We start from the raw sequence: 107,640 nt of genomic DNA on the forward strand, positions 1-107,640 counted from the left end.
GAGGGGGTGGTGGTGGGCATGGATGGATGGATGGATGGAAGGAAGGATGAATGGATAGATTATGATTTTCCAAGTCGAGGGGGTGGTGCCGGGCATGGATGGATGGATGGATGGATGGATGGATAGATGCATGGATGAATGGATATATCATGACCTTCCAAGTCGAGGGGGTGGTGCCGAGCATCTATAGATAGATAGATAGACAGATCATTACCTTCCAAGTGGAGGGGGTGGTGGCAGACATAGATAGATAGATAGATAGATAGATAGATAGATAGATAGATAGAGACCTTCCAAGTGGAGGGGTGGTGGTGGACATAGATGGATGGATGGATGAATCATGAACCTCCAAGTGGAGGGGGTGGTTGGGAGCATAGATAGATAGATAGATAGATACATAGATACATAGATACATAGTTAGATCGATCATGACCTTTCAAGTGGAGGGGTGGTGGCGGGCATAGATGCTTGTATGGATAAATGGATGGATGGAAGGATGAATAGATAGATCATGACCTTATAAGTCGAGGGGGTGGTGGTAGGCATGGATGGATGGATGGAAGGATGAATGGATAGATTATGACCTTCCAAGTGGAGGGGGTGGTGGCGGGCATAAATAGATTGATTCCTTGAGCAAGTATATTGATTATATTCTGTGGTTGAGTGGATCATCCTATAGTGTAGAAGAATGCTCTCCAGAGTCCGCTCCAGAATGCTCTCCGGAGTCTGCTCCAAAATGTGCCCCAGAGCTCAGCCCAGTGTCTGCTCTCGTCCCAGATTTCAGCCCAGTGTCCGCTCTCATCCCAGAGCTCGACCGCAGTGCCTGAGGTCGAGTCCAGAGGTCTTGAGGCTATCAATAATGTCACTAGCATTTGTGTGTGCCTGGGCCACACACACGTCAGCTCCAACCCCTGACCAGAGTTCAGTGATGGCTCCAGACCCTAACCAGAGTCTTATGATGGCTCCAGGCCCTTACCAGAGTCTAGTGATGGCTCCAGCCCATGAGCCCATTTCAGAGTCCACTCCAGCCCATGAGCCCGCTCCACTCCCATTTACAACCCCATAGTAGCTCCCCCAAGAAGGTTGCCAAGGGGTGGCATACACCTCTCTGGTCTCCTGAATAGCCAGTACCTCCCTGGTCCCCTGAGCAGCCGGCACCTCTCTGGCCACTTGCACAGCCAGCACCTTCCTGGTCCCCTGAGCAGCCGGCGCCTCTCTGGTCACCTGCACAGCCGGCACCTTCCTGGTCCCCTGAGCAGCCCGCACCTCCCTTGTCACCTGCACAGCTGGCACCTCCCTGGTCTCCTAAGCAGCTGGCACCTCCCTGGTCACTGGTACCACCCAGGTGGCTTCTTAGCCTGCCGGCACCGACCTGGTTACCCAGAACCCCTTCCGAGAGGGGAGAGTACTGTCACGGTCATCCGCTCTGTCACCATTTCTGCACTACGTTTTCCATAATCCCTCCTTGATCTCACCTGCACTCTTTCAGCCATCACCCGCATCTGTTACTCATCACCCTTGTCAACAGCACCACATAAAAGCACACACCTTATCTCCCCAGATTGTCCAGTCACATTTATACGTAGTGGACTACTTACCTTATCTCCAGCATTTATCTCCAGCATTGATCTCCTGCATGTATCACCATATGTCCCCAGCATGTCTCCCCTTCCTACATCCTCTCATCTATCTTCCCATCCACAATTTCCTACATCTATAAAAGGAAAGTCAAGTTATCATTCAGTACCCTACTCCAAAGTCTATATTGAACTCTCTATTCACCAGTTTGCCTGTTTGCTCAAAGATGTGAATAAAACTTTCCATTAATTCCATCTTGTTGTTGTCCAAGTCTACGTTCTGTAACAGCTCTATGTCTCCTTCGATTAAAAATCATGGCTAGTACAGTGGCTGTGATATACTTAAACTTACTAATATCCATTGCCATTTTGGAATGACTTATCGTGAGAGGAAAAAATTACGTTTTAGTCATGTAACACCACTTAGCCTAACGGAAACGCTGTCATTTCGCAATAGTTTTTTTTTTAAGACATTTAGAAAAGATTGCAAAAGTTTTGTGCAACTCTGTAATGGAAACCAGTGAAAAGTGTCCAGCTTAAATTCAGTAAATGAGAAGCAGTTGTTCCACATAGTTGTTTAAAGATCTAAGGATTCTCAAAAGTAATCTGTTGTGTGTGCGGCTTTAAGAAAGCAAACATATATCTGCATTGTTCTTCCAATGCTCACTTCGTGATCACTGAATGAGAGAACCAGACTTATATACAGTGAGGTGAAGAGACTAAACAAGCTTAACAAGGTAACAAGATAAGGGGGCGTGGTCCAGTAAGTGTCCATGGTAACAAACAAGTGAGCAGAGTGGCAGGGAAACATGAGGTTTACAAACAACAATGGAGACACAGGGAACTCAGGCAGGGATTGTGACAGTTTGTCCCTTTAAATGCAAATGTCCTGCTGTTCCCGGTCGCTTTCCAGAAGAGGGCGGAACTTTAACTGCTCGCACTTTGGTTGCTCAACAGCAACAAAGCTGGAAAATCTCACATGCAGCCAAAATGATGATTGTCAGTAACGGTGATCAGCCTTACGTTGTTCAAACCGGAGTCGGACACTGATGGAGAGACTCAGGCAGAAGTTACAATTTATAGAATGCATCTGGATGTTTCTGAACGGTTAGTGGATACATTTTTGTAGTTGCTGTGGAGTTAATTCAACTCATCGACTAGTATGTGCCGCCATGTTAATCTTTTGTGCAAATCCAGCATTGAATTGACCCTTGTTTGTGAAGCAGTCCGGTGTAAAATGACAGCATGGTAACAACACTCTACTACAACAACTCTTCCTCTTCTCTAAAGCAGCCCAACATGGCTTCACCCCCTTTGTTGCGTGTTAAAGCGGGCAGGGTTTATGTAAATTATGTAAACGTTATTTATGCTCTAACAGCAACATTACACACTAGCTAAAGTTAAAAAGATGAAATCATAATCAACATTTTAATATTTAATACTCCAGAGGCAAAACTAAGTTTCCCAATTGCAGTATCAAATAAAAGCAGAAGGGTTCGCAATGCTGTTCTGGGTATTTGCTCTAAATGATGTCAAGTCCCCTAGGGTATTGCATCCATGACAATAGAAAACTCCCATGGTGTCACTGGAATTATGGACATCTATTAACTCAGAATAAGTGAGCAACATGCCTTCTTAATTTAATGATTGATTGACTTATATTATACCTTGTATTGTATTGTATACACATGAGTAATGCATTATTAACACTCTAGTAACTATTATTAACTAACAAGAAACTCAGATTAATGAATTAGTAAGTAATAGTGCTCAGTTGAATGGGGTAGTTCATTAAATCAGTAACTACTGATCAGTAACTACTGATTTTTTCATACCTCCCAGAGAACTACTAAGAACTACTATATGCAGGTTCATAATTAACATGAATGATGCATAATATATAATTAATTCTAAAGTGAAGATCATGGTAACCCACTAGTAATGACTGAAGTATTACCAAATCTTTCAGAAGGAATTACTAAATATTTGGATCAGTATTCTAAACTGAAAAACATGATAACTCTCTAGTAACTACTGAAGTCATTGTAAACTTTTGAGGTTTTTGTACATTTTTGTACAGTTTTGTACAGTAATTCCTTCTAATGTATTTGGTAACACTTAAGTAATTACTAGTGGGTTACCATGATCTTCACTTTAGAATACTGATCCAAATAAGTAGTAGTTCCTTTAGAATTATGTAGTAACTCTTGAGTTATTATTATTCAATACTTTACAAAAACCTCAAAAGTTTACAATGACTCCAGTAGTTACTAGAGAGTTATCATGTTTCTCACTTTAGAATACTGATCCAAATAATTAGTAATTCCTTTTGAAGGATTTGGTAATACTTAAGTCATTACTAGTTGGTTGCCATGATCTTCACTTTAGAATTAATTATACATTATGCATTATTCACATTAATATAGTAGTTCTTAGTAGGTCTCTGGGAGGTATGAAAAAATAGTAGTTACTGGTTAGCTAATAGTGAACTACCACCTTCAACTGAGCACTATTACTTACTAATTCATTAATCAGAGTTTCTTGTTAGTTAATAGTAGTTACTAGAGTACACATAACTACACAGGAACAAATAAGTAATGCATATTGCATTACTCATTTGTTCCTGTGTAGTTATTCATTAATGAAGGATCAGTATTCTAAAGTGTTACCCATTTTTCAAAGAATAAAGATTTTATTTATGAATAATATATTGTAATCATTCCAAATTAAATATCTATGAGGTGAAAAGTTATTAACAGGGACCAAGCTAGCAACATTTGTTTGTGAAGGAGGGATTTTGTTAATTTTATAATTGCAAATTAAGAGAAACTTAAGACCACCTAGTCTGGAGAAAACAAAACTGGGTATAAAATGGATTTAGCATGAAATGTCTAATCCAATTCATTTTAAAAATATTATTTAGAGTACAGAAACCAAAGAAGATAAATCCACCGGATTCATTAGTATAGATTTCCTAATATAATATGTTTTGTTTAAATTAAACAAAGCAGTATCAATAGCTTCTTAGAAACATTGAGTGAAGTGGCAGCATAGACTAATCTTGACAGTCCCTCAGCTTTACACAATACCTTTTAGGGATAAATCCCTCAAAAGGCATGATTCAACTTTACCTTAGTCTTCTGGAGAATGGGATCAAAATTTAACTTACATCTAGATTTTTGATATTTCGATATAATCCCCAAATATGTCATTGATTCTTTCACTGGAATATTAGCAAAATGTTGTAACTGACAGTCTTTAATGGATAACAGTTCACATTTGCTGGTGTTTAAACTAAGACCAGAAGCTTTAGAAAAGGCATCTACTACTTTAAGAGCAGCTGATGATCTTTCGGGAACAGTGCAGTATAATCTACTAATTGGGATATGATAATATCCCTGCCAGCAACAGATTTACCATTTTGACTGATTACTGAGGCTGATGTTTGTCCATTTTATTATATATTACAATACTTATAGTTACATAATTAAGTTTCTAATCCAGTTCGTTTTGTTTTAAATAGTTCATTTTATTATTTTTCTTGCTGCTGACTATAAGTTTATGGTCAACGAATGGCTTTTCTACATGACATTGTTTGCAACACTGATTGAACTGACGTGATACAGATTTCGGTAAGCTACTGTCTCTTTCAACATATTTTTTGAATTTCATTCAAGTTTATTTTGTTCTGTAAAGTAGTAAAGAGGAAAGGGTGATCGCGTTCACTCACGATCCTCGACAAGTGTTCAAGATGAAAACTGAAAAGTGACGCAGTCTTTAACTTTCTTTTCATAATATAAATAAATGCATAGCCTAGGCCTATTTGCTTATCCTATAAGTTCATGAATAAAAATGAAATTCAGAAGCTATTACATGTCTTATCATTAAAATATAAAAAATTACAATGACGGGTAATAATTGTTTATGACGGTATTTTTACGATCCTGTCCGTCGGCGAAAGTCTAATGCAACCTCACATATATATATATATATATATATATATATATAAAACCAACCAACCCCCCCCCCACACATGCCATATAGACGTGACGTAATGACGCGAAGACGAACGGCTGCATGCTCTAATTTCCATGATTTTCCTAGTTTTTAACCAAAAAAAGTTACAGACTGCAGCTTTAAATTTAACAGAGCAGTTTGTGTTCCTATACATTGTTTTTATGTCTCCAAACCCAAATTTTTGTAATGACCTAAAAATAAAAGCATGCTCCACTGTATCGAACGCTTTATAGAAATCTAAGAAAAGAATAAATACATCATCAGTACTTAAATGTGAGTAGTCCAACAAGTCTAAGACTAATCTTATATTATTTGAAATATGTATTTTCTTTAAGAAGCCTGATTGGGCCTTATCTATAAGGGGGTCCATAACTGACTTTATTCTATTTGCAAAGATTAAGGCAAAGATTCACTCATTTGTTGTCGTGAACACTGATGATTTTGTGCACTCATCAATCACCATCATCACCTTTATTTATGTTCAGTTCTGTTTCAGTCTAGTGTCCAGTGTCGCCCTCTGTTCGTTTGGATTACTATTGGAGTTATTAAATATTACCTATTTGCCTTCATCTTTATCTTCAGACAGAACACCGGACCTTCAAAAGTTTAACAATGTGTTTGTAAGATTTTCTTTTCTGTTTTCGTGTTCAGAGTTATGTTCCGTTTTCACCCCTGCATGCACAATGGACTTTCTGGCAGTCAGGTTAATGTGCCTTGCAGTGGCGGTTTCTGACCACGGTTACTGGTATGTGCGGTATGTGCGGTAAGCTTTGGCTGACGATAAACATCAGAAAATGCGATCAAAGCATGATTAAATACTGCATTTTTCTAATTTCTCCAGTTTAATTTTCTTATTGAGAGCATTTAAAATATAAAGCATAAAGCTCATCTTTATGTAAGCATGCACACTGCCCTCTGGTGTATCGATGTGTGCACACCAGCCATGTTCCAAATCATCACTGTCCCTGCACAGGCACCCTGCCAGTGGCAATGACATCACCCACCTCAGAACACAGACTGACACTCACAATTAGCCTCTTTCTGTGTGGGTATGTGAGACAGGGCTGCTACATTTACCCCATCTGACGACTTGAGACTGACTGCACTGACGGCCTGAATCTCCTCTGGGTACAGAGAGGAGTTTTTAGTGAGGGCAATGAAAGGTCCTGTGCCATTTCCAGTGGATTTCTTTCTCCCTTCATACAAAAAGTACACAGGTCACGATTTAAAATGAGAATTGTTCAAACAGTGCCGAATAAATGTCTGGAATTAGTTTTGTGTTTGAAAACTCATCTGCAGCAAGTATTAAGCAGCTATTCCAAAACTCTGCCCAAGTATTTTGTTTTTAGACAGAGGAATAAGGTGAACTGTAGCAAGACTGTGAGTCTTAATAATAATATGACATGACATGGTAGACAGAAACAATTGGACATCAGGTGATGTCATGTCCTAAGGTCTGAGTCTGCAATAGAGGAATAACTCGACAATGATCTGATATGAAATGTTTTGCTGCATTGGTCTACTTTTTCATACTTAAGCTGTGAGGGAGAGCTACAAATTGTATTGCAACTCACACGTATGTACTCATGCACACATCTCTTACATTTTGGGAATGGGAATGGAAAAATAACACTAACACAATATGCAGCGATGAAGAATTTGTTTTAGGGACAGTCTTCTCTTCCATATTGCCCTACAAAACAAAACAAAACAATTTATTTTAAATCTATTTTATTTTTTATTTGTTTTGTTTTATTTAGATATAATTATAGCTGCCATATAATTATTACTATATTATTATTACCTACAAAAAATTAAGATAAATACACTATATTGACAAAAGTTTTGGGACGCCTGCCTTTACATGCACATGAACTTTAATGACATCCCATTTTTAATCCGTAGGGTTTAATATGGAGTTGGCCCACCCTTTGCAGCTATAATAGCCTCAACTCTTCTGGGAAGGCTTTCCACAAGGTTTAGAAGTGTGTTTATGGGAATTTTTGACCATTCTTCTAGAAGCACATTTGTGAGGTCAGGCAGTGATGTTGTCGAGAAGGTCTGGCTCGCAGTCTCTGCTCTTATTCATCCCAAAGGTGTTCTATCGGGTTGAGGTCAGGACAGTCAAGTTCCTCCACACCAAACTCGCTCATCCATGTCTTTATGGACCTTGCTTTGTGCACTGGTGCGCAGTCATGTTGGAACAGGAAGGGGCTATCCCCGAACTGTTCCCACAAAGTTGGGAGCATGAAATTGTCCAAAATGTCTTGGTATGTTGAAGCATTAAGAGTTCCTTTCACTGGAACTAAGGGGCCAAGCCCAACCCCTGAAAAACAACCCCACACCATAATCCCCCCTCCACCAAACTTTACACTTGGCACAATGCAGTGAGGCAAGTACCGTTCTCCTGGCAACCGCTAAACCCAGACTCATCCATCGGATTGCCAGACAGAGAAGTGTGATTCGTCACTTCAGAGAACATGTCTCCACTGCTCTAGAGTCCAGTGGCGGTGTGCTTTACAGCACTGCATCCCACGCTTTGCATTGCACTTGGTGAAGTAAGGCTTGGAAGCAGCTGCTTGGCCATGGAAACCCATTCCATGAAGCTCTCTGCGCACTGTTCTTGAGCTAATCTGAAGGCCACACAAAGTTTGGAGGTCTGTAGCTATTGACTCTGCAGAAAGTTGGCGACCTCTGTGCACTGTGCGCCTCAGCATGCGCTGACCCCGCTCTGTGATTTTACGTGGCCTACCACTTCGTGACTGAGTTTCTGTTGTTCCCAATTGCTTTCATTTTGTTATGATACCACTAACAGTTGACCGTGGAATATTTAGTAGTGAGGAAATTTCACGAATGGACTTATTGCACAGGTGGCAACCTATCACGGTACCACGCTTGAATTCACTGAGCTCCTGAGAGCGAACCATTCTTTCACAAATGTTTGTAGAAGCAGTCTGCATGCCTAGTGCTTGATTTCATACACCTGTGCCCATGGAAGTGATTGGAACACCTGAATTCAACGATTTGGACGGGTGTCCCAATACTTCTGGCAATATAGTGTACTTTTTACTTATGTATTAAAAAAATTAAATGACATAATTTTAGTGACCATACTTATTATTATTATAACTATTAATGTTTATGATGATGATGATGTTTAGTTATTTTCTACTGAAAAACTTTGGGATAACTGCTTATACAGTTTTTCAAAGCACTCTTAATATCCTATTTATATATACAAAATAAGATTGAATGACATTGTGATTGCATGTTGCCAGAAATGTAGCTTAATGTTTCTGCTAAAATATTTGTCAATACTTTAGTATTACACATGTAATCTAGATGGGATTATGGCATGTGCACAGGGCAGGTGGTGTAGCCAGCAGTCTGGTGCTTTACCCTGACCTGACCCAGAACCAGAACCAGGTGCTGGGCTGTGATTATGAGTCTCAGAAGACCATACAGCCTGCAGCCTTCCCAGAGGCCTCCATATGGACACCAACTGCAATCTGTGATAAACAGCACAAATGTTTCTCATCCACATAAATATGGACATATTGTACCATGGCCATACCAAATGTAGTGAATGCAGTGTAGGTTACTATGATTGATTTACTCATCTTATTACAGTTTTTTTTTTTTTTTTTTTTTTCAATTGCTTACTGTTCAAAAGGCTATTGAACATTCTTCATGTGACCAATCAACATTTGCAACATCACCATCATGTGCATCACATGCCGTCAGGAAGTGGAGCAGGTGTGCTGAGCAGACATACAGAACGCAAACTCTTTTAATGAGTAATCCACTTCATCTCATGTTTGTCTGCAGCATCTCGAAGTTACTGATGTAATATAGCTGTGCATGCATATAAAAACCACTACTTTGCCATCAGTAAACTCTTTAATGAGATTCTGGAGTCTGGGGTGAATTCTTCATATTAGATGTCATTATACAGTTCTACATTATGTCATCTGTAAAGTTCAAAACTCTACACACAAAAGACACACATCATGCAAAAGCAAACACTTAATTCAAAACTGTTTTGACTCTTCTAAAAATGGTGTTTTGCATAGTAACTCTAAACATAAACCATCAAATGATTAGCCATACACACCAAATTACACACGGATTTGAAAAATGTAAAATACTACTCTCTTGTGTCTTTTGCTTGTTCAGTATGCAGTGGAGTGCACAGGAGTTTGTCATAGCACTCATGTGTATGTGCACAAATACACTGTATATATGGTATGTATGCACAATAGATTAACTTTACGGTTATTGAACTGAACTGAATCAACTCTGAACTGACTTAAAGGGTTAGTTCACCCAAAAATGAAAATAATGTTATATTTTATTATATGGTGGTTCAATATTAATATTATAAAGCGACGAGAATATTTTTGGTGTGCCAAAAAAAACAAAATAACGACTTATATAGTGATGGCCAAAACACTGCTTCCTGAAGCTTCGGAGAGTTATGAATCAGCGTGTCGAATCAGCGGTTCGGAGCGCCGAAGTCACGTGATTTCAGCAGTTTGGCGGTTTGACATGCAATCCGAATCATGATTCGACACGCTGATTCATAATGCTCCGAATGCTTTTTGTTTTTTTTGGCGCACCAAAAATATTCTCGTCGCTTTATAATATTAATATTGAACCACTGTACTCACATGAACTGATTTAAATATGTTTTTAGTACATTAATGGATCTTGAGAGAGGAAATATCATTGCTGGCTATGCAGGCCTCACTGAGCCATCGGATTTCAACAAAAATATCTCAATTTGTGTTCCGAAGATGAATGAAGGTCTTACGGGTGTGGAACGACATGAGGGTGAGTAATTAATGACAGAATTTTCATTTTTGGGTGAACTAACCCTTTAAGCTGAATAATGACACTGTTGGCATGTTAGAGCTGCTTTACAGCAGAATTTGAATTTCTTACTGTTGTGAAGCTGATTTGAAACAATCTGTATTATATAAAGCGCTATAGAACTAAAAGTGACTTGACATGCATTTTCAGTATATATTAACATAATAAACAGAAATGCAAAGGTGAAAAAATGTGTTTGTTTCTCAAAACATTGAGTTTTGATTTCTAAGTGATCAAAGTAGGTATGTTTACACTATAAGTAGAAATGCAAGAGGGTAAAACTATTTCTTTCTGAAAACATCGAGTTTTGATTTCTAAGGGATGTTTACTGTTTAGCATTTTTCAAAAAGTTTGTTGTACAATTGCAAACTGAGCATGTAATGTGCTTGCAGTTTTGCAAACTTGGTCTGAAGATTATATGAGTGAATGGTTTCAGTGAATGGGCCTCAAGTACCACTTTTAGTGTGTAAGCAATTTTTAAAAACTGTAAGATTCACATTTTGCTGGATAACTTATGTCAAAGAAAACATATGACCATGTATTCCAGTCAAATGTAAGGTGTAAGACACAAAAAAGCAGTTATTTATTGAGATATAAAGGATCTCTAAGAAAATTATTGGTTCTTTTACAATTACCTTGAAAAAATGCTGAATGAATCCATGTTTGTAATTATTTAATAAACTCATGATTAAATATGACAGAATTGTTATCTTCCTCCCAAGAATACAGGTTTATTCATCTGTGTGTCACATTGTTGAGCTGACCAGGAACTCTCTTTTTGTTCCCTTGTATGCTGACATAATTCCCCTTGGCACTGGGTCACATTACATGCTGGCACAGGGTGCATTTTTTTCAGATAATTTTACTCCGACTGCCACATTGAATTAAATATTTTACTGTTGAAAACAAGAAGACTGGACTGATTTGCCCTAGGCAAGTTTTGAGGTGTGAAATTCAGGCTGAATTTAAGACCACAAGATGTGTGAGAGTACAATGAAAGATGGGAAGCAGGATGCATACTTCAAACCATATCTGTCAGTATTGTGTTATGAGTGTTATTGCTGTTACTGTATGAGATGAAATGATGTGTGTCTGTGTGTGTGTTCCTGGTAAACCCTACGTTGTTGGGACATTTTTTTGGTCCCCATGAGGAAAACAGCTTAAAAATCATACAGAATGATGTTTTTTTAAATCTAAAAAAGTTTTCTGTGAGGGTTGTGCTTAGGGTTAGGGTTAGAATATACAGTTTGTACAATATACAAATGTCTATGTCTGTGTCTATGTGTGTGTGTTTGCGTTTTTGTGGTTTATGAGGACACAAATTTGTATAATGACATGGGTATTACACTGGTATTACGACGTAAACATGAAATATGAGGACATTTCAGGAGTCCTCATATTTAAAATAGCTTTAAAAACAATGTTTTATTAAAAATGTAAAAATGCAGAATATTTTCTGTGATGGGTAGGTTATAGGGGTAGGGGTAGTGTAGGGGGATAGAATGTACAGTTTGTACAATATAAAAACCATTACGCCAATGGAATGTCCTCACTTTGATAGCAAAACAAACGTGTGTGTGTGTGTGTGTGTGTGTGTTCATGCATGTTTGAGGGCATGCGAGTCAGAGTGGGCTGGGTTATCAGAGCAGAGAGACAGAAGACAGTTTGTGGTGGGCAGGAGAGAGAGTCACATTCTTCATCTCAACTTTGCCCGGCACAGTCGTCCACACACTGCTGCATGTCACTCTCTCTTCTTTCTGTCTTTGCTTTTCTCCTTATTTTGCTTGTCTGTCATTCTTCTTGTTCAAATGCATTATTTTAGTTTTTCTTACTTCTACCAGAATTGTTAGTTCTTTAGGTTGTTTTTTTTCCTTATTATCTGTCCATCTTTACCCAATATTGTCATTATCCTCTCATTCTAAATCTGATAGTCTGGCTTCATTTACTGTACATATTTTATTTGCATAACCTGGTGCAATTTGATGGTATCAGATGGAGTCAAGGCATCATGGACCTCAACCTCAACCAAGACCCACAAGGTAAAAATATCAGTTTAAATGCCATTTATTGTCATTTTTCTATTATTTTCTTTGCCTTAACCCATATCCTCTGTTGTGAATCCTTTGGTGGTTATGTTCCTTTCCTGTAAATTCTGTTCCATCTATCCCCTCTCTGTCTGTCTCTCTTTTTTTTTTCCAATTTACCTTTAATGAACAGCTTGGACCAGCTAGAAACCAGCCATCTTCCAAAACACAACAAGCATATAGCATATAGCTGCTCAGTTTTTTTTTCAAATGGGCACAGTTTGAAATTTGCCTGCAAACATCAAGTGCATTGTAGTACTACGCTAAATTGATGTGCATTTGTGAAGTGCATTTTATGCCTGACCATCAAATAGGCTAGCTTTTTTTAGCATGACTTTTTAAACAAAAGTGCTCTCTGAGCCTTTCTCAACATGACTCAGTTGTTTATCACTGATTATGATGGGTAATAAGCAATCTTATCTTCTGGTTGACAAATAAATAACATGACTGTCCTGTAGATGTTGTTAGTATTAGCTTGAAGGAGGGAACTGTATGTTGCTGAATTAACTAAACTGCCAGTTCAGGATGTGGACCACAGAGCTTGATGTGATACAGTGTGAAAGACTGTCCACTGAAGACCACGCTCTTTATGAACAGTCACATTTGTAGAGTATAATCATAGGAGAAAGTCACTTCGGTATACAGCATTTTACCCACTAGTTACAGCATACTTACAACATACTTTCTTATTGCTCCCACTCTGCAGCCCAGCCTTGCCTTTCATAGGTTGGCCCCACACAAATGGATGTGTGACACATGGAGGCCCAGGTCGGATGTTGCTGCGTGAGATGCTTTGGCAGCTGGAGCAAAGAGCACTTCAGGTTCAAGAAGAGGAGTTCCAGTACTGCATCTCTCGTGGAATTCTGGGATACCGTCACCCCCCAGCATACCCAAGCCTGCTTGCCCTTATACCTGCTTCTGAACACCGCCAGCTAGAGCGCCTCTGTGGTCGCATCCCACCCTCACACACTGCCATTGTACTTTCCAGGTAAAATGAGTTCTCTCACTTTTGCCTTGCTTGTAGCTTCTAGTTCTGTGTATTTTTTCGGCCATTTTTCTAAAATGCTTCTTCAAATGCTCAGTTTACATCATTATGACAGTAGTTGGTGACAACTGACTATCTTTATGAGTGAGTCATTTGAATATTTTACTGAAAAGATTTGTTCAAACACTCTGACCAAAGCGACCAAAGTCCTGTCTCTGAAGTGACTGTCTTTAAAAGTGAGTTATTGAATTATTCACTCAACCAACTTGTTTAATTCTGGAAAGAAACACCACTACTGTGTGTGGCCCGAGATGCGCGATGGTTAATTTGGCTCTATTTAGAACTTTTAGACAAAATAGTCTAAAATGAAAGTCACTCAACATTAACTTCTTGTTTATTGAACTGTTGTATAAAAGACATGTAGATAAAAGTAAATATTGTGACCACAAATTAAGAATATTAAGAATTTGTTCCCATGACTTAATAATTAATTATTTCCTGTTTTCATTTATGTCATTTATTTTCATTTAAATCCTGTCCACAATTTACCTAAAACAAATCAATGAATGAATAAGTTGAAGGAACAAATTTGTGGCCATGATATCTTGTTTTTTCCCCCTGCATGTCATTTGCAGGGCTCCGTATAAAAGCAGTTCTCGCTCGCAATCGTGCTGTTTTTCTAAATATCAACACCGCTGTGATGACAGTGCTCATGTGATATTGCTTTAATGCTATTTTTGTGCTCCATCTAGGCTCCATGATCTTTTGGCCCACAATGACATCCCTCCCTGGGAACTGGTGGGTGTCTTCAAGCAAGTTCTCAGGGACTTCCTGAGGAGACAGGAAGACGGCATGCAGAGACGTCCAGTCCCTTCAGCTCCACCAAACATTCTTTCTGCTCTTAGTCCAACTACAGAGAGTAATGATAGAAATCACATGGCTGGAAATGCGTCTAATGCTTTGTCTGAGGAGTCAGGGAAGCACAGGGAGGAAATTCCTACTATTTCTAGTTATGTGGATAAACATTTGCGTGCTGCCTGCCCCTACTCTATCCGCAGAGATTGGAGTTTGCCTTTTTGCCATCCGTTTGCTTATGAGGCCTACAGCACCACATTGTGAGACACCGGTAGAACCATCCAACACATTCTCATGGCAATAGAGTGGTGCAGGGATGATGTCAAAACCCCCAAAAAATAATTCACCGCTGGTCTGTGGTTTTGGCAAATTGCTGGCTATTTTGTAAGAATTTGTACAATCTCATTCATCCATTCATCCATTTCTGTTTACACCCCATTGATGGTTAGGATTAGGGGTGGACCTTCAAGCTTACTTTTTTCCTAAAAATCATACGAATCACATTGTACAAATTCATACGATATCGCCACCTCATTAAATAATTCAGTTTTCTCATGAGATCGGGTTTAAAAGTCCATACAGCCATTTTCTATGTCTTTCCTCTTTGCAAGTTCCCTAGTTCTCAGACACAGATCTACATTTGTAACAAAAAAAAATCTAATCTTGCACTGCAGTTTAAGTCAATTAGACTGATTAAAAATTATTAACATGAAGATGTATGGTGTGATGTTTAAACTTGGAAGATGAGCCATAAACTTTTTGTAATTGATCAATAAGAAGGAAAGAAAACTCCAGATATTTATGACATAAAGTAGCTACTTTTTAAATGAAGTCTTTAAAAACTTAAATAAATAAAAAATCACCAACAATAATCATAATAATAATTTAAAATGAATAATTATAAATAATTTATTGATATTATTGTTGTTGCTATTATTGTTAATATATTGTGTGTATAGTCAGACTACTTTTTAAATACTTTTATGGTGTTTTTTGGTTGTTTTTTGTTATTTTGGCAACTTTTTTTCAAGAACTGCATAGTGATTCTTCAAAAAACCTTTACTTTCGTGCTTAATGTACAAAATAAAAGCATTAAAATAACAGCATGCAGGTTAAATAATGACAGAATTTTCATTATCATCCTTTAATGTTATTAGAACTATTCCTTTAATGCTATTGTCTCACTTTAGAATTGCTTTTGCATTTGTGTTCATTTGTTTCTAATTAAAAAAAAAAAGTGCTTTAGCTTTTCAGGGTCCATAGCTAATGACTGATCAAACTGAAAGTAGCACACACATAAGCACATACACCCAGAGCAGTCAACCCAGATATCCAGCCTAATCTGTCATTTTTTTCAGAGTTATATTTCTGGATTAGAGAGCAGAGATTAGCCTGAGGGGAGAGGATTGCACCACTGCCTTTGCGCATCAGTGGTCCTGCTTCCTGCATGTACCCATGAACTACCTAGCACTCTCACCTCTCCCATGCTTTTTACATAACAGACATACGATCTAATATTCTCTGCTTGTCCATGTAGTAACAGAACTGTGTGTTTTCATGTAGCATGGACTGAATGTGGCGGACAAAGTATAGGTTTGGTAATTGTTTACAATGAGAGGGCTGATCATAAAGTTTCCATCTTAGCAGTGTTATATACTCTTGACTGCTGAATAACTGTTGGGCCAGACAAAGTGAAGTTCTCTTCTAGAATGAAGGCTGTGATCAATAACACAATGGCCTGCAGATGCAATACCAAATATTGTCTTTAATCACATTTTCTGCTAATGATTTTGTTGTTGTGATTTTGTATAATTGTCTCCAAAATGCAACATGCTCCATTTTGTTTCTTTGCTTCTGAACCCTGCAAGCTTTGTTGCTGTTGAAATGTCTGCACAATTAAATTTCAACAAAACAATTTCCATTTTTTATTGTCTCAAACTTTTTCAGCAAATATCCCAAAACTCAAAGAATGCTTATCCTCTATCTATCTATCTATCTATCTATCTATCTATCTATCTATCTATCTACAGTGCCACTTGAAAGTTTGTGAAGATTTCTGATCTGTACTACAAATATACAAAGGCTTTTATGCTGTTCTTTTTTTATTAGTGAAATACTTACATAATCAAGATAGACTATCTATTTCATTTTCTGATATAGGGGTGAATTTAGGTTGATTGGGACACTTTTTCCAAGTCATCTCAATGGCAAAATGTGTCCCAATCACCCTGAATTCACCCCTATATGTTGACTTTCAAAACAAATTAAGAGATCATGTGGTCTAACATTTTCTAATATCTAAAACGTCATTTCATTTTCATCCGATTAAAAATCCAAAAGTTCTATCTAAAAGAGACACTATAAAGACAATGAGAAATAAATCGAAGTGTTACAAAAATACATTCGTTACATACGGACTTTTATTTTGATTTCGGGGCTTTTAATTACGAAGCGGAAACCTGTAGAGATCTTCCGCTACATCTCCTATTAGCTAGCGCTGAACAGTGACCTTCTCTCAGTGGTCCAGTGCACTTATATCTTAGAGGTGAGTACATTTTCTTATAATAAATGCTAAATGATTTCAGTTGTCATTGTTTAAATAATCACTGACCATTTCAAGGAGCTTCACTTTCGTTTAAATCATTACTTTTTACGTTTATTGGACTGTATATGACAAGGCCTTGCTGAGCGCCTTAAATGAATCAACCTCGGCAACCAAGGCTCTCCGCAAGTTTGACAACTAAATGGCACACATGAATCGAGGCAAATGTTTTATCTATTCTCAGCTTGCCCCTATATTGGACAGTGAAAAGTGATGTTTTTTTTACGCGATTCCAGTAATCTGTTCATACTGAATCGAGCTTGGCATGAACTCGTCTTAATCTGACAGTGATGTACTGAGAATGTTTTTGCTCTTTTTATCATGGTCTTTTTGTATCTTAAATACTCCCTATTTATTTATTTATTTATTTATTTATTTATTTTTTTCAATTGGTCATTGAATGCTTTATGTCCTTGAAAGTACTGTTTGTGCCATGTTACTCTATTGGTTATTTTTTTATAACACTATTTTTATGGCACATCTAACACTTGCACATTCAAACATATGTTTGGTAATAATACATGTTTGAAGCCTTCTAGACAAATGTTCATGCATCTTTATGTTTTGATCACTAGATGGCAGGTGGTGCATTCGCTGGCTGGTGGACTAAGGTGGCCCCCTACTACACCAAAGCATACCAGGAGATGTGGGTTGGTGTAGGGATCATGACTTTCATGTACTACAAACTTTCATATGGAGGTGAGAGATCAAGTTTACTGAAGTGTTAGAAGTGTATATACATTCTTAAAAATAAAGGTTATTAATTTGCATCTGTGGTTCCATGAAGAACTTTTAACATCCATAGAGCCTTTCCATTCAACAAAAGGTTTTTTATAATGGAAAAATGTTACTTATATTTTTAAAGTGTTATTCACACTTATTTTTCAGTTTTCTTTTAAGGGACAAACCATTTAGGGAAACAAAAATGGTTCCTCTATGGCATCACTGTGAAAGCCCTCTTTTGGAACCTTTATTTTTAAGAGTGTACTGTCAACATGGCATGAACCCTTATTTATTTTATGGTACACAATATAATTATGTACTATGTAAACATTATTTATGCCAAAACATATAATTATATTATGTATCATGTAACCATTATATGCACAATTGGTCATAATTATATGATGACCTGGACCCATGTTGATAGACAATTTGTTACACAATATATTCAGAAACAAAATTTCTTGTGTTGTGTACAAGGCAACAAAATTTATTTTAAGAGCTTGCAAAATTTCTTGTTAAAGTATTAGTAATAGCATTGCTGTTTTGCAGGAAAGAAGAAAGCAGTGCAGTCAAGTAAGTATTAATGTTTTAATTCACGTTTTCAGTTTTATGACTTTTACTCAAACTTTGGTAAAACATGAAAAAGTTTAAACTTTCCTCAAATATTGTAATAGTTTTCACTTTAAAAAAAAAAAAAAAAAAAAAAACCCAACAACAAACAATGGGTCTAAAGGATAGCATGATGCTTTGTTTAAAATAATTATTTATGGGACAAATGTAGAAACTTTCATGACTCGACTTTCCTTTTCTCACAGAGCCCGCCCACTGATTGGACCACCGGAGAGCGTCATTCCCCATGTCTTTTCTGTAAATCTCTCACTGAAGAACTTCACCTGGATATCTGTATTTTGTTTTATGGAAACAATAAAATGCTTGATTTGGATCACAATATGGATAACTCACTGCCTTGTAGTCTTTCACTCTGTTTTGCAAGAAATTCATATCAGCAAACATGAAACTGTTTGATTGTTAACTTATGAAATTAAACTATTAAAAAAGTCCTGCCAAATGTTTTTTTTTTTTTTTTTAATGGCTTCAGTCCTTGAATAACATTTGTTTTGTAGGGCAGACACAAATCAAGTCTCTTCTTTGAGCTGATGTTAAATTCCAACTGAAAATATCTATTAACAATATTTTGCATGTGATGTTTTATAGAATGTTTTTGTTAGCATTTTAGAATCACATTTTGTCATGTTTTGTAGTTAATAAGTAGTTCTTGTTTTTGATCAGTAGTGGGTGTTTGAGGACTGTCCAGCACATCTGATATTTTTTTTAATCTACATCTAAATTACAAATTTGAGTTCCTTTAACCCTTCCTCAGATATATATAAAACTCTAAGCACACCATTTAAAATGACACATTACAATATTTATAATTGAAAACTACTGAGTGAATGGATCAAAGTATTGAACATTTGCCATATGTTGCTTTGAATTTATCATTGAACACCTGTAAGTAATGCCAGTTTTAAAAACAACCAACATCTTACAAATTAATGTGACTCAAATGACTAACTAAGGGCGTATTATACCTTTTTGATTTTCATCACTTAGAGATTTTAATGACTATACATAAAAAACATCCATAAGTCATTATGCTCCACATTCCTGTCATTCCAGCTCTGCGCGTGCCATCATTTAACACAACAGCGCGAGCAGCTTGTATTCGCCTCAGCCATTTCGATTGTATTGCTTTTGTTTTCGTCCTTTAAAACGTATTATGCCAATATCTGACTGCATTTAGAGGAATAAGCGTATTCTGATTTTGTTTTCCATTCGCTTTACGTATTGGAGTGTTTTACCTGGCTTCGGCTAGCAGGCTAACTATTTTAGCTATCTCGCGAGTTAATCGATACTCGGTGGCTCAAGGATACGAGGAACACCTCATGTATCATTTCTAAAAGATTATGGCATATGTGTACACGTGACACGTGAGTATAATGTAGTTTTAACCAACGCCGATGTATTTTCTTAATGTTTTTTAACATTTACTGATGTTTTTGTGTCGGTGCTAACTGGCTAACAGATGTGAGAACTGGTAAAGCTGACAGAGGAAAACTCCTTAAAATAAACGCCTTTAAATGTGACAAACATAGATAGAGCTGGTTTAAACATTTTGTTTTGAATTATAATACAACGATATATAAGTTATTCAGAGTGAGGAGAGGTTGAGTTACGTGCTCTCAGTGGGTGTATAGAAACACCCAACAAATGCAATTTCTACACACACAACCAGCTGATATTCCAGTTTAACTAGTCTCTTTCAAAGCTTCTCTTTAATTTTTCTTACTCAGCTAACGGAGATTAATGTGATGACCAGTTGCGTATCACGTCAAAAGGTTTAATTAAAGTAAAATAACACGATGTACAAAGCCCTGGCCTGTTTGGCCTGTATTTGTTGGTGTTGTGGTGGACATTCATGTGTCAGTGATAGTGCAAGTGAAGTTGTTCTCCTGCTGTACAGAGGGCTGTGATCTCGGGTTGGACCTTGTGGATTTTGTGAAAGGCAAAGTGAAGCTGAAGACCAGATGTTCCTCTGACACAAGCAAAGATGATGCCTGTGAGTATAGCTTCTCTTTTTACTTCAGCAGTGAGTCAAAACAACGCAATTATTTGTTTACCTAACTTACCATATTATTATGGTTCATGTGGTGAGGCATCAACTTGTAGTTGAAAATTTGAGCCCCCATCACTACATTTACTTTGTTTATAGCATTTTTTGAAAAGCAACCCACTCCATTGCAGAAAGTACGTACAGTATCTTGGTTCATAACACTTTAATGACAGTAGTGTAACGTTTGATTTGTTGAGAGAGGCATTGTGGGCTTCCTAGAGCCATGCCGGGGGATCCATAATGGGCTACTTTTGAGAAAGCTGTTAATGGGCTGTGGATGGGAATATCCTCCGTGCGAGAACATTATCTGTACCTCATGCTGTGCTGTTTTTACTCCAGTGATCATTTCAGTTTTTAAATACAATACCTCTGTTTGAGATGGATTTTTATTATTATCGCAGAACAGTGTCAAAATAGATTGGTTAGAACTTTTGTGTGACAAGGCTTTTGTCCATCCTCTGTTAAGGAACTTTTTTTCCATGCTTTCCATGTACTAATGGCAGCTATTAGTTTTATGATGTTAATGCGCTGTTGCTCGTTTGGAGAATGTTTTTTTTTCTCTTTCTTTTCAGTGTAATGCCTCAATAGCTTCCAGTAATGCTAAGTCATTATTGACATTTTGTTTCCCTTCCTCAATTCTCAAAGTGTCTCAAAATGGGAGTAGATATGGTATAGATATGCTGCATTTGATGTTTATTTATTCATTATTTTATTGCTTCTTTTTATTTCCACTTTGAACAATTCCTTTTATGAACTAAAAACATTAAAATTATTGTTTACTAAGACTTTTAGCAAATCAGGTCATTTTTATTTGTTTTGCGCTTTTCATAATCTCATAATTTGTTTCAAAACTGCTTCAGAAAATCATTGGGTTGTCACAACCTCAAAGACCTGGCAGGTGAATTACTCTGAGATCACACATTAACTCTAAAGGAAGCATCGTATCATTAAACGTTAACTTTGTTGAGCACATTTAACCCACAAGGTTTTACGTTTATCAACAAAATAGTGTTTTTTTGACCTTGATTTCCTTTTGCTGCCTCCTCTACAGATGTGGATCATCTGAGTAATTATTAGTTTATCGCAGCGTAAGTAATCACTACCTACCATGTTTACCTTATCTAGAAAAAGCCTCTTACCTTATCTAGAAAAAGCCTCATGGTGATCAGGTGCAAGTCAAATCTTGGTTGTGTAATTAGAGTAAACGACATTTCTCTCAAGTTTGGAGGGCATTATCAGGTCCCACCTGTTTGTTTTTTAATTCCACTGACAAAGCAAATGCAATACACATACCATGGTACCCAAGCACCATGTCATTTGTATGCATATATGTGCACATTTATGTCCTCCTCCCTGATGTGGCCAGTTCTCAAGCAGAATGTTTTAGCAGTAAACACAGATGTTAGTTATGATTGCAGTCCTTTGACATCTGGATAAGATCATGTTTTTCTGTAGCACAGAAGGAATTTGATTGGTTCCAACGAAACAAAACAACATTAAAATGTGATTGTACTGATTTGGATTATAGAGAGAATAGGTGTGTTCCAGCCAGTCTTGTAGGTATAAGTGTATTTTTGAGGCAATATTGTTATTAATGGTTGGTGGGAGGGAGCCTAACATGTCTACATTAATCTGGAGACATTTGAAAACAGAATTTTTTTTTAAAAACACTCCCCACCCACACTAGCGTTTTCCAAAAGTTGATCATCCACACTGAAATGTCTGAAAACGCTATAAGGGGATATTGCGCATGCGTAAAACATACTAAAAGCTCACGAGATGATGCAGAGAGAGCAGATAAAATAAAGTTTTCACGCTATTCTTCTGGCACGATTTTATTAGTATATGATCACATCACTCACTGTTGCGTCCAGGTTGCGCTCAAACTTGCATGGTTTAAAACGCAACTGTCAACGCGCAGGACAGCAAATGTGGGTAAATTCTCTGTCATCTTTGCAGGAATGTAATTCGAAGATTCTATAAAGGAGCATTTATCTTGAGCAACACTGTTACAGTAATAACAGTACAATATGCGTCACATGTCTAAACATGCATCATCGTTTTCAAATACCTTTGTTTTAGCATACAGTGCGAAGAATGCGAAAACGGCATTTTCAAATTTATCCACTTGGCAGAGCGTTTTCAAAAAGCTCTGTTTTCCTTGACAAAAATGCAGTCTCAGTGTGAATGGAAGGCCAAAACGGAGAGAAAAAGATGCGTTTTCAAACGAAAATGTATTAGTGCGGACATGGCCTCAGTATGCTAATGCCTGCCTATTAAGTAAAAAAACGCACATTATTTTTGGAGGACCTGTCCTCTTCAACAGTAGGCAGCAGATAGGAGTACTCTCAAGGCGTATACTTTTTTTGTGTTCTGTATCACGCAGTTGAGCACACAAGCCTTTCAAAGTATACTCCATTGACCATGCAGGCAGATTGATGATCTAGTGGACCTTTCTTTTCAAGTGCTCAAATCACACACACATGTGTTGACAATGCACAAGCCCACATGGACACAAAAATCGAGCTGCACGCAGTCGGTGTGCATGGACATTAGTGGACTGTAATAGAGCTGCACGATTCGGGATAAATTGACATCCACGTTTTTTTTTTTGTTGTTGTTTAAAATAGAGATCACAATTCTTAAGACAACTAAACAAAATAGCATGTAATTTACTAGGTTCTGAAAAAGTTTGTTGTTGCAGTCTATTTAAAAATGTTGAATTATTTAAAAAAAAAAAAAAAAAAAATTGGTTTGAATGAATGATTCAAAGACTCACTCATAAAGATGTCACTTGTTTCATTACTGGATGAATCAGCATTTTTGAACGAATCTCTTGAATGAATGATTCAATGACAAACACATTTTAAACAGTAATTTCTCAGCCCCTATTGGCATAAGTCTTTATTTGAAGCATCAAGTTACTTTCAAAAGGTGATTTGCTCTACTTTGATCGCTTCTGTAGACATCAGTGTTTATCCAAACTATAAACGTTTATCCCAGTACTTCTGTGATAATTTGAATTATTGTAACATAGAAATAACGATACTGTGTGGTTAAAAAGACTGTTTGTGAAGCTGTTTTATACCTATACATGACAACTGGTCTCTGTCTGGGTCTGCAGCAGTATGAAAGCAGATTTCAACGTTCCGCTGTGATTTTGCTTGTCAAACGTTGCGTGGATTGAGTGGGTGTTTCAATTGAGATCGCGCAATTTAAACAATTAATTGTGCATCTCTAGACTAATAATGAAAATTATGTAAAGACCGTCTACGAACTGGAACGGAACACGGGCAAGAGAAATATACTTCGGGCTCCACTGTGCTTTTGTGAGTGGTTTATAATTGTAATGTTGTTTTAAACAGAAGTTTAGTTTCTTTTTTCTTTTTTCATGGCTATAACTATTGTTATGGCCATGAAATGCACACATTGTCCCAGGTCATTTCCAAGACATTTAAAAGGCAAACATTCAACAGTATAAAGGTGCAGTACCTTAGCGAAATTTGGATGAAATTTCACGGACAAAAATTTTTGTATTAAACACAGCTCACACAGAAGCTATTTTCAAATCATGTAGCTTTCTGTTGGTCAATGCAGCAAATTCACACGACTAACTTGAACTCTATGTAAAATATATGTGGGGAAATTCCAGTCGCAAGGATTCCTATTGAAATGACTGGATTTTGAATGCAAATTTTGACACTGTAACAAATGTGGAGTGTCTACTGTACCTAATTTGCCTTTTTACAAGCTATTTATTAGAATATTTGATTGGTTTGCCTTTAGCTTAATTGCAAAATCGGCTTTTAGGTACGACACCATTCATTTTCTACTTATTGATTTAAACTATAGCCTTAATTGTATGCTGTTGAAAGCATGATTAGATCCACAGCAGCTTTCAAACAAAGGATGTTAGGTTCAGTTTCCTGCATGCTGAAGCCCCTACACCTTCTCCCTATGCTGATGTTGGCATTGTTATAGTGTAGCTACAGCCGCTAAGCTGCCTGGGCTGCAATTGGCTGACAGCCATGGAAACAGCCAAATGAGGAGTAAAAGGCAAACTCACAGCAGGGTGTGGTTGAGTTCAGCATAAGTTTAGAGCTGTACATTACATCATGATCCTATATTTTGTAAATTTGCTTTTTTCCTCAGCTCTTTGTATGTAAAACCCTCTAGATTACACCTCAGGGAAAATTATACCATGGCAAAATCCTAAAACAACAGGAACAGTAATTGAAAAATAGATGACAACATGGAACTTAAATTTATTTGTTAATTTAAACAAGCTGAGATAGATGTTTGCAACATTGATAAAAGAATCAAGCCAAATTAAAGTTATTACTGCCCTCAACTGCCTCAAACTCTGATGGTGAAAAATGTTTGCTTGTCACAAAATAAATCACACTTGTTTGACATCTATTTGAGGGCATGAGCATCACGAAGGATAATTATGTTATCAATCACAACATTAACCTGTCATTTAGTTTGTTTACGTTCACTTAATACAAAACCAAATACTTGCCAGTGCGGGCATTTGACATTATTCTGTGTGTATTTGACCATTCAAGCGCAATAAGTGCGAAAGAGAACTGAATTCTGGACTGCATGCTATTGCAGCTCTCTGCCGCTTTGAGTGCACTTTGCACGCATCAGGTGTGTGTTAGACAGCGTTAGCACCGATTTGAGTTCTTTTTTTGCGGCTTATTGCATCTAAAAACTTTTTAACATCAAGCATGTCCCATTTTTCTCATTGTTCTAAAGTGTCAATAACTTAACAGCAGTGGTGTGCTGCACGGATATATTTACATACCAGCTCATATCTAATATGAGAGGACAAAATGTTTGGCACGCCCAGTGTGCCTGGAGGGAGTGGAAGAAGAGCGCCTATTCTTTGTCTTCTTTAGAATAATAATAATCTCCAGTCTGCTTAAATGAACTGTGAGAAAGCTGTTTTTCCCATAGTCAACCTCTTGTATAGGTCTGTATAGGACTCTCAGTTTAAGACCGTGATGAAGAGCCTACATGCTGTTTGGATCACAAGAGACATCCTCCATGACCTAGATTGCTCTTGCTGGGAAAGCAGATGCATGATGGGAAATGCCTACATATGTACTGCCTAGTGGCTATTTGTATCTAGAGAACTAGAGCAATGTCTAAGCCAAGAATCTGAGTAGATGAGAAGATCTAAGAGCATACTTCATCAAACCTCAGTAGAGGTCAAAGACGCACAGACTCAAGAGACGTGCTCCCAAACGCTCCTGTAGTGTGTATAATAAAGCACTTTATTTGTCTACTGTTTACTGAAGAGTGCCCTGTGCTAGCAGTGTGCTGGAAACAGGGTCACTGATGCATTTCAGAACCTGCGCCAGGGTCTCTACGGATTGTCTTAGTGAGCAGGCAGAGTGCTGGTTGGCCTTGTGGAAAAGTGATGAGTTTGTTTACTCCCTTTGCCTTCCACACCATTTAATAACTCCTGTGGGTAAATTTAGCAGCTCTGATACATCGGCGCAGTGCAAGAGAGATTAATAAAGCAATATAGCGAACACACAGCAGCTCTGATGTTTTAGTTCAATGATATGGGGTTTAGTGTAGGGAGTTTTAGAGTGAGTACAGACCAGTGGCACCATTTTGCACACTTAATAGTGCTTGTTTTGATCTTGTCAATTAGGGGTGTGATATATATATATATAAAATATATATATATATATATATATATATATACACACACACACACACAGGTTTGTTTTGCTATCTTAGTGAAGACATTCCGTAGGCGTAATGGTTTTTATATTGTACAAACTGTACATTCTATCCCCTACACTACCCCTACTCCTAAACCTACCCATCACAGAAAACTGTCTGCATTTTTACATTTTTAATAAAACATTTAGTATGTTTTTAAAGCTATTTTAAATATGAGGACTCATGAAATGTCCTCATAAAACACGTTTACGTTGTAATACCAGTGTAATACCCATGTCATTATACAAATTTTTGTCCTCATAAATCACAAAAACATGCGCACAATTATTTTGATGATGTGTGAGCTGACATTTGAATGTCACTCATTTATAAAATAGTTCCAAACAAAGCAGAGTAGAACCATTGTGCATCTCTGAGCACCACACAACAGTGTTTCGTTACAGAATGAATCAAGTGTTTTTACACTTTATGAATGGGTCATTGAATCATTCACTTAAACAGACAGACATGACTCGTTTATGAATGGGTAAGCCGTTTTGAAGGAATCATTTGAATGACTGATTCAGTGACTCATTAAGTCAGGAACTTGTTTTAGTTTCATGTTTAAAAATATCATGTCATATTTCAAGATTCAGTTTTATTTCGAAAACATCAATCTTGTAGTATTATATGCAATTGTATTTAAAAAATATGGCGCAAATATGGCGTTTGTTGGTAATGGTTTTATTTGATTGGTTATATGTAAGAATTTGACATAAATGATGACATGCATTTAGAAAATGTTGGGAGGAAAAAAAGGGCCTTAAATGTAAAAATGCCCCTGGAAATCAATTTGTGGGAGATATTTCCCCTTAAAGGAAAAGTTCATTCATTGCTGTCATTGCTGTGAACTAACCACTGCAGAGAATATGAAGTAAATGTGTCATCTGTACACTACAGGTATAAACTAGCCAAGGCACCAGCACAAAAACACACTCAGCAAAATAACATCTCAATTGTCATTATCAACAAAATCCACACATTTTTTTTGTCAATGTCATAACGCCCCTATTGTCAGTAGCATGTATGGGTATGGTTGAACATAAGGGAGAGTTAAAAGTATGTACTGGGTGTGTCTGATAGGGAAGGAATCCCTGTTATTGCAGCAGTATAGTGCGTAATCAATAAAGATAAAATTCTTTCATGTCATCCTACCTTCATTTCTAGTCTTTCAGATATGACCAACCAAAGAATTTCTTTCATTAAAGAATTAGGTTACAGACATTCGAGATAAATTAACATTTTAATTGTTTATAAATATATTTCTCAGGATATTAAAATATATTTAAAATATTAGAAGTTTTTTTTTTTTTTTTTTTTCGAGCCTCTTAAAGCCCATTTCCCTGACTTAAATTATAAGGTAATTTAATTGTAATTTAATTAAGAGCAGTGTTTGTCAAGGCTTGCTTTATTTTGGTCATTTGTAGTGCTGAGCTCCCCATCAGCTTGAGGAATTAACAAACAGGAGACTGAGCAGTGTGGATGTCGGCTCCTTATCGCTCAGCTTTTTTTAATGAGGTTTTTCTCAGGTTTTTCTTTCTTTTTCTGTGTTGTTTTTGTCAGTTTTTTTTTTTTTTCTATATTGGTTATGAAGTATTACAGGCTGCATTTTTTAAAAAAAAAAGATCGAAATATTAGAATATAAGCACTCAATTTTTTTTAGTATGTTAAGTTAACAAAACTTAAAATTACAAACAAGATGTTGGCAACACTTTACAATGTTTTTTTTTTTTTTTTTTAACCAAACATTATCAACAGTTCATGAACATTCAAATACTTTCATGCCTAAACTTGCATACGTGTTTTAATTAATGATCTGTTTTTATGTAATAATTAGTGTTATGTAATGTAACGTCTGTTAATGTTATGCAACAGAACACGGGCATCTCAAGACATGTTTTTAAAGTTAAAACTATTGCTGTCTGAAAATGGCAAACTCATGAAACAAGATTTCATCGTTCTACAGTTATTTTTTTTATTTGAATTGACAGTCTTGTTGTTCACGGACAAACCTCAGCTGAACCCGCTGTGTGTGTTCTGCTAGATAGCGTTCCTGTTTGGAGAGAGATTTGTAACGTGTCATCTCCGTGCTCTGCTCAATATGAATTCACAGCATTGGACTGATCCACAGTTCCTTACTCTGCCATTCTGCCTTGTGACTCTGCACATGTGTGTGTATGCACGTCCTGGTTTCGTGATTACTGGGAGTTTGACATGTGGAGTATGGAGTATTGATCATAAAGGTCCTGTCCTGCCCCTCTGCATTCTCATTTACTGCTCTCAGATGCCACTGTTCATTTTGTTTTAACTTTGTACTGAGAGAAGCTGTAAAGTAAATTCTGGGTCATTATAATGATTATGAACATGGTGCAGTTTGGTCATGTTCAGAGCTTGATATTAAGCCATTATGTGCTGGTCCTTCGAACAAGTAAATTGGTCATTCACCTATCAAAGTAAAAAAAAAAAAAATTCTTGTGGTTCATTTAAATAAGTGTGAGCACTGCCAATCAAAACTGTTTTGACTCCTTTCCACGTTTTATAAGCTCTTTGTGAGTTCTTGGCCATCATATGTACATAGAGCTAGTGCATTTAGCCCAGCACTCAGCATTGCTTTGGATGTTTGGTAAGTTTTGTCACAAAATATGTCATAAAAGCTGTTTTTTGTTTTGTATATTTAGGTTCAGTGTTAAAAATGACAGTGTGAATGCCAAGTCCTGGTTTTAGTTTCAGAAGGGTGCTCGCGAGTGCCCTCTTTGCAGCCAATGTGCGCCCTCGATGCGCACTTTTAAAAGACTTCTTCCCGACAGTCAAAGTGGTGTTACGTCACAAAAGTGCGGACTTGTAAGAAGACCGCGAGTGTTTAGGGTGCCATTTGGGACAGGGCCATGGAGAAGGGCCATCTTACGTCTAACAAAGAACGGTCTCTGCTTTTAATAAACCAGATTACTACTACTACTACTACTACTACTACTACTACTACTTCGTGCGTATTCAACATAGTAATGATTCAAGTTGCCTCTAAAAACACCGCTAAAGCAGAAGAACAACATAGTGACAAAACGCGCTCTGTAGAGCATTTTGTCTGTTTAGGGCTACTGTAAAAACATGCCGACGCAAAATGTGACTTAACATGTAAGGGGACCTGCGGTGTATGTAGATAGAAATGGCTCATTCTAAGGTAAACAATGAACCGTTGTGTTTTTATTATACACCACTGAAAACATAGTTATGTATATTATATTGCATTTCTGTCAATAGATCCTCCTAAAATTTACACAGTGCACCTTTAATGTCAAGCACTGATGTTGCCTGCAATTTACAGAATCAGCGATTTAAAGGGTGGGTTCACCCAAAAATTAAAATTCTGTCATTAATTACTCACCCTCATGTTGTTCCACACCCGTAAGCCCTTCGTTCATCTTCAGAACACAAATTAAGATATTTTTGATAAAATCCGATGGCTCAGTGAGGCCTCTGTTGACAGCAAGATAATTAACACTTTCAGATGCTCAGAAAGGTACTAAAGACACATTTAAAACGGATCATGTGACTACAGTGGTTCAACTTTAATGTTATGAAGCAATGAGAATACTTTTTGTGCGGCAAAAAAAACAAAATGACTTTATTCAACAATATCTAGTGATGGGCGATTTCAAAACACTGCTTCATAAAGCTTCGAAGCTTTACGAATCTTTTGTAACGCTTTTCAGAGCGTGTATCAAACTGCTACAAGTCACCACAATGAACCATTGAAATTGCGAAATGTTTCGAAACACATATGACATAACGAAGCCTCGTTTACTGAAATCACATGACATTGGCAGTTCGATACCACTGATTCGGAACAAAAGATTTGTAAAGCTTCAAAGCTTTACGGGTGTGGAACGACAGGGTGAGTAATTAATTACAGAATTTTCATTTTTGGGTGAACTAACCCTTTAATGGTAAGTTGTCAGCCAGATTATCACCTACTAATTACTTTAGGTTTGGTTTTGTACTCTGGGTAGGGTTGCACCAGTCATTTGTAAGTTCTTTTGTAAGAGGCTTAGTAACTAGCCAGTTTATAACTAACTGTGCTTTATATGGTTGCACCTTTTGTTCTTAAGGCAGAACGTAGCTTGTAAGCTCTCTCTGTAAAGTAATGCGTAGTCGCTTAATATGGCATTTACCTTCAATGATCCAATAGCAACCTTTATATAGATGAGCAGAAGTTGTTTAAATGCTGTGAATTTCAGTTCATTCTTCATTCTAACTTTTTTTGCCTCACATACTAATGGTAAAAATAAGGTTCCATTAAATATGATACTAATCACGGATAACATAACAGGTATTTTATTTGTAAATAACATTAATAAAATGTATTTGAAATGAATAAGGATCAATAAATAAATACTGATGCAAAAAAAAAGAATATTTTTATATTATATTTATTTATTATGACTGATTTCATTTGACATGCACAACATGGACCAATGCACACAGAGGTGCGCTGTTTATGTTGAAGATCCACTGAAACAGTAATTTATTTACATAATGTTCTCTCTTAAAATGTAAGCGAGTGTACATGTCAGCATTATCATATATGTCTAAAGGATTAAAGTCTGTCGGGTAATAAAACGAGCTTATTGATGCAGTTCAGTCAGTCTGCTATTTTATTCCTAATGTTACTCCTGATTGGATGCTTCTGTAAATATTTAGTTTATATGTAGAGTTACGCTTCAACTAAGTTTGGTGCAACGCAAAAATATTTAGTAGTGCGTAACTTGTAACTTAGTGCCGATTTACGTAAAAAAATCTGGTCTTCTCCACAGCCCTTGTAGATGTTGTTAGAATGTCTTTTTATTGTTCTTTGACTCATTCTGATGGGACATGAGGACACATTCATGTTTATACTTCTGGACTCTTCCTTGAGCTGGACTAACCAATGCTAATCACACAGAGGAACCATCCTCAACCAATGAGCTTTCATGTTATGGCACATGAAAGTGCTGTCAGAATTGTGAGGTTACCCTGCATGGCGGATTGCCCCGCAGCTCTGTAATGGCATCAGTGTCACAGCCTCAGTCAGCGAGTGTGCCCTTCTTGTTTCGTCTCATCCTCTCTGTGCGTGTGACTCAGGCAGCCAATGAAGACCAGTGTAGTGAGCTGCTAACGCACTGTTGTTGGGGACTTTGAAGCAGACACAACCTCATCTTCCTCTTCCTCTCCCTCTCGTGACTATAGATTTTCACTTTGAAGTTTGAGCAAGAACATCTTTGACCCACAGAACCATGTACTGTATGTTGTTGAAACACAAATGCTAGAAACTGTGCACTACACTAATGTTATGAGTTATGATATGTCACTATCAAATGAGCTTTTCTTCTTTTAATTTGACTGTGTAAAGCATTTACCCTAATGCTGATTCAGTCTCTGCAGTTTTTAATCATGTTATGGAGTAATGTAATTTCTTTAAGGAAAAACGGCAGACAAAAAAGCTTTTTAATTTCAGTCCATGTAAGAATAATATCCATTAAATTTTTAATTAATTTCTTTAATTAAATTCAAGACATTGTTCTTGGCTTACACCAAACGTCCACCTACTATTTTTTTTATTTTTTTTTTTTTTCTTATTTAATCTCAACTCAGCCTGGTGTTTATGATCAGCTGCTTCTGGTTGTCTGTCTCTGGATTCCAGCTCCAGAAATTTCTTTGTTTCTTCTCAATGGTGGACTGATCCTTCAGTTGCTGTTGTTATGTATATGTCGGTGTTCTTTTAGTATTGTTTATATAATATTATACTACAGTATTTATTATTATTTTGAATCGGCTTTTATTTTCAGATCTAGTGTTAATTTTAGTTTAAATGTCATTTTATGTGCTTTTATCTTTTGTTAATTAGTTGTTTTTAAAAAAAAAAAAAAAAATCTATTTAGCTTTATTTTTATTTCAGTTTTAATTTTAGTTTTTTTTTTTGTTAGTTGCCAAGGCAACCAAATGTTTTAAGTTTTTAATATTTTATTTTTTCAGTTAAGTTTTTGTAGTTTAGTTAACAATAACAACACTGGTATATGTATTAAGTAGTGCTTCTCCTATCAATTCATTTCAGTGATAATATCATTACACTAGCTACAGGTGCCTGTTGGAATTGTTGATTTTGCAGTGGTTTGAGGTACAAATATTACAGACAGCTTGAACTGATTACATTTATTTATGACTGATTCATTTTTAACACACTTGACAAGGTCTGGCCTTAAAATCAAGATAAAACAATCAGTCTGCAATTATTCAAAAGCTATTCTTGCTGTTTCATGTCTTCTCTGCTTCCATTTTTTTTTTTTTTGTCTCTCTCTCTCTACTCCCTCTTTTCTTGCCATTGAGCTCATTACAAATTCATTCACTTTCTTTAATGCTTCCTGCTGAACTGTCATACTTAGAATTAGATGAAGCTCCTCAAATATGAATGATGACTGCCAAAAGAGGTTTGAATCTGGGAGGACTGAGGAGCCTAGGTACTGTATGAAAGAGACAGCCTCTTAAAACCTTTGGAAGAAAAACCTCCTCCACTTCAGTCTTCTTCTGCCTATGATTTATCAAGCACTTTCTCCAGAGTGGCAGGTTTTTTTTTAAAGCACCCATGAAACCCATTTCCTCCTTTTTTTTTTTTTTTTTTTTTTTTTTTTTTTTTTTGTTAAGATATGCACCAGACAATACACTTGCATTACATAATTTAAAATAAACTTGAATTATTTAAGTAACATTAGACCTACAGGCATGATCTAGAAGTTGTTTTACATGACTTTACTCTTATGGTAAGTTGTGGAAGCACTTGGTATTTCACCATCGTGACAGTGGTTTGAAGCATCATGCTGTCTTGCGGGAACCATGTAACTATGATAGTTATCCTACTGCTCATGAAACATTTCACTACTAGGCTTAAGGGATATAACCAGTTTAGATGGAAAGGATCTCGAGCTGACTAGCTGAAGACGTTACTGTAGCTAAACCCATTAATAGACACGGTGCTTTCTTGAAAACAACCATAATGAAATGACCCTTCGCAATAATGTTTTACATTGAAGAGAGCAATTTATCTGTTCAATAAATTACCTTACTCACCTGTTGAGTAATAAAAATGTAATCTCCGCGTCACTTTTACACATTTCAAATCCCTCAGTTCTCACCATCTTCGAAAAGCCATGCCAGTCTTGATTCTCATTTTATTACGAGCTCTGTCGCATTCTCTTTTTGCCAGCAAACTCTCCTGTGTTCAGCGTGGGATTTTTTTTTTTTTTTTTTTTTTTTTTAAATACAGATGATTCCCGGTTCGAGATTTAGTGTGCTCCATGTCAACCTTTGTTGCTCGTTGTCACAGCTAACCTATGCCACTCCCATATGCGTCAAAGGTGAACGTGATTTCACCAAGTACGACATGTTCCTGGATCAACATCTTTGTTGATCCTGGAACAACATTCCAATCAACCTATCAGATTTGAGGGACAAGTTTACCATTTATGTCAAGTTTAGGCTTGCAACCAGGGTTAGGTGCTTCTACATCAGTGTTATTCACATATCTTTCCCCTCTGATTTTAGGGATAAGTTATAGGTAGGATTAGGTTTAGGGGTGGGAATAGGTTTAAGACTAAATTTTCGGACAGGAATGTTGTTCCAGGATCAACAAAATATGTTGATCCAGGAACATGTCTTACTTGGCAAAATCATGGTGACCATGCGTCAAAGTAGACGGAGAAACTGTTCTCTATTTATGGATATGCGCTGACGAGTAACGCAAGTACGCAATTTCACAAGAAAAGTAGTTAGCTAGGGTAAGACAAACACATTTTGAAAGAACGATTGATGGTGTATTGACTCTTTATTTAAATTTTGTACATTTTGAACAAAATAGTTACCTAGTGTACCTTTAAGAGCGGATGATTCTTAAAGGAATAGTTCACCCAAAAAATGAACATTCTGAACAACATCATTTACTGACCATCATGTCATTACGAACCTGTATGAATGCAAAAGAAACCATTTTGAATGTTTTAACCTTTTTTTTTTTTTTTTTTTTTTTTTTTTTTTTTTGGGGGTCCATACAAGGAAAGTCAGTGGGGTCCAGAGATCTGTCCCAATAATTTATATTTTATAGACAAAAAAACAAAACATGAGAACTATCCCTTTTAAAGCAGAAAAAAGTTAAATTTATTTTGATGTCTGTATTTCACCAAGTCATCTTCCAGTGCTAAATAAAAATAATAAAGGCAATAATTTAGCCAAGCTTTTTAGGCTTGTAGTAGCCAGAACTTCAGACTGACGGCAGAAGGTCTGGACTCTATCGCAGCTTTCATTGACCAAGGACCGCCCAAGAGGACGTTTGACTGACATGTAACACAACCAATCAGTTTGTTTTGTTCCACGTCATGTTACAATAACACACCAGCTTGCATCTAATAAATTATTCATTCAAGAACATTGTGCAAGTTTACTGCAACAATGGAGCTGCAAACTTCACATACTTTTGAAAATCCAGCGTTTAGTTCCTGGAAAGCGCTCATTGTCACAGTTGTAAACATGACGGCATTCTTCTTCCACGACGGGGTTTGGCGTCACTGCATTTGTTTCCATGCGGACCGTTAAAGAACGTGACACACACGTCTCCCAGACATCCTGTAGAATTCAACCAACCAGATGAAAATCCGGAAGTGTTTCCAGTTAAGTGTGCCATATGCATCAGACGTTCATGGGTCCATGGGCGTGACGTCTGAGGCTGAGGCTGAGACTAGTCTCTCGAGGGCTTCATATGACTCAAAGGAGGATAATTCCAGGTACTAAAATCTACTTTAGCATGTATTATTAAAACTTGACACTCGTTTGATTTCCATTATTTTTAACTTAATGTTTCAACTCTTCGTCTTTTCTTGGCCTTTTAACATTGCAGCATCAATAATACATAACCTTCTACTCTCAAATGTGAAAAGTGATGTATTGGTGTCAGTGTAGCACAGACCAATGGTTCATTTTTACGAATACCTGAAGTGTGTCTGTGAGTTATTGTTAGCATTTGTATATACTTGTATATTAGTATAGTATTAGTATTTCTTGGAGTGTAATTTAGTCCTGCCAAAACTTTATAATTGGCTTAAACTTGAACTCAAATTTAACTCAAATTGGGCAATTCTGTAATCTCATAAATACTCCCAGATGTTTATGTTTATGTTAGTAAACCTGATTGGTTTAGCCAACCCCCCCCCCCCCGCTCTTTAATGCAGTTAATATCCTCATCTGATCTTTGTCCCAGCTTTTGCGGCATGCACCCATCAGCCACCTCTGGTTTGGGGTGCAGTCAGCTGCTTTCTCAAGGGAGCCTTATTCTGGAGGGGACCTGGTGACGCACCCTTCACAGTTCTGATGACAGAAGCACCCTCCCTCCGTCGTCTTCCTCCGATTTTTTCCTTTTCTCTCACACGCTCTCTTGCTCTCAGCAGTCACACAGCTAGCGTGACTACTGAAGGCTTTCCGCTGCAGGGAACCCTTGCCTGCTACTTTTGCTGAGTGAGTTTGAACGAGACACATTCAAAGGATGTGTTTGCTGTAGAGCTACAAGCGATTCATGCATCATGAAGAAGTTTGTGACTATTGTTCTTCGAGGCCTGGTCAGCTTGTCTATCAAACCTGGAGATAAAACCTGGAGCAAGGAGCATGCCCGGCAGCTCAAGAGAGAGGCCAGGAGAAGACGGACTGCATCTAAGTGGGGAAAGGTGATGCAAATAGATGTCCTGCTTAGAGATGAGAGGGGGGGAGCTTGGTAATACTAACCTGTGCCTCTCAAGTACGGTTGGACAGCAAAATCAGTTTAGTGTTTTCATGAAATCTTTGTCGCAAGTAGTTCAGGTAGTAAGTAATGTCAGTGCAAGCAATATTTGACGCTGCATCTATATGTTAATGTAGTGACGATTTTACGGTAATTTTGCTAGGAAGTGGCAACATATGGGCTACTTTCTATATTAATCCAAAATTGTTGCTGACAGCATTGTATAGAACATAGTACAGCCTTTCAATGAGACTATAACTCTAATCATAGAAATGTAGTCGAGTTCTACTGCCAAAAAGTAACCAATCTCTTGCATGATATCATACACTCTGTGCCAGGACAGTCATTGGTTTCTGTTCTCCATCTCTGTCTGCTAGGCTTTGTCATATTGCCCTTAATAGAATTGCTTCAGTAATATGGTAATGAATGGATCTGATTGGCTATATTAAGATAGCGGCAGGGGAGGGGAGTTGTGGGGCCTGAAAAGATCTGGGGATCTAGATGTTCTCATTGCTGGCAGAAGCAGTCATCATTCATTTTCATTGTTCAGATTAATCAAGTAAGAGTTGACTGTCTGGACATTGAATTATATATGCCCTTTTCCTCTGCTGAAAGGAAAAATTCAGTTTTTCGAGGTAACATTTATTAACTTTTTAAGAGAACGAGATTATGAACTGTGACGTGCAAGTTTGCTGGAGTGCTGCAGTGTTGTGATATCTTTGACCTGCTTGAGTATTTCAAGTGAAATCAGCTTTGGTATTTAACATTTGAAGACATTTTATATGGGATTTGAAACCAGTAGGCTGGATGCTTACTCGAGCAGATCTCTCCGTTACACAAATGCAAAAAGAAGGCTGACTTGGTGCTCACGGATATTCAGATGAATGGTTTGAAGATAGCTTATGTAGCCTAGAGCTTAAAAGTTGATGTACTATGAATAACTTAAAAAAATATATATTGATAGTCAGTGATTATGACGGTCCAGATTTACAATTCAGATTTAAGGTAAATCAATGTGCCTTTGCACATCTCTCGTCACATTTCTCTGATTTATGGTTTTGGTCATTTGATTCCACCAAGAGGATTATTAGATTGGACAAACAAACAAACAAACAAAACATCTTCTTTTGAAATGAAGGCATGGTGTTGTGTGACAAAGATAGGGCATAATATTATTAACACCTATAGTCTGTTTCTATTGTGAATCAAATCAAATCAAATGCTCATACAAAGTGAGAATAATGCAACACAACTAAACAGGAACCAGTGTTGTCAAAAGTAGACTTTCGTACAAACGGGAGCGCTTGAAAGCAGATGTCTATCAGTGGATCCATCTATCAGCGCAGGGATGGGCAACTTCGATAGTGCCAACTTTTTTTCTCATTCATACCAAGGGGCCAGATTACAAATCCACACTAACACCTTACACACTGTTTTACTCAATTTACTTTTTAAGGGAAATCAATGTATAATTAATGCAATTTGTTTTTTATTAACTATAAAACTTTATTAATAAAGATTTTATTAACTATAAAACTTGAGCAAATATGCTAATACAAATGGGAAACTTTGTTTTCAGTTAACAAGCAATATTACCCCAACAAACAAATGTAAACATCTCAATTGCATTGTCTGTAAACAAACAAATGTAAGATGTTCTATTTTTGATTACAAGCCTAGAGAACATTCTCAACTCAACCTCAGAGAGCTGTTAAAAAGTCCTTAGCCTATTCAAAAAATAGTCATTCAATATGGTAATACCATAATCCACATCCACATATTACCATGAATAAAAATACTATTTTTAAAAATGTATAAGAACATAATTAAGTGCATACGTTTCTGTCATTCATTTGGCAAAAATGTTTTGTTGACTATGCATTTTACCTTTGAAATCTAGGACAAGTGCAATTCTGGCGTCACATGTGTATTTTTATACTACTTGTTAGCCGCTTTTCCACCATCGGGCCAAATCGTTCTTTTTGCTTTACCGTTCCATTCCGTGCCGATCCGACCCGAGTGGGCCGGTATGGATATGGTTTCGTTTTCCACTTCCAGTCATTGCCTTAGTAAACTCAACAGTTTACACACAATATGTGATGTAAATAGCGACCGCGTTATGGAGGATGATCAGTTGTTTCTTTTAACTGTATGATTATTTTGTGTTCACATTGCCCAGAGAGCATGTTCAGCAAGCTACGGAGAAACTGGCAGCCAGGCAACAGACAAGTGACTGGTCCTGAGTGACGACGTCACTACTCGCATTCTAGCAGCACGGCTCGGCACGGGTTGGCTAATTCCGGGCCGAGAACGGTTTTTTTTGGGCCGTGAATGTGGCGTTTCGTAACAGGCTCAAGTAGAAATACAGCTGGAACTGTTCCTTACTATTTGCAGAACGGTGGAAAAGTGGATTTTTTGAGCGGTGCAGTGGTGAAATGGCAATTTACTTTAAAATCTTTCATTACAGATTTCATTTCCAAACAAACCAAACATATGGGTGACACCTTGAACTTGGTAAAAAGATAATCCGTTAACCATCCTGACTAGAAAACACGATTTTTCTGGGGGGTTTTTTTCTGTTTTTTTCTGCTAATTTTTGTAAACTTTCACATCACCGTGCACATCTGTATTTAACACGGGGATTGGCTGGAAATAGCGACCTCTCCTGGTTTGATTTAGTATTAACATCATAATCTGAGCGCAGTCTTTCCATTACTTGCTTTTCAAATGTTTTAAAATTGATCATTCGAGTGATCCAGGGGGCCGTATTTAAAGACTTTGCGGGCCGTATGCGACCCTTGGGCCGCCAGTTGCTCATCCCTGTATCAGTGGATATAATAGGGATAAACTCCTGCTTTCAAACGGTCCTGTGTGTATCTGTGTAAGATCTTGGTGAAGAGCATCAAAGAGGTCTATTTACAACATGTTTTTGAAGTGTTGATCATTGTAGCCAATCACAGACATATCTGTTGAGCGTGTGAACATAATGGCCAATCAGAGGTGTTTAAGAATTCGCTCAACACAACAGCACTCAAAACGCTAGGGGGAAATGCTGGTAAAAATTTCACTACAGACTTGGTACCGAAGTCGGTACTTTTGACAACCCTAACAGGCTGTCCTTCATACCACATGAATAAAGTTCATTTAAACTGTTTAGTTAGTTTAAGGATTTGATTTACACAACAAAAGTGGAGTGTTCTTTAGATGTTGTCTTTTGGCTTCTATCAGGTGAGGAGGCTTTTCTCATGGTAGACAGAAAACAGCAGAGGTTTTAGGGGGGTAGCGGTGAGGGAAGTATAGCACTTGAAGCTGCTTGGTAAAAGTTACCTTCTAGGACACTATTTTAAATGAGGGGTAAACGGGCACAGAATTTAGAGTGCATGTAACCCTGTAAAACAATTATGAGGATGAGAAGTAGACTTCTTTTTTTTCCACCTAAGATGAAAATCAGCAACCTGAGCTGGTCTGAAGACAAAATAGTGTACTTTCTTTTGTGTCATACTGTCAACAGTCAAGTACTGTTGCTCTTCACACTGAATGAGATGGGGATTTCTGCACGTCCATTGATCTTACTTGGATAACAGATCCTATCACTTGGCTTGAAACATTTTGAACTCTGTCTCAGAACTCACATGATTGTTGTTTTCACTGTACAAAACCATATGACTCCATTTTTCTAATCATGGTTTCAGTCCTTCAAGGAATTCTCATATCTACTACATCTATGGTCAGTCACTTTGGACATCTGTTCATACAACGCTGAGGTTCTCATACTTCTACCATAGTCCTTCCTCATTTTGCCTGTTTTGTGCTCAGTATCCAGAAATTCATGTCTCTTTGCTCTTGTCTTACTTTTTTCACATTTTCTATGCTAATTGTGAGGGAAATATTGTGGACTGGATTTAAATATGGTTAAATGTGATCCACTTAGCTGTGCATGAGTGCTGCACTATTATCTGTATTTTACCAAATATTTATTAGACACATGAAAAGTAGAACATTGGGAAGCATGTCCTTTTAAATTCTGCACGCTCCTATTGTTTACTAAAATCCCTTTCATTCCTCATTGAGACTTTATCTAGCGCTCTGTGTGCGTAACTTCAGCGGAAGTTGGCTGTGGTCGGTGCCGGTTCTCAGATAAATGTGTCATTCTGTTTGATGCAGTGACAGTGTGTACTGTGAATGCAAAAGTGCAGCCATGCGTTGTTTGTCTCTAGTGCTTCTCTGCACTGCTTGAGGCCTTGACATAATGACAAACCTTTCGTTATCTGTCAGGCATGGTGAATTTTTAAATAAGCTGAACAAAAGTCTTTCTCTCACACGCACTGTTAAAAAAAACAAAAAACATTTGCAATGCCGTTCTCATTGCTGATGGGTGTTTTCTACAGAATTGTTTTTTTTTTGCAGCACCTGCACCAGCTCTCTTCTTTTGGTCCTAACTACATACTCCATTCATTTGTTCGTACCTTCATTTGTTTGTTCTTGTTCATATATATATATATATATATATATATATATATATATATATATATATATATATATATATATATATATATATATATATATATATATATATATATATATATATACAGGTGCTGGTCATATAATTAGAATATCATCAAAAAGTTGATTTATTTTACTAATTCCATTCAAAAAGTGAAACTTGTATATTATATTCATTCATTACACACAGACTGATATATTTCAAATGTTTATTTCTTTTAATTTTGATGATTATAACTGACAACTAAGGAAAATCCCAAATTCTGTATCTCAGAAAATTAGAATATTGTGAAAAGGTTCAACTTTGAAGACACCTGGTGCCACACTCTAATCAGCTAATTAACTCAAAACACCTGCAAAGGCCTTTAAATGGTCTCTCAGTCTAGTTCTGTAGGCTACACAATCATGGGGAAGACTGCTGACTTGACAGTTGTCCAAAAGACGACCATTGACACCTTGCACAAGGAGGGCAAGACACAAAAGGTCATTGCAAAAGAGGCTGGCTGTTCACAGAGCTCTGTGTCCAAGCACATTAATAGAGAGGCGAAGGGAAGGAAAAGATGTGGTAGAAAAAAGTGTACAAGCAATAGGGATAACCGCACCCTGGAGAGGATTGTGAAACAAAACCCATTCAAAAATGTGGGGGAGATTCACAAAGAGTGGACTGCAGCTGGAGTCAGTGCTTCAAGAACCACTACGCACAGACGTATGCAAGACATGGGTTTCAGCTGTCGTGTCAAGCCACTCTTGAACAACAGACAGCGTCAGAAGCGTCTCGCCTGGGCTAAAGACAAAAAGGACTGGACTGCTGCTGAGTGGTCCAAAGTTATGTTCTCTGATGAAAGTAAATTTTGCATTTCCTTTGGAAATCAAGGTCCCAGAGTCTGGAGGAAGAGAGGAGAGGCACACAATCCACATTGCTTGAGGTCCAGTGTAAAGTTTCCACGGTCAGTGATGGTTTGGGGTGCCATGTCATCTGCTGGTGTTGGTCCACTGTGTTTTCTGAGGTCCAAGGTCAACGTAGCCGTATACCAGGAAGTTTTAGAGCACTTCTTGCTTCCTGCTGCTGACCAACTTTATGGAGATGCAGATTTCATTTTCCAACAGGACTTGGCACCTGCACACAGTGCCAAAGCTACCAGTACCTGGTTTAAGGACCATGGTATCCCTGTTCTTAATTGGCCAGCAAACTCGCCTGACCTTAACCCCATAGAAAATCTATGGGGTATTGTGAAGAGGAAGATGCGATATGCCAGACCCAACAATGCAGAAGAGCTGAAGGCCACTATCAGAGCAACCTGGGCTCTAATAACACCTGAGCAGTGCCACAGACTGATCGACTCCATGCCACGCCGCATTGCTGCAGTAATTCAGGCAAAAGGAGCCCCAACTAAGTAATGAGTGCTGTACATGCTCATACTTTTCATGTTCATACTTTTCAGTTGGCCAAGATTTCTAAAAATACTTTCTTTGTATTGGTCATTAGTAATATTCTAATTTTCTGAGATACTGAATTTGGGATTTTCCTTAGTTGTCAGTTATAATCATCAAAATGAAAAGAAATAAACATTTGAAATATATCAGTCTGTGTGTAATGAATGAATATAATATACAAGTTTCACTTTTTGAATGTAATTAGTGAAATAAATCAACTTTTTGATGATATTCTAATTATATGACCAGCACCTGTATTATAGCCAAAAGTATTGGGACACCCCTCAAAATCATTGAATTCAGGTGTTCCAATCACTTCAATGGCCACAGGTGTATAAAATCAAGCACCTAGGCATACAGACTGCTTCTACAAACATTTGTGAAAGAATGGGTCACTCTCAGGAGCTCAGTGAATTCAAGCGTGGTACTGTAATAGGTTGCCACCTGTGCAATAAGTCCATTTGTAAAATTTCTTCACTACTAAATATTCCACGGTCAACTGTTAGTGGTATCATAAGAAAGTGGAAGCAATTGGGAACAACAGCAACTCAGCCACGAAATGGTAGGCCACGTAAAATCACAGAGCGGGGTCAGTGCATGCTGAGGCGCCAGTGCGCAGAAGTCGCCAACTTTCTGCAGAGTCAATAGCTACAGACCTCCAAACTTCAGGTGGCCTTCAGATTAGCTCAAGAACAGTGCGTAGAGAGTTTCATGGAATGGGTTTCCATGGCTGAGCAGCTGCATCCAAGCCTTACATCACCAAGTGCAATGCAAAGCGTCGGATGCAGTGGTGTAAAGCACGCCGCTACTGGACTCTAGAGCAGTGGAGACGTGTTCTCTGGAGTGACAAATCACACTTCTCTGTCTGGCAATCCGATGGACGTGTCTGGGTTTGGCGGTTGCCAGGAGAACGGTACTTGCCTGACTGCATTGTGCCAAGTGTAAAGTTTAGTGGAGGGGGGATTATGGTGTGGGGTTGTTTTTCAGGGGTTGGGCTTTCTTATATAGAAATTTATAGAAATTTCCCAAAATTTCCAATTAATTCCTATAAATTCCCATAAATTCTCATAAATTACTGTAAAAATTCTGTCAACTTTCCAAATTGGAATATTTCCAAAATTCCCCAGGTTAAGTTCCCATGGAAAGTTGCCTGAAAATTTTTGCCCCTTTGCAACCCTACTCGTCATAGACATAAATGGAGAGAAGTAGCTCCGGCTACAGTGTTCTTCTGCAAGACGCATGCAGTTTTGTTTAGTAACCACTAGAGCACCGAAAGTTACGAACTGCAGCTAAAAAAAAAACAAACAAACAAAAAAACGCATAATCCAGTCATGGAGTGGACTATGCAATTTCTGTTGTTAAATACTCCTAATATATTGCCTTTCTTACAGTATCGCAATATATCGTATCGTAACCCTTGTATTCTGATATCGTTTTGCCAGATTCTTGGCCATTACAAAGCCCTACTTTCCTCAGATTATCCAGCTTTTCAGCAGGCCATTTGGACCCATTTGCACTTGTGTTTTGTTCTCCCTGCAGTTTTAGTTTGCACCTTTCTTTGTCCTTCACACACACATTCTTTGTGTAAGGCCTACATATTTCCATTCTAGTGTTGCACCACATAGAATCGATTTTTGTCTAAATACACAAAAGAGTCATTTTGATATTTCAAAAAAACCTTGTGTGTGGCCCAAATATTTCTTTCGTAGTGTTGTGCCAGACAGAGTCCATTGAAACTGACCTAATCCAATTTATCCTTTCAACTTCCTCCACAAAAGAATGTCAGTGTGGTGTTTCTGCATCTGACAGGTTTTCTTCAGTGTAAGAGCTCTTTCCTCTCCCACACACCTGTGTTTTGAACTGCCCTCCATTCAAGAGAAAGTAATGTAGGGCTGGCCTGCCTAGATGCTTTAGGAAGAGTGAATTTACATGGGTTTTGTAAAAATTGCATATCACAGACACACTTATGGTGAAGTTAGAGTATTTAGTGCACTAATACTGGTAGAGGAGTGTTCTTAACCCACCCAACTAGCAATCATTGAAACAAAATCAGTGATGGCCATGTGCACCCCACACTTACTTCTAAGTCTCATCTGTTGTATATCTGCATTTCAGTCACTCCTGATCTCGTTCTCTTTTCTCTTTTCTTACTTCCCTCACTGTCATCCAACTTTCGTACATTCTCGTGAGAACTCATACAACTATACTACACCGCCCAGCAGCGACGATATGTAAATTTGTTGATTTATCATCATCATCATCATCATCCCCAACAACATCATATAGCTACCTGTATATGACCTTATTGTGTTCCTACCTCAAGTTTCACATTAAATGTGAGTACTACTTTTAATATAATATCCAGTTATAATATGCCTTTTGAAGCAATGCATGTTTGTGCAGTTTGTTATTTTAGTGCATAGTGGTGTGCCGTGGGATGTTTTACTTATCAAAACTGTGCCATGGCAAGAAAAAGGTTGGGAAACACTGGTATAGGCAGCTAAGTTTTATTGAAAGCTTAATTTGCCGAACGGTGAAATAGTACCCCTTTAAAGGGATAGTTCACCCAAAAATGAAAATTATCCTATGATTTACTCACCCTCAAGCCATCCTACCTGATGGCTTGAGGGAGCACATTTATTTTACTTAAAATAAATGTGCTTTCACACAGATGTGACTTGTGAAGAAAACAATGTAATACAAAGTATTGTTTGCGAACAGAATATTTTTGTAATTTCCAGTCAGAGTGTTATTAAGCACAATACATCATTTGAGATATGATAGAAATGGTAAATGACTTGACAGAATTATGCTCTGTATGTCCTTGCACATGTACTGTTGGACCATTGTGGCAGACAAATGCAACAAAGTTAACTCTTAAAACACTTTTCACACTCTCACTGCTTTAAGTCCTCAGGGCCAAAAGTGCCCATAGTTAAAGAAACACCCATTTATCAAGTAGTCTTGGACATTATACTTGCCCCTCTCTTAAGACTCTGTACCACACAAAGGTCAGACTTACTTCTCATTTGGAGTTATGTCAGGTAGTATAATACTTTAGTCTTAGATAACAGATAAAAAGGTTTCCCCAGCCATGTAAACCTCATACCCTTATATCTATCTTGCGAAATGTCACATGTGAGATACTGGCCATATCACAGACCTCTGTTGTGACCAGTCGGGATGTTTGCTTGATGGATGATGTAATGAATCTGTCATCTGCTCTCTGCCAAGCTGCACAGTGACACGTTTGAAGTATAAAATGGCAGTGCAGTACCATATTGCAGACAGTAGAGTAGTTGATGATCATGCCCTCATCTCTTCAATTGAGAGGTAATGATGTCTACATAACCCTTTCTCTTGATCTTCTTTTCTCTCTCTCTCACTCTCTCTCTCTGTCTCTCTGTCTGCCTGTCTCTCTGTCTGCCTGTCTGTCTGTCTGTCTCTCTCTCTCTTTCTATTTTGCACCAAACCATCCACCTGTCACACTTCACTTACAGTAGCACTAATCAGCCCACCACACCTGTCAGTCACTGTCAAGCTAACAGGCCCAGGCGTTTCCCTCTATCAGAGTGAGTTATATCTGAGGGGAGGGGCTAGAAATATACATTAATAGACTCTGGACTATAGAGTCTATGTGCTATATTGTTGTGCTATATCTTCCCATATGCAACTTCTTAAGAGGTAACATTCTTAAAAACATGGTGTTGTGTGAAAAGAATAGTTGAATAGCAAATTGATTCATGAGTGACAAATGTTATTCAAGGCGTTTGAGCAATGGCACTGCCCCCTAGTGTTCTTATGGCTCAGTGGGAATCCCTGCTTTTCTCTCTTGGGTATGAAATATTAAAAAATAGTCTCTTTTTCTCTCCCTCACTTCTAGATGATTTTAACGGTGTATTTGAGTGATGGGGAGCAGGCCCTGACGGAGGTGCCCATCACTCCGGAGACGACTTGTCGTGATGTGGTGGAGTTCTGTAAGGAACCGGGAGAAAGCGGATGCCACCTGGCTGAGGTTTGGCGTGGAAATGGTGAGTCCCTCCATAGCAAATTTCTCCCTAACCCCATCCCTTCTGGTACTTAGTTGTTTATAGCAAGTAAATGCAGGGTATTTGTGAGCAATGACTGTTGCAGGATACGAATTTGTCTTTTATTGACATTTCTTAAATTAAAAGGTGAAAAATATTGACAATGGGAAAGCACTTAGCTTTACTTGAAATCATTTGTACAGACTCCAGTATCCTCTGGTTTTCTCACCTTCCCACCCTAACCATTTCTTTCAGTAAAAAAACAAACAAAAAAAAAACATTTAGTGCTTTTACTCTCACAAAGATGCACATGCTCAGTATTTTGAAGAATCTGGCAGCAAAGGAAAAACACTCACTTAGTCCTTTCAGACATAACTGCTACTTCTGTTCTGACAGCTGTGTCCATGGTTTTTTTCCTTCATTTTTCCATTTTCTCTTGATGATAGTGATTTGTATAAACAGCTGTGTGGCAGAAATGTTATCTTTGCTCAGGGAGCCTTCTTTCAAAAGCCCTTCTATCAGCACTGTGTCCTTTCATCTTGAAGTGCATCTGTCATTGAAATCGTGATGAGCCCAGTTATTTTACAGCAGGTGATGGATCGCATAAGATGCATCATTACTGTCTAGTTATTAAGTAGATATTTTGCCTCACCAAATCTTCTCTTGTGGTGATCAGCGGTCCAGGCTGTTCTATAAGATTTTTATATCTCAAAATAATTATTTTGGAATATCAGTAGTTATTGATAATTTGTTTATTTGGCATAATGAATTGCTTTGAAATGTTTTTCACCTAAAAATAAAAATTCTGTTATAAATTACTTACCCTCATGTCATTCCAAATCCATAAGACTTTCATTTATCTGAAAGTTCACACAACCAAAATTTGATGCTTCAAAAAGTTTGCTTGTAAAAGTAATCCATATGAATTAAATGATTTAGTTTTCTTTTTTTTTTCTGATTTAACCCATTAAATAATTAATTTTTAAAGTCTAACAATAAACAAAGTATTCTTTAATTATAAGTATTATTATGAATAAAGAACCCAACCCAAATCCAGGGGCAAAAATATTATATGGACTTGGGAGTGGTCTCTTTTGACCTGGCTAGTAAGCAGCCACCTAGCAACCACCCAGAACGCTGGGTAAGAATTAGCAACTGTTTCAGAAAGCCAAGACACCCAATTGCAGCATCCTAGCGTCATGGCTGTGACTTCTACATGGGCCAGCACCTTTTTCTTCAGTTCTAAAACAGTTTCTTTCTAAATCAGTCCTAAAAGGCTGGTAGTCAAACTGAATAATACTTTGAGGAGTTTAATGTTCTTGTGTTTTGGGTATTTAGCTGAAGCTTTTGACTCTAGGTTTCTTAGGTTAAATTGGCTGCTCTCACTTTCTTTGTTAACATCCCTGAGCCTGTGTGCTTTTCTGATATTCTCCACTTTCATACTTTCTTCTATTATTCTGTGTCGTTTTATCCCATCCCCCTCTGGGTGGCTGCCAGACTTCCAGATGTCCCTCCACCTGTTAGCAATGTCCAAAATTCATGTCTCTGTTGCCCACCCAGCCCACCACATTCCTCTGGCTGGATGCCACGTTTGATTCAATTTCACTGTTCTTTGTTCTCTTGATCCCACTATGTCTGTTTATCTGTTCTCCTCTCAGGTGTGGCTTTAAGTGCGTAACATTGGAATAACACTCTCCTCAGCATGAGAGAGTCTCACTTCTGCTCTCATGTGAAAACACTATCCCTTCGTCTTTTAACCAGCTTTTTTCCCCTGAGGAACAAAAGATTTTTGTGACATTTCTAATATCAGAGTGCATGGTTTGTTGTTTTTAAATGTGTTGTGCCATATGTTTTCCCCTCTCCAGAGCGAGCAATCCCCTTTGACCACATGATGTATGAGCACCTGCAGAAATGGGGCCCGAGAAAGCAGGAGGTGAAGTTCTACCTGCGCCACGAAGACTCACCCACTGAAAGCAGCGATCAGGGTGAGAACACTCCCTCTTGACTGGCTGTAGGCCACGTACCGACCACCACCGCTTTCTTCTCATTGGCTGACAGTGGCTGAATGTTTTTCATTCCCTTTTCAGTGGCCTCTAACATGTGAAAGAAAGAGACAAACACATCCTGGATGAACAATGTAGGGTTCTGTTCATGATTCAGTTCTGTTGTGCTGTTCACAAAAATGAATCAAAGTAGCTTTGCAAGTGTCAGTGCCTTCAAACAACAGGCAAAGCGAGGCAAAGTGACTTGGGAAGTCTACCACAATAAAATCATATCAAATACCATATTTAAGATGAAGTAATATTGATGAAATGAACTCAAAGCATATCCCAAACCGAGTAGGCCACAAAAATGCTCAACCTATACAGCACTGCTGTGGCGTGGTGATTAAGTAATATATTACTTGTATATAATCAAGCACCTTGCCTTGCTTCTGAACTCTTGCCTTTCCTGGACAGGTACATACACATTCGCTGGGTGACTTATTAATTAATTACATTCCAAATGAAACTATTGTGAAGTAGTGAAACTTTTGCAAAATGGTCATTTTGGAGAATGCTTATTGTGCAATATTTGAAGGGCACAATTTTAATATTGATTCATCTTCTTAGATTAATTAGACAAAAATGATCAAAAATACATTAAAATATAAAAATACATTTTTTATACATTTTAAATAGTTATGTTTTATTAAAAAATGTCCACAGTTTTAAAGCAGGAAGACAGATTAAATCACTAAATTATAAATTGTAATTAAAAAAAAAAAGAGGTAGAAAGTGCTGCAGGAACACACATTTACATAGTAACCTGACTAATTTCTTTTTCTTGTGAATTTAAGGGACATTTATATCTGTTACATGTTATAATTGCATTAGAGTTGCAATTCTTATGAAAATTACTTGCTTTAACAATTTCCAATGACACCCTCTTGTGTGAATTTCGAACCAAGTAATATATATTCCATAGATTCACTACCAGGGTTCCCACGCGTCCTGGAAAACCTGGAAATCCTGGAATATTAATGACCAATTTTCCAGTCCTGGAAAACACATGGAACATGAGAGAAAAAATCTTGTTGTCCTGGAAAATTATTATTTTTAAATGTTCTTCATTAAAGAATTGGCCGACAACTGGTTGAAACAATTAACGTTAGTAACAGAAAGCGCTCTGTTCAGGGATGCTGAGTTTTGACACGTGAGCTCACGCTGTTTAATCTCCCTGTGATGTATGACGCTGTCTCGTGTTGGCGGGTTTCAGGTGCTAGGAATTAAATGCTCGAATGTTTGCAGCAAATGTTCACTGGTATGCAGGTAATATTTAATTACCTTGTTAATATTATTGTAAAGTAATTATTTTGATACGCATGTGCAAGGAGTCTGCACGGCGAATTACAGTATGCGTGATGTCATTTGTCTGAGAAAAGGTTATCGATTTGTTAAGTCTATTTTATTTAGAATCGTTGGAACGTCTTGCATCCCCAAGACAAATCAGACCCAAACTTCCCAAACCTGTTTTATGAACGATATAGGAAGTGAAAATGAGATGCTGACGCGATGCACAGCGATAATTGCATGTTCATAGTGCAGCACAGACTTGAGGCGGAGGCCGGTAATATATAATGGTGCTTATATAAACGTAATAAAGGCACGTTTGCAAACGTGATACTGATTTTCTGCAACAGTTCACTAAACAAGACGTCAATATAAGTGACTTCCTTTTTAGACAAACTATTGTCTGTTTGCTCTGTTTCACCAACCATAGTAGTTCCAAACAATGCCGGAGCAGAACGTTTCTCTTAGCAACATGCAGTACAGTGGCGTTTCTTTGCCGAATGAATCTGCGTTTTTGATTCATATCTTCGTTTTTGAACGAATCGTTTGAGAAACGATTCATGAAGACCGTCTTTTCTTCATTCCTAAATGAATAAGCGTTTTGAATGAATCGTTTGATAGAGTGACTCCAATGATTCACTCATTAAGACTGTTATTTGCTGCCACCTGCTGGTGGTAAGAGTTTAATTTTTAAAGCATCAGTTGTGATATACTGTTTGTTGATATTTTATTTAAACACTAGATTATTACTAGTGATTTTTGGTGTCATTTTGTTAAATAGTTGGTTAATATAATATGAATATATAACATAACTTAAAGAATGTGTGCTTTCCAAAAAAGAAAAGACAATGAAGTACAATGACCGGATACAAAATTAGAACAGGATAGGATGCAAAAAGAGATGGTAATAAAAATAAAGGGGATAGAATATACAGTTTGTACAGTATAAAAACCATTATGTCTAAGGAGATTCTCTAGCAGGATAGTGAACCAGACGTGTGTGTGTATTTGGTGTATTTCTGATTTTATAGTTAGGTTATAGCCATAAAATGTATGTTTTTTAAGAGAGGAGAGAGGAATATATTACTTTAGGCTGTGAATATGTGATCCTTATATTTTATTCCCATCATCATGAAATTTGAAATGTCCTGGAAAAGTCCTGGTAAATGATCTCTGAAAAAGAGTGGGAACCCTGACTACCGTTCAAAAGGTTCGGTACAATTTTATTTATTTATTTTTTATTTTATTTTATTTTTTTTTGAAAGAAGTCTCTTATGTTCACCAAGGCTGCATTTATATGATCAGTAATGCAGTAAAAGAGTAATATTGTGAAGTATTATTACAAATAAAATAAATGCATAAAACTAAAATAATTTTCTATTTTAATATATTTTAAAGTGTAATTTATTCCAGTGATGGCAAAAATTAATTTTCAGCAGCCATTTCTCCAGTTTTCAGTAAAAATGTCTTTACTGTCACTTTTAATCAGTTTAATCCTTGCAGAATAAAAAGATTAATTTCTGTAGTAAAGCATTATTTTCACTTTTAAACAATATTGTATATTCAGTTGTTACAGAATGTAAGAGGGAAAAACCTCTGAAGTGATTTTATGAAAAGCTATTTTCACACAGAATACTAGACAGATAAAACTAACTTGTCGTCACTTCATTGTACAGTAGTGTATATCAGGATGACCAATGAGATCTCACCATTGGACGGGCTGGTTGCTTGCGTTATCCCTCAACATAGTGTAATGTACGTGATCCGTGTTAACAGTGCTAAAGTCATTCTTTCTCTGTTTCTTTATCCTGTTATTTGTTTTTCACTTTTTGTTCACATCCCAGTGGGGTTTTTCCTATCACTGTAGGCAGGATGAGCTTGTAGTGAGCGTCCACATGGATTAAGGCATAAACCTGAAACCCCTGTGTGTGGGAGGGAAAGAGTGGCAGTAATCCACTGAAAGCACAAGCTCTGTTCCCAGTGTCACATGGCAATAACAAACAGGCCTTTGAACTTTTCCTCCACAGTCAGTCTTGTTCAGCCAACCATGTTTTGCTTGTTAAAATTCCACAAAGTATATTTAGATGCTTTTTGTGTTCATTCATGATTATATTTCACAATTGAATGTGCTTTTTATTGATGGACTCACTGTATTTTATTTCTCCACACTTAGGGAGCCAGCAGTCTCAGGAGCAGCCCAGCAGGAGAGGAGGAAGCAGCTCAGACATGCACAACGAGAACGGGGTTAGTTCATATCACATCCTCATCAAAATGTGTGCCTTCTTTTCTAATCTTAGCATTGTGGTTATTCCAAATGCATCCTGGGGGGTTGAATTCCACACACTTATAAAATCTTATGCTTTCTGCTTACTGTAATGCAAAGTAGCAGCTGCAAAGTTCTGGCTGAAGTTGACACTCTTCAGTACTGAAGCGTTTCAATCACGTCACGTTATTCAGTCCTTCTCTCTTAATCCGAGCCAAACGCAGCCAGACCTGTCACGTCCCAGATTCACTCAACATTTTCTTTCATATAAGCATTTGTCACATCACTCATTCTTTTTGTGGTCTGCTTCTTGCAAAGAGTGGTCCACTGCGCTCGTCTCATCAAACCATCTGGCCCAGATTCCAACAGGGGAAAAGCCAGGCTCCAGGAAGCGGAACTAATTCCACCTTTAGGGAGAAAGATAACTGTAGACCACCAGTGTACCGAATGAGAAAACGCAAACATTTATGGGGGCGTGCTTTTTTTTTTCCTGTACAGCCGTCTTTGTCTTCAGAGATGGAATGATGGCACAGGTAGTAGGGTCGGTGAGGGAGCTGATTAGTGATGCTGTTGCCACCCAGGCATGAAGTCTCACCAATATGGTGCTCAGCACACACTTATTTCTGACAGGTGCTGCCTTCCTGTAGGGACTGTTACACAACACACCTGTCTAACTGTCTTGTCAGGTAAACAAATGGCTCTCATTTTCACTATCTGTTTGTGTTTAAGTGGATTCAAGAGGGTTAACTTATGAAGCTATGGCTTTTGGCTAGTTTGGCCCATGATCCTGCATGTTCTCGGAATAATTTGATTAAATGGTTTAGTTTGACAACTGAGGATCAATTTGCCATCTGTTCTGAAGAAACAGAGGGTGAGGAGTGGACAGAATGAGAATTACTCTGGCATTATAGTTGTTGACCTGGAAGAGATGTATCTTGCGTAAGTTTTTGTCAAGCGTGATCTCATGAAACAGTTGGAAGCAATGGTTTATAGTTAAAATAGTTCATTAGTATTTAAATCAGCATTTTTCTTACTAATTTCACTTCATAAGACTTGGATTCATCAACTTGGGTCGTATGAATTACCGTTGTTTGTTTTGTGTGGTTTTTGAAGCATCAATTTTGTTGTTCCCTTACACTTGCATTACAAACACTCACAGAACAGGATAATTTTTCTAAAAATTTTCATTTGTGTTCATCTGAAAAAAAGAAAGTCATATATATCTGGGATAGCATGAGGGTGAGTAAATGATTAAATGACCATTACTTGGCAAAATTTCAGAAAAGACATCCAGTCATTTCAAAGTAGTGTTAATTTTATCAGCTATTTTTTAATTTAGTCTTAGTCCTGTCACTTTATACTTTTGTTCTTGTTAGTACAATGTTTTGTATTATATTTACTCAACTTTGTCAGACAAGGCTTGTTGTAGATTGCAAAGATTAGGTAAAACATTGGATAGAAAGTGTATCATTTTAACTCTTTCCCCACCAGTGTTTTTGGAAAAAAAAAAAAAAAAAAAAAAAAAAAAAAGTTGCCAGCCACTGCCAGCATTTGTGATCATTTTCACAAAATTTGATTAATCAAAAATTCTAGCTTCATGCATTCTTTTATCAACACTTATGTAGGTAAGTTTCATGAAAAAAGCAACATTTTGAGCCAAAAGCTGAGAAAATCGCATTTTTATCAAAGAAAACACCTTAATTATATTCAGTACGATGATCAAAGCATAGATGCAGTAGATCGCTTCCATCAATACCCCCAAAGCACATCGCAGTCCTGTACCTCTTCCTGGATCAACATTTCACTCGGTAACATTAGGCAGTTTTGATTTATATGCTGTTTAATGTTGATGATCGCATTATTTTGCTTGCATATGAGATTGCTTGTTTCTGCTGCTTCTTTGCCTGTGTTTTGATCGGGAGTTTCTGTACTCATTCAGAAGATTCATAATAGCGCCCCCCTTGCTTATAACAGTGAAAACACGGAAAGCCGGAAAATCTTGCCTTTGGTGGGGAAGCATTGTCTTATAAAAGACGAGATAACTCATCAGTGATGGGGAAAGTGCTAACAAAGCTCTGATTGGGGGTTTTAAACTCTTGACATCTGGCAACCTGGCAATGTTTTGTCTCCTCTCCTTTTTTTTTTTTTTTTTTTTTTTTTTTTTTTTTTTTTTTTTTTTCTTTTTTCCCTCCCCTGACAAAAAGGGAGATTTTGGTAAAGATTTATTTTTAAACCATTTTATTCTCGTCTTTTTCGTCAACGATATTGTGTGTTGATATAGTCACAGTTGAATAACCTTGTTGTCGTCATGTCATCGTCTCATATAAAAGCCAAAGTATACTTCACTTTTTACGTGTACGCGAGGGTCAGCTTACAGTGCGTGTGACGCGAATTTCATCGTCAGAATAGTAGGCGCGTTGTGCTTTTGACTGTGCGTACTTTCTGCTTTAGTCATGGAAAAAAAGCTCATTGACAAACGTTTTTCATCATAGTTTTCATAGTACATGGTACTTTTTTTTTCATAGTACATGGTACCAGTGATTAGAGGTCGACCGATCGGCAGGGGAAAACAGACCGTTTCGAAAGTGTAATTACTGCTGGTAATTGATGCTGGTCATGCTTATAAGTCATTTGCAATTGAAAGTAGAAACGCATGCAATTCAGACGAAACTTCTGGCTAAACGTGGACGTTAACTTTCCCCATTAAACATGTCTATGGGTTCGACATGTCCTCCACAACGTCATCGCTCGTGGCCAGTCAGTGCACTCTAATGCAGTGATGAGCAGCAGGCTGTGTAATATAGGTGAACTCTTTTATTTTTGTTATCACTTATAGAAAATTGGCCAAACATATCGGCCAAAAAAATCGGCATCGGCTGCCCTGATTTCTAAATATCGGCATCGGCCAGAGAAAAACCCATATCGGTCTACTTCTACCTATGATGCGCAGCTAACCTCAAATAATTCTCCTTGAATGTGATCAGAACATAGGTCAGAACATACACTTGGACTGAGTATGAGCCTCAGAGTGCAGCTAAGACAAAACTCCTGGCATATTTCACAACAGCTTTTTTTTTTTTTTTTTTTTTTTTTTTTTTTGGGACGTTTAATCAGATTTCTCCCTCCGGCCTCATCTTGCTTCTAAACATGAACAATTCTAAAGCAGCCCATCCCTGTACTTAAAGTAATATCTCTCCCTGCCCAGGATTCAAGGCAAGTCGTCACTGGCACACAGACACTGTGCTGATTCACCAGCATGACATTTGTGTATATAAATATGTGTGCATGTTAGAGTGAAATTCTTTGAAACCTCATAACGCGTTCAGTTGCATTGTTATTCTCCCGTTACATGTTTATTATTTTGTGGATTACACCCATTTCATGACATAACCGCTTTTAAGAGGATCATCCCCCAGGTTTTACCGCAGGGCTGCTTCGACTTCTCTGTCCCTCTGAAGATGTTTTTTTTTCTCTCTCTCTCTCACTCACCCACTCACTCACACACACACACACACACACACACACACACACACACACACACACACACACACACACACACACACACACACACACACACACACACACACACACAGTGTTCACAGTATGGTAAATCCCTGTATGTGTGGCCAGCCTGTAAAAGGGGAAAAAATTCCCCTTATGAAATAGTGGGTGGCCCACTCTCTCTCATTTTCTATTGCTGTCACTCCATCTGTTGTCTTTTGCTTTTCCTGAGAGTCTCCTTTCTAACCGTGTGCCGTGTCAGAGGGTCACCGTGGCCCTGTCTGTGGAGCGTGTAAGTGCATGCTGGGACTTTTAGTCCTTTTTGTCAATCCCCTTTACTTGTTTGTTTCATCTTCTCTTTCATCCCATCACCCCATCCCTGCACACTTCGTTCATCTACACAGCTTGTGACTGACTTTGTGCCCCGAGGGAGAGTCTAAAAGGTAAGGCTGCCTCTGCTCTCCATGCAGAAAGAGACCATCCTACGCACAAGTCTCTTTTCAATAATACATTTCTGAACATTCATAGACTCTTGATGCTTTTCAAGGGTTAAATCATCTGTTGTCAAATCTGCGTGTGGTCCGTTGTACTTGCAAAGTAATAAGAGCTGTCAGTCTTTTTTTTTTGTGTTCTTTGTGATAGATTAAATGGGCAATAGACTGCTCTATGCTATCTAATATCACTAGAGCCACTGCTTATACAGGAACACCATGCTTGTCCATCACACATGCAGAGTTATGAGCTTCAGAACGCTGAACTGTGTGAGCAGATCATGTTTTATAAAGTTGAAGCTGATCCTTGTGTGTGGGCAGATACTCTCTCCAGGGCATCACGTGTTCCAGGTTTTGCTGTTTCTTCACTCATTTTCACTCAACACTTCGCTTTTCGTCATGAATTATAATTATTTTGAAAATGTCTCTTGATGGTTTATTCTTAGTTTCTACATTGTTCTTCCACTGAAACAGTTATGTGAACTTGTATGCAACTTCATGATTTCAGGTTTATTGTGAATAGCTTGTTAGTTGTCTGTTTGTTTTAAGTTCTCCAATATTTGTTAGTTTGTGTCAGAATTCATTAAGTTCCCTGTATCTTTAACATTAGCTATCTTTCAAATTAGAGAGAGATTTAAGCAAAATGACATTGTAACTGAAATATAGCCTAAAATAGAATAAAATCTAACTGATTAATTAGTGTCAATACCAAGCCCTATTTAGAAGTGTTCATGATTGTGGTCGTGGTAGAGTTATGTCTTCAGATTTCTATGCTCTAATATTAAATAAGGTCAAAGACCTGGTGTTCTAATGTACTGCTTATCATAACATTGCTTGAACGTCTTTTACATCCTCTCTAAGATCTGCACAGCTTTCAGGCCAGTGCCAATAGATGAGCGCCGGTCTAAATCTTAGTGTGGAAAGCGGATTATATGTGTGCCTCCTCCATGCCAAGAGTCACAGATGAACATGCTGTCCATGTGGGTGCATTCTGTGAAGTGATGAAGGATGGATTCTTATATCACTCGACTTGTTATAAAACTCCTTGGTTGTGCAGCATACCATCAAAATAATATTTCTTTTGGAAGACGAGCTTAGCTTTTATCTGTTGTTTCACCAGCCAGCTTTGGCTCATGTGCTTTGGCAACATGTAAAGTTGCATCCAAAGCTGCTTTGACTGGGGAACACAGCCCTGTAGAGATGGAGTATTTAATGCCAGAGTTTGTCCTGCAATTTAAGTTTTGGGCATAGGGAGAGTATTTTTTTTTTTTCTTATATCTCAGCAACAACTCGCCAATTAATTTGCACTTTCAGGTTTGCTAACATGTTTTTAAGAGGGTGAATTTCGGAGTAGTCGGAGTAGTTCGGTAGTCGATGTTACATGGTGTTCGACTTCACACAGATTACATTAATTGCACAACACTGCACTGGCCCTTCTGTCATTTTGCCTTTTTATAGAAACAAAAAAACATTTAGTTCAGTTGGACAACAGACACTACAGTTCTAAACTGAAAATGTCTGCTTTGCTCCATACAGCGCTAGCTGCAGAATCCCAGCACAGTGCAGCAGGTGTCAGATTTCACTTATCACTTGACGTGAGTAAGGAGAGATGACTGACAAGACAATGGCGGAGGATTTGAGCGGCATTTACAAATATCTTTTCTTGTTCCCTATACACAGAGTGCGCATGATTGCGATTGAAAAGCATTTTCTGTACCCTGTATATTGATAGTGGCTCAAATCCCCCCCCCCCCCCTTAATGCATCCTTGGTTCCAGAATGTGAAGCGTCTGGAGAAGCATGCTATAGTTGTTCTGTAGCACATGATCTATATAACATGGCCCTGGAGTCCAAGTTATTACCCACTGACCTGCTTCCTTTGTCTTGTATTGAATGATCTGCTTTACAGAAATTGTTGTTACTTCCTACCTACAAGGCAAGAAAGCAGTGAGCAAAATCTTCAGCTTGGCCACAGGAATGATGCAGTCTGCTCTTTAAATAACCATCTTTTCTTAATTTACCTTAGGGCTGAATATTGTTTTAACAAGCGTTGAGTTTCACCCCATGGTTGAATGATCTCTTACACCTTCCCTAGAGATCCACGACCATATTTGTACAACTGCATCTGGTAAAAAGGATCATGCCATGCAGTCTGACTAGAGGGCGGCTGAGAGCTCACTCCGCTGAATGTCCGAGGGGACTGGGGAGTGTTTTTCTCTCCAGAAGCACCTCAGAAATGGATAATCAAATCAGTCTGTTGCATGTCGCTCCTTGCGCCACATTGCCATGGAAATAGGCTCTTTACAACCAATATGATGTGGCCATACAGAGTTGCCTGTGTGGGTAAACAGAGCATGACACAATTGGCCTTGAAGCCATATATCACTCTCTTGCAAACTGAATCAAATCATTTCAGCTTTAATGAAATTTAGACTTCTGCCATGCAGCTCATGCTTATGGGAACTGCATGAAAAGCTGCGTCATTAATTGATCAAGTCGTGAGTATTTTGTGCTGAGGGAAGCTGAACTTTAAAAAAAAAAAAAAAAATAATAGGTAAGTGTTGAGCTAAGATGTGTTATGCTTTCTTGTTATGTAGCCGAGTTGCTTTGAAATTGATCATTTGAAGTATTGAAATGTTTCTGTGCTGGTGTCTTCAGACACATTTGAACTACAGCCATAACCAGTGTTCGTAATGCTGCTTGTTGTATCTGACATATAGCCTGTTTTATTCTCAATCACAAAGCAGTAGCAGTGGAGAAAAGTTCAATCCATCACTCTGATTTAAAATGACAGTTGGTTTGATCCAGACCCAATAGGGTCTTGTGCTCTAGGCAAAACTTTTTTTTTTTCTCAGAAATCACTAATCGTTAGTTGATTGGAAGGGACAGTTTTGTATTGATACAGAGCATGAGCACAATCTTTCTAAATTTGAAATCAAAGGACACTTCCAGTGACATAGTAACCTGTTTAAGTTAGTTGATATTTGTTTGACATTTGTTTGCTTTTTATGGTAACACTTTACAATAAGGTCTCATTTGTTAACCTTAGTTAATGTATTAACTTTCATGAACTAACAATGAGCAATACATTTGTTACAGTATTTATTAATCTTTGTTAATGTTGTTAATAAAAATCCAGCTGTTCATTGTTTGTTCATGTAAGTTAACGGTGCATTAACTAATGTTAACAAATACAACATTTGATTTCCATAGTGAATTAGTAAATGTTGAAATTAACATTAACTAAAATAAATAAATACTGTAGAAGTATTGTTCATTCTTAGTTCATGTTAACTAAAGTGGTTAACTAATGTTAACTAATGAAACCTTATTGTGAAGTGTAACCCTTTTTATTTTGTAAATAAAATGTATAATATTGTGAAATAGTTTTAAAGTTTAAAATACCGGTCTTCTATGTATTTTAAAATGTAATTTATTCATCTGGTGGCAAGGCTGAATTTTCAGCATCATTACTCCTATCTTCAGTGTCGCATGATCTTTCAGAAATGTATTAATTATTAATATTCATTTTGAAAATAGTTCGAAAAAACATTTATCATCTTTTAAAAAAAATCTTACTGACCCAAACTTTTGAACGGTAGTGTACTTTTAAACTCGTTAGATAATATTTATATTATTGTTGCTGAACCGCTATACATGCATTTGATATTTGTTCTTATTTATCATTGTTGTTTTTATCATCTCTATTGTGAAATATTTGTTTGTACATGGTGTTATGTCTATTATGTGGTAGCATGGTTGTGTGTACAGTTTGTTCTCAGTAAACTGTTTTGTATGGTGTCAAATGTTATTGTATTTACACAGTCATTTTCTTGGCTCTAACCTCTAGCTAAAACCACTGTTATCTTAATCCATTTTATAATTATATGTTGCTGTAACAACACTGGTGATTTAGCAGGCGATTTTTTTTTTTTTTTTTTTAAGCACAGATAGTGATTTAAAGTGAAGAGATCAACAAAAACAAGACATTGTGAGACATGAGTATTGATTCAACCATCACATCATAGTGGAAAAAATACTACCCATGAATTATGAAAATAGATCATGGTATTAACTTGGCTAAGAATAGAAGTAGCCATGAGCTATAGGTGACCTGGCAAAATCATGCCACAAACATCACCACAGTATCTTTCTCATGCTGTGCATATTTGTGCGCTCATGCAGGTTAATGTTAGTATTAATGCTGATAGATTGCCACATTGATGCATCATGGTACAGCATTCAGTGCCAGAGTTTATAAACCTTTGTTGGGTAGCAAATTTTGTCAGTAAGAGGATGTTACTATTGAAAGCATTGTCTCTCTGTAACAAATTGAGACTTTTTGGTTAAGTGTGTTGCTGAGGGACATGGCTGAGATGGGCAGTGCCATTTCTCATATAATAACAGATCATCATATGTTTTTGAAAGACAGAACATACACTATATTTGCCAAAAGTTTTGAGACACCTGCCTTTACGTGCACATGAACTTTAATGACATCCCATTCTTAATCTGTAGGGTTTAATATGGAGCTGGCCCACCCTTTGCAGCTATAACAGCTTCAACTCTTCTAGGAAGGCTTTCCACAAAGTTTAGGAGTGTGTTTATGGGAATTTTTGACCATTCTTCTAGAAGCGCATTTGTGAGGTTAGGCAGTGATGTTGGCGAGAAGGCCTGGCTCACAGTCTCCGCTCTAATTCATCCCAAAGGTGTTCTGTCGGGTTGAGGTCAGGACTCTGTGCAGGCCAGTCAAGTTCCTCCACATCAAACTCGCTCATCCATGTCTTTATGGACCTTGTTTTGTGCACTGGTGCGCAGTCATGTTGTGGAACAGGAAGGGGCCATCCCCAAACTGTTCCCACAAAGTTGGGAGCATGAAATTGTCCAAAATGTCTTGGTATGCTGAAGCATTCAGAGTTCCTTTCACTGGAACTAAGGGGCCAAGCCCAACCCCTGATAAACAACCCCACACCATAATCCCCCCTCCACCAAACTTTACACTTGGCACAATGCAGTCAGGCAAGCACCGTTCTCCTGGCAACCACCAAACCCAGACTTGTCTATCGGATTGCCAGACAGAGAAGTGTGATTCGTCACTCCAGAGAACACGTCTCCACTGCTCTAGAGTCCAGTGGCGGCGTGCTTTACACCACTGCATCCGACGCTTTGCATTGCACTTGATCTAAGGCTTGGATGCAGCTGCTCGGCCATGGAAACCCATTCCATGAAGCTCTCTACGCACTGTTCTTGCGCTAATCTGAAGGCCACACAAAGTTTGGAGGTCTGTAGCTATTGACTCTGCAGAAAGTTGGCGACCTCTGCGCACTGTGCGCCTCAGCATGCGCTGACACCGCTCTGTGATTTTACGTAGCCTACCACTTCGTGACTGAGTTTCTATTGTTCCCAATTGCTTCCACTTTGTTATGATACCACTAACAGTTGACCGTGGAATATTTAGTAGTGAGGAAATTTCACGAATGGACTTATTGCACAGGTGGCAACCTATCACGGTACCACGCTTGAATTCACTGAGCTCCTGAGAGCGACCCATTCTTTCACAAATGTTTGTAGAAGCAGTCTGCATGCCTAGGTGCTTGATTTCATACACCTGTGGCCATGGAAGTGATTGGAACACCTGAATTCAATGATATGGAGGGGTGTCTCAATACTTTTGGCAATATAGTGTATATGCATTGACATGCACTACCTTTCAAAAGTTTGGGGCCAATTTTTTTTTTTTTTTTTTTCCAGCAAAGACACATTTAATTTAAAGCTGCAGTCTGTAACTTTTTTTGGTTAAATTATCCAAAATCAATTTTTGATCAAGTACATCACCAGCCAGTGTTCAAAACTATCTCCTTACCTTAGTCTGATTCAGAACGGTAAGCTTGTAATAACGTTTTAGAATAAAATCGGTACTAGTGGGTTTCCGTGGGAAATTCGAGCATGCATCCGTTCGTCTTTCCATCATTACGTCACGTCTGTAAACAGAAATGTGTCGCTATGTGGCATGTGACGATGCTGCTGGTAGCGGATCATTTATAACCTTTTCTCACAGCAGCTGGAATAGTTAAACTTATTTTGATGGCGGATTGTAATCCAGAAAGGTCCAAATGACAATCATCAGTGACAACTGGAGATTCACCCGTAGTCAAAAAGCAAAAGACTTCAGACTGCGGAGTGGCTACAGAAAATAAAATCTACAGGTAACGCTAATACACACTAAATACACAGTCACGCAATGCTGATGTTGTTAACATTAACAATTTGAGAACAAAGTATAACAATAATAATAATTTGAACTGTTTAACGTGATCCGAGCTAAGTGATCGTTAGATTTAATCACAATTGGCAGCGAGATTTATTGTAATGCTTTTTTCTCAGTTGGTCAGAACAAAAGTGGCAGACATGTTACTTACTTGTCCAGATGACATTTTCCGGTGAAAATTTTTATTTTGGTCATACTTCCAAGATGTAGAATCTGTGATTCTGAAGTACGATATCCACACCGATGTGGTGACCGACAGCAAATATTAGATTAATCTGCGCTGAGGAGCCGTGCCGATCCACAACCCACGTAAAGATAATTCAGCAAACAACTGCAATTGCAGGTTTCAAACAGAGATAACGACAAGGAGACAAAACTTATGGACTGCAGCTTTAAAATACTATTTAAGTTTCTAAGTTGCTAATCAGATATCAGCAAATTTATAGATATTATTATTATTATTATTATTATTATTAATAAGAATAAATTATAAAAGGTTGCCAAATAGAAACATTTTCTTTAGTGGTCTAAAGAAACTTTAGGAGTGTATGTCGTGGATTGTATTTTTAGCATGATGTAGTTAACATATTGGCAAAGTTGATGAACTGATTTGACTCCAACTGATCTGCCTGATTGCGCCTAGTCCTTACATAACCTTAATGACTGGCCCAGCTTCAACCTTAAACACTGAGTGCACTTGTTTAGCTTTTGCTTAGAACAGCCCAGAGACAAAAAAGTCTGTTGACGTTTTAGGAAATGGAAGCATTGCTATATTGACACAGACAATTTGAATCTTGAGGGGAGTCTTTTGCACAAAATGAACCAGGCTGTTAATGGTGTTCTGCTTCAGGTTTATGTAAGTCATCCTACACTACTCCATGTTCACATCATGTTCCGTGCTGCGTTGAATCGAACTCAGTTTTGCTTGATTGCTCTATCATGGCAAGTGCCGTCTGTGTATTTTGGTGCCTTTAATCTTTGCTACACAGCGGTTCTGCTCTGCTGCCATGGTGACACCCTGGCGACAATCGCGGTGACGGACAATTGCTCTTATCTTGCAGAATGCAGAGTGACAGAGAGTGGGATTCTGGGATGCATCTCTGGTACAGGCCTGTTTTAGACCCTGTCGACTAAAAGCGTCGCCATTCCTCTTCCCGATGAGCTTAGCAGGCCTACGTTAACATTAGCGCTCCTGCTATAATTAAGCTCATAGTGTTTACTTGGCCACGGGTCATTTCACACCCAGCTCTCACTACAGTGAGCCCTGGTTGTGTCTGTTTCTCACAGTCGTCTCTCATTTATGCCTGTAGAATTAAACCAGTCATCTTTGTATCCTTGTTACTGTGCATATTTTTTTTGGGCCTGACTGCCCCTCCTTTTTTTTTTTTTTTTTTCTCTACTTCCCTCCCTCACTCCCTCTCTCTCTCCCTCCGTGTGTAGGTGGGAAACCCTCGTGTGGAGCTCACTCTCTCAGAGCTGCAGGAGATGGCCACTCGTCAGCAGCAGCAAATTGAGGCCCAGCAACAGATGCTTGTCGCTAAGGTAACACGCTCACGTGTCCTTTGATGGGCATCTTTTTATAGATTTTTGTTTTCATCTGTGTGTGGACTATTTCCTCCAGTTAGCTTTTGCAGTTAAATCAAACCAAACATTGGCAGTAATTAATTCACACATTAAAATGGCATGGTTTCTATTTTGATTTTATTGATATTGTGGATTTTGAGCATCATTTTCTTTAGACCTTAAGCAGAGTGACCATTTATTTTGACACTATGAAGGCACTGTATGGTGTATAATCATACGATTTGGTTTTATTTTTCAGGTAGAATGTAGAATTACCCAGTAATTTAATGGTATTTAAATGTCTTGGTTGTTCAACAAAAAATGTCAGCAAATTTGTAACTTTATTATTGTTATTATTAGAAAAAGGTTTCAAAATAGAAGCATTTTCTCTGGTGGTCTCAGACCGTATTATTAATTTTATTTTTGGCATGATGTAACTAATATTTTGGCAAATTGATGAGCTTATTTGACTCCAATTGAAGACAAAATATTTTCTCCAGTTAGGTTTTGCTATTGAAACAAAAATTGCCATTAATTAAATCACTGTTTCTGTTTTGATTTTATTAATATTGTGGATGTTAAGCATCAATTTCTTTAGCCCTTAAACAGATTGACCATATAATTTGACTGTTTAGAGGCATTTACCAGAAACTGGCAAATAATTTTAGCTTTTTCTTTATCGATCTACTTTTGTCATCGAACCAAACTTGCAGTTGTGCGACGTCTGAATAGCTAACGGTTGAATAGTAGCATCATATCTTTGGGAAAGGCACTTGAGTGCCATGCAGTTGAGTTCTTTTTTGCCATTAAAATGGTTCCTTAAGTCAACAATCATTAAAAAGTGAACTTCAAGCCTTTTTCATTTTTTAAATTAATTTAAGCCACTGAAGTTTAACTAAAGTTTCCACTATTCATTCTGAAAATGTGAATATAGATGGTATAAAAACAAGTAGATAACCTTAGGAAATATAAGGAGCTGTTGAAAACTGATTAATGTGTCATTTAGTGGTGATTTTAATTCGCGTTGCCATTTCTGGTTGTTTACTCATATTTGCGCTTTGCATAGGCTTCTGTGTATGTGAAAGATATTTGCCCATAAACAATAATCTTTGTGGCAAAAATAAACTTTCAGCTTTTCTTTTTAAAGTTTCAAGTGAACTGGTGTGTATGTTTATATTATGCTATGCAAGTAAATTTGTGAATTAATGTGTTAAGTATCCCTGTAATTATACAATACACGGCTGCTTATTGGCCAAACCTCTAACTTTGTTTACGAAGCAGCTTAAGCTCTTTATTACCATTGTGCAATGTTGTTATAAGATATTTTAAGTTACTGACCTCATCTTTGTTTTCCTCAGTGCCATTTATGGGTCATTACAGCAGGCTGTTCTGACCATTATAGGGGTGTTAGTCATGGGAACCACAGGCTGAGGCTTGAAACTGGACAAGACAGAAAATGCCAATTATGTAGTAAACAACTCTGACATGCTCTATATGCGGTGACAGGCATTTCTCATCCACGCTAGCACTAAATAGCTTAGTTTCTACATTCAACAAAGAGTGATGTGTGGAATCTAGAACTGGTCACACTTACAGACTGTTCTAGGATCAGACCCGAGGAGAACACTGATCTCAGAGCTGTTTGGATAATCATTGCTGTGAGTCGATGTGCTGTGATGACTATGAGCCTCCAGTCATTGAAAGTCCACAATGTGCTATTTTTAATTTTCTCACTCACTCAGAGACGCTGTTTCCATTTCACTGCATCTGTTTGTGTTCCCTGCAGATAAAGAAAATGACAAAAAGCATAATTGCTTTTATTTTCTCTTAGTTACTCAATAAGTCAGGTTTTTAAGCAGCATCATTTCCCACAGGTACCACTGTTGCTCTTAATTGCAAACGTCTCTATGCTTGACACTGACAGTAAATCACTAGGTTGTCTGTCTTGTTTAAGTGCTGTATTGTGATGTAATGAAAAGATTGTATGGTGTTGTCCTGAATGCGCTTTACTCTGTTAGGGCACTGCAGATGCCCCGGGCTTAAACATTACTTTTCCTTTTCTTTGTGCAAACATAGAGATGTTTTCCTTTAGGATGATCATTCACAATTTGCAAGTGTAGTTGTTCATGTAGTCTACCATAGAGTCTGATTCAACGCTTGCATTTTTCAAGGTTACATGTACCATAACAACACCTTTTACCATAATGTTGGGAATTTGCCAAAAAGCAGATTTGTATGTCATAACAGTTCTGAAAGTTTAAGTGACAAATTGCGCTGATATTCTGAAATTCGCCATGATTTGATTGGCTGTTTGAGCTGTCGTAAGGTCAATTAAAGACCATCTACGATAGTTGTAGAGTGGTTCAGTACATACTTTGATTGCCCTGGACAATTTACTATTACTATTTCCATGTATGTTTCTGTTTCCTAGTTTGTTTGTTTTTTTGTTTTTTTTGCATGCTCATGTATATATTGTGTCCATAGGAGCAGCGGTTGCGCTATCTGAAGCAGCAGGAGCGCCGGCAGCAGCAGGCTGTGTCAGAGACCGAAAAACTACAGAGGCTGAAGGAGAGGGTGGAGAGTCAGGAAGCCAAACTCAAGAAGATCCGTGCCATGAGGGGCCAAGTGGACTACAGCAAAGTCATCAATGGCAACCTGTGTATGTACTTGCTTGATCACTAGCTGCGTTTCCATTACCCTTCAGATTGCGCAAACTGAAAATGCGTATTGAAAGTACGCCCAATGGAAACACGTCAAATTCGCAAAAAATGTCCCATATATCGCAAAAAAGTTTTTACGCTCACGTGTGGTTTTTCAGGCAATTCAAAAATGGAATATTTCGCAAAACTGCAATGGAAACTGTTTTTCCGCATTTACAGGTCACCTGGCATACATAAAAGTCGATCATTCTTTATAGAATGCACGGTATGTTTGGACAGAAGACAAGACAGAGTTCTTTATTAAACTCAAAAAAGACAGGAATACTGGATTCTAAACAACAAAGAAATGCCACAATTTATCAAGACCTTGAAGCAGATAGGAAGGAGAAACACCCAGAAACACCTCATACCTGGCCGCTCCAAAATATTAGGGGCTTTTCTTGCCATTAATGCTTGGATGCTCATTCGATTAAAAACAATGGCTAGTGCAGTGGCTGCAATATACTTAAAACCTACTTACATCTGTTGCCATGATTTTTGGAATGACTCCTAATGAGAGGAAAAATTACGTTTAAGTCACATAACATCAGTAAATGGAAATGGCGTCATTTTGCAGTAGTTTTTTTATGGACATTTAGAAAATATTTGAGCAATACAGTATATATAATATAATAGTTTTGCGCAAATCTGTACTGGAAAACCGCCTACTGACTTTAGCATTCATCCAAGTAGATGAGTTACTGGTCACTGCTGATTATGATGTGGTTTTGACCTTTTGTGTGGTTGTGTTAAGCCAGCTTGCTTCATGCAAGTAGTGTGTGAGAGAGCACTGAGCTTCCAACTACAACTGTGAGCACACGTACACATAAATACACATGCTGTAAGGTCAGGATTAGGACTGCCATAGGCTGTGAATTGTAACGATCTCCCATAATGCCAACTCTCCCACACACACGCAACTCCTGATGGGAATGTCCACTCCGCTGGAGATGAGTCTTATAAAATTAGATTTTTGTGGATTGTTATCGGTACTTTGTGGCAGGTTCATGGTGAAAATTTTCTATTTATGAAACTTTTTTTCTCTAGTTTTAACCCTCATTTGAGTGTTTTGTTCATCTTGTGCTAGCATTTAGGCTATGTTATAGGGTTAACAAGTTAAAACAAATAAAAGTCAATTTTGCTGTATAGAATATATCTGTTGAGCCTGCTAGTTTTGCATTTTGCATGAGATCCTGTAAAACATGTACAGTCATACATTATTTTTTCATTGAACATGAAATAATAATCCTATAGTAATGGAGAAAGTATGTCAGCTCATGTATGCCTGTGTGTTTGCACGCAAGTTTGCGTGTGTATAACTCTGCTGTGTTCTGTTAGCCGCAGAGATCGAGCACATCAGCGGGCTGTTCCAAGAGAAGCAGGCGGAGCTGCAGGCAGCCGTCTTGAGGGTGGATCAGCTCAGCCAGCAGCTGGAGGACCTGAGGAGAGGCAAACTGAACGGCCTGCAGACCCTCGGGGGTCAGGTCACCGGCAATGCTGCCCTGGAGCTCCGCAAACTTTACCAGGAGCTGCAGGTATGGGCACAGTTTAGCCATTGTTATAAGATAGATAGAGATTTTATATATATATATATATATATATATATATATATATATATATATATATATATATATATATATATATATATATATATATTCCATCTTGAGATATTAAAGGTACAATATGTAAATTATCCAAATACCACTAGAACAATGTTATTTATTTTGTTAATTTGTGTACTTGATTATGCATGTTTCCAACGTTTAAATCCAGAGAAATTTGCGTTTTTAACCAGTGACATGGCCCATGTCATTGTGTCGCCTGTTAATGGCATCATCCCAACAGTGCACTTCCTGAAAAAATACTGGAAGCCGACAATCTCTGGTAGCATCTAGCAAGCCACAGTTGTTTGTTTTGCACATTCGTGATGGACCACAATTATTCATAATCTTTTGTTGCGGGTTCTGTCACCATAGATGAGGTTTGCAGCCCTATTAAAAAGGGTTTTGAAATAATTTCTAAATACAGTTTAAAACTCCATTTAAAATGATTTAAAATTATTATGTGAATGTTAATTTATAGCAATAGTCATTCAAGTAACATACACAAAATGTATAATTTTAATAAATGTATAGCAATGTATAAAATTAAAAACAAAAAATAGTACAATATTTTGAATTATCAATTCAAAATTGTTGAATTTGACATTTGTTGTTTTAGAAACATGGAATCAGCCATAATCGTAGATCTTGATTATTAGTCTGTGTATGTTTGTGTTACTATAATTTCTGTCAGTGATGATATTGATCTTTTTTTTTGCACTTTTTTTTTTTTTTCTATCCCCCATCAGATCCGCAATAAGCTGAATCAGGAGCAGAACAGTAAACTTCAGCAGCAGAAAGAGCTGTTGAATAAGAGAAACATGGAGGTGACACTGATGGACAAGCGTATCAGTGAGCTCAGAGATCGACTGTACAAGAGAAAAGCTGAGGCACGTCAAAAAGAAAACCTTCCTGTAAGGCCAGGAGAGTGCATCACTCAATCATGCTTCTTAGTTTCATTTGTTTAGCAGGCTTGTTCAGAAACCATTCAGACATCTAGAGAATAAATCTGGTGTTAGAGGAATGCTTTTGAATTTCAACTAGGCTCATTACCCTTTTTTGTTTCCTTTTTTGCCACCTTTCCTTTTTCCCCTTCCTGCAGTTGAATAGAGCAAATGGTCCTCCCTCTCCACAGCCTGCTCATGGAAACACTGGCCGTGTGGCTGCCGTGGGACCCTACATCCAGGTCCCAGTGCCAGTCAGGCAGGAAGGTTATGTAGTGCCTCCTGAACCCCTCAAACCTCAGTCACTGGGTGTCAACACCCCAGCCAACCATGCCCGCTCCAAATCAGGTCAGTCCTTAAACACTGACTTCTGCATGATAACGACAAACATTTATTTGGAATTAAATGGTGCCAAATAAATGGTACCCTTTATGTCTGTTTACCTTTATCCTACATTGTGAATCAGCTTTATAATTTTGCAATACATAATCTCTTTATCCATATTGGGTTTAATAAGAAGCTTCTTTGATCAATTTTGATCAATGGTAGTCTGTATTTAGGTCTATTGTCTAGCAGATCTAGTCTTTAGATTACCTGCATAAAGTCTAGTCAGCTTATTCCCACCAAGAAGTGCTCACTTAGCCTTTTAAAGTGAGCAACCACATTTAATTTTGTTCTCATCTGATGTTTAATTTCAGTCAATTCTGATAATAGACCAGCAAGCAATGAAGTTTATTCAAATGATGGTGCAGCAATCTCTGTGACTGTTGTACAGAAAACACCAAAAAAACTCTATCCACTTATTTGTCAGACACAGTTCAGAAAACTATTTCTGCTCATGAATTCACTTCCTAATAAGTGCCTCAAGCAAAACACTTTTTGAAAGATTTGATGACTTTTTCAAACTTTGGCAAATCCAGCTACTTGTTCTTCCTCAGAATTGTATCAACTTGATACCTTGTAAATATGACTTGTTAGTGTTGTCAAACGTACCGACTTCAGTTCCAAGTCGGTACTGAAATTTTAAAAAAGTGATGAAACCAGCATTTCCCCCTAGCATTTTGAGCTTTGTTGAGCGGATTCTCATTCGTTTTTGACGCTCTTCACTGAGCGCTTACACATAAGGGGCTTTTGCACTGAATAGTTCTATGAACTCCGTTATAGGAACTAGCCACTAGGATAGTTCCCCGGGAACTAATTTCCCCGGGCCATGTTCCTGGTTGCATTCGCACCAGGAATAGGAACTGTGAAGCGGCCGACAGTGGCGTCTTTAAGCGCGGCATTTACAAATGCTAAAAAACTGGTGGATGGAGGATGCCGTGATTGGAGCTGTGTTTTTTGTGTGTCGTGGGTTTCATGATAACGGAGATAAAATGTAAACGCATAATTTACGTGACTGAAAGAGCAAAAATTTGGGCTAAGAGACAATCTCCTTTCAGTATCGACAACTTTCAGTATCGAGGCGGAGAAAAGAACACAACCCTGCAGACGTTTGAAATGCGTTTGACCAATCAAACGTACACTCACGTCACTGATAGTTCCTATAGTGCTGGTTTAGACCCTACTCTGAAGTAGGAGCTAATTTAGTTCCCCCCAAAAGGAGTTCCTGGAACCAAAATCGTTCCTAGTTCCTGCGGTGTGAACACGGCAAAATGACGGTTCCGCTAATAGACGCCTGCTTTCAAACGCACCCATGTGTATATGCAAGCGCTTGGTGAAGAGCGTCAAAGATGTTTTTGAAGCATTGATCATTGTAACCAATCACAGACATATCTGTTGAGCGTGTGAACACAACAGCCAATCAGAGGTGTTTAAGAATCCGCTCAACAGCGCTCAAAATTCTAGGGGGAAATGCTGATATTGTCATATTTTTAAAATTTCACTACCCACTCGGTACTTTTGACAACACTGGACTATGTAACAACGAGCCAATCGGTTTGAAAGATTCATTTGTGTCTAAAGCCCAAAGTATACTTGAGTTTGACAACGCCTGGCATATGCGCACAGCCAAATGCATATCCTTTCAAAGTATACTCCTTTTCATCGCCTACGCAAACACAGACGCTTGACACATGCACACTAAAAAGTTTCATCTTTGTCGAGTGTCTGCGCTATTTCTCTCCAGCAGTTAGGACCGATAGAAAGTCTTTGTTCTATTTTAAACTAAAGTTTCTAAGCTAGAGATCTCTTAAGCTCCTCAGACAAACACTCTTCAATGTGGGCAACTAGTGTTGTTGCAGTCTAGAGTAGTTTCCTGTCTCTTTGTTTTTTTAGACTGTGAAACGCTGGCCCTGGCCAGTATTGCCACCTTGTGGACCATCTAATTAGTGCAAAATGTGTGGTTAGAAAAATCAGAATGCACATACTATGCTGATGATGAAATCTATGTCATGTCCACACTTTAGCATACATGTTAAAACCAAAATATACTCTGGGCTTAATAAGGCAGAGACTAGCTCCTAGATTGGTGTTCGGTTAAGTGCTGCAGCATTCCTGTAGCTCAAACAGTACAGCGTTTCGCCAACAATCGTTAACAAAGTTGCTTAGGATGAACGCCAAATGCATAAATGTCAATAAAGTGGTTTGGTACTTCTCTTAAAGATCACAGCATGTATCCCATCGTTTCCTGCAGTGGGTTCTCTCTCTTTAATTACTGTTATATTATGAAGTTGATTTCTCGTTTTCTTCACTTCTAACCTTTTGTGTCGTTTCTGCTCTGTGCTGTGCATACGTGTATGTGTGTGTCTCTCTTTTTCTCTTGGCTGTTCCTGTACTTTGATGTTGTGGGATTTGTGGGGGGGGGATTAGATGGAGTGAGAAAGCCTCCCGGTCCCTGGAAGGTCTCTGATTTAGACATCATAGTGGACCCGATTGCTCCACCCCCTCCAGAGCCCCGCCCAGGCCCTGGGGCTCCACCCCCAGTCACCTGCTCTGCGGCAGGGTCGGACGGCGCTTCTCGTGAGTGGGAAGGTGTCTGATGGAAGGCAGGAGGAACAGCCTATGAACCTTATTCAGTGTAGTGAGCAGGATCAAAGCTGTTGACCAAGTCTCCGTGACTTGTTACATTACCCCATATGGCTCATAATTCTCAATGCAGAATGTCTGAATCAAATACATAATGTATAAGTAAATTAGTGTCATTGATCATGTGACTCCTTTGTACAGATTTTCTTGCTTCCATTTGAAGCTCAAGATGGTCCTTGGATCATCTCAAATCATTGAACATGATCATCATGTCTGACATAAACTCGTGAAGTTCATGCAGCTCTATTGCTGCTGTTATTAAAGCAAAAGAGACAAACCAAATATTAAGACATTCTGAAATTCATGTTAATTTTTAAATTTAAATTTAAATTTTACTCTTGCTATTCTATTGCTGATTATATACACTAGTTTGGGTGGTAAGATTTTTTTATTTATTTTTTTATTTTTTTAATGTTTTTATGCTCACCAAGGCATATATTTGATCAAAAATACAGTAAAAACAGTTGTATTGTGAAATATTATTACAGTGTATAATAACTGTTTTCTATTTGAATATATTTTGAAATGTAATTTTATTCCTGTAATGTCAAAGCTGATACATTTCTTACTATCAATGTTGAAAAAATTAAGTTGTATTTTTATATATTTATGGAAAGTTTGTTCAGGATTCTTTAGTGAATACAAAGTTCAATAGAATAGCATTTTTTTTAAATAGAAATTTTTTGTAACGTTATAAAAGTCTTGGTCACTTTTGATCAAATACGCTCTTGCTGAATGAATGTATTCAGTTGTTGTTGAAAGAACTGAATACAACAAAAAAAATCTTACTGACAACAAAGGTTTAAATGGTAGTGTAATTTGTAATGTAAAAAATGTATTAAATGAAAAATGTCAAAATACTAGCATTTTTCTATTGATCTCAGACTTTTGGACTCCACTATATCTAAGCAAACTGAATTCACTTTCTCACTGAGTCTCTTAAAAAGATTATGTAACTTCTATGCAGTAGGAGTAATTCCGTTAAAGTTCATATTCCCTTTTAAAAATTGCAGAGGGGCAATTTTCCAAACAGAATGTGGCTTAAGAGAGAAGACAAAATTATAGGTTTTTCATGAGCAGTAGTACCTTAATGACACACTAGATCCCTCTGCCTGGTCAATTAAACTCACTCCTTTACTCTTTACTGCAGTTCAATATGAGTCAAAAGCTGCTGATCCTGTCTTTTGGGAGTATGTGTGTATATGATTGTGTGCAAGAATGTAATTGAGGTAGATTGTGTGGTCTCATGAGTGAGAGTGAATGTATGTATTGGCATGAGGAACTCTACCCTGATTAGGTTCACTGGGCTTTCTACTTCTTCCTCAGTACATTTTAAACTCACTAAATTACTGGTTCCATTTCATCATTCTCTAACATTCAGCTAACTTGTTGACTTTACACAAAATGGACACACCACACTTCAAGCTCTTTCAAGCTCCAAAATCGTCAAGATACCTTACAGTCAATAATATTCATGAAGACAATTTAGGATCATCTGAACTGTTCTTGTAGATGTAAGGAAGTAAATTTAATTTCCACATGCAAGATTATTACATTCATGTCTCCTAACTCAAGAACATACCTAAATATCTTTAGAAGTCATGTCTAATATATTAGCAGTGCAGTTCGTCATACTGCCCTAATCATAAATGTGCTTGTGATGGGTTCTGTCATTTCTGATCTTGTTCTAATGCTCCCTTTCTTTCCTTTTCTAGCTAATGATGCCGGTTGGCCCACCCTCAACAAGAGCAACACATCAGTCAAGCCACCTGACTGGAAGGAGTCTGGAACAGACACGACCAGTAAAACAGCATCACCTGCAGGCACTCCTGCAGATAAGGTACATCTAATTAACACCAGCATACACAAATAAATTGCTCTCTTATTATTTTACCATCATAAATTGTTATCCTGTGGATTTTTTTTTTTTTTTCCCCTTCCCTTTAGATTCAGGATTCCAGTAAAATGGGCTCAGCTCCTCCTCTCAACAAGCCCCAGCCTCCCCCATATGGAGCCCATACCAGCAACCACCCCCTCTCATCTGCCAACTCGGGTTCCACCAGCTCCTTGGATCGCCGCAAGGACGTTCCTCTCCGGCCAGTGCCCAGCCTTCCCAACAACCCACCGCCGCTGCCGGCCTGGCCCCGTGTCCCCCCTACACCCACCGGCTCGTCCTCTCAGCAGATCCAGCAGCGCATTTCTGTGCCCCCCAGCCCCACCTTCCAGCCTAGTCCACCCTTTTTCCCCCCCGGGGAGAGACCGGACCCTCCTCTAGCTGTAGCAGTAAGGCCGTTCATCCCAGATAAGGGCTCCAGACCGCAGTCACCCAGAAAAGGCCCAGCCACCATGAACTCAAGCTCCATCTACCACATGTACCTACAACAAGCAGCCCCAAAGAACTACCCTCTGAACATCAAGCCTGCAGTCAAAGCAGGTATACATCAGCAACTGATTTTATTTTAAAATTCAACAGTTATACTTATACTGGCAGTTTGTTTTTTACCTTTAAGGCGATTTTTTTTTTTTTTTTTTGTAACATTACGGGGTGTTCACATCAGGTTTAGGTATTGATACACTAAGCTAATTCTGTAAAATTATGCAGGGACATTAACTTGATACATTACTGAAAATATCATATTAATAAAACATATTTAAAAATGTAATATTTATAAAAAAAAAAATATATATATATATATATATATATATATATATATATATATATATATATATATATATATATATATATATATATATATATAATATGTGTGTGTGTGTGTGTGTATATATATAAATATAAATCTCTTACTGTGCACACGAGTCCTGTGTCATACAGATACAACATTCACAGACAATGCGTTCTCGTTTGTCTTGTGGTGCTTGAATGGTTTAAAAGCATTTGTGTGAATAAGAGCATGATCATATAATGTAACACTAGCTAAATTATGATGAAAAAAAACGGATACTGTGTTAATTGCGTTAAATATTAATGCGTTAAACTGAAAAAATGAATTGCATGCTTTAATGCTAACACTAATTTTGACAGCGCTAATATATAATATAAATAAATAAAATATTAATTAAAAATATATCATTCTATATTTATATAATTGAAAATATACAGTTCTAATATTAACAAAGTATTGTTTTATGTGCAGTTCAACTGATAAAATGGTACAACCAAAAACCGCTCTGCAAATATTAACTGAAGTCAACTTTAAATTGCATTTTTTTTTTTTTTTTTTTTTTTTTGTGTAAACCTATTATATCAATGTCTAAAATTATTTTGAAATCTCATGAGCATTTCAGTAATAAACACCCATGAAAAAGTATAGTATAGAAAAGGTCTGAATACTACACATAGCCTATAAAATGTATATCTATAAATCAGTACACATAAAATAAAATATTGCCCTTTGGATTTTATGAATCGGTATAATTACTATGAAAATCAAAAAATCATTTATTTATTTATTTATTTTTTATTTTTATTTTTTTACACAGTCTATGTCCACATAGGATGCGTCTTGTGTTTTTGTGTGTCTTCTGTGAATAATGTGGTTTATTTCTTGATTATGTGTTGTGTGTTTTATTCCTGAGTACAGTATAATTGAGTATTTTGTTCTTTTGTCTGCAGTATATGGTAAGCCAGTCCTGCCTCCCAGCTCTACACCTCCCTCTCCCTTACCTTTCGGGGGCTCTGGGGCCTTTCCAGCCCTGCAGGGTCCTGGAGGTGATATGTTGGATGTTGAGCTGGAACTCGATGGTCAATTCATAGGTGTTCCAGAGCCACCCCCACCCAGCGTGGACCACATCCCACGACCTCTCAGCCCCACTAAACTCACACCCATGGTGCACTCCCCGATGCGCTACCAGAGCGATGCTGAACTGGAGGCCTTGCGCAAGAAACTAGCCAATGCTCCACGGCCGCTTAAGAAGCGCAGCTCGATTACAGAGCCAGAGGGCCCCAATGGGCCCAACATCCAGAAACTTCTCTATCAGCGGTTCAACACCCTGGCTGGAGGGATGGAGGGAGGAATGGGAGGTGTGAGCGGAGGTGGAGGAGTGACTCCATTCTACCAGCCATCTGTAGCCACAGGTGAAATGCTCTTTGATGCAGACAATGGGAATCCACCCTCAGAAACGCCTACCACGCCCTCTGAAGGTGCTGTTGCTGAAGACGTTGTCCTGCAAGGTGACGCCAATGATAATGAGCCCCCAGAGCAAGCGGTTGAGATGCTGACCCCTCCGGCACCAGAAACATCAGAAGACAGTAACAATAATCCTGCAGAACCTTTAGCAATTTTGCCGAGTCCAGTGGCTGAGGCCAGCACCCCCGAAGAAGCAGACACCTCACCCTCATCTCAGCTAACGGTGGGTCTACTGATAGACTCCCTCACACCTTTATATGAATCATTTTTAACTCAAGTCCATTGAGGCTTCATTTCCAGTGCTGCAAACTTGTTGCTTTTTGGTAATATTTGCCATTTTAAACATGTATAGTAGTAATAATAATAACAATAATAATCGTTATCAGTTATTGCATATTATTTAGATCAGTGCTTCTTAAACATGTCCTGGGGACCCCCCAACTATTGCACATTTTGGATGTCTCCCTTATCAATAACACCCAATTGAAGGCTGTGTTCAAAATCGCCCCTTATATCCCTGTTCCCTACATTACTCCACTAATATAGTTCACTTGAAGGAGTGAATGAAAACAAGTGAGTGAATTCGGACACTGAGTGTGCCGGAAGGGCTGCCGCTTTTGAAACTTAGCAAACTGGCAACTCCAGTAGTAATAAAAAGATTTATCATGGAAACTATCAAGTATAAACCTTAATTAAACAATTTAATAATCAATTAAAAAGGAATTTATACCTGTGTGATATTACACTGTAGCCACATTGGACCAGCGTTTTGAAAAATGGATGCATGGATGATTCAGCTTTGGTGCCATCTTCTGGCAATACGCGGGAATTCATTTGGCGTGCCACTCTCACAGTGCATTATGAGTATTCTCTAGCCATTGAGCATACATCGGTTGTACATTCGTTATCCACTATGGTTTCGGACACCACTACAAATGGCTGTCCCCTCAAATAGTGCTCGATTTAAAGGATTAGTCCACTTTCAAATAAAAATTTCCTGATAATTTACTCACCCCCATGTCATCCAAGATGTCCATGTCCTTCTTTCTTCAGTTGAAAAGAAATTAGTTTTTGATGAAAACAATCCAGGATTATTCTCCTTATAGTGGACAGTTTTGACCTGTGGAGGGCAGTAATACACTTAGCAGCATCTACACTGCCAGAATTCTAAGAGAGAAGAAGAAGAGAGCTAGTTCAAGATGAGCTAGTCCAAGTCTATGGTTAAAATGTATAAATTTTTTTTATTTTATTTTTTTAGAAAATGACAGATCGTTTCGCTACACAAGACCCTTATTCCTTGTCTGGTATCATGTAAAGCCCTTTGAAGCTGCACTGAAACTGTAATTTTGACCTTCAACCGTTTGGGGCCAATTGAATCTGTTCCAAACTTTTGAACAGTGGTGTGTGCAACATTATCTATGTCCGAATACACTCAATCGACAGCCATATGAAATTTCACTGATGTTCTCATGTGCCTTCTGAGTTGTGAGATGTCATTACAGACATGAGTGGAGGCAAATTTCCAGTTTCCATCCCCTCTTCTCACACTGACAGCACTGTTGACCTTGTTAATGTTTACATCACTACTGTAGCAGCTGATATAGATACACCAGATATTGACTTCGCTGGTTTGAACAAACCGATCAGATTATATCACTTGCAACAGTACAGGCAGTCAGTCCTAATGATCAGATCTGAAAAACAAATGAGGTTGTGTTGTGTGAACAAAGCCTAATGGTCCATGTCCTCAACAGGGCAAACGCACTAACCTAAAGAAGCCTGACTCAGAGCGGACGGGTCACGGCCTTAGAGTGAAGTTCAACCCACTCGCCCTGCTGCTGGATGCATCACTGGAGGGCGAGTTTGACCTCGTTCAAAGGATAATCTATGAGGTTTGTATATTGACATGTATGCCATGTGGCGAACAGATCTTACAAATACAGATTGATTTTGCTCACTTTTTTTAAAACTAATTTTTATTTAATTCTTCTAATTTCATAGGTTGAAAATCCCAGCACCCCTAATGATGAGGGCATCACACCCCTCCATAACTCAGTGTGCGCTGGACACCACCACATCGTCAAGTTCCTGCTGGACTTTGGTGTTAATGTGAATGCAGCAGACAGTGATGGCTGGTGAGGACACTTTTTTTGGGTTTGTCAGTGTGAAAGAGATTGATCAGTCAATTTAAGCTAGCAGGTGTTGAGTAGACGGACTCACTGACGTGTGTCTGTGTGTGTAGGACGCCCTTGCATTGTGCCGCCTCCTGTAACAGCGTGCACCTGTGTAAGCTGCTGGTGGAGTCCGGTGCTGCCATCTTTGCCACCACCATCAGTGATGTGGAGACGGCAGCAGACAAATGTGAGGAGATGGAGGAGGGTTACATACAGTGCTCACAGTTTCTCTATGGTAAGAGCATCTTTCTTTTCCTCTCCGGGTCTCCAGAGAATCACTGTGTTTGTCCTTCTCTCATAACATCCGATTTGATAACATTAGAGGCTTATGGGAAAGTGAAGGCAATTAAGAAAATATTTTTCTAAAATTAACCAAATCTATTTCTGCCTCTTAAATTAGAAACTCATTTACAAAATGCTTGGACACTCATTGTATTAGATGACAAAAAAATCAAACCGAGTGACTTTTAATTTAAAGAAATAGAGCAATCACACAAATTAAGTGCTACAAATAAATGACGACACATATAATTTCCATTTAATATTTACTGATATTATAGATGTGTTTTGTAGAACATGTCATTGAACACATTTGTGCTGTATTCGCATTGCATTTACAAGGCTTTAACCAGCAGATGTCCTCAGCGTACAGAGTTAGAGAACTGAATGAAGTGAATAATTTGCTGTACAGAATGATTCAGTGTTTCGAAGTTGCCCGTTGTCAGGTTGTTAGGCACGAATCATGTAAGACTGTTCATGTAAACTCACTCATAATGTGGAACTGCTCCAAAAGTTCCAAAGCTGTTCCACAAAACATTAACATACTAAGTAAGTACACTATCATTCACAAGTTTGGGTTCAGTTCAGTAAGATTTTTTTTTATTATTAATACTTTTATTTATTCTGCTCATTAGAATCCTGAAAAAAGTATCACAGATTTTACTCAAAATTATTAAGCAGCACTGTTTTCAACATTGATAATAAGAAATGTTTTTTGAGCAGTAACATATTAGAATGATTTCTGAATGATCATGTGACACTGAAGACTGGAGTAATGATGCTGAAAATTCAGCTTCGCCATCACAGAAATAAATTACATTTTAAAATATATGAAAATATTATAATTTAAAATAACTTTTCTAATATATCACAATATTACAGTTTTACTGTGTATTTGATTAATTAAATGTAGCCTTGGCGAGCAGAAGAGACTTCTCTCAAAAACATTTAAACATCTTAAGGCCAGGACACACAAAGCTGACTGTCGGCCATCGGCTAGTTTTTGTAGCGTGTTCCTCATGACGGCTCTCGTCGGGATCACGTCAGCGGCAGTTTGCCCGATTCAGCATGTTGAAGCGGTGTCGAGGCCGTCGATGAGAGTGGGAACTCTGATTGGATGTTCAGTTTAGTAAACGAGTCAGTGCACGAGAATAAAAGCGAAAGTGATTCAAGTTAAGACAGCACAGACAGAAGGCTGGTCTAATGTTACGTTAGCCTACCTGAGCATTCCAAAACACGAATATTTTCATAACAACATAAGCCGCTTAAAATGAAGAAAGCTATCAACATGACTGATATTCAAAATGGTAAGCAAGCACTGCTTTGTTTACGTTTCGTTTATCTGCGCATATACTTGTTTCGGTTTCTCCTTTTGAACGAAGAATATAGACTGTTGATACCTGCTGATATAGACAGTTAATTTCTTACACGCAGACGCAGAATGCACATGCTAGTTTACAGTTGGCTGTAGACTGTGCTGTATGTTCAAGCGCAGCCTTTTGAGCTAGATGCAGCTGACGCTAGGCAACAACACTGTTGTTTTTTTTTACCGTATTAAGACGTTTAAATACCGTACTAAGACCTTTCTCTCTGTGTTTGCAGGTGTGCAGGAGAAGATGGGTGTGATGAATAAAGGAATTGTGTATGCTCTGTGGGAGTATGAGGCTCAAAGCGCAGATGAGCTTTCCTTTCAGGAGGGTGACGCCATTACTGTCCTACACAGGAAGGACGATACCGAGACAGAGTGGTGGTGGAGTAAACTCAATGACAAAGAGGGCTATGTGCCACGTAACCTATTGGGGGTAGGTGCACACATGGACTATAATTGTGCTTTACTTTAGTGTGTATTGAGCAGTGTTGGGGATAACATATTACAAGTAACTTGAGTTATGTAATCAGATTACTTTTTCAAGTAACTAGTAAAGTAATGCATTACTTTTTCAATTTACAACAAAATATCTGTTACTTTTTCAAATAAGTAACGCAAGTTACTTTTTCACATTTATTGACTGACAGCTCTCCTGTCCTCATGTTGAGAGAAATAAAGTGCAAAGTTGTTGCACTGTGTGAACATGATGGTTATTGTAGTTCTAAACTAAATGTGAACATCCATTTACTCATCTCACTTGTACGAAAACGTTAAGTATTCCTCAAAATGAATAAAAACAGTGACATGTAATCTCAGAATTTAATGCAAACCTGTAATAATTAACTATATATTAAATTACACAAATATACTTTATGTATTTAATCTCACTTTATTAACTGATGTCTTTACTGCTGACCTGCAATGATAATTTAACCATACCTAATAAGCAAATTACTTTAGATTAGATTTAGAAATAAGAGTGTTGAACTTCCTTCTCCTGTATCCTATTCTTCTTTAATCCAGAATGGCAGCACAGCTGAAAGGCTTGTTTGAGCTGCGCCCTCTACTGTACTGGTGTAAATATGCATTTCTGAGGCGTATTCACTTCACTTTTGGTGTGAAAGGGCCTTAACATTTGCCAAAAATAGAGCTTTTTTTGTTGTTGTTGTTAAAAAACAAACAAGCAAGCCCAGCCCAGGTGAGAAAAAGTAATGCAATGCATTACTTTTAAAAGTAACTTTCCCCAGCACTGGTATTGACTGTGGCACGCCACATTTTCAAGAACTTGAAAGATTAATTTGATCAATTTAATGCATCCTTGCTGAATAACAAAAAAAAAACTCCTTTTTAACGGTAGTGTATATTATGAAATGACTTTAATAGTTATGTTTCTTCATTTCTCTGTAGCTGTACCCCAGAATAAAACCACGTCAGAGGTCTCTGGCGTAACCTCTCCTGGGTGACTCACTGGACTGATGTCTGGAGGTGTTGAGCCTCCATCTTTCACCTCTATGTGCCACTTGGACAACAGAAGGGGTGAAGCTGCTAAGCCCTGAACCCGGAGGCACAATCAACCACGCTACCCACAAACGCTCTCCAGCCAACACCAGGCCAAACAAGCAGCCTCAGGTTTCTCGGTCTGCCCCCATCAGCTCTGCTACTACCAGGCCTCCGTACCTACCCATCCACTCCTCTGACGGTTTCTTGTGTCCATGTAAAATATAGCTGTACATCACATCTTGGGGATGAAGCACTAATCACTTTGACAAGAGCTTTCTTTTATTTGTAGTTGCTTACCCATGATGCTTTGCTGAAAGGAGCAGGGCAGACAGTGCTCTTTGTCAAAGAGAGAATACTGTATACTTTTAATTGAACTGGATGAATGAGAGCTGATATGTTATATATCTTTAAAACAAAGGACTTGTGCGTGAATTTTATAGCTCATCTACAAAACGAGTGTATAGACTGAAAGTATATGAGAGCAGAGAACAAAAATATACATAGTTTGCATAGAACGATTATTCTGATCTATGACTGATAAACCCCATATACTGATGGGCATGTATATGATTCATAAAGGTGCATATAAGTGTTGCGTATGGGATTTATGTATGCTATGAGTGAGATTTTTCTTTTTTCACTGCAGTGAACATCATACAGAAGTGTGACGTGCAGAGAAGAGTTTTTCACAGCATTGGAGTGTTTTGAAGAGTGTGTGAAGTGTGCAGAGAGATTGAGTTGAACCATCAGAACCATCATTATACGATCAGTATTTAGCCTACAGAAACAGACACTATACATTCTTGCCAGGATTTGGCTGGAGTGTGACCGCTTGCTTGAATTCAGCTGAAATGTTGTGCTCATTTACATTTATTTTACACTTTTTTTTTTTTTTTCTTTTTTTTTTTAAATGTTGCTTTATATTATTCTAGCCCATTCCACTCCACTCCTGTTTTTAGTCATGTGATTTTTATATTCTGCTGTTGAGGCAGTGAAGAGCTTTATTGTGGAGTTTAACCTTGTAAATACTGTGATGAGGATGTGAGAGGAGACATGCTTGACTCAATGCTGTTAGACTAAACTGCCCGTGTGGGCTTCTGTGAAATACAGTGACTCGCACCTTGTGTTCTATACATGTGCACAAATAAAAATAAATGAGTCATAGCAAGAATTCACGTCATTTTGTGTTATGCTCAGTCTCTCTGTGTTTTTACTTGATAAATTGATTCTGGTTTGACGCTCTTTTAGTGGCCTAAAAAGGCCAGTGTTTAGTCATGCCTGGTTGCTAGAAGCAATGTGAGACCCTTGGCCAGTTGCATAAGATAAGACTGTGTTTAAGAATCTAGTATGACCCACTAGCAGTTCGTCAAGAGGCAGTCAGTCTTACTTTTCAGTATCAAACTGAATTTAAAAAAGTTATGAACAGTCATAAAGAAAAAAATTTGATGACTAACTTATAAGACTAGTCTTAGGGGTTTATGCAACTGGCCCCTGATGGAATGAATATATTGTGGAGAGCGAGATGAGATACATTTTCTAGATAAGTTATTTAGCTAAAAGCAAAGCACTATATTTGGGGCACATCAAACACAGCCCAGCACTCAGGTCACACTCCCTATCTCACAGAATGTGAGTATTAAAGGGTTAGTTCACCCAAAAATGAAAATAATGTAATTTATTACTCACCCTCATGTTGTTCCACACCCATAAGACCTTCATTCATCTTCGGAACACAAATTAAGATATTTTTGTTGAAATCCGATGGCTCAGTGAGGCCTGCATAGCCAGCAATGACATTTCCTCTCTCAAGATCAATGAATGTACTAAAAACATATTTAAATCAGTTCATGTGAGTACAGTGGTTCAATATTAGTATTATAAAGCGACGAGAATATTTTTGATGCGCCATTATATAGTGATGGCCGATTCAAAACACTGCTTCATGAAGCTTCAGAGTGTTATGAATCAGCGTGTTGAATCACGATTCAGATGGTGTGTCAAACCGCCTATGCACGAAACCGCTGAAATCACGTGACTTTGGCACTCCAAACCACTGATTCGACACGCTGATTCATAACGCACCGAAGCTTCATGAAGCAGTGTTTTGAAATCGGCCATCACTATAGTCATTATTTTGTTTTTTTGCTGTCATTGCTGGCTATGTAGGCCTCACTGAGCCATCCGATTTCAACAAAAATATCTTAATTTGTGTTCCGAAGATTAACGAAGGTCTTACAGGTGTGGAACGGCATGAGGGTGAGTAATAAATGGCATTATTTTCATTTTTGGGTGAAATAACCCTTTAACATGCGGTAGGTTTTCATAAAGGTTAAGAGTCAAATACTGAAAATACTAGAGAAGGATATGCATTTAGAGCAAAGATTAATTTACTTGCATGACAAGGACCACCTAATCTTGTAGAATTTGAGCAAATGTGCAGTACAGAATTTTTATGGCCCGGATGTTGTCTTTACTTAGTCAGGTACAATGGGTCGAAATAATTATACTGTTAAAATTGTTCAAAGTATATTTTAAATCGAATAGCTAAAGGTGTAAGTCGTCGTAATGACGTGGGGCTGAAGGCGGGCTTTGTCACATCGTGCTTGTTACTTTTCTCTGCGATGCCGGGATTGATACAGTCGTCTGTTATTTAGGGTTTTTGTTTTATAGCGATTGTTGAGTTGTTTTTTTCCATGCTGTAACTAACCACCTAAAATTTATCATTTGTAATTAAAATGACTAAACGTGTTTACCTGCAGTAGCTCTTCGTTATGGTTGCCTAACATTCATGGTTTCCGCAACAAAATAGTGAAGTTCTTTGTTGATTTATGTCCTATTATAGCCACTAGGTGGCAGTATACGACCGGTTTAACAGAAACATTCAAAACCAATCTCTTAAACCAGAATTAAAAATGCCTAGGCAGTTTAAACAAACCAAAACACCTACAATACTCTGGAAATATTTAAAACAACAATCTACTCTTAAACCACAAATGCTGAGATTGTTGTTCCTGTATTAAAACAAATCCGTAAGGATCTTGTAACACTGTTATCTCCTTATAAAATGGCCTTAAAGGCCATAGTTTGACCATTGTATCCTACATTACGACAGCACATGACATCTTTACAGTGGTCCCAAAAAAAAAAAAAAAAAAAAAAAAAAAAAAAAACCACACCCAATCAGCATTTACCAGCTAGAAACATGTTCAGCTAGGCATTTGATTCAGGCAACTGGATGAACAGAAGAAAGTGAACTGATGGTTCTGTAGCAAACTTAGTTTAAGCAAGCAATAACATGCACACAAGAAACTCCATGGGCCAAAGAGACTTTATTTCTGGTGTTAAGCTCCATCTTCAACATTGCAGGACGTTTGAGATACAAAATCCTTCACACTGATGGAAGACTCGTCTAACTTTAGTGCCACTACCGTTTGGGTGGAGTGTATGTTCCTTGATGGAATTAAGATTATTGGTACTGGAGGAAGGGAGTACTGGTGGAGGCAGGGAAGGAGTTAAGTTAGGAGTCACGAAGTGTTCACTTCTGCTCAGGCATAAGGTCATCGATAGACTGGCCTGCCTCCAGGCGTTTCTCCATCTCTATAAGCAGCTTAACTCCATCCACCACCATCTGAACCAGCTCAACCTCAGAGAAGCCCAAACGGTCTGCGTTGGAGATGTCAAAGACACCACCTACTGCAGCAGTGTCCACTCCACCTGTTGAGGAGAGCGAGGTTAGTATTGGAGATGACATTCTGTACAGGTAATACAGAACCGTTGTATGGCTCAGGTGAGTATATACCTGTTCCACGCTTTTGGAGCCTCAGTCGCTTGAGGATCTCACCGAATTTCTCATGCTTACTGACGTTGGGAAGTTTGACATGAACGCCACCACGCAACCCTGTGCCCAGGTTGGAGGGGCAGGTTAGGACGTAGCCCAAGTGCTCATTCCACATGAACTCATGGCCCTTCTCTTTGAACAATTCCTCAATCTGCAAGACAAGTGTGTTAGGATTAAAAAAAAAAAAAAAAAAAAAAAAAAAAAAAAAAAAGTCCCATGCAAAGGAGCTGCTAACAATGTTACAAAAGGGAAGGTTTTAAATTGATTTAAAATAAATAAACACCTTTGTGAGGCCTGTGCAGAAGCGATTGAAGACTTCCTTCATGTTGCCACCTTTCTGCATGGAGATGACACGAAGATGGTCTTCCTCATTCACCCAGACCAGGAATGTCTTATTGTCATTGTGCCTATAAAGCATTAAGGAATAAATAAATAAAACACCTATGTAGTATAAAAATACAATACATAAACTATAAAATATCAACTTAAATCAAGTTGGAATTATTTAATAAAATTGTTATTAAATTAAAATAAAATTATTATTTATTATTGTTGTTTTTATTTTTATTATTTTTATTATTAATAATAATAATAATAATAATAATAATAGATATACAAACCAAGTAATCTTTATACAAGGTGTGTGTGTGTGTGTGTGTGAGAGATATATATATATATATATATATATATATATAAAAAACACACACACACCTTGTATAAAGATTACTTGGTTTGTATATAATAATATTATTATTATTATTATTATTATTATTATTATTATTATTATTATTATTATTATTATTAATAAATAATTTGACTTTATATATTCTGTTTTTAGATAGGTGGTTTGTGTATCCTTTTATAATAAATTAAATAAATGTTATTTTTATTAAAATAGTAATTACAACTTGATGGAAAAATACCATGTTGGTGCTAAAATATTTTGTAGTTTATTATTGTATGTTATATTACAAAATGGATGCATTTAGGTGCTTTTTTTTTTATTAATGTATTTATTGATTTCTTTTTACCTTGTATAAAGATTTGGTTTGTATAATAATAATAATAATAATAATAACTTCATTAATTATATAATAAATTTTGATGGCACCTAAATGGACCCATTTAGTAAGTTGGGACAAAGTCTAAAATGTTAATAAAGGAGCCAAAGTGGACCCAAAAGCCCGCTCTCACTCACCAGATCCCTCTGGCATCGGGCCAGTCACGGGCCATCCCAGAGGCCAGCAGCAGTGGGGACACAGGCTTATCAAACAGGAAGTGGTCATCAATCAGCTGCTGCTGCTCCTCCTCTGTCATGTCCTTGAGGGCATAGTACTTTCCTTTAAGATCGCCATCAAGGGCTCCCAAAGCTGTGAAAAATCACAGGATACATCACAACAAACCTGCAGCATTACAGAGTGGATGCTTGAATCACTTAAGTTTCCGCCCACCCCTCTTGAATGACCAATCATGCAAAAAACAGATGCCTAGCCGAACTCACCCTCAACAGACAGACTCTCAATGCCGCGTCTCTCCCCACGGCTGCAGTGAGGAGGGAGGCAGAAGCCACGGATGCTCCTGCCAGTTCGCACTCTGGAGCTCAGAACGTAGTTGGGGTCAAGGTCGTCTCCGCCCTATTAAAAACACGACTAAATTAACAGCTGACTATTTTAAAACGTTAAACCCAATTAGATGCACCAGACAGAGAGGCACAGTACCTGGAGGTTGTCTGGGTTCAGGTCAGTCTTGTGTTTGTCTGTGGGTTTATATCCACCATGACGATCCTCAATGACGGGATCCAGAAGATCTTTGAACACCTCATATGTCTCCTCGTCTCCAGCAACACAGCCCACCGTCATGATGAAGGGATGCCCTAGAACACAAAAGATCCTGGACTTCAAGGTTTTGTTGTAGTGACATTTTTAAACTCTGACAGCAAACAGATCGTCATGGGCAACAGCTTGATATAACTAACAAGGTGTGGTTAGCATGGTTGGCCTTGAAGCAATCATGAGATTCAGGAAGACACAATCCTCCTTTTGTTGGACTTAAATATAACATTAGAATGTTGTTGCCACTTTCTCATAGCATTTTTTTTTTGCATACAGAGTCAAATATATGAAAGCTTGTACTGAAGTATGACATGCATTATTAGCCACCAGGATTACAACAGCAAATAAGAGCAAGCAGCACTATGCAAAGAATGCAAATTATATTTGTACATTACATGTTCAGTGCCTATTCATTTGACATATCAGGATCAGTGTACAACCACAACTACAGAAGGACAAATGTACGCTTTGTAGAAGTGCTTAAAAATGTGCAAACCCAAGGCTTACTCAAAAGAAATGCAGAAATAATATTCAAGTGTGTTTTTGTATCAATTTGACGCAAATGATCAAACCACAAAAAAAAAAATTATTATTATTATTATTATTATTATTATTATTATTATTATTATTTATTTTATTTTTTTAATAAGTTAATGTTATTTGTTCAAAATGTTTTGTTTAAGACCATTGATGTCATAAAATTAAGCTAGACAGTCATCACAAGGATGAATGTGGTTATTTAAAAAAAAAAAAAAAAAAAAAAAAAAAATAATAATAATATTTAGACATCCAAATTATTAGACAATCTGCTTTATCTCACAGCCATGAACCATGATTATTTACTTGCTCAATATCCAAGCCATTTCATTTTCAGAAAACTCCAGGACTTAAGACGGTATTCCCATGCTGCTTTATTTTGTCAAGATAACATTTAAAAAAAAATAAAATAAATAATGATCTGTACTTTTCACTCCCAGTTACACGTACTGTCTGTAAATTGCATTTGTTCTTCATTTATGTAGATTTTTTTTTGGTGATAACTTTTTAAAAACAAAAACTCTAGTTGGCTTCAGGAGGTATTGGGGGAGGGACATTCCCTTACTAGAAAACATTTGATTGGTCAAAAATAGTGTAGTGCAGGATGAGTCATCAATGGCTGTGTCCCAGTTCAGGGGCTTCATACGTCATTGAGTCGGTTTTTTTTTTTTTTTTTTTTTTTTTTTTTTTTTTTTTTTTTTAAAGTAAACTTTAGATTGCAAAGTAATACAGAAATTAGTATTTTACACCTCACGAGGAATAACAGTCAATTTTATTACGGTTAAAGTACTTTAACTCGATGACGTATGCAGCTTCAAATGCGACCTCCGGAGGACACAGCCCCTGAATTGGGACACAGCTCGTATTTTTGGTCACTTCTTCCAGAGACAGACAAACTTTAAGTGCTTTTTGCTAGAAGTACATATTTCTTGACATTGAGGGGTCAAGCCGCATATACACAAGCTCAACGCAACACACGGACTAAAAGCCGAAAAAAAGAGACTCCGAGTCATAAGTGCTGTAACATTGGAGCACCATGCACCTGCTGAAGTACGGACACTTTTCCCATTTGAAGATAGGCCATTTACCTGGGTTGTCAACTCCGGTTTGAATGACGTCATCCACGGTAAATCCGCTGGGGGTTTGTTTGTCCCGAAGGTTTGCGTACATCTCAAGCGTCAGCACCTTCGCCATGTGGTTGTTGTGCTTGCTGAGGTCGGGGTACTCCTGCTCGGCGGTGTAGTTCATCTTCAGCTGATTGTGAGTGTTACCGAAAGGCATGATTGCGTCTACCTGGTGCAAATATTTGGAAACAAGGATGTTAAAAGGCGAATTCAAATCGGATTCGAACAAGAGGACAAAGCCAGCCCCTCAGCTGCATTAATAGTGACGTAACAGCATTAAAGCGCATTTTCTAAAACAGGAATTTGTTTATATTCGCTTAAACCGTTACAACAACAAACAGTCGTGGTACGACGATTTTGTGCTCGGTGATGTGTCATGTCACGCGGGCAGTAAACATGATGGAATGTCGAGCGCGCATCCAATAATTGACGCCTCATTAAAAAAAAAAGCGTTCAATTTCATGCATTTTTTGAGTGTTATGTAATGCTTTCTGTGCATTACGAAGGTCTTGTATGGGAAACATTTATTATTCTTTGAAGCATGCGAATGCGTAATGCGCAACGTCTCCAAAGACCTTGCAGAAAAAAGGAGACTGACTGCAAGGTCGTTGCTGATGTTTGGGACAAAAGCACCTTATGCACATATCCGTGTTCTCTTGGCCAACATCTCGTTTAAATATCTTTGTATTGACATTACTGGGCTTTCTATACGGTTAAGTCACTTCGGTAAATATAAACAGCGCATTGCAAATTGCCAACAGAGCTTAAATACACGTTTTATGTCTGGATATTGATGCATTCCTCATCATACTTAAATTATTAATACAGCCCGCAAATGTATGTTTTGTAAATTGGTTTGGCAGCGTTATCACATCAAAACTTCTGAATATTAGAATAACAAAGGCTTTTTGTAATGATTTCAAACAAAAACCATACCTTGTACTGATTTTCTTTGGGAAAGCGGGATTAATCCTTCCTAAAGTCCACCAGAACCCACACAAAGACTGATAATGGTGTCCAGAAATAATCGGCTTTGTGGGGTTTTTATATCGAGCCCAAGCTCTCCTCTGATTGGACGCTATTTGAGTCCATTCATTTTATTGGGCAGGGCGTCGCATCACCTCCACAACATCCACTATTTGCTTACATTGATCACATGACGTTTTTCCTTGACGGTTCTCCTTGTCATGATTGACAACAAAATCGAACAATGTGGAATCACGTGCATTTATCAACAGTTTCAGATGTTTTGTTTTGTGCTGGCTGGATAATTTATGCCACACTGTTTTAAAGGATTTCTATCTATCTATCTGTCTGTTCATGTTTGCTTAGCTCTCTATATACTCTGTGGCACGTTGCATTTCTACTATGGCAACGTCGCGGTCTACGTGCCCACAACATTGTGACAACGTAGAATTGTAAGACGCCACAGGGCTGTAGCAACGTTATTACGCAACATTGAGCAACTGCGACACAACGTTCTGACAACTTATTTAGATTATAAATATTTCCCATTCTGCGTGTTATATTTCGTGGTTAATTTTTAATCTCTCGATATTAGATCACTATATAATATTTTTTATATATATTGTTTATACTTACTATTATTTATGGGCACTAAATTAATCAATTATAACCAACACCTGCAAATGTACACTTTGAAGAGTAAAAATGACATACAAGGTTACATAATTCAACTTTATTATAACTGCATATGATATATCACGCTAATGCATCATCAGTTTGATGTAGTGTGGATGTGGTTTCATTTTTCCTAGGAAATTAATTTTGTTTAGCATTTATTACTGGTTTCATGTTGTCATCCTGTAGACTGCCTTGTGAAGCGTTGTTTTTGCAATTGCTTGTTTTTCTGTCTCCTATTTCGCTCTTAAATCAGGTGTTACATTATACATGGCATTATCTGTATAAAGATGAGTATGAAATAACAAAATGCTTTAGTCTCTAAACAAAGTCATCAATCTGATGTGCTTCAGATTTCAGTGTAACTAAACCCTCAATCAAATCTTTCGGTAACATAATACAATGTTCATTCCCCTGTGATTGTTTGTGCTTTTATTCACTATGACATATTGTTCCCAGGCAGTATTAATAGTAATAAGACCTAACTGACGTACATTCTGGTGTCCAAAAATATGCCAGTCGTATCTCTGCTACGTCACTTGTCAATTGAGTGTATTTATTAGTATTACTGAAGGCAGTTTATGGTGCTAACAAGCCTGTTTACTTTTGGTAACGTATGTATTTAACAAATATACAGTACTGTTCAAGTTTGGGGCCAGTAAGATTTTCTTTGGTGAAAAAAATTATGTTTTTATTCAGCAAGGATTCATTAAATTGATCAATGACAGTAAAGACATTCAAAATGTTACACAAAAAATGTTTTCACAAAAATATTAAATAGCATTGATAATAAGTATTGATAATTATAGAAATGTTTGTTAAGCACCAAATCAGCATATTAGAATGATTTCTGAAGACTTGAGTAATCACATTTTAAAATATATTACAATTGTTATTTTAAATTGTAATAATATTTGACTGTTTTTACTGTATTTTTGATCAAATAAATGAAGCTTTGATGAGCATAAGAGACTGCTTTCAAAAACATTAAAACATCTTACCGATCCCAAACTTTTGAGCTGTCATATTGTCAAAGGATTTTACATTAATATGTTAGCTAAATTTAGACATTTACTGCTTGTTTTAGACAGACCTTACTTCAGTCTTCTCTATACTATTTACTAATGAGAGACCTTCTGGGTTTCCTGGATTTAAGGGACCACCTGGTATGAAGGAAATGATATACTTGTACTGTAACTGTGAGGTTGTTGCCTTTGTGAGTTTGAGTTATGTTTTGCTAGAGACAGAATTTTAACTATAGTCTCCTGTGTACAGTATAAACTCACCTAGGAGCTTAACCGTGAGCTCACGGAGAGATATTCATGCTGAGAAGATAATGCCATCTCCACAGTGCACGACTTCTACTGTAGTTAACTGCTGTTTGTGCAGCCTCTACCTCTTTATCAAAAATCACATATTGTAGCATACTGCCGTTTTTGTCATGCTAAACTGTACCTTTCTGTTTCTCTCTAGTATCCCAGAATGCCCAGCCCGACCACACCCCTTTTTTGTGATTTGAACTAGCTTTAGCATTAGCATAACAACTGGTATGCTGGCCAGAGAAGGCAGTTTTCACTTTGAAATATTCTTTTAAATATTTAAACTCTTTTACAAAATAAAAATGTTCAATCTGAGAACAAAAGAATGGTCTCAGATTGAAGCCCAAGGCTGCATCTGATGAGTATTCATGATGGCAGTATTTTTCCCCTTCAACCCCGTGGACTGTTGTTTTTCTCCTTGGTTCAGGGACTGCAAAGCAGTGTGCAGCAATCACACTTTGACAGGGTGAGACAAACGTTGACAGTGCTGATGTTGTAGAGAGTCTACGACAGAATATTTTGCCTTTAGCTCCCTTGTTTTTTCATATATACAAAGCATTGGGCAGAATACGGATGGATGAAAACAACACTGCATGTATACTAAAGCAGAACAGGAGCAGCTATAACAGCAGGTCATACATATTGTCACTGAAAGAAGCTTATAAAGCATAAGTAAAATAATGAAGTCTTAGATCATTTTATTCTACACAGAAGGCTACCAGCCTACAAAGTCTCCCCCCATAGCCATGCGGTCTGTCAAGCCCTCCTGACAAGGAGCTGTCAAAATCACCCCTTTCCTCATTTGCATCGCTCTTGAGAGCATTTAATCCTTTCTTTCTCCCCTCCTCCTCAGTCACCTCTCTGAAGCACTGTGTAGAGGCCAAATCAGCCCTATTTAGTGATTGCAGACAGGAAGCCAAAAATTATTCAAATGTATTCAAATCTATTTTATATTCAAAACTCTTTCAAAGGTAATTTAAAATATAACCACACATTGCTGCTTCACTTATATGCACTACCATTCAAAAGTTTGGGGTTGGTAAGATTTTTTTAAAAAGAAGGTAATAATTTATTCAACAAAAGGACAAATTAACAACATTTACAGTGCTACACAATATTTCCATTTCAAATAAATGCGGTTCTTATGAACTTTCTCTTCATCAAAGAATTCTGAAAAAAGTTTTTCTGCTAAAATATTAAGCAGCACAATGTTTTCAACATTGATAATAATGAGAAATGTTTCTTGAGCAGCAAATCAGCATATTAGAATGATTTCTGAAGGATCATGTGACACTGATGACACTGAGTAATGACTGCTTACTTTAGACTTAGTCATTTATTTTAATTGTAATATTACTGTTCTTACTGTATTTTTCATCAAACAAATGCTGCCTTATGTTGATGAACATAAAAGACTTCTTTCATAAACATTAAAAAATCTTTTGAATGGTATTGTGTAGGTATGACTGGACTTTTTTATGCAATGTGGAGGTTTTTTATGTTGCATAAAGATGAAAATATTTGATCATTTTCATTTATTTTTATGAGTAACTTAATAAGTAGGGGTGTAACGATACCCTCATGTCACGATTCAATACATATCATGATACTGAACTTACGATACAATATTATTGCGATACTCCAAGACATGGTAAAAGGATAACAAAAAATGTACTGTTGATTAAAACGCTAAATTCGGTATTACATTGGGGGTGGAAATAAATAGGCTTGGACTTGGTGCTGGTAACCCAATGCACAGGACAATGGTGACACCAGAATAAAAATATTCATGATTCTGAAGCTGAAAATACAGAATTATTTTAGACGAATATGCTTGCACTGTCAATGACTAGATATATTTAATAATGTAGGTCAAGCATTTCTGGAAGGTTGAATGTGAAGTTTTATCAAAGACTGTTTTGCATAATGTTTTGCATGCAGACTACCAGGACATTAAATTTACAAAAATCCCCACGATAAGCCAATGTAGCATATCATTCATTGCATATGTTCAGGCCATTTCTGTTTTGCCTGCTTCTCCAGAAAGCTCCTGAGTGCAGTGACACTGAGCTGAAGGTCAACAGGATTCCTCGGATTGGCTGTTTTCCTTGCTTACGCCTGACGCATCCCAGCCAGGTAGATTAAAGATATCTATTGCAGCTCATCTGCCTTAAAACATCCCTGATTACATTGCTTTCTATTGACTGTCACTTAGATTGACCAACCAACAGCCATCTGTTCTCTACTGCCCAATCCAACAGGACTCAGAACCAATGAGTGTTTGCAGCATTAAAGTGGTTGACTTTTAGAAAAATTGCTTTGTAGTAAGTTCATTCTTATCACAGTTTTTAGTCACATTAGAGTAAAGCACTTTTAGAGACTTTAAGCAATAAAAAGATATGGAAAAAATAATGAAGATACACAGAACTAGTGCATGATCTAATATAATACTAGAAAACAACCGTACGACAGTGGCAGAACGCCCACATTTTCAAGGCGCTATTGTACGCAACAGCTTGACAACCAATTTTCCAGCTCCTCCATTCAGTGCCTAGTAAAGATTGGCTGCTTTGCCTTTGCTCTTGGCCTATTGTGGTCACAGGAGCTGGCAATGGTAGAGGCCATTTAAATTTTAACCAGTCAAATGAATGTAGGCCAGCATCGGCTTTCATAAGAGCTCAATTATCTTGAATAATAAATCTAAACTGCTGTCCCTCCTGCAGTGACAGAGCCCATCCATGAGTGGAGAGCCTGCCCTTCAGTCTCTATGCCAAACAACAGTGTATTCAGCTGAGAGACTGAAGCTGTAGAGTTCAACACTTAACTGTTTATGGGGTTACTGTGAACTCCCTAATGTGGTTTGTTTCAAAACTGAAGGTATAGGTTATGGCTATTTAAAGGCTTTGCTCGGTGGTTAACACACTTGTTGGTGTGATCTCGAAGGAATGTTTATACTAAATTCGTGATTATATTAAATACAACATAAGCTATACTGACAGTATTTAAAAGTTAGGAATAGGAGTCTAACAATTAAAGTTTATTTCTGTCAACATGTTTTTGTCTGTTTTTATGGAAGCTCCTTTCCTGTCACATAAGAAGGAAAAAAATGCTTTGGTAAATCATAATTATGACATTAAAAAGTCATAATTATCTCATCATTTTTTATCTCAATTGACTAACTCATAATTTCAACCTTTTATGTCATAATTATGACTTTTATTTTCATAAACTTTGTCATAATTAGAATCAGAATAAGAAAAAGCTTTATTGCCAAGTATGCTTGCACACACAAGGAATGTTTCTTGGTAAATTATAGCTTTTTATGTCATCATTTTGACTTTTTATGTCATAGTTATGATTTACCAAAGCATGGGCTTCCAGTGGGCTGAGGTACAAACTTGTTTTTTTGCGGTAATCGACAGTAGATGTGTCGCATATGCTATCAAATCTTAATGTTAGCGATGCACAATACATATCGGGTGGGCTGTGTAGGTTACTTTTAAAATTTATTTCACTACAGATTACAAAATACATGCTTTAAAATGTAATTTGTAATGCATTTCGTTAGATTACTCAAGTTTTGTAACTTTAGAATACTTGTTTGGAATACCAATAATATAAGTATGTAACACAAAAAAGGTGAGTTTTTATCTCACAATTCTGACTTTTTTTTCAGAATTGCATGATATAAAGTTGCAATTGCAAGTTATAAAGTCAGGATTGTGAGATATAAACTCACAAAATTTAGAAAAGAAGTCAGAATTCTGAGATATAAACTCTCAATTCTGAGAAAAAGAGTCAGAATTCTGAGATACAAACTCTCAATTTTGAGAAAAAAAGTCAGAATCGCAAGAAAAGAAGTCAGAATTGTGAGATAAAAAGTCGCAATTGTGAGAAAAAAAAGTCAGAATTGCAAGTTTTTATCACGCAATTCTGATTTAATAACTCGTAATTGCGAGTTTATATCTCCCAATTCTGAGAAAAGAAGTCAGAATTGTGAGATAAAAAGTCGCAATTACCTTTTTTTTTTTTTTTTTTTTTTTACAATAAAGGGACTCCCAAACAACTATCGCAAAATATGAAAACAGTCGTGGATCATCCAGTTAATGACAGGACAGTTAAGACTCAAGGGTATGTAAGTTTTTGAATGGGGCAATGTTTATAAATGTAGTCATTTTGTCTTGTGGAGTATATGTGAACATCTGTTATTTGAAATAGCTTATTCGGGACTGTAGTAAATAAACATAACATGCAATTTTTATGATCCCTCTGAAGGGGTAAGAAACTTATGAGCAGAATTGTAGCTCAGGATGCTTTTGGAGTGTCAGGGTCGGAGAATCACCAACTGCTGTTTACATTAATTGCCTGTCACAGTTTATATGAAAGTTTAAATGAAATAAATGGCATTAAAATTCGAAGTAATCACTTTGGTAATCTAAAATACTTTTCAGATGTAGCTGTAATTTGATTACCACCCATTTAAAATGTGACTGTAAAGAAATACAGTTACTCAAATGTTGTATTTTAAATACATACCTAAGTTACAGGTATTTAGTTATTTCCCAACCCTGCATATCGGTTTCATATTGTTTATCACCCAATATTGGTGAACTTTTAATTTATTGATATCGTCGATATTGGTTATTTAATTGTACACTGTCATTTCCAATATTTTTACAAATAGCCACCACCTAACGCTTACTTAAAGTTAATCTTTAAAAACATTAATAATGTAATAATACAGTTAAGTGTAATCTTTAGGAAATCTCAAAAAGAATATAACATTTTCGTACTGTACATTATAATGTTGTGATCTCTGTATTTTTTAAACTATTGATTTTAGCTTTAATGTTTTAATTTTTTTTGCTTTAGACAAAATAGTATAGAATTTTTGGTCATCTGCCCTAACGTGAGAGATAATTATTAGCTTATCGTATTGCCAGCAGTTTAATGTTGGTGCATCTGAAAAATACTATTAATTTCTTTTGAGATAAAACTTTTTAATGATAAAAGCAGATGGGACTGATTAAAGCACAGTGAAACAACATGTTTTACTGGGTGTTGGTCTCTTTAGTACCAGCCTCACATTTTAAACCATTAAGCACTCGTAAGAGCCTCTTATAATGGATCTCAAGCGAATCTAAGACTTTCAGACATTTTGTATCATGCTTGAGAGGGATTATACTTAGTGCTTGTGAACAGCTCTGCAGTAATGGATCCCATTCCCCAGTCCATACCATGTATGCTGTTTAGTGCTATAGAAAGTCATGTTTTGCTTGATGTAGTGAGCAGCACTTAGCTGACTCCCCAAAAAACAGCTCTCAGCTGCCGATGGGATGGAGCAGGCAACAAACGCTCTGCATTACATAACACACTCACATATTGTCTAATTCACTCGCATAACACACACACTTTCTCACACTAATGTGCTGTGGCTACTGTATGCAGCGAGAGTGTATATCCGAGTATATCATGTCTGTAGTAGATATATACATTGATGAAAGGGAACAACCACTCTCCGCCAAATCCATATCAATCACACTGATCGTGTTTTGCTGCGAGATGTGAAATATTATCTTATGAGTGGAGTGGGTGGGGTCTGTTGTCTCACTGTCCCTCCCTCCCTCCCTCTCTCTTCTGCTGGTCACGTGTGGAGGCATTCATATGATGCTGCATGACAGCTCAGCTGACTTGCTGCTCGATTGAGTAGCATTTTGTTCCGGCATTACATACAGTAGAAGCACTCATCTCAAACGTTTTGGAGCAATCTACATAGGTAGTAACTGTGTTTATCACAAAAAAACAAATGTGCAGGACACTCAACACAAGTGATTTCAGTAGAGTTTTGGCTATGCTAACAACACTATACTCTAAAGGCCAGTTCACACCAAGGACTATAACGATAACGATTTAGTTCTAAAAATCTTTCTAAATATAAAAGAATAGCAGACTCCACACCCCAACTATAACGATAACGGCACAGAGAAACGATATCATTGGAATCACTTTTAGAATGATTTTTTTCCAACTGATGAATGATAAAAGCATTGAGAGCCAATCAGAATCCATCCTGCTTTAAAGAGCTTGAGCATTTAAGGCGACAGACGATAATACTGCATCGTGCGCTTAGAATAAACAGAACGATATTGCGCATTGGTGTGGATGCTTATATAGTTTTTGTTGTAGTTACCTTTATTGTTTTTGGTGTGAACGAGCTTTAACAAGCATAAAAATACACTTTTTTTTTTTTTAAACGTAACTGTAATACATTTTTAAATTGATCAGTAATGGTTGATATTGGATATATTATATTTTTTTTACATTTGGATTACCTTTGCTGTCATCTAACACTCACTAAAAAATAAATCGGTAACACTTTACAATAAGGTTATTAGTTAATGTTAGTTAATGCATTTACTGACGTTAACTAACAATGAGCAATGTATTTGTTACAGTATTTATTTATTAATCTTTGTTAGCATTAGTAAATAAAAATAAAACTGTTCATTATTAGTTTATGTTAGCGCAGCTACATTAAATAATATTAGCAGATACAACTATTGATTTTAATAATGTTGAAATTAACATTAACTAAGATTAATAAATGCTTCAAAAGTATTTTTCATTGTTAGTTCATGTTAACAAATATAACCTTATTGTAAAGTGTTACTAATAAATCTTAAAATAAAGTAAATCTCAAAAGGAATATATTTTGTGCTGTACATTATAATGTTGTGACGCCTAAATTCCAAAAATGTAAAATTATTGATTTTAGTTTTAATTTTAGTTTTTTGGTTTATTATTCATTCATACAAAATAGTATGGAATTATATTCTCTGCCATTATCTGTTTTTAGTCATAACATGAAAATAATTATGAGTTTATCTGTATTGTTTCCTAATTCTATTCTGTTCTATAATGTCTGTAATGTTTGCATTCTGGTATTTTTCAGTTCCCAGCATGAGGTTTGTGGAGGAGGAAACATGTCTGCCATTGACCCCTACTCTATATTTCTCTCTCGTCTCTCTCTTTCCCCCTCCTCCAGCTCCTGTGGCTTTGTCTGATCTGAAATGGGTGAAAGGGAAAGGCTCATTTCCCCTTTAATGCATCTTTAAACACTCTGTCTACAGCAGTGTTTATGTATTCAACTCCTGTTCCCCAAAACCACATATTAGAGAGAACGATGGAAAGGGAAAAACCCGGTCACCTTCATCTGTCTGTGCCTCGTTTGGTTTGCCCTTCGGCGGAGTGGCCTCATCAAGGCTGCAGAGTTATTTTTCCTCCATGCTCTGCGCTGTAATTGATTTCTGTGTTAAGAGACAAAATTGGACCTTGTGCCTGTGGCCTACATGTCATTGTGGTTCTCACTGTCTCCTGCAGACGAGCTATCATTAGACGAGTGCAGAATAGCTCTCCCTCCCTTTTCCACCTGCTGGACGTTCATTCACAGACGTCCATTTACATATGAATGCCATGGCTACTGTATTAATGAAACATTGCTTCCATTGTTGCCATGAGAACAAAAGTGGCGATGATGTCATGCCGCTCCTTTCACCTCTCAGATTAGCTGAGAGGACGCAGCAGGCTGTGTGGAGTGGGTAATTATGAGTGAAGGCATGGTTCCCAGCCTCTGCACTGACTGGATGCCCACGCAGTCTCCCTGCCAACCGTACAACATAATGGTGGAAAATGGCACATTAAACCGATTCATTTCATTGTTCAAAAGGTCTTGAAAAAGCATGTCATATAGAATCTTTTTGGCTTGGCTGTGTTGAGTTCCCCTCTCAGATTCACTTCTGTTTTGGATGAGTTTCCTTACAGTTGTAGAAGACTGAAATGTTGTTGGCTGGATGCACAATATATTGGTTATTGGCTGATAATAGAGATTTTTTTTATTATATTGGTTATTGGATCAGATATTTATTTGTTTATGGTCATTTCCCTTATTTAAAAACTGTTAAATATAATCTTTTGGAAATCTCAAAATGAATTGCCTATCTGGTTTTCATAATGTATATTATGTTGTGATGTCACATAACATTTAACACCTATTACGCTCCTTTTTACAAGGTGTAATATAAATCTTAGAATGTGTCTATGACGTTTCAGCTCAAAATACCCCACAGATAATTTATTATACCATGCCTAAAATGCCCCTTTTTGGCTGGAAGCACAAACCTGCTGTTTTCATGTGTGTCTCTTTAAATGCAAATGAGCTGCTGCCCCCCTCCACCCATTTCCAGAAGAGGGCTGTGCCTTTACAGCTCGTGACTCGGGTACTCCGGCAACGATTAAAAAGGAGAAACAGTATGGAGCCGTTTCCACAGAACACGTTTTTGCATTCACTGCGCTTCTTTTTCAGTATTTTCTATGAAACGCGCGCTAGACATTGCATTTTTTCTTCATTCAGTGCGTGTCTTTGCGTCTAAAAATAAGAGATGCAGGCAGCGGAAAGCACAAGGTGTCAGGACGCGTTTTTTAAAACTTAAACTTCCATTAACTTGAGCGCTGCGTTTTTAGAATGCTGTTTCCTGCGCAAGACGCTGTAAAAGATGCGAGACAGAAGCGCAAAGTAAAATCCGTCTAACGCTTGTACATAGGAAACCAATGGAAAAGTAAAGCAGTGAAATAGAGAAACTCGTTCTATGTTCATCGATACAGAACATTTAGATTGTAAATCACGTAGCTGAGACATTGGCGGACTGTGTACAGCTCACTCAGGGTAAGGATCTAAGCTAATAGGGCAGATTCCGTCAGCAGCTATTCAATCTGACTGAGCCATCTCTCAGATTAATAACAGAATATTGAATGCGTGTAAACGTAGCTTTATTTTTAATTTATTTAGACAATAGTATATGGAATTTTAATATCTGCCAATTATCGGTTACTGACCATAAAATGAATATACGTGGCTAGAATTTTGATATTATCAAGAAGACAACCACTGGTGGCACATCTCTGGGGTTTTGGGCGGTATTGAGCGGGTTTCTTCCACATCAGTGGACATGCAGCGTAAAGCTTGCCTTGATCTCTTACTCTGTCTTTGTCCTCATTCCACTCCCTCATCCCATCACGCAGTGAATTTCACATCCATAAGCGTGTTATATAATCATGTTTAATGCCAGTGTCCTTCATTTCTGTACTGAAAGAGCTCAAAGCTCTTTGCCAAACAGCCATCCCAGGGAATGCTAAAATGCTAACAGCAAATAATCCGTTTGAGCATAACATGCAAACAGTCCCAAAATGTTTATTTCCATCTGTATTTTATGATACACTGTTGAAATTGTTCTTACAGAATTTGCTTAAAAGATACAAAGGTACAAAGATACAAAGATACATTTATTATGCCCTAAGGTGTTTCCCTGTATGTATCTTTTGGAAGATTTCATTCCCTTCATGTCTTCAATCTATGTTTCCTTTGTCTAACAGATTCTAGGGCATTTATTAACCAGAATCCATCACTGTCATAAGCACCTTTCTCCTAAACATCCTCTTATTAAAATACAAGACTTGATTGGCTGTCCTGTGCACCTTCATTTATTTTCCCAGCCTGTGTGAATGATGTATCTTGTCTCTGTGAAAATCAAATTAAAACCTACACATGAGATGTTCAAAAGTTTTTTAATGTTAAAGATTTTTTTTTATGTTTTTGTGTCGTATGTAAAACCAATATTTTAAAATACAGTAAAAACTGAAATATATTGTGAAATAATAGTATTATTTAAAATAAATGTATTTATTCCTGTGATGTCAAAGCTGAATTTTCAGCATCATTACTCCCGTTTTCAGTGTCACATGATCATTCAGAAATCATTTTAATATGCTGCTCAAGAAACATTTCTTATTATCAATATTGAAAACAGTTGTGCTGCTTCATTCTTTTGTGGAAGCTCCATTTTTTTTTTTTTTTTTTTCAGGAAGAACAGAAAGTTTAAAAGAACAGCATTTATTTGAAATAGAAATCTTTTGTAACAATGTAAAAAGTCTTTACTGTCACTTTTGATCAATTTAATGTATCCGTGCTGAATAAAAGTATAAAATTTAAAAACTGACCCCAAGATTTATATATTTACTTTTATATTGACCTCAGCATCTCATATTAGTATTATGCCTGCTGACATACCCTTTAATGGTTTCTTACTAAAAAATATATACAGTATATATATTTATCTGTTTTCAACTAGCTTAAGTTGACCCTTTTCCCAGACCCTTCAACTATTGTTTAACATCCACTCTTAACTTTTCATCCCAGCCATGGCTTAATTCATTCAGTGTCTTGATGGGGTTATGATCATGATTTATGGTAAAGTAAATGAATAAAGTCATGTCCATCTGTTCAAAAAATGTTGATCAGGTGTATTGGTTTGGCTTGCCACTTGCCTTTGGTTTTCTAAGACCTCTGTACCTCCCGCTGCCCCTGTTGGCATCACTTTAACACACAGGAACACGGTACCATGGCTTTCATGCCCATATCTGTGTAACAATGCCATCCTGTGTTTTTCTCAAAGCAAGATGCTCATCAAAGCTCTATCATCTGTCACCTGTGTCTGCCACATAGCCATGGGAAATGCAGAGGATTTCAAAGCGCCATTGACAAGATGCATTCAAAAAGGCTTGCTAAAGTGTTTCTGTGCACTCAGGGACACGGGGAGCAATTGTCTGCTGACTGTAATTATGCTCTTGTATAAGAGTTTGGTCTTGCCTGGTCTCAGCTGTCTCAGCTCTAGATTAAAGGCCATGAGGAGGCAGGGAAGGAACTGGGACAGAGGAGGGGAGGTGACTTGAATGTCTGAAAGATTGAATGTCTTTGCTTGTTTCCCACCTTCAAGCACTCTCACATCTTAAACTGTGAGCTTTGCTGCATTATGTACTACTGATTGTATAGTGCATTACAGCTATTGCTTACATGGGCAGCTGTCTTAAAGGCTAGTTCATGCCTCCCTATAACAGACACCAACAGGGTGAACACGCGGATCCAAGGAACTAACAAACAGACAAAAATGAGTTTATTGCCAATATGGAAAAAATATCTTTTCAAATGTATTTTAAAATAATTTTCAAAATATACATAAAATGGCCAAAAATGTATAGGTAATATAGATTTTTAAATATACTAATATCATTTTTAGTATTTATTTATATACTACTGTATTATAGTATTTGTAAATTAGCTTTTATTTTTATATTTTCAGTTTTCATTTTCATTTTAGTTGACGTTTTATTTATTTTAATTATGTGCTTTTGTCATTTTAATAATTTTTTAAATATATTTCTGTTAAACTTTATTTGATTGTCTTTTAACTTATTTCAGTTGTCAAGCAGCTTTATTTCAATTACCGAAAATGTTTTTGTTTTCGTTAACAAAAATAACACTGATTTACCTAAATATATTTTCGATATGTTAAATTTCCTCTTGGAAAATGTCCTCTATTAAAAATATATTTATATTGACCACAATATAGGCCTATATTTAAAATAATTATTTTTGCAGTTACCCAAAATTAAGATTTTTCTTGCCTCCTAATGTACATTTTGTAATGTATTTTTGCATTTGGCATTTTAACAACATATATTTTCAGCCATACTTATGCACAATTCTATGTATAAATAGTGTGAGAAGTGTGAAAATTAAATGCACTTTAAATACCCAGATGATGCACTTAAAGGCACAATATGTAAGATTTTTTAATTAAAATATCCAAAAAACACTAAAACAATGTTATATATTTTGTTTATTTGTGTACTTGTACTTAATTAACCGAAAAAAACTAAGTGTGGAATGTTGGACACTTCATGCAATCAACTGTAGCAGCTTTAATTGTGTAGCGTTACGTCAATGTTGATTGACAAAATAACAAAACAAAATAACAAAATAAAATTCATACACTACACGGTTGAGTACATTCTGCATAAGTACATAGTGTGTAAGTCTATAGCGTATAGTACGTCATTTGGGACACAACTAGAGTTTGACATTGGCATGTTGCTAAGATGCTGTAATAAGCTTAACAAATTTCTACCACACACAAATACTGCATAAAACTGTCCATTTTAATTAGATTGAACTGTTTTTTATTAATAATTTTTGGTACTGAATGAAGTCTACATTTCTAATGACTCTGTCCACCATTTTGAATAGTTGTTTTTACATAGCTTGTCACAGTGCTGTCTTAAAATACTCACTAGGTTTTGGAACGGAGCTAAAGGCTCTCTTCTTTCATTCAGTCTTATGTCTGATAGCTCTATTTGCTGAATGGCTTGAGGCACTGCAGGACACGGAAGGCTTTTTTCTTCAGAGCAGAAGATAGAAACAGCAATTAAGCGCAGCCTGCCTTGAGTTATAAATGATTTAACATCTCATCTACTAGTCTGCATGTGGGATTTGTACATTAAGAGTGTGTCGCTGTCCACTCATGCCTGTTCACGTGCCTTTAAGACTCCTCCTTCTGTGATGTTTTCCTGTGCTTGTGAATGTGCGAGGCAGATAAGATGAATGCATTTGTGCGAATCTGTGTGTGTGTGTGTGTGTGTGTGTAGGAGGAGCTACTGCAGTTACCACTGCAGTGCTGCAGTCTCCCGTGATGCACCTGGGCATTTCACACTCCTATTTTGACTTTTATTCACCTGTTCTCTATCCTCTTCTCCTTTCTTTGAACAGATGACCTGTCACTCACACTGTTCCACTGCAGATGAAGGAAGATGATGGTTGCTGTAAGGTGTCCTTATACAACCCTGCCACACAGCTGGTTAATATGACATGCATAATATGAATTCTTACAGTATATAAATCTTGAAATGTTAACCTAGTCAAATTAACATTGACGTTTGCTTTGCTGTCTGCACATTGTTTTTACACTGTTCCATTTGGTGACATTAGTTGTGCATAAAATTACACACTTCACTTTTAAAATAAAAGAGAAGTGGACCACAATTCTCAATATAGAGAGGAAAGGCAGTGCAAAGCCTTTTCCAGTCTGAATAGCTCAGGGTCAAAACAACCTTGTAACATTCAAAGGAGGCACTGGACGTAAGTCAGCGTTAAAGAGGAACAGAGAGAGTGAAAGAGGAGACATGGGGTCATTTTTCGTCTGCTCAGCCTTTTCCTGTATTATACCATTTTATCTGTCTCATCTCTGATGCATGCCTGGGTCTAAGGCCATTCACTGCCAGCCATGCCACTCTGATTACATTAAAGTTTAACAGCAATGTCACAACGAAGAGAAGTGCTGCAGCCACTATCCCGTTACACTCTACATATAGCCCCTCCCCCTGCATCCCTTTCTGCTCACCTGATGCAATGCTCTCCATCATCACACATCTGCGCATCTTACATTTTCTCTCCAATTTGCATTTTTGGGGATCTATCCCTTTAAAGACATGAAAATTCTGTCATCATTTACGTACCCTAACTGTTGAAATGCTGGTAGTTTTGGTTGACTTCAATTGTATCTCTTGTCCATACAATGGAAGTCAATGGGAACCTAAACTGTTTTCATCCCAATATTCTTCAAAATATTTTCCCTTGTGTTCCATAGAAAGAAAGAAAGTCATTCAGGTGTGGAACAACATGAGGGTAATGAAATGATGACAGAATCTTTATTTTTTAATGAACTATCATTTTAAAGGGTTAGTTCACCCAAATATGAAAATTATGTTATTAATTATTCACCCTCATGTCGTTCCACACCCGTAAGACCTTCTTTTATCTTTCGAACACAAATTAAGATATTTTTGATAAAATCTGATGGCTCAGTGAGGCCTCCATTGATAGCAAAATAATTAACACTTTCAAATGCCCAGAAAGGTACTAAAAACATATTTAAAACAGTTCAATGTGACTATACTGGTTCAACCTTAATGTTATGAAGCAATGAGAATACTTTTTGTGTGCCAAGAAAACAAAATAACGACTTTATTCAACAATATCTAGTGATGGGCGATTTCAAAATGAAGCTTCGAACCTTTACGAATCTTGTTTCGAATCAGTGGTTCAGAGCATGTATCAAACTGCCAAAGTCACGTGAACCATTGAAATTTCGAAACTTTTCGAAACACTTATGATGTAACAAACCCTCATATGACTTTGGCAGTTTGATACACCACTGATTCGAAACAAAAGATTCGTAAAGCTTCGAAGCTTCATGTGTTTTGAAATCGCTCATCACTAGATATTGTTGAATAAAGGCGTTATTTTGTTTTTTTGGTGCACAAAAAGTATTCTCATTGCTTCATAACATTAAAGTTGAACCACTGTAGTCACATGAACTGTTTTAAATATGTCTTTAGTACCTTTCTGGGCATTTGAAATTAGCTTGCGTCAATGCAGGCCTCACTGGATTTTATCAAAAATATCTTAATTTGTGTTCTGAAGATGAACGAAGGTCTTACGGGTATGGAACGACATGAGGGTGAGTAATAAATGACAGAATTTTCATTTTTGGGAGAACTAACCCTTTAAGTGCAGTCGTAAAATAACCCACAACAGCAGATGTGGCATTACAAAGGTTAGATGCAACCCTATAACAATTCAGCCACTTCTTAAGGTGATGTTGAAGGGGAGTCCAGTTTGTTAATTGAAACGTGAGACTGAATTTATAGTATAACTGAATTGCTGTCAGGCTGCTGCAGGACTCTTGAGAGTCATTGCAGCACATTGTGGCCTCACTGCCGCACTGCAAGGCTCATTAATTCATGAGGAACAGCCTCAGCAGCAAAATGGAGGCATGTGGATGGATGGGGAGGGGTGGAGAGAGCTTTCTGCCTCACCTCAGTTGAGTGGTCACCCGCAGCTGAATTATTATCCTATATATATATATAAAAACTGAACCACAGGAAGGGATTGTACCTGACCTTGTGAAAACAATGTGGTGCTGATAGCATTGTTAGTACAGCATTAGAATGCGCATATATGTGTATGTATATGTTTTCATATTCATCTAATTTGAATCTAAGACATTCTCATTCTAGAGAGCATCTGATTGGGCTAAAACTCTGTGTAGTGCAGAATGAGTCATCAATATTTTTATTTTTTTTCTCTAGAAGAGAAAGACTATACATTTTAAATGTTTATTTTAACGTTGTCATGCTGAAAGTAACAGGCACAGAATAAAAATACAAACACAAAAAAGGTTTTCCATACTTGTACATTAAAGGTACACTATGTAAATTTTCGCCACTAGAGGTCGCTTATTCAAAACAAAGGCGTGGCTTGATGACGCCTTGATTTAGCAGAATCATGGGAGGTGTTGTCTTCAAGTCTACAGCCGGTGGAAAAGAATCGGAAAACGGGCAGAAATCATGTTCATGGATGAGATTATTAACGTTACCGTAGTATGAAGCAGAGCAGGGCCGAGTGCTGTGCGAGCAGAAACAAGGCCACTGGAGCGATTGCTAATGAGAGACGAGTGCGACACACGTCTCGAGAGCAGCGGAACTTTTATTCTAATATGTTTTATCATATTATATAAAACAGATTTTATTAGATAAAACATAGTAGATTAGGCTACTATGAAACACTTAATGCACACTGCAGTAAGCTAGATTGATATTAGGCATGGTAAAACATGGTACTCGCTGTAAATCAAGAAATTGAGATTTAATAATAAGACTTACGGTGTTGAGCTATATAACATGATTAGTTTTCTGTCGATGAATGCATCCAAACAGTTGCTCACCTGTCTAATAAAACACATAATATATTAAAGCGTCTTTGGTGTTTCCATGGTTTCTACAAAATGAAACCGGAAATCAAGGGTAAGGCGGGTATAATGTCATTGATAGCCAACGCACAGACATGGTCCGTGTCCTGGTTAAAATTGCTTATTTCTCTGGATTTAAATATTCTTGGAAACATTTTGGATAATGTAAGTACACAAGTCAACAAAATATATAACATTGTTCTAGTGGTTTTGGATATTTTAATCCAAGAATCTTAGAAATTGTGCCTTTTAAATGCCTTTGCTTTGTTCTCTCCTGGCTGAGATGCCATGTGTGAAAAGAACGCAGGGTCTCGCCAGGTCTCTCCCTACTTCAGGGCCCGTTGCAAAGCGATGTGCAGCCTGTGGCTATGCTTGCATTTAGTACACTGGCAGTCCCCTTTTCAAAAGCTGCCCTGTTACCGCGGCAATAGGCTCCGTGTCTCCGTCACTCCAATTCAGGATTTCACAGCTTCTGAAAACGGCGGAAGCAGGTCCCACACCAGCGTCATCTCTCATCTTCCAGCCTTTAACACCAGACAGGTTGTGTTGTGCTGAGAGGACTCGCAGGCCAATGTTTGTGTGGCTCGTACTGCAGTTAAAGCTGCTT

The 107,640-nt window shown here is 37.5% G+C and overlaps 4 protein-coding genes across 7 annotated transcripts; 3 read left to right on the forward strand and 1 right to left on the reverse strand.

Annotated features, from left to right (window-relative positions):
* The first annotated feature begins 12,143 nt into the window (after nucleotides 1–12,143).
* On the forward strand, nucleotides 12,144–16,305 carry rd3l (RD3 like). Its single transcript, XM_051875032.1, has 3 exons — nucleotides 12,144–12,505; nucleotides 13,257–13,538; nucleotides 14,288–16,305. The coding sequence occupies exons 1-3, from the start codon at nucleotides 12,459–12,461 to the stop codon at nucleotides 14,652–14,654; spliced, it is 696 nt and encodes a 231-aa protein (XP_051730992.1). The 5' UTR covers nucleotides 12,144–12,458; the 3' UTR covers nucleotides 14,655–16,305.
* Nucleotides 16,306–16,775: 470 nt separating this feature from the next.
* Nucleotides 16,776–18,667, forward strand: atp5mj (ATP synthase membrane subunit j). Its single transcript, XM_051874433.1, has 4 exons — nucleotides 16,776–16,935; nucleotides 17,568–17,691; nucleotides 18,268–18,291; nucleotides 18,534–18,667. The coding sequence occupies exons 2-4, from the start codon at nucleotides 17,568–17,570 to the stop codon at nucleotides 18,545–18,547; spliced, it is 162 nt and encodes a 53-aa protein (XP_051730393.1). The 5' UTR covers nucleotides 16,776–16,935; the 3' UTR covers nucleotides 18,548–18,667.
* Nucleotides 18,668–19,383: 716 nt separating this feature from the next.
* On the forward strand, nucleotides 19,384–82,219 carry ppp1r13bb (protein phosphatase 1, regulatory subunit 13Bb). 4 transcript variants are annotated; one of them, XM_051874429.1, is made up of 19 exons: nucleotides 19,384–19,709; nucleotides 20,243–20,338; nucleotides 45,745–45,892; nucleotides 47,755–47,874; nucleotides 51,395–51,465; nucleotides 63,184–63,285; nucleotides 65,791–65,965; nucleotides 67,344–67,540; nucleotides 68,356–68,520; nucleotides 68,709–68,898; nucleotides 71,359–71,508; nucleotides 73,290–73,414; nucleotides 73,522–74,008; nucleotides 75,209–75,945; nucleotides 77,477–77,614; nucleotides 77,724–77,857; nucleotides 77,965–78,131; nucleotides 79,778–79,977; nucleotides 80,952–82,219. In XM_051874429.1, the coding sequence occupies exons 2-19, from the start codon at nucleotides 20,330–20,332 to the stop codon at nucleotides 80,991–80,993; spliced, it is 3,357 nt and encodes a 1,118-aa protein (XP_051730389.1). In that variant the 5' UTR covers nucleotides 19,384–19,709; nucleotides 20,243–20,329; the 3' UTR covers nucleotides 80,994–82,219. The 4 variants fall into 4 exon arrangements, with proteins under 4 accessions (XP_051730389.1, XP_051730387.1, XP_051730388.1 ...); XM_051874427.1 differs by lacking the exons at nucleotides 19,384–19,709; nucleotides 20,243–20,338 and adding an exon at nucleotides 35,716–35,871; XM_051874428.1 differs by lacking the exons at nucleotides 19,384–19,709; nucleotides 20,243–20,338 and adding an exon at nucleotides 35,716–35,871 and having other exon boundaries at nucleotides 68,356–68,496.
* Nucleotides 82,220–84,354: 2,135 nt separating this feature from the next.
* ckbb (creatine kinase, brain b) lies at nucleotides 84,355–89,457 on the reverse strand. The gene is made up of 8 exons (XM_051874432.1): nucleotides 89,312–89,457; nucleotides 88,340–88,544; nucleotides 86,601–86,755; nucleotides 86,384–86,516; nucleotides 86,081–86,252; nucleotides 85,166–85,289; nucleotides 84,844–85,033; nucleotides 84,355–84,758 (listed from the first exon to the last, which is right to left on the reverse strand). Exons 2-8 carry the CDS (start codon nucleotides 88,530–88,532, stop codon nucleotides 84,580–84,582), a joined length of 1,146 nt encoding a protein of 381 aa, XP_051730392.1. The 5' UTR covers nucleotides 88,533–88,544; nucleotides 89,312–89,457; the 3' UTR covers nucleotides 84,355–84,579.
* Between the last annotated feature and the right edge of the window lie 18,183 nt (nucleotides 89,458–107,640).

This window comes from Ctenopharyngodon idella, chromosome 20 (genome assembly GCF_019924925.1).
Source record: "Ctenopharyngodon idella isolate HZGC_01 chromosome 20, HZGC01, whole genome shotgun sequence".
NCBI lineage: Eukaryota > Metazoa > Chordata > Actinopteri > Cypriniformes > Xenocyprididae > Ctenopharyngodon > Ctenopharyngodon idella.

Excerpts from the sequence above, each read along its gene's own strand:
- rd3l (XM_051875032.1), top strand. The coding sequence starts at position 12,459 with ATGGAGTCAAGGCATCATGGACCTCAACCTCAACCAAGACCCACAAG. Across the intron at positions 12,506-13,256 it reads CCTCAACCAAGACCCACAAG|CCCAGCCTTGCCTTTCATAG; the intron begins GTAAAAATATCA and ends CCCACTCTGCAG. Across the intron at positions 13,539-14,287 it reads ACTGCCATTGTACTTTCCAG|GCTCCATGATCTTTTGGCCC; the intron begins GTAAAATGAGTT and ends TGCTCCATCTAG.
- atp5mj (XM_051874433.1), top strand. The coding sequence starts at position 17,568 with ATGGCAGGTGGTGCATTCGCTGGCTGGTGGACTAAGGTGGCCCCCTAC. Across the intron at positions 17,692-18,267 it reads CTACAAACTTTCATATGGAG|GAAAGAAGAAAGCAGTGCAG; the intron begins GTGAGAGATCAA and ends GCTGTTTTGCAG.
- ppp1r13bb (XM_051874427.1), top strand. The coding sequence starts at position 35,731 with ATGAAGAAGTTTGTGACTATTGTTCTTCGAGGCCTGGTCAGCTTGTCT. Across the intron at positions 45,893-47,754 it reads TGAGGTTTGGCGTGGAAATG|AGCGAGCAATCCCCTTTGAC; the intron begins GTGAGTCCCTCC and ends TCCCCTCTCCAG. Across the intron at positions 71,509-73,289 it reads AGGGTCGGACGGCGCTTCTC|CTAATGATGCCGGTTGGCCC; the intron begins GTGAGTGGGAAG and ends TTCCTTTTCTAG.
- ckbb (XM_051874432.1), bottom strand. The coding sequence starts at position 88,532 with ATGCCTTTCGGTAACACTCACAATCAGCTGAAGATGAACTACACCGCC. Across the intron at positions 85,034-85,165 it reads TCTGCACAGGCCTCACAAAG|ATTGAGGAATTGTTCAAAGA; the intron begins GTGTTTATTTAT and ends CTTGTCTTGCAG. Across the intron at positions 84,759-84,843 it reads GCTCCAAAAGCGTGGAACAG|GTGGAGTGGACACTGCTGCA; the intron begins GTATATACTCAC and ends TCTCCTCAACAG.